Genomic DNA, 102037 nt, shown 5'->3' with positions numbered 1-102037 from the left:
GAATCGCACGTGCAGCACGATCCACGCACTTTTCCAAATTTACCTACTTTCCCTCTTTCTAATAATTTTCCATCCCAAAAAAAATTTTCAAACTCACTCCACAAACCCAAACTTATCCTTTCCATCCTCAGTCCCGCACAAAAAGTCAGCGCATTATTTGCATTGTGGCTGGTAAAATAAGCAAAAACAAAGAAAACCACACAGTTAAACATAGCATCAGCGGCGCCAGCAAGAGGAAGCGAGCAAGCGCGATAATAGCGCGCTGACACATTAACTTTAGCGAAGTCCTCAACCATCTGTGCGATCCTTCTGCCAGTGAAATGTGAAATACAGATGGCGCTCCAAGCAGCAAGAAGGCGTTGTTCCTAAGCACCGACAGGTAGACATTTCCACTAATTACCTACCCTATCAGAAATCAAATAGATTAACGTAACCAAAGCAAGACGAATGTGTTGTCGAGGTCCTCCCGAGAACAGTGAACAAGAAAAAAAAATTGGTTAGTTGGTAACGCATTCTCACACAAAGACTATAGATTACAAGGTTTGACTGTCCGAAGCAAAATCGTGAGCGGAACTTACTTCGGCTGCCACGCCATGAGCAGGTTTTTCAATAACAGGTGTTATTTTGAATAGCCTGCTATTTCGGTAGAAGTCAGTTTTGAAGCTGTCATTTTTTGATTTTGACAAATAGAAACTACGCCATTAATAAAAACTGAACGATGCACGCTTAAACAACGCATTGAAATGATTAAAATTCACTATAAAAATGGTGAAATTTGGCAGAGACGGTTCGTAAAACTCGAACATTTTGGGTCATCGTGAAGCACCTTGTCGGACCGCAATACAGAAATTGGTGAAAAAATGCGAGCTGTTGGGACAAGTTAGTGATGTAAAGAATAAAATGTGTGCACGGCGCTCAAGAACAGCCGAAAATATTGCTGTTGTAGCCGAAAGTGTTGATGAAAACCCAAGTTTGTCCATTCCTCGTCGTTCCTTCGAATTAGGCATTCCACAAACGTCATTACACCGTCCGTATTTTGCATAAAGATTTGGCTCTTAAGGCTTATAAAGTCCAGTTAACATAAGCACTCTAGCCGGTTGATCATCAAGATCGTCGTGTCTTTGCTGATTGGGTCGTTGAAATGCATGAAAATAATACGGAATTCCATCGAAAAATCATGTTGAGTGATGAGGCCCATTTCCGCCTTGGTGGCTTCGTCAACAAGCAAAATTGTCGGATCTGGGCCACAGAAAATCCAAGAGTTATAGCTGAAAAGCCTCTCTATCCTAACGTGTGACTGTTTGGTGTGGTGCGTTTGGTCCAGCAGAGTCATTGGACTTAACTTTTTCGAAAATGAAGCTGTAGCAACAGTTACGGTGAATGGATTGCGCTATTGAGAGATGATCAAAGATTTCGTATGACCGGAATTAGATGGTATTGATCTGGACAATGCTTATTTTCAACAAGACGACGCTACCTGCCACACAAGCAACGAAACCATTGATCATTTACGGGAAAAAACCTCCAATAATACCGCTGTGGAATTTCTTGTAACAAATTATGCACCAAATGAAAGGAAATTTATATTTTCTACTTAATCAACTTAATTTTAAGCGGTGGTAATAACATTTTTTTTAAAGAAAGCGACAAAATCGGAGGTCTCCTAGTAATTAAAGTCATTATATGAATGAGATTTTCTTTTACATTGATAAGATTCATCTAATGTTAGGTTTGGTTAGGTAGTGCTAGCTACTCTGTACAAAGATCTCATTTAGACCTCAAGGGTCCATTGTGTTAGCAGTGCTGTGTATTTGTATCGAATTATTATTTTATGTAATTTTTAATGCACGTCTTCCCCGAATTTTAACAAGCCGTTCAGCCTTTTATCAGCAATTCCCTTCAAGGATGAAAAATATGTTGATCCTAGGCACATTTGTCGAATCCTACAAGCTAAAGTACACCTAGTATTCGCTTCGTTGCATGTGTTACACGCATCGATCTGGACTAATCCCACTTTGAAAAAAGATTCCGTCAGTACTCCAACCAATATTTTGCAGTCTTTTCCAGAGAGTGATAAAATAAAATTTGTAGTTTTCGTATTCTAAGTTCTCAGCATATTTTTGGCAGTTTTGTAAGAGGTTGACTATTCCCATAGTTTCTCATTCAGTTCCGCTTACAGAAAGTAGAGTGATGGGCATATGTTTGAAGATTTATCTAAATTTGAAGGCAAAATAATATTTTACTAAATAAAATAAAATTAAATAAAATTTAATAAAATAAAATGAAATTAAATTTAATTTAATAAAATTAAATTAAATTAAATTAAATTTAATAAAATAAAATAAATTTAAATTAAATTAAATTAAATTTAATAAAATAAAATTAAATTAAATTAAGTTAAATAAAATAAAAATAAAAATAAAAAAAATAAAAAAAATGAAATAAAATAAAATATGATCTCGAAATGGAATGGACAGACGCACAATCATCCAATTTATGGTTTGAAAAGAAGAAAACTATTTTCTGAAACAGAAGGTTTTGCAATCGCTATCCAGGACCGAGTTGTTCCAACAAGAAATTTCCGAAGGTCGATATATGGCGAGGCAATAGAAGATAGATGCCGAAGGTGCGGCATTTACGGCGAAACAACCGACCATATAATTGCTGGATGTAGCGTAATTGCCCCCCGTGAATATGTCGTGAGACATAACAATATAGCAAAGATCCTCCACCAACAACTTGCGATCAAACACGGTCTCTTACAAGCAGAAGTCTTATATTTTAAATATGAAGCAAAGGCAATATTGGAAAATGCAAATTTTAAACTGTACTGGGGCAGATTTATTTCTACAGATCAAACCGCAGCTGCCAACAAACCTGACATCATCTTGTTCGACAAGATAAATAAAACAATCGAAGCAAGACGAATTTATTACAGGTGACAGCAAACACATATAAGTAAAACCCTACATGTATTTGTTGTTGCGTTTGGTGCAAGCATCATGTCAAAATCAGCAAGCAAATGTAAACATACGAATGTAAACATACCAATACATACAAACAAAGCATATCATTTTGACGTAAGCCATACCTACGGCGAAAAATTCAGCTGGGTGAATGCTGTCACCTTATTAAATCCACCTTGAATCGAAGTAATCGATATAACGGTGCCCCTTAATCGCAACATCCAAAGCACATACTCCACCAAAGTATTGAAGTATGCAGCTTTAGCCATAGAACTTAAATGGATGTACAAAGCGAGGGAAGTGAATATAATTCCAATAATTATATCGTCCACTGGATTGGTGCCTAAGCATTTAATAAAAAACTTGAAGAAGCATGACTGCCAACACCTCTTAGAAGACATGCAGAAGTCGACCATACTGGACACATGTACAATAGTTCGTAGATTTTTAAATATTTAAGCAATAGTATTCGCATGGGCGTAGAACTTGGAATACGCTCCACCAGAGCACAATCCCTTGAAAATTTTATCCGGGATGTGTAATCTCCGGCAATAGCCGAGATGGATTAAGCTCAAATAAAATAAAATAAAATAAAATAAAATAAAATAAAATAAAAAAATCAAATAAAATAAAATAAAATAAAATAAAATAAAATAAAATAAAATAAAATAAAATGAAATAAAATCAAATAAAGTAAAAAATTACATACAAAATATTCTGTATCAAACGAAACATAATTTTGAATTTCTATGTTTTTAATTTTTTCCTTCTTCATGTAATTTGTGTGTTTTTATATTATAAGTGGTGCCAATTTCGTTAAAATCCATTTAGTACTTTACAAAATATAGGCATTAAAAGGTTTGAAATTTTCACATCTCCTCTTCCCCTCCGCTAGCACCACCACATTATTCTTTTGCACAAGAAATGTTATATACATATCTTTAATATCAGTTAAGGGGTCTCATACGTCCAGCAGCGCCAAAAATGCGCTAAAACAAAAACTGCTTTTAGAAGGGATAACAATAGAAATAAATATAAAAAAATGTATACATTATTTATTAGTACTTAAACTTTATTAAACAATTTATTTTATTTTTTCTTTACAAAAATTAGTATGTACATAAAAAATCACGTGACCCAAAGTACAATTGAAAAAAAGTTGCTCCACCGTCTGCATCATTTCTCCTTGAAATGTAAAAAGTAAAAAAATTCTTATAAAATAAAGTTGTGGCCGAATTTTAGAATTTCGAAAAATTTTGCAATTTACGGCATTTAAAAAAAATGGTATTCGATTTGCGTCATAAATGTCACACTTTAATTATGTTTATACATTTTTTTAATAAAAATATCAAAAATCCGGATCGACAGACTATAGAGAAAACACTTTCGAATATTCTACAAATAACCGCATCAAAAAATATTAAAAACTGTATGAGTTGTCATGCAGACCGGGCCGGAAAAAGTAGTTTCGAGAAAAACGCGTTTAAACTTTCAAGTGCATTTCGCTTGAGGTCGCACGGATTTAAAGCAAGAACTTAAAATTAATTTGGCCCAAGCAGCTAGTGTGCCCTTTTTTTTTTGTTTTTTTAAGTTAGTGTAATATTTTATATTATTCTAATAAATAATAATAATAATAATAATAATATTTTTTTTAAATTTATTTTGTAAACTTACGTCCATTCCAGCTTCTTATTGTATGCTTTCCTGATGAGTAAGCAATTGTTGTTGTTTATTTTTTTCCACTCGACGAGATATTCTGGCCTCTTTTGTTGCTTTCATAGTTTTGATTCGTGCGTGTTTTAGCCGGTTCGATAATTTTCTCCGAGACAATAGTGGTACCCCTTATATCCAATTGTTATACCAAGTAATTTTTCCATTCTTAATAAACTCTCTGATCCATCATTAAAAGTAGATACAGCAACATTGAAAGCCTCCGAAAGTAACGGCCAGCTGCCTCAAACGAAGGACAGCTTCTTGTGCGCATCAAACTCTCGTCGGGCAGTTACAATTTCTAACACAACTTTGTATCTATGGAGAATTTTCACAATCGCACACACAGAAATACGCCTAAAACTATAAAGTATAATAATCTGTAGAAACAAAAAGCTTTTTTTTATTAAGATTGGTGAACCACGCGCTATTCTGCACTTGAGCACGAATTTTTGCCAAAACATTTAACTGAAGGCACGCACTTCCGTGCATTCGCAATTAGTGCCCAACTAAACTATCCTAAATTCAAAATCTCAACATTCAATTTAGTTGGCAATGCGACGCTCGACAGCTGTCACGCGCTGTTCCCTTTTGCGTCATTCGTTATGTTCGCCGTGAAACGTCGTCGGCGTTCTTCCATTCAGTTTATTTTGAGTCGTCGAAGTAAAATATTTGTTGAAAAGGTGCGGTTTTTGTGCGCTATTAAAATTTTGCTCAACAAAGCAATATTTGTTTGATGTGGTTAAAGTGGGTGGGGGAATTGAAACGCGAAAGTATTTTATCCTGCTTTTTAGTAATAAAGTTTTGCCCTTAGATGGGTGATTTGTGCTTATTGTGAAAGTAAACAAGAGTTCAGGATAATGTAAAGACAATATTCCCCTCTTTTCATATTTAATAAGCAATTGAATCTCGTAAAATAAAAAGACTCATACAATTTGAGTTGCTTCTAGATTTCACGTCTCCCACCCACTCTCGAGCGTGGCAACGCGTTTTTTGTTTTTAAACACCATCTGATTGGGTATTGTGAAAGTAGAAGAAAAATCATGAAGCAAACAATTGTGCACGAGTTTTGAATGAATAAAAATTAATAGAAAAATAAGTTTTATAATATCTACACACCTGTTCTTGTGCGGTGAAGTGGAGTTGAAATGCAAAATTGTAAAAAAATAACCAAAGAAATATGTTAGAAATCACTCAAATGAAGTCATTCATATTAAAAAGAGAAAAAGTGAAAATTTTTTGTAGAAATTTGTCCAAGTAAAATATTGAATATAATCTGTGTGTGTACGCATATCAATTGTGTTCTCGTGGCCGCGTGTTTGCTTTCGCTGTTGACGTCGACGTCGACGTCAGTGTCGACTGCAATTTTGTTTATCGAATGCGAAAAAGGATGTTCAGCTTTCCTAAAATCGGTATTTTTTAAACAAGTTTTTGTATCTCTTTTGTGCAGGTTTATTTTGAATGAAAAGTAAAAGATAAATAAGAAAGTATATAAGAAAAGCAAGCAACGTAGAGCAATTTAACAGCAAAATGCTGGAGTCACCTAAATTCATTCATAATGACAACTATCAAGGCAGCCGCGCCTTTACCTGGCTGGCAGATATGTGCGGATTATCTGTGGATTTGGTAAGTACTGAACTGTAGTAGTGTGTACCGGCAAACACGTTGGCTAGAGGAAATGAGAGGATTCAAAGGCTTCACATATGTTTACATTGACAGAATGTTGAAAAGGATAAATGCGCTTATGTATAAGTGCATACACATGGGGTCATAAAAATAGGTACGCCGCTTTTTCTAACGCTTTCCTTGAAATTGTTGAAATTTCGCACTTTTTACAAATGGCATCACTGCTTCGCTTTGAATTTAAAAGACCCGTTATATTAAGTTGCGTTATTGGTTGCACAGATGCGGTTATTTTCATAAAGTGTAATCTGTGGTGGCCACTAAAATGGGAACTTTGCGCATAACTCTTGCATTTTAACTAATAAAGTGAAAAATATTGAATGTAACCTTAGTAGCGAATTAGAGAATTCCTTTAGTTAATACGAATTTCTTTCGAAGATGAGTCGCGCGCAGCATTGCACAGCTGAGGAGGGGAGGTTTGTTGCCAATCTTCGAAAACAAAAAAAAAATCGTACAAATTTATCGCTGAGTTACTTGAGAGCTCCATCGGGTAACACTTAGGATCAATAGTTCTATGTGATGGCTTTCAGCCAGCCAGGTCAACCTTATCTACTTGGGCGGTCTAAAAATTGCGTTGCAAATGCACTTAAGCTCTATGCACTACAACCTTCTGAGGTTTCTCAATCGCACAGACTGGATATAGTCGTGAAGGAATAAGCGTATAACTTGTTGGTTGCGAGAATGTGGCAACAAAATGGTGCGGTAGCACTAATTGGATCCTCGGTGAATCACCACTTCAACCAACAAATCAACGTAAGACCAAAAAATCCACAGAACGACGTGATGTCAAAAAGAAAACGGCTTGCACTACCGATAATTGAATTGGGACTCCTGCCAAGATGGATCACTTAGAGTCATCAAAGGCTATTGCAGTTGCAATCAGCAACCAGAGCTGTACGGCGTTCATTGTACCACATGAAACCACCAACGGGCAGACTAGCCCGTAAAGTTCCTCTGTTAAAACCAGCAAATTTAAGGAAGTAGGAGTCACGGTGTGTACCAGGTGGTGTTAAAAAATTGTATAAGATGCCTTGGAGCAATGAAATAATTCAAAAATAAATTTGTTTGAAAATGATTCTGGGCTAAATGTTAGACGCCCGGAAGTACAAGACTCGCACCGCGGTAGGAGTTTCGACCTATTTACCTCATAACCAATAAAATGAACAAATTTACGTTCCCACGGTAGTCGGTTCTACGTTTCTGGAACGACTTGGATTTTTATCCGACCAAAGACTGGCATTCCAGCAGCATTCCCCGTACATGCATAAGGAATGTTTAAGCTTCTACAATAACAACAACAAATTTATTTCCAGGTAGATATTTCAATGCCACTTCGCCGACTTTTTATGCAAGATTATGACCCAAAACACTGCTCAATGTTTGTACGTGAATGGTTTGTACAAAATAATGTTAGAGTTATGGATTGGCCAAGCCAGTCAGCCGTCCTAAACCCCTTTGCAAACCTTTGGAGAGATTTAAAGAAACGAATCGGAAAGGAAAATTTCAAAAATTAGAAGGATTTATGGCAAAAAATCAAAAAACTATGGTATTCCACTCCCACAGAAATCTGCCGTGGGAATATTAATTTTATGCTAGGTTAGGTTTTTTTTTATGGGTGAGGTAAGGTTCAAAGTGCCTTCACATTTACAGCGACCGTTGTCAACTGCGTAGTGAGGTGTGGCCACTAAAAAGATCCCTCCTCTCCTTCTGGGGAGAGGTTATACTATCTGGGCGAAGCCAGATCAGAGTCCTTTTTTATATACATAAATATGCATCACTCAAGATGCGCGTACTGTACGCGAATTTTAGGAGTCGCTCAAGCTTCAGTTCAGGGATACATTCTACTTTTTTTCAAAAGTGAGAGCAACCTAAATCGAATACAAAAAGTCATTGATAATCACGGTAAGCGCAGTGGACGTTGATTGATAATTTAAACGGCATTTTTTAAAAAATCATGGTAAAAAGATTTTTAGAGGTGTACTACCTAACAGACCGTTACTCGGCTCTGAGCGAATTTGACAGATATGCCGACGTAATTCGCTTTGTGTTTCACAAAATTTAACTTTAGCTTAGTGATACACAGAATGAATGACGTAGAATCCAAAGTTCCCCTCAAACAATTTTTTTTCACCACTCGTTAGGAGGCAATCCTGGTATCCATCAACCTTGTAAGAAAATCACTAACCACAAAGTGTGTCGTCAGTACAGGAGACAAATTCACTTCTCTCTTCCGCGGCTGTCTTTCGCCCCCGAACAAAATGTTTCCCTTCCAAATGTTTCCCCTATGTAAATGAGCACTAAGTTCATTTGGTATCGTAGATTATTTCTATTTCGTGCCTATTTTGATGACCGCATTAATCTTTCCTTTTTGTGCCTATTCTCACTACTTAAAGTTTTGGAAGATACTTGAATTGTTATTTATCTTTGTTTTATACAATTATTATTATTTATTAACTTCGAAAAGTTGCGATTTTCGTATGAACGTAGGGGTACCTATTTTAATGGCCGTGTGTGTATGTATACAGTGTATAGTATTATATTACGAACAGGAAAGAAAGCAAAAAAAAGAAAATGTGAGTTCTTGATGGACCGCATTCCAGTGCGTTGGCATCCACTTCTCTACAAAAGCCATTACAATGTAATTTTGAGAGCAGTAGTAGTTGGGCTTCCACCACCCAGCTAACCTCATCAACTTGCTACCAGACTTTTCTGTACATTAAACTTCATGGCCGACTGATAAACTGGTTGCAGTTTTCGCCATTCATTTACCCATAAAATAGTAAACGAATATGAAAATAGGGAAACGAAGGAATGAATGAAGAGGCGCATATGATGATTTGAAGAAGAAACTTTCCTTATGTATGGAAAAAATGTACATATGTATGTATGTAAAGTGCAAACGTGGCTGCATTCGCGAGTATTAAGAAAATTATTGGACTCATGATCTAGCAGAGAATGCAATTACTTGCGCAAGGACAGGGATGCCAGCGAAAGCCAGCGAATTGTTGCAGAAATCTCGCATTTGCTTTTGCACAATACGGCCTTTCATGTGCCAGTTGAATAGAGCATAGATTCGATTGTTTGCTACTTGCATTTGCTTTTGTAAAGGGAGAGATGATTATGTTAGAATGTTAAGAAAAATTTAGAATTTTATTTTACTATGAAGTAAAATCAAAATGATTGAAGTTTTAGTATAAATTTAGAATTTTAGTGTGAAGAAAATTCAAAATGATTGAAGTTTTAGTACAAATTTAGAAATTTAGTCTGAAGAAAACTCAAACTGGTTGAAGTTTTCGTTAAAATTTAAAATTTTAATATGCAGAAAATCCAAGATAATTGAAGTTTTAGAAAAAATTTAGAATTTTTGTATGAAAAAATTCAAGATGATTGAAGTTCTAGCTAAAATTTAGAACTTTAATTTGAAGAAAATTCAAGATGATTGAAATTTTAGTTAAAATTTAGAATTTTAGTATAAAAAAATTCAAGATAATTGAAATTTTAGTTCAAATTTAGAATTTTAGTATAAAAAAATTCATGATAATTGAAATTTTAGTTAAAATTTAAAATTTTAATACCAGAAAAATTTTAGTTAATATAAAATTTATAATTTTAATATGAAGAAAATTCAAAATGATTGAAATTTTAGTTCAAATTTAGAATTGTAGTATGAAGAAAATTCAAAATGATTGAAATTTTAGTTAAAGTTTAGAATTTTAGTATAAAAAAATTCATGATAATTGAAATTTTAGTTAAAATTTTAAAATCAGAAAAGTCAAAATGATTGAAGTTTTAGTTAAAATTTAAAATTTTAATATCAGAAAAATTCAAAATGATTGAAATTTTAGTTAAAATTTAGAATTGTAGTATGAAGAAAATTCAAAATGATTGAAATTTTAGTTAAAGTTTAGAATTTTAGTATAAAAAAATTCATGGTAATTGAAATTTTAGTTAAAATTTTAAAATCAGAAAAGTCAAAATGATTGAAGTTTTAGTTAAAATTTAAAATTTTAATATCAGAAAAATTCAAAATGATTGAAATTTTAGTTAAAATTTAGAATTGTAGTATGAAGAAAATTCAAAATGATTGAAATTTTAGTTAAAGTTTAGAATTTTAGTATAAAAAAATTCATGATAATTGAAATTTTAGTTAAAATTTAAAATTTTAAAATCAGAAAAGTCAAAATGATTGAAGTTTTAGTTAAAATTTAAAATTTTAATCAGAAAAATTCAAAATGATTGAAATTTTAGTTAAAATTTAGAATTTTAGTGTGAAGAAAATCCAAAATGATTGAGTTTTTAGTCAAATAAGTCAGCGATCAAATAACCCCCGCGAATAGACAAACATCAATATTGATAAGAATAATTTATATTAATTATAAAACTCCAGTTTTTTTTTTGCCACAAAATCGGCGAATTTCGTACTTTTTCTAAAATAGGCAGTCTTCCACGGCTTATCTATAGTACAATAATACATTTTTTAACACAGCCAGAGGGTAGCGTTGCAGGTCAATATTATCAGCGCTATATTATCATTTCATGTAAGGATGATTTATGCCATCCAAACCTTTTGTTTCAAATTATTGCTCTCATTTGCGTGCTTACTCGCAAGTTGTGCATGTTTCTGTGCTTCTGCATACAAACTTGCGAACATCCGGCGCAGGAAGGCATCACAGCCACCAGCGTGTGCCATCAATATGCCCTGTGTATGTATGTATGTATGAGTACAAACTTACATATACAAATTTGCGTCTCTATGAATTAAAAGTTGATGTGTGAGTCAGCGTTTAGTTTGTTGTTGAATAGAATTAAATATTTTTATTTTCATTGGTTGTAAATGGAATACATACACACACATACATACAAATATATACACCTACTTAACAGAAGACTAATTTTATGTGCAATAATACAAAATTTTTTTATATATTGTAATATTTTTCACACATTGAGAACTTGTTTTTAAATTATTGGGTATGTAGATATATTTTATAAAGCAAGAAAAAACTTGTTTACGTTTAGATTGTCTTGATAGCTGCTCGTTGCATAGATTTGTTGATGAGCAATGCAAGTTTTTTTTGTTTTTTGTTGTTATCAAATCGTGCAAACTCATCAAGAATTCTCGGTAATTGTCAAACCTTTCATCGGGCATTTTTGGAGACTTATTTATCTCTCTCCTTTCCGTCACTGTAGCGATCCAAATGAATGATATTCATATAGCCGTTCATGAATTGTCACTTCAAGAGGATTTTTTAAGAAACAATATACAGAAGAAGACAGATACCTGTAAACGGCCATATTTTCATTAAAATTATTTAAAATGAAGAAGTCAATATATTTTTTTTCAAAATTGGCATACAGTTTATTTATATGTGCATTAAAATAATATACAAATTTTCTTCTTATTTGAATCATTTAAAAGTGCGGATGTACACTCAATTCTTCCAGGCGGGCATTGTAGTATCGGTGTCAGTGGCCTGAATACAAAAAACCCAACATTTTTTTGTTTATTAATGTCATAATTTCTATATGAGTTAACAATAAATGGAAAAAAAATCGCGGAATAAAATGTAAAAAAAAAAAAATGCATTTTGGGGCGAATATTCCTACTATTTTTGCTTCAAAAAAATTATTTTTTTGAAAAATTTTCGAAAACTTGAAGGGAGATCGGTCAATAACTTTTCGAGTTGTCGTGTACGCCAATCCGAAAAATATATTGTAGTTTTCAGAAAATCGCGTCTAAAGTTTGAATACATAACTATACCTCTCCCAGCGATCGAACGCAAAGAATAGAGTCGTCGCGGTTGACGATCTATAATAAAAGAAATACTTAAATTTACGTTGTAAAATTTTTTTGACATATTCTTAAAGGATTATATTAACATTTTATGAAAAAAATATTTTTTTTTGTTTTTGTCGAATTTTTACAGATGTCTGTCCTCTTAATACAGAGTATTTCAGTGGAAAAGCTAATCTAGGCGTCTCCTATTATCCTCCTGTTTCCTGAGACGCTTCCAACCGTGAAGTTGAAGTTACGCCTTGAACAGAATTGCAGGGGACAGCGGGTTCGACGGTGGTAACTGTTTGACTGACGGCGGGTAACGGTTTGACGGGTATCCGCTGCCAAAACTAAAACACATTTACTAGCATGAAATTGCACAGAATTGGGGTGAGGGCGAATTTCTTGGATCGTTTATTTTTACGGCGGCAAAATAATTAAATTAATTTATATTTTCTTCAGGACGAATTGAGTACCTTAGGCGGCGCCTTCGCAAAATAGTTACTTTATTTTTGGCGATTTTGACAAGTCTGACGTCAGTTCCCTTTCCATTACAAAACAAACGAACAAAACAAACAAAAGGAGGAGAAATTACATGTTTGTGAAAATTCAGTGAATGGCCAAGGCAAATTGAGTATTATATCATCTTTGTGTGTTTTTTTTTCGCCGGGTTGAGGACTCAGCTTTGCTTTTCTGATCACTTGATGACTATTTGTTTGTCTACAAGTAACAGCTGGCAAATAACAAACAAATAATATTCGATTTGCACAAGAAACCCCGCAAAATATCAATAATTTAGAAATAAGTTGTTTTTTTTTTGTAACAATGCGTTTCAACGAATTGCTTCACAACTGTAGCAAACGAAAAGATTTCATTACAAAATTAATTGTATTGTAACCACAAAACGTCAATTGAAAACTGTCCCGTCGCTATAGTGTTTTCCGTCCCCGTCGCAATAGTATTTAACAGACCGAATTTTCCGACGGAAGTAGACGAGCTAACGCCACCCGTCAACTCGTTATCCACTGTCTCACTGCAATTCTGTTTCGGGCTTTAAAGGGTGTCATCCACTTCGATAGTCGTAGGGTAGTCAATGTGTCCTGCGTATGTGACTGCTTCACTTGTTTTTTTTTTATGAAAAAGAAAAAGACGTGCAACCAATTTTTGTTTTCGGCCGCATTGTAGTATTTGTATTGTAGTTCAATTTGTGGAACAACATCAAGACGCACACCACAAATAGGAGGAGGAGCTCGGCCAAACACCCAAAAAGGGTGTACGCGCCAATTATATATATATATTGTAGTATTGAATGTGAGCGAACTCTGGTTTCCATAACATAACCGCAAGGATAATAGATTACTAGGTAGCAAACCTTTAGTGATATTGAAAAAGAAAATTGTGAGCGTAACTTTAGCTGACACGTCACTTAGGGATGCGGCAGCCAAATTCTGCACAATCATTTCACATATATTCACACATACATTCAATCACAAAATACTTGAATCAGTTGATATAGGATCCTTCATATGGAGGTGCGCTTACTGCACCAACTAAAACGCGGCCGACTATGGATGTGCAGTCCGATTGCGTTCAACAGAAAAAGCTATAAACTATCGGTAAACTGCTTGGGCCGACAAAGCGCTTGGTCAAGGTGCGCATGCTGCACATTTTTCAATCGACTAACTTGTCGATATTCTAGCGATTTCTATGGATATCCTTAGGGTATTCTAGGGGAAAAAAGAATTATCCGACGATTTAGTCTGCGCTGATGCTCACCTACCAATAACCCGGCACATCTGTTGCCCAAGCCGACCTATTTATTGGGCTACTAAAAAATTTGCAGAGTGCAGTGCCTCTAATGGATTCTTTCTGTGCATAGACAAAGGAACATACAAGTTATAGCCAACGTCTTTGTTGCTCTAGAAACACCCTGGATAAAAAAAAATATTTTTGTAAACGCTCGTCACCTGAAGGGTTAAATATGCCCTCCATATTTTACCACAAATATTTCATGCGCTTCTAATTAATTTTATTAATATAAATTTACCCGCTTTAATCCAGCTACAACTACCTTTACCAAGAATACCGGCAAATGTAATGCAACTGGCAGTTCCTCTTCAAATGTGAATATCTCGACGTACGAAGAAATCCTGTATTATAATATTTTCGCCATCTAAATCAATTGAATTACTCGCTTGCCATATATTGTGCGCCATCATTTCGTGCCTTTCACTCTGCTTATTATGCCCTCATCTTTGCGGTAGCACTAAGTAAATTTCCATTATCATACCCCTCGCGTCACCACCTTCGGTGAGAGAGCGGAATGTGTGAAGTGAAAAAAGAAAACGTGATTTGGGTGGCGGCAAGTGACGATTGGCGCTGACACGTAATGTTCGCTTCAGCTCCATTTCCATCTCCCCTGCGAGCATCACCCAATGACACTCCCAAGTGTGTCACATTGAGGGTCGTTTCACACCCGGTGATCACATACTTGTTCCTCCTCTCAAAGGTACATTCACATGCATTTTCGAGCACGATTGTGTCAGTTAACATGGCTAGGGGCTCGGACACATGTCTGCATATGTATATGTGTATGTATGTATATGCACTCGTATATGTGAGTGGATGCGAAATTATAGTGGGAAGATGGGGATGCATTGCGGTTAGCTAAGCCGTCGCCTCTGCTTATCATGTCCACCGAACGCCACACCAACGGACCGCGCGATGTTGTCACAGTGATGCGCTCGGTGTCGATGATCTAAACTGCACCTTTATTGTGTATTTACATTCTTTGTTTTTGTCTTATTTTCCATGTTGCTATTTTTAAACTCAGTTTGCTATTTAGTTTACTTACATTCACACTCACATCGTCACTCAAGCGCAGATTTCGGATGCTTGCCTGGCAGAGTGAAAGAATGAATGCAATCACATCTGAGAATAAATTTTCATGTACACCTTCGTTCACAATAAAAGCAGCGTCACGTGTTGCAAAATTTTAACTATTTATTTATCTTTTACATAAATTTTATAAATTAAAAATTAAATGAAAATAAAAAAAAATTAAATGAAAATAAACAAAAATGAAATGAAAACAAAATAAAAACAAATAAGTACAAATTTTAAAATTAACTAAAAATACATAAAAATTAAATTAAAAAATTAATATAAATTAAAAATTAAATAAAAATTAAAAATTAAATTAAAAAATTTAAATTAATTGAAAATTAATATAATAATTTAAATATTAAATAAAAACAAGATAAAAACTAAATAAATAAATAAATCCCAATATATAAACAATAAAAATTAAAAAAAATAAATTAAGTAATTAAAAATTTAAAAATTAAATTAAAATAGATAAAAGTTGAATAAATAAAAATATTAGAATTAACTAAAAATAAATAAAAATTAAAAATTAAATTAAAAAATTTTAATTAATTGAAAAATAAATATATTAGATTAATAATTTTATAATAATAAAGGGATTTAAATTGCACTTTATGTAACTTAAATGAATTAGAAGACATCACACATTTTTTAGGAAAATGCCCGATACTTAAAAGAATTCGTCAAAGATTTTTTGGAAAATTTAGTTTAAACCGAGATGAAATCATAGACATTTTAAATGGTGTTGGCCCTTCTGGATATAATAATTTATTTAAGTTCATCACTGGTGCTATAGAATATAGAAAATTAATTTTAAGCGAATTCAATATATAGTACCATAGTAACATATGTAAAATGTAAGATTTTTTTTTTTTTTTTTTTTTTTTTTTTTTTTTTTCTTCCGACAAACGACCTAGTGTCACTGTCGTACGTTCTAATGTTAATGATTAAAAATGAAATGTAAAAGTCGAACAATTAATAATAATAATAAATAATAATAATAGATTAATAATTTAAAAATTAAATAAAAACAAGATAGACACTAAATAAATAAATAAATCCGAATTAAAAAATATATCAAAACAAAATAAAAATTAACAAAATTAAATTAAAATTTAAAAGCAAAATAAGAATTAAATAAATGAAAATTGTAAAATTAAATAAAAATAAATAAAAATTAAAAACTAAGTTACAAAATTTAAACTAAAAATTTGAAAATGAAATAAAAATTACAATAATAATTTAAAGATGAAGTAAAAAATTAAATAATATAATTAATAAATTTAAAATTAAAAAATATAATAAAATTAAATAAATAATTTAATTAAAATTTTAAAAATTCAATACATAAATAAGTTAAAAATTAAGTAAAAAAAGATGAAAGTTACAATAAATAAATAAATTAAAAACTAAATAAATTAATAAGTTTAAAAAAAAATTAAGTAAATAATTAAATAAAAAAGAAAAATTAAATACGTAAATAAGTTCAAAATCAAATAAAAAAGATGAAAATTACAAAAAATAAATTAAAAAAATTTTGGTACGAATTAAATAAATAAATTAAAAATTTAAAAATTATATAAATAAATAAATTAAAAATTAAATAAGTAAGTAACTTAAAAATTTAAATATTAAATAAATGAAATAAAATAAAAATAGATATGCATAAGTTAAATAAATAAATAAATTAGAAATTATATAAACGAATAGACTAAAAATTAAAAACTTAAATATAAAAAATTAAAAGTTTAAAAATTAAAAAAAAAAAATAGATTGAAATAAAATAAATAAAAAATTCCAAAATTAAATAATTAATTAAATTAATTAATTAAAAATTAAATTAATTAAAAATGTAAAAATTGAATAAAAATTAAAATTAAATCAAATAATTAATTAACAATTTAAAATTAAATAAATATTAAACAAATTAAAAATTTTAAAATTAAATCTATATAAATAAAAATTAAATTACTTAAAAATCTAAATATTAAATAAATAAATAAATTAGAAACTCAAAAATTAAACAAATAAATAAATTAAAAATTTAGAAAATAAATAAATGGTCACAACTTTACAATGCATTGCGCTGCTGTTATTGTGGACACAGGTGTATACTATTGCATTGTACTTATGCATATATGCATGTAGGTATACATATGTATGTAGGTTGCCAATGCAGTGCAAATTTTCTTAGCCGCAAATCTGCACTTATCCGCTAATGTGGCTCTTTCCATTTGGTCAGCTGTTGGCTTCCTTATTTGGGCTGATTGTTTCATCACCAACGTTTTCGTGGTTTGTTGACTTTTCTGTATTTATGTATGTCTATGTATTTGTGTCACTGGTTGCGAGCCTTGTTGCCTGCCAATTTGGTATGTCTGTATGTATCTACTGCGAATGCCAACTTTTTCCACTTTCTAATATACCCTCTTATTACTCAAGGTATTTGCATATGATTCACGTGCTTTTCGCTTGTGCTATTGTAGATTTTCGGGCAAACGCCTAGCAATTAAGTATTTGCATACCTATGTTTACAAATAGGGTACTGATACTATTTTTTATGCGTAAATGCTAGTTCTGAGTCGATTCGACTAACATGTCGTTAACACTGATTTTTTCGATTCTTAGGAATCAAATTTCAACAAAAATTGAATATAATTTATTTGTTCTAAGTATAATAAAATAAAAGTTTTGCCCTTGTGTTATTACTTACATTTTATAAATTTATTTGTAAATAATACTTTCCCAAGGAAAAATTTTTGCGATCTGGTGTAAAAGCAAAAAAACAAAAATAAAGGCATAAATCTCGTAATTACAAAATTCAATAAAAACAAAATAAATTAAAAATATGTATATTTACATACATACATATATTTCACCGTGGTTTCTGGGGGAAAAAAATATAGCGCTGAATGCGTGCTATTTGTTTTTCGTCTTAAGAATAATTGTTGCAGACTTCAACTTTGTTTTACAATATTTATTGCACTTCGGCAATGTACACTCATGCGATCATTCCGCGCTTTGTTCGTATACAACCATCTGTTAAGCTTTTTTTTCGAACTCATTTCTCCATCCTGCAATAGCAAAAGCACAAAAAACACAAACACTTCACCTCTAACTTGGGAACAAAATGTTGCTAAAAAGAAGGCTGAAAGTTACGGAAATAATAATTATTGGTTGAATCAACTAACACGCGCTTTATAACTACAAAACAACAACACGTTCTGAAATGTTATTACTCAATGGGAATTGAGTACTCTATCATCCCAAGGCGAAATTTCTCTATCATTCTTGCTATCACCCTTGGTTATTACTGCATACAACAATAAACCATAGGCAGCTGAGATTATACGATATTTGAAGGCGATCGGCAAAGTGAGAAAACACTATTTTACGAACGGTAAACTTTGTTAGTGGAATCGTCTAACATTAGCACTTTAGGACTAAGTAAATTGAAGTTATTTGGTTTTGTTCAGTGTTATAATGCAATAAAAGTTAATGCCGAAATTTCTCGCACAAGGTGGCGCAAAATTAATCATCCAACTTGGTTTCAGAATAACCTTTCTACTAAATAATGAAGTGATGGAAATCTTTATTTTGCCCTTAGGCGGCGTTCCATTGCTTTGTTTTTATAAAACCATCTGTTGAGCTCTTGTGAAGCTAATTTTTCCACCCTGAAATAGCAAAAGCACACAAAACAGCTGTCTTGTTCGCAAGTGTCAAATATGACTTATTTGCAAGAGTTATAAATTTTCTGATAGGGTGATTAATTTTGTGCCACCTTGTATAGGGTGGGTCATGTAAAATTTGCTTTTTGAATCGGCTATAAAAAAAAAAACTAATCAATATTTTTTCAAACTTTTTTTTTATTTTGAAGATTGAACATGTCATTTATGAATGAAAAATAATATCGTTCAAATGACTGCCGCGACTGGCTTTACAGTAGGCCATTCGATCAACCCAATTTTTAAGCACATTTTCGATTGTTTGGGCTCCAATTTATTGAATGGCAACTTCGATTTCGTGTTTTAAAGCATCAATCGTCTCTCGATGGTTCGCATAGCATTTGTCCTTTGCAAATGCTCCCCACAAAAAATAGTCCAACGGGCTTAAATCACAGCTCCGTCGGCCAATTGATATCGGAGTTTTGGCTGATTATTCGATTTTCAAAAACGGTAGCCAAAAGTTCGAGTGCAATTTTGGCAGTGTGACAAGTTGCACCGCCCTGTTGAAACCAAATGTCGTCCATGTCATCCTCTTCAATTTTTAGAAACAAAAACTCGTTGAGCATGTCACGGTAACGCTCGCCATTTACTGTAACCGCGGATCCTCGCTCATTTTCAAAAAAAAAAAATGGCCCGATGATGCCGCCAGACCAAAAACCGCACCAAACAGTGACTCGTGGATGCATTTGCTTCTCTACAGTAACGTGTGGATTTTCTAAGCCCCAAATCCGACAATTTTGCTTATTGACGTATCCACCGATGTGAAAATCAGAAAAGAAAAAGAAGACTCACCACTTTGGAAATAGGTTTTCAATATTCCCCAATTTTGTTCAAGCGTACAGCGTCCCATTTCGTAAATGTCAAACCTTTAAGTAAATTATGAACACATTTGACATGTCATTTGTGTTACCATTCTCAAAAAAATAGGTGGTTCAAAAAGCAAACGCTATATGGCCCACGTGTGTTTTTATTTAAACAAAAACTTTTTTCACTGGTGATATCTGTCAACAAATGCTTTTGAAAGTTTAATGTTCAGTCTACTTGACAAATTGCCATGCATCTGATCCTATCCCATCTTACACATCACGTCAGAAGTCTTTGGAAAGCAGAAAATCGATTTTTGGTCACCACTTTTTTTTTAAGGCGACAGTGATTTTGATTGCCCATTTCTGCTTGAAAGTATTCATTTTCTTACACCTCCCAGAACCCTTCGTAACGCTCTTCTTTTCTATTTAAAAAAGTTCAATACAATTTCTGCTCGTAATGCTCCCATTGAAGGTGCCCTTCGTGATTTTATTGAGATTTCCTTACTTTATAGATTTTTCAGTTTCAAAGCAAGAATTTACTGAATTTTTCTAGTATTGGGCGCTATCTTTTAGTTTAATTAGATGTAAGTTTATATTCTTTAGTTGTAGTGGTCGCTCCTAAAGCCATCAAGCATTCATCGTATTCTACGAAATTCTTGTTTTGCTTTTTCAATTCTAATGAATGAAATGACACGACGCGCATTTATTGCATGGAGGTAAACAAACGTCAAAACACGACCACGAAACTTCGCAATTCAACTCTATGTATATGTATGTTTGTTTGTATGTACAAAAAATATATTTTCATACATACTTATGCCGTTAGCTGTTGCCCGAATTGAGAGAGTGACAGTTTTTGTGAGAACCTATTTTGTTTTTGACCACAAATATGGACTTTGCACCACAACAACGCACAGTGGCATTTTGGTGGCACAAAGTAAATTTTTGGACCATTGAATTGCACAAAGCTATGGATGTAGTTTTAAAGAGAAATATCTGACTAAATAACTTTCACAATTTTTTTCTTCCAAAACTAATTCCTTGTCTTAGAACAACTTTAGTGAAGTCTTGTGAAATTTTGTGCAACGAAAACGATCTTGAATGTAGCGTACTGGTTAATTGGGAAAAAGTGGCTGGGCAGCAGTATTGGAATTTGTAGTGACAGTCAAGCTACACTGAAAGCCCTTGCTAACCCACGTTGCTCTTCGAAGTTAGTCGGTGAATGTAATACAAAATTGAACAGTGTTGCAAAACACAACAAAGTTAGTCTTATTTGGGTGCCTGGATATTGTGGTATTACAGGCAAGAAGTTGGCTGACAAACTGTCTAATGAAGACTCTGTAAGCAAACCACTAGACCCTGAACCCGTTCTAGGTGTATCAATTCTGCATCGATTCAACTATAGATTGGTCTACCCATAGAGGACGTTGGTCTGAGTTGAACTCGTGCAGAGTAGCCAAGTGCTTCGTGAAAGAACCAAACACGAAAATAGCGACATTTCTTCTAAAACTCAGCAGAAAGGACCTAAGAGTACTTATGGGTGAAATCACAGATCACAACGTCTGTGATCAGCATATGGTTGCCATGGGAGTCGTAGACAGCCCGATATGTCTATCCTGTCTTGAGAATGACGACACTGCAGAGCATTTTCTCTGTAGCTGTCCTGCATTTTCCAGAATCAGATATAGGATATTGGCTTGCGATATACTGAGTATGGATAAAGTTCATACTCTTCCTCTTCCGGATCTCTTAAAATTCATCAATGAATATAAGAGATTTGTGGAAGAGTGACCTCAAACTAATTTTTCTGTCTTACCACCCCCTTTTTATCTTTCCTATCTCTATTCTTTCTACTGAAATCTATCCGGGTGTGGTACAATGGTGTCCTGACTGAGTGCTTGGACTTGTTCAACCCCCTACAAATCTAATCTAATCTAACGAAAGCAGTTAAAATTTTTAAATCATTCGAAAGGCGTAAGATTTTTTTTTACTGAAATTTTAATAGTATTTTTATTAAAATATAGCCTCTTCTTAAGCATGTCGATGAAGAATTATTTTCTGTACTCAGCGGTCAGCGTATGACCACCATTGAAATCACTGTGAACCAGATTTGCCTCGTCTTGTTTAGAGGAGACGGATAACACTGAGCATTTTCTCTGTAAGTTCCCTGCCTTTGCTAGAGCAAGCCTACGAATTTTGGGCTGTGACGTCATGAGGATGAGTAAAATTCATTATCTCAAACGAGAGGATAATTTCTGATTTCCCAAAGAATCTGGAAAATTCTCATAGGACTAGCTATCTCTGTCTCTATTCTATCTTATCTTATTTTACTTTCCTCCTTGACTATCTGCCCTTTTACTTTAAAGAGCTTCGAATGCAATGGGATTTTTAGACTGAATGTGTTTTAGAAGTTACCATTCTCACGTTGCTTCTTGGTTTGCCTTTCTCATTTCTCTCGCAATTTCAATATTCCTAGGAATTTTGCTAATTAGTTTCGTTAAGTTCGCTTATTTTTAAATTAAAATTTGTGTTCCGAAATTTTCACTTCAGGTTCAAGTGAAATGAGGATCACTAGTATTAGACCGTATTAGAACCGTACTAGGAATTTTTCTTATCTAGTCAACATTAGGATACATTTCAAAATCCTAGGCACACTTCTTGTAGTTTCTGCCAACAAATGCATGAAGCAGTGCCACTGTGCAACGACGCATCAGCAAAATTAATAGCAGACAATTGACATCGCTGTCGAACAGAGGCGATTTTGGCGCAAATGGCAAAACTTGTTTGTTTTTACAACTATGCAGCGGGCGAATGCTGTGGTGCCTGCTAAAAAAACGTTCTTTGTTTTTTGTTTTTTATTAATACTGGATTGCTTTATTTCATGAAATTTGGGTTAATTTAATAAAATTTATAACAAATCGCAGAAGCATGAAAATACGTATGAATTAAGAAAAAAAAATAATGCAAAAATACTACTTACTACTACTTACTACATACATACACTCATACATACATATGTATATTTGGAATAAACAAATTTTCATTTAATTCAAATTTGAGCTCTAATTTTTAACTTCGCTCTGTTTTTCTATAATTTTGCTGCGCTAAGAAATATTTTTTGAATACTTATTGTAATCTAAACAAATGTGTAAATGCTAAAGAGAATTCATTTTGCCTTTTATTTATATATAATGGCATATTGTAAAATAAAATATCGAAAACCAAAAAATATTCAAAAATATGGTTTTCAAATGGTAAACAAACCATACCCATTTCAATGGGTCTGATGTCATAACGCAATGAAATACCAAATATTCGATAGTAGAGGCGCACATACATACATACACACACATGCGGATATACATATTTACATATATACATACCTATGTAGGCCTGCATGTATGTATGTATGGAATAGTAGGTCTCTACGTTGTTGTTTCAATACGTTTTTAGCACGTAAGCTAATTCCGCAGTGACTCTGCAGAGAAGTTCACTACTATAGAACTGGTGGGCTTCGTGGGAATTATGAGCCATGACTAGTTCACGTACCTCTTACATTCTGGTGAATTTTATACAAAAATGTTGTAGAGAGTGTCATTTATTAAATTCAACTATTCGATTTTTGAACTGATTCGGAACTATTTCTAAATGGGACAGATGATATTTAGAACGCTCTTGCTCGGCATTCATAGCTTTTAAAGGCCTATGGTGTAAGAAGAAAGAGTAGCCGTGAAAGCGTTTTGCTTACGATAAAACTCAGAGAGTCTTTGTGATATAAGAAAAAATCAAACCATCCAATGCTCTTGTTCCCTCGCTGCTGCCTGAACAACGACTGATTCGAACTGTAAGAATATGTATGAAATGTGCGAGCTCAATGGCAGCCGAAGTTCCATTAGAGGGTAGAAGAGAAGAGTTTTAAACAACTCATATACCTTCCTTAGGACAAACAGAGCTGGCGAATTTCGTATAAAGATCTTGACTTAAACCTTTCCAAGATAGAATGACTTCAAAAAGTGAAGGTTAGGTGAGGTTGGCAGCACTACCTGATCTGTAAAAAGATCTCAATTAGACCTCTAGGGTGCATTACGTTACCAGTGCCATGTATTTGGAGTCGAATTATTTTTTATGTAATTCTTAATGCACGTCTTCCCGAGTTTTAACAAGCCGCTCAGTCTTTTGTCTGCCATTCCCTACAAAGATGAAAAATATGTTAATCCTAGTCACATTTGTCGAGTTCTACAAAGAGCAGGACAGTAGAAAAGTAGGTGTTCCAAAGTAGACCTAGTTGTTGGTTCGTTGCAAGTTTTACACGTACAGCTCTGCGTGATGTGGGATGAGACAATGTCCCGTTAGTACTCCAACCAACTAATATTTTGCAGTCTTTTCTAGAATCTTAATTTTGGCAGTTTTGTACGAGGTTGAGTGTTCCCATATCGACTGCGTTCTCAGAGCTAGTTCCTCATTTAGTACCGTTTTTTTGGAAAGGAGAGTGATGGGTATAGTTCCGACCTGCCTTAGCGAGCTCATCGGGTCTCTCATTTCATTCTATTCCTTTGTGTACTGGTATCCAAGAACCCGCAAGGGAGCAGAGGTCGCGGTCGACCAAACAGCACTTGGAGAAGGTCGATGTTGCGCGAACTAGCAGATGCCGACATCTCATGGGACGGTGCAAAAACAACAGCACAGAACCATGTACGATGGAAGAGTCTTGTCGAGGCGCTATGCTCCCGAGAGGGGTGAACAAGAAAAACAAAAACAAATCGAATAAATAGTGACCTCTTAATTTGCGCAGAGTTCATCCATTTTGTGATCGGCATTGTTGCACCCACTCCGAGTTAGTCCAAGAAGCCATAATTGCTTTCATAGCCGCTTGGCTATCAATAGAAATGTTTGTCCGATTCAGCTGCTTTTGTGAAATGTGAAACCTGTTGCTTGTTTTAAGTGTCGAGACTTCTACAGTCTAACTGTTATGCCCTTATAGAAAACTCCTCTATTTAATTAGAAGCTCAATCCATTGCAGGGCACCACAGTGGTAATGTGCGAGCAGTGCGACTATTCGCTTTTGCTGTGGTGCCCTGTATCTTTCAGAACAGAGCCTCTGAATTCGTTATACTTACCAGCTAAAGGTTTCTAACCGGTTTTTGGCCAATAATCACCGTTTAATTAGATTTCCCTTATAAAGGAAGTTGATGTTTTTGAAGAATATAAAACATAAAGAATAACAAAACAAAAGTAAACATAAACTGTAAGCTACGCTGAAACTTCGGTAAACAAACAAAATACTAAGTCATAACAGCGATTAGTTTGGTAGCTGGTAAATGCGGCTCTAGTGGGTACACACGCATCAGTGTATGTATGTATATAGGAGTTATATGTAGTCAGGCATACGAAGTTTTTGGATATACATTCCTCCACACAGTGGCGCACATTTAAATCTAGTTAGTTGCTCTATACTTTTTGCACACGCATGTTTACAAAAAATATTATATTAGATAGGCATTAATGGTTGTGAAAATAAAAAGTTTGTGCCTTGCAAGCCGCAGAAATGTTAATTTTCGTACTTAACACTTAACGCATAAAACTATTTTCTTTTTTATTATATTAGCTCAGAAATCTATACAGGCGCTACTTTGTAATAAAAAGCCTGCTTGGCCTCCGGTGAAGATTTTCGTCAAATCCGATTGACATTTGATGTGTTAATGCAATTAAAAAAATTATGAAAAATTTGTTGTTTAGGAGATAAGAATTGTGAAATATATTTGACAAAGCAGCTCAAATTTTATAAATATATTTAAAATTGCCCTAAGAAAAAGGGAAAGGAATGTATAGATTCAATCTGCAGAACAGCGAGCAAAGTGCGAGCCAGGCGATATTTCTAATATTCGATACATGCGATGGTGAGAGGCAAATATACAGTCCGGTTCACTTGATTAGTTAAATGGTTATTAAAGCAACCGTATTTGGTCTGGTAACACAAGCGTTTCTGATAATTCAAGTGAAGCCTGCACATTGCTCGAAAATAAATATACATCAAAAATTATTCCATCTAAGGGTATTTGCAGCAGTAAAATTTCAGCAGGTGTATTGCTGTGTTTGATTTATTGGTTCACTTGAATAGGGGCACTCAGTTTGCCTACATTAAATAGTCGCGCATTCAAGCTGCGAAAAGGGATTGCCGGTGGTCTAAAGCTCGAAAATTTACGATATTTTCAGGAATTTTTTTTGCACTAAAAAAATGGAAACGATATTTAAATTTTTTAAGCCTTTTATTTAACTTCTTTTACATAGCAATATAAAAAAAATTTAAAAAACACACTTTAATTTTTCAAATTCAAAAAAAAAAAAAATTTAATATTTAAATTAGATTATTAAAGTTAAAAAAAATTGTAAAATTTAAAATTAAAAAAAAAAATTAATTTTTAAATTTTTTTCTTTTAAATACTTTTTAAATTTTACAATTTTTTTTTATTTAAAATACTAAACTTTTTTTTTTAATTTAAAAAATTAACTTTTTTTTTAATTTAAAAAATTTTATTTTTTTTTTCATTTTGGTATGTAAAAGAAACAAAATTTAAATTAAAAAAATTTAAAATTAAAAAAAAAAAATTTAAAATCTATAATCTAAATTTTTTTTCTTAATTTAAAATTTTTTAAATTAATTTTTTTTTTTTAATTTAATAATCTTAAAAATGACGCTAAAGTCGACCCTCCCAAAAAATTGGACTTGGACGGTGTTGCCCATTTCGGCTCTTCTATTTATCTGAAACACAAAAACCAAAAACCACCATTAATCAGTGTAACGAATAAAAAACAAAAAAAAAAAAAAAAATTGACAAAATTTCGCGGTTTTGAATTTGACACTCTAAAAATCGGCTTTTTTCAGTTTTTTAATAAAAAAAATACTAAATAATTGAAATTACTATATGATTCTAGTACGGACGATAGCCCTTGATGTTTGTAAATTCTAGACCACCTGGACCCCTTAAGCATTCATTGTGTTTGGTCGAAAACGTCTTAATTCTTATAAAATGGGAAAGCAGAAAGGAGTCACAGATCTCCAAAAATCGATATCTTGACCTCATAGGGACTATTGAATCGGCAAATGGCCAAAAAGATTAGTCGAAGTCCAAATGGTGTTGATCGTTACTTGAAACAAGGTGTATCCTATGGTAAGAACAACAGAGGCAGACCTGCATTGGCTTTGAGACCGAAGGAAATCCGCAAAATCCTTAGAATTGCATCAAATTCCGAAGCATAAAAAATTACAAAGAAAAGTCAGCTTTGAATAAATTTCGCAAAGACCGCCGGCTGGATTTTGCAAGGGCCTGGAGCAATGGAAATTCAAATACCTGTTATTGAGATTTGAGCAATAATGTGGAACCGAAGTGTTCTCGACATGGTCTCTCTTCTCTTTAGCTAATTCGAAAATAAAATCCTGTCTTCAAATCTTTATTTGGGTGGTCTCTTTATATAGAATCCAAGCATTGATTGCTGCAAAATCTAGGATGTCATAGAGGACATGTAGAGGCTTTCTGCGAGAGCTTGCTTTAATCCTATATTTGCTGGCCATCTGGTAAATATTTAACAATCAATTTGAAAGCACTACCTACCGAACCAAGCATAATATGCCTTTTAGCATAGACAGTTGGACGCGAGACCTCTTTGAATGCGGTATAACCTGGTAATCTACAGGCATCTCTACCTCATTTAAATGTTTTCCATAAAATGTCACATCAGAAGCTTTTTCGGTGAAAATCTCTTCATTGGAAGATGCACCAATAGCATCTAATTAATTAGATGGGTTTCCGAAACAGAAATAATCCTCGCTCATGTTTTTCTTAGAGCCACATATAAATTACAATATAAAATATTTATTTCTTAACAAAAGAATTTACAATAATCTTGTAAGCTTAGCAAAGCTAGCAATCATAGTCATCTCCAAGCTGGTCCATTTGAAAAGAACTCACATTAACCAATTTTAATCGAATGGAGGTGAACTTCACACTTAATTGCTCTTTACTGTTAACTGCTCTGTTCGCTCTCCCAGCAGTCGACTCCCACTTGCATTGTAACTACATACATGGGATGCTTTAGAGTCGTATGTGTATGATGTTCGCTAGTTCGTTTACGTAGGTGACCGGCAGTTATTTCTGCTTAACTTATGTATAAAATGACGATCCTCTCTCTTCTTCACAACACGAAACAGCAGCTCTATTCACTTTCTCCTCTATTTCACTTGCGTTCCATACCAGTTGCATCCGATTCATTAACTGATTGGTCTTCCCCATATTTTTTATTGGTTTTTAGCAAAATACAATTTTTTTTTTCCCCCATGATAGCCACCCTACGTACATACAAGGACGTAAAATGCATATCAATTTAAAAAGCTTCTCCAAATAAATATTGAAATTGCCTTGGTGAACCAAATCTTTGTTGCAAAAAATTGAATTTTTTTTTATTAATTTTTTTTGATTATATATTTGATTTTTTTCTTTTATTTATTTGTTTTTTTATATATATTTTTTATATATTTATTTTTTTTTTAATCTTTTTTTTTGGATTTATTTTTTATTTTATTTTTTTTGTTCTTTTTTTATTTCACCAAAATAGTTCAGTTCACACGATATATAAAACGAAATGATGAAAGATTTTGACACCGGCTAAATAAAAAATGCATAAGATTGATCATGAATGTTCAAGCGTAAGCTTTCTTTAAAATTCTGATAAGAACTTCCTTTATGGAAATCTTCACTTTCATTTGTTCAAGCAATTAACTGTTAAATCATTGCTCATAGCCGTAAAAATAGGCACATTCGAATATTTACCAATATTTCAATACGCAATCAAAACTCAGCAAATGCATTTAAAAAGTAGTATTTCTATATACTTGCATTTATTGTAATAGAATTTTTAATGAGTCAAATCGGATCAGTCCGTAAATGTAATGTTAAATATCTACCTTAAATACCCTCAAAGCTTACCTCTTTTTGAGTTTAGCATTTAGTAGCTTGAAATTCTTCATCAACCCAATACAACATTTTCATATATACATACAAACAAGTGCATATGTATGCATGTGTGTTTTGTAAGTTTGGCGTGTGCATGAAATTACCCATACCTTTTATCCGCCGTTCGTAACCAGCTTCAAATTGGTTTATTCGCCGCATTGCGATCATCGGCGGAACCAAATTATTGCTCAATTGTTTTGGTAAATAATTACTAACTTATTTCTTTCTTGACGTAGCATACACATACGTACATACACACTTGTTTGCACACACACACACACTGTATCGTACATGCAATTGGGGAGTAGATCAACAGTTGAAAAGGCATTGAAAGCAGAAATTGAAATGTCGTTACGTCATACGAGCACGAGTATGGGCTTGTATGTATGTGCTTATATATATTTATGTATGTCTGTATGTGGTCACTTAGTTTTGTTAGATTTTGTCTAAGGAAATAGAGCGTAAATTTGCTTATTACCAGTACATAAATTTATTAATTTTTTTTTCGTCTTTACTATCAAATTTCTGCTCTGGTAGCATAAGTCGAATTGTAAACTCGCTTTTTAGTAGTCTGACTTTCGATTAGTTGTAGTAGTTTTTTATGTGTGGTATCTTAGCGCATTGTTGCAGTAGTGGTGTTGCGCATTGCCCAGCAGTGATTCGTTTACCTAAATACCTGCCTGCAGAGACAAGTAAACATACAAACATAAGCGTTTAGGCATTTTAATATATTAATCTTTTTGTTTTTCTATTTACGCGTACAAAATTTATTAATAGAACTGGATATTGACCTTGTCTTTTGTCTTGCCGCACAACTACATAATTTTCACATCGATAGTATAAAATACTTGTCGAAATCTTTCCAGCCCAACGAAAAACAGTGTGACAATTTATATAATATTGCCCTTTTTCATTCATTTCATACACTAAATAGTTGCAGTGCCAACAAACATTGTTATGTATTTTATATTTTATATATTGGGTATGGGAATAAGTTTCCGTCCTTTCTTCGCCATAGTTACGAGTTATTTAAACAATTAAATTAATGTGAAATATATGCCATAGGAAGCTACAACTTTACCCCATCTTTCAGCCAGCATGCGGATTCTTCTGACGAAACATTCGAGTTCTTTTGACTTGATCCATTTATTGAGCCAGCTTGCGATGCTCTCGTAAAAAGTGAACCGCTCTCCAATAAGGGCTGACTGCATTGATAGGAACAGATTGTAATCCGAAGTTGCAATGTCTGGGGAATACGGCGGATAGGCCAAGATTTCCCAATTCAGCCCCTCTAAATATTTCTGGACCGATTTAGCAATTGTCGCGTTGTCATGCAGCAAAATCAGTTTGTCATGTCTACCGTCCCATTCCGGCCGCTTTTCTTTGAGAGCTCGATTCAAATGCATTAGCTACAGTCGGTAACGATCGCCAGTGATGGTTTAAGATGGTTTGAAGAGTTCATAATAGATGACATCCTTCTGATCCCACCAGATGAACAACATAACCTTTGAACCATGAATATTTTTTTCGCTGTCGATGGACCTGGTTCACCTGGCAGGCTTTGACAGTTAGGGTTATCATAATAGATCCATTTTTCATCGCTAGTGCCGATGCGATGCAGAAAACCTTTTCTTTTCTGCCGTTCAAGACGCATCTCACACGTCACCAAATGTCTCTCGATATTCCCCTCGCACTCAATTCATGTGGAACCCAGTTACCTGCTTTCTAAACCATTCCCATCGCGTGCAAACGTTTACCGACAGTTGATCTGTCAACATCCAACGCTTTAGACATATCATCAAGGGTTCGGCATACGTCTTCATCCAATAATTGTTGTAGTTGAGTATCTTTGAGTTTTTTTTGGAGCCCCTTCGCGATCTTTATCGCTCACGTCGAAATTGCCACTTTGGAAGCGTCGAAACCAGAAACCACTCTTTACAAGTTGTGTTTGATGGAGCGTGAATACCGTAAATATTGGTCAATATACGACACGTTTCAGCTGCACTTTTCTTTAAAAGGTAATAATGCAGTCTGACTTCCCGCATATGCTGTTTTTCCGGGACATTTTTGACATAAGATAAAAAAGGATCTTTACGCTTCAAACAAATGTCAACTACTGCGATCGAGACCTCCCTCACATATACACCTTCAAATCACCAGTACTAGAGCGATCGCAAAAATAGTATCAACAGTGGAAATTTATTCCCATACCCAATACAATCTGTCAAAAAAGTACCGGGAATCGTTCAATAATCATCAAAACTTATTTTTTCGCCTACAAAATAGGCTCCATTCGAAGCAATGCACAGATGTCAACGGTTAGTCCAGTCATCAAAGCACCTTTTAAACGCGTTTGAAGAGATTTTATTATTGAAAAATGAAAATCGCCGTATAGTAAATATGACTCGATGCAATATATACAATAGATCGTGAGAAATGGCTCACTAAAGGTATCTGGGGGAAAATGTTCAGAACTTTTTACTTCACTTAATACAAACAACAAGCGGTTATCTTCGCAACTTGAAATCTCCAACGCAAGGGAGACCTTCTCGTTTCTGCGCTTGTGCGTGCAAATCTATTCCAGCGGTGCTGCGGGATTTTAATTCCCATAACCAGCCCAAAGTCTTTGTGAGACTCATAGGTAATTTTTTCGTCGTCAGCGATTATCGCAAACAAAAGGCTCGAAAATCCTTCGCAAAGTTGGTTTCTTGAACACCCCACGTTTCACACCTATCGACGTTCGAGCCTCTGAGGCAGACAACAGAAACTTGACTGCAATAAACCAGAACCATTGTCTGCCGAGGGCGACCGCTATTAGAAAAAACTTTTTCTTAATTTCAGCGAGATTCGAACCTGCGTTTTCTCTGAATTCCGAAGGGTAGTCACGCACCAACCCATTCGGCTACGGCGTCCGCCGAACTCGATATTGATTTGGTTTCACGTTTTTCGATCTTCAGATGCAATCTAAAAGATCTTCTTCATGGACTGTACGAAACCGCTGAGTTTTTACCGTAGAGGTTGAACCTTCAGGCTGTAAGACATAAACTTTCTTCCTTGTCCATCCAGGTGTTGAAATATCGAAATACGATTCGAGTATCGTGACTGAGGTAGTGTTTCATAATTGCGCTACAACCACTGCTAGATTGAATTCATTCCTGGTTGTGTCGTCCTACTCTCCCGTTGCGACGTAAATGAGCGAGATTTTAAAGAATATTAGCCCTTCCGATGAAAAATCTGGAACTGACTTCCCGCTTCGTTTTGTAGCGGATGTAAAGGAAGACGTTTTTTTTTTTACTTTACTCTGTTGTGCGCCCCTCCTAGGCAATAGTCATCACGTCTTCCTACAAACTCCCAACGGGAAGTTAGCACCGCCCATTTAGACTCTTCCATTGACTATTTTGTATTCAGCACAATTTTTTTGTGTTGGCCGTGCAGCGTTGCTAATTGACAGCTGTCATGTGTGCGCATTGACGTTTGGTCATGGAACATTACATGGCCGCTTAATGTAAAATAAGAAAATGTAGTCAATTCGCCTGTATTGGCACATTGACCATTAAATTTGTTGAACTTTTTTTTTTTTTTTTGGATGGAAAATTGTATTGAAATAAGTCAAGAAGAATTCCAGAACTAAACGGAAAATAAGGGAATTCAATGCGTTTTTCATAAAATAGAGCCGGCACTATGCCAAAATTCAAACTTTTCATTCAAAAGACCATTACGACACCTTGCCAACGTGTTATCGATAACGAGCCATGAAAATATCAAAACTTTCCATATGAACATTGCGTTCTTTTCTTGTTTTTGTAATTCAAAAATACTGAGTACTAGCTTAACCCGCGGCCCCGCTCGCGTAGGAGTAGTTTTGAGGGATTTAGGATATGTAATATATATAATTTCATAGAAAATATTTTTTTATTAATAACCATATTATTACAATACCCGGCATCCGTTGCTATGCCTCGTTGAATAAAATCAAAACAACCAATCAGAAAAATATCAAGCAAAATTATTTTTATTAATTTTCTATCTCAAACCGTTTTTGAACTTTGCATTTGGGTCATAGTTGAACGGTTTATGCGGATTGTAAAGTCTAGAGTGTGCTATTAATAGTGGGAAATAGGAAAAACTAAGATTTTTTAGATTAAATTTAAGCAAATATTCGATTATTAGTGACAAATGAGAGTGGTGGTGCGCCCTGGGGGCTGTGGGAAGAGAGTTCCATCATAAAAACATGCCTATAACCTTCATTGGGTGAAAATATGAATGTATAAAAATTTTTACGTCATTTGGTGTTGTCGTTTCGTAGTGATGCGCGGACAACGTACAGATATTCACCTTTATAGTATAGAAGAAGATTGAAAAGTACTCCGTACTAGTCATTAAATTGAAAATTGTGCCCAGTTCATTGCACTCAGAGTCAAGTCCCGAATAGGTATTGCATTTGTGCTCAGTGCAGACTTACTGTTCTAAAGAGGCGTCAGCACTACATGAATATTAGCACGGTGAAAAGATTTAAAAGTGAGCTTTTTAACAAATCGTTTTTTGGCTCTGAGCGAATTTGACAGAGTCAGCTGATGGGCTGATGTCACTTGGAGTGCGTTATCAAAAAAACTGGGATTGTGTTGGTGATATACGAAGAAAATCAACCAATGACACTTCGTTTATATCTCAACAACGCCTTATTGGATGAGTGTGAGAATACATGTAAAATGATCGTGCAGATTTCGGCTGCCGAAACCCCAAGTGACGTAGCAGCCAAAGTTCCTCTTACAATTTTCTTTTTCCCCACAGTTAAAGAGCAAATCTTGAAATCTTCCATTATTGGAGGAGCTTGGCGGAACGCCAAGTAAAGGCGGTTTTCTTAAGCCAAAAGCTTTGGAGTCTGGGTAGGCTGAAAATAAAGTACACAATACTTTAAAATAACCGATTCTATTCCGAAAAGTTTCCGATTGTCAAAAGTACTCGATAGTTCCTATCATCAGTTATAAGGGATTGTTATTACATGGTCCGGCACTTGAAGTGTAACCATTTCAGACCGCTCGCGCAGCTGATACACGGACATCAACTGTCTGTTAGTGGGCTAAATGACCGTTCAGAGTATTGTTTACAAGCGCGTGGAAGCATTTTACCGAAAGTAAACGCGAAAAAAGAAAATCAGTAATGGATTTCAAAAGGAATAGTGTGATTGCATTATATTTGGCTGGAAAATCACAACCTGCGATTGTTCGTGAGCTCGAGCACCTTAAAGTAAGTTTTTATTTATCGCACCATTTCCTGTTACAATGATACTGGCAGCATCGCGAAACGTTATGGAGGTGGTCATCAAAAGACTGCAACGTCACGTGAAATGATTCAAAAAGTGAAGAAGCGACTTGAGCGAAATTCCCTGAAATCCCCGACGAAGTACCAATAAAATGGCAAAAGAACTGAAAATATCTGACCATAGCATCCTCCAAGGCACATTCGGGCAGCTTGCGATTTGTTTCTGGACCATTTCAAGGCCATAATCAGAGCAAAAGCTGCCAGAAACTTGTTGCAGATCTCTTAATTAGGCTACTTCGCACTGTGACCAAGGGAGATCTATTGTGCAAAGCCTACTCTATATTTTAAGGCTTTTTAAAAATTTTAGCACTTTCTGGGGTTTATCGTTCCATTATTTATATGGAGGTACGGCAATACCACCAAGGCATTTATAAAGAATGTGTTCTGAATTCTCAGTGTCCATTTCATAGAATCGGCAGGTGTCTCAGAGACACCAATCACGATATCTCAGGCTACAGTGGCTTGTAAAGTAACCAGTTAAAAGTCCTAAGTCTACTCTGCTGAGTGAAAGTAGCTTATCAGAAGTTCCTCTGTCCGGCGTTAGGAGTTGTTTCGCTTGTCGCTGATCGATAGGGTTTCACGAGTGTTCAACGAAGCTCTTCTCATCACTGAGAAGTTCGTTAATGTGGTCCTTTGTAAGTCCACAGAAAGGCTCAGTATCAATTAGAGGCATGTTTGTCCCTTTTTATTATATCATATTTAGCTAGCCGGTCCACTATTTTATTTCCCTCAGGTCGCTCGCGTCCAGAAACCCATCCTAATAATTCTGTGTTAATGGTAATGGAAATGGTTGTACGGGTTAGACTAAGGCCTTTATGCACTGCGACCTGATTGATCTATTGGGCGCCCCAATTACTTAATTTTATTTATTTAGTATACCGAGGAATCGAACCGGCTCCTTAGGAGGGAGCAATTGTAGGTCTTCCTTCTCTAGTAGGTACGAGCCCAGGATTTTGTGTCCCCTGTGGCTTAATGCCTCACAGTTGGTGATTAAGTCTATGGAACTCCTTTTCATCACAGCAGAACCTGCATAATCCTGTACTAGATAACCCTATTGTGTTAAAGTGTTTATTACAGGCAAAGTGACCTGTAAGTGCTCCACAGAGTAAGCTGAGGCCATTTTTATCTAGGGGTAGAGAAGATTCTGCTCTGTTGGCATTGAAGTTCAAAAACTTTTTGGATTAAGGCCGCTTGTGCCGTTCCAGTACTCCCTGATTTTAGTTTGGATCCATTTTTTGGTTTCTTGTTTTATATTATTTTTATTAAAGCCGAAAAATGGGGTTGGCGCAATAAATAGCCCTTCCTCCCCCTTTTTGGCATAAAAGTCTGCCTTCCCGTTCCCTTCGTGTCCCTCATGTCCTGGTACCCAAATCAGTGAAACCTGTTTGCGTGAGTAGCCAGTTTGTTGAGGGCATTGTTACACTTTATTAGGACTTTTGACTTGAATGTGAAGCTATTCAAGGCTTTGAGAACTGATTGGCTGTCTGAAAGTAGTTGAATTTTTTCTTTCTCGAACCCTCTTTTGGATATAATTTCCACTGTTTCCATTATGGCGAAGAGTCCGCATGGAAAGTTTTGGTATTTGTACTTAGTGTTAGGGATTTGTGTGCTCTAGGCTCCACGACTCCTGCTCCTACTCCTTCGAGCGTTTTGGAACCATAATGCTGTGTTAAAGTTCTCTCAGATGTTGAGAAGGTTCAGGCAGTCATATACCATTTTTAAGGTGATTATAGTTGATAGAAGGACTTTTGAAGACGTCTCACTATCTGAAAGTATGTAAATGTGGGTTCCCCTCATTTTTCTATAGAGACATTCCCTCACGCATATCTCAATGGCATATATTTCTGCCTGCAAGATTGTTGGGTAAAAACCCATTGCAATCGATTTTTTCAATTTATGCCAATTGATTCGCGCCCCTGTTCTACCAACATCTAAAACCCATCAATGTACTCGTACTATATCTGGGATCCAGGTTTGAAGGTGATAGAATTATTTTTTCCAGGTCGTACGTTATAAGAACTTGAAAGTTCCTGAAGAGAATGGGTTTGGAAGATAGTGTATAGACCCTATAAAGAGCGAAAGTATGTCGAAAGCTTTCTAAGATCTTTAAATGTCCTTTCATATCTCCACTTTTTGGATCGGAGATGCCTTTAACCTTAAAGGGCTCAAACAAGTTTCTTTCTCATTTAAAATGGGAAGCCGGTGGTAAGCTTAAATTTACTAGTTTCTATCATCTGAGGACTCGATTTTCAGAGGTATTTGCAACAAAGCCCAACACACGAACAACCCTGAATTAAAGCCAACACATTTCGGTAGAGGTTAGGAAATAAACCACCTACTTATTATCTTATTTCTAATTTTTTAAAAATTAGAAAGAAAAACCACATTTTAACAACATCTCTTCACAGCTTTTCATGCGTAACTATTAAATTGACTTTTATTGCCAAGCATTCTAATGTTTACAGCTGCAGTTTAATGCACTTTCCATGCACTTATGCATTTATTTCCCAACTTACGACACGTGAAAGTGCACTTCTGTCACTCAATCCACATGCACAACTACACTCATAACCACATACAGATGACCCAAATGATATCTGCATGTCTGCTTTCCGGTTTGTCGCTTGATTTTCTGCTGTTTTGTGTAGCGCCAACGTTGCACTTTCAAGACGTTGATGTTGCAATTCAAATCATAAGTACCCACATCACACACTTAGTATACAAAAACGTACTTACACACGTGTGTGTGTGTGTGTATGAGTGCATGCATATATTGATTGATTTGAAATCCTTGCTTTTGTGTGGTGTTATCTTCAGTTGCGCACTACTAAGGAAAGGCGAGAGGCTTAAGTGCCGAGGGAAGCGCTGATTTTGTTGTTGGTTGTGAATTTGTTACGATTAATGTATGAATTTATACTTTGTTTTTTATAGAAACTATAAACGTATATTTTACATTCATTAAATTGAATATTTACGACCTCGAGCACTCCTTCTTCTCCTTATACATGCAAGCAGCAAGCAATGAAACTTTCGCAACTTTAACCACCTTGAAACGTACACCGAGAATATCACCCACGTTGTGTCCTTTACGACCGAAACCAACAACCAAGACTTCATCGTTTTCTTCTATGTAGTTCAAGAAGCTACCGTTACGTGGGACAAATGCGGTAATTTCCTTGCCATTTTTGATGAGCTGCACCCCTACACACTTGAAATTGACAAGACACAAGAGATTTGGTGGCTTCTAAAACACTCGAGCTAAACAAGCCCATTGTATTTAGAGCTCTGAAAAGAGGGTAGATAGTCAAGGAGAAAAAAAGAAAAGTTGTAGAGAAAGCAATAGAAAAGAATAGAGACAGAGACGAAGGTAGTTAGTCCTGTGAGAATTTTTCTGATTATTTGGCAAATCTGTAGATATCCTCCCGGTTTAGAAAACGAATATTACCCTTTCTCACGGCATCGCAACCCAAAACTCATAGCCTTGCTCTAGCAAAGGCAGGACCCTCACAGAGAAAGTGCTCAGTGCTATCCGCCTCCTCCAAGAAAGACAGGCACATCGGCTCCTCAATGATTCCGATGGTGGGCATATGCTGACCCCATGGGTTGTACCCTATAATAATACCAACCATCAACGTCTTTGCTACCAAGTTTTAGTAGAAAGTTCGACAGTTTTCTGTTCGCGCTTGTCACAAAACATTTTGCAGCTTTCCAACGTTCTAGACTGGAACATCCTTCTTTAGGTAAATATCATACGTAATCGCTAATCCAATTCATGATTCGTGTAGAACTGATCCCGATTAGAGGATCCTGTGGGAGAACCGCTGATCCACGGTTGGCCAATTCATCGGCAATCTTGTTTCCTTGAACACCGGAGTGTCCTGGAACCCATATAAGTACAAGCTTATTTTGTCTTGCGACAGAATTAAGCTTCTTCTTACATTCTGTAACAATCTTTGAGTTTTGTTTCGCGTTCTCCAGGAACTTTAGTGCAGCCTGACTGTCATTGAGAACTTCAATCAGTTTCTCGCTCCATCTCCTCTCGATTATCCATTTGGCTACTTTCAGGATGGCAACAATTTCCGTTTGGAAAACAGTTTCCATTTCCCCCATAGCATAGTGATACTTATTACTATCGTTTAAGTATCATCCGGCCTCAGACCCTATTTCATTCTTGGATCCATCGGTAAATAAAATATCCGTCAAACCACCCTGAATGCAATCGGGATTGCACCATTGCTCTCGCAAATCTGACATCAAATTCCTTCCAAATGAAACTGTGGGTATCAAGTCGTCTTTAGGTGCCATAAACAGTGGATACGGCTCAGATAGCAACTTAAAGATTTCTTTGTGCATTTCTTACGGATAGCAGAATTAGGCTGCTGACCCTCAATGCTAACTTTTTCAAGTGCAATGCGCTTAGCATGAGACGCGCCTCCAAACGAATTAGCTTTCCAGTTGGTTCTTAAGTGGACTTTTTAGTAGTCTTTGTCACCTCAATGCTCATCACGACGATGGTTCACATGCTTTCTGGCTGTCCGAAGGCCTCTTGGCTTGCCCAAAGATTTATAATTGTTGCAGAAAGTTATTCAAAACAAAATTGGTTACTTAATTTTCCGCCACCTTGTACAATTTCTACTATAAAACTATAAAATTCTACTAGATAGTTTATTCTGACGAGTTGCCAAATCTTTTTCGAATATGTCTTTCCAATGCAGCGCAGGTCATTATTTAGCTCAACTTTCGGTTCTGTAGCCGTTTGTATCGATTCATACTAAGTCATATTATTGCAAAGTTTATATGTACAGCTTATCATTACTTCGTATGCGATCATCGTAGTGTCCAAAGCGCAGAGCTTCATAAATCTTCTGCAGAATATTTATCTGGAACACGCGAAAGGTCGCCTATGGCGATATTGTTATCGTCCATCATCTGCAACTTGCAATAGGACGGGCATGATAAGAGACTTATCAGGTGTGAATTTTGCACGTCGATTGAGGACTTTGCTGTCTCTTCTCAATTGCCTATTTGGTCCAAAGAAGTTTTATAGTAACATTTTTATCAGCGTTAACGCTGACTCACAAGTAGACGAAGTTTTCTGCTACTTCAAAGCGGTTTTAAGTGCTATTAATTTTGTTACTGTTGTTTTCCTTGTTTACTCCGGTAGGGATCAAAGGGCCGCGACAAGACGGCATTAGGTTGTTCCATTTGTTGTCCCATTTGATGTCGCCATCTGCTAATTCGCGCATCATCGACCTTCTCCAAATATTCTTTCACCGACCGCGTCCTCTGCTCCCTTGCGGGTTCCAGTCCAGTGCAACTCTCGTGATGCTATCTGGTAGTTTTCTTAACTTGTGACCTATTTATCGCTACTTTCTTCGTTTGATTTACCATAGGCTGGGCTCCTCATTCGTTTATCTTCGTGTTTGGCCAGAATATTCCAAGATGATCCGAGGCATTTGTTGACGAAAGATTGTACCCTCTGTGTGATGGCGTTAGAGACCAGCCATGTTTCACTTCTATACAACAATACTGACTTCATTAGCTGAATATTTTCACTCCTCCTCCGTTCTGTATGTATTCGTCCGAACGCCGTTCTTGATTTGTTTAGCTTGCAGTTGACATCTTCATCTGCTCCGCTGTCTGTCGTGATGGTGCAGCCGAGATAGCAGAAGCTTTCGACAAATTCCTCCGTGCACTCGTCAACCACTATGTATCTTGCTTTGTTGTGGTCGACTCTCACAGCCTTCGTCTTGGCTATGATGAGCTCCAGTTCGACAGTGCGTGCCAGCCTTCGCTTGCATGCCAGTGAGTTTGTGAGAGAGGAGGCAGATGCCATCGACGAAGTCCAGGTCCTGAAGATCTCGGATGAAACCATCAGTGGTATATCACGTTATTTTGTGCTTGTTCGCCTCCAAACCTATTCACTTCTCTTTAGTTTATCTATAATAGTTTTATAGTAGGCATAGCTAAAGACGCGGTGTTGAGGGCGATGATCAATAGCTAGAAACTTTACCCCATTGTTCGTGCGGGTCGTTTTATTTTTGAGCGAGAGTTGAGCGGCGAATTTCTTAGTTGTGGAGTGAAAGTCTTCGGTCGGATATAAATCCGGGTCATTGGGGTAACGTCGAGCCGACTGTCGGCGTCGCGATTTCCGTATGCTAGACACATTTTTTTTGTTTTGAGTTTTTGCGTCCAGAAGCAGCGGTTGCGGATTGAGAGCAGATGGCGATCCAAATAAATGTGATATCTTAAACACTAGAATCGTATCATTCGTGTATAGCAATATGAACGATTTGTTTGCGAGTTCTTCGATCAGTAGACAGCCTGATAGGTATTTTTGTGCTGGATCCTAATCTAGAGGCTACCATGTTTCGGATCCTGGTGAAGTCTATCAGCTTCGAGACCTTGTGGAAAGTTCCACGTGGAAAGCCTTCAAAAAGTCTCATCTACTTGAATGAATGGGAGTATTTACTGCGTGCCAAGATCTCTCCCCCATCACAAATTTCATATCGGACGTCTAATTTTCAGAAAGAAAAACATTGAATTCTCAAGGGAAATACCGCTCTAGCAGTCGAAAATAAGATCTTACCTTAGCGATTTATTTTAGGAATATGGAAAAATGCTACTATTTCTTTTCAAAGGATTTATTCAAAACATTCAAGTTTGGCAAACTCATTTTGTTGTCATTGTAATGCAAAATGGCTGTGAATCAATCTTTGAAGAGCCAGAGCCAGTATTGAAGTATATAGGGGAGTTGTTTGAATAATTTTTTTCACCAATGGGACCATTTTTCGCCAGAAAAGTGAGAAAAAAGAGAGAGTTGTTTTTTTCACACTTCCACAAGAGGTTAGCATCCGCTAATTAATTAACACTTTTAATCAGCGGAGGCTATAAAAATGTCTCTCCGGGGCGAGCGCACAAAAAATGCTAAACCAAGTTATGAAAATAGTAATCTGGGCACACTGATCGCCAACTAAACTAGGGTGACGTCACGAAAATCAGCTGATATTTTCAAATTCGCTTAGAGCAAAGTATCGGTACCACGATAGGCGCCACCTCATTATTCTCCTTCGTGTTAGATAATTTTGTTTGTTCCAAAAAGTGTAATACGAATTAGAGCGTCATTAAATTTGGAAATATTTTTTTCTCGCATTTCTGTAAGGAACTTTTTTTCCACGTAAGTGTAATAGCAGTGGTGCAGAATTGACGCTACTTAGCAAACTTCAACTGAATGAATAGGTAATTCTTCTCTTCATCTTTAAGCCCTTTTCACACACTTGTACTTATACATTCAAATATTGTTCTGCTTTCAACTCGTCCTCAAAATGCGAAATCGGCATAAGTGCCTTCAACTTGAAACTCTTCTTGCATTGCATTCCGCATTGTTCGGTGTAATTGTTGTGGCTGCACGATAATGGCGCGGAAATGATGTGGGTTTCCTTGTTCTTTTATGCTGTTTGCGATGCAAAAAGGGCTAAATTATGTAATTTCACTTGACATACATGAATCGAATCATTTACTTGGGTGCAATTAGCAACGCAGACAATGCAAATGAGCAGCAAACAATATTCGCATTTTTAATCTCACTGCTGTTGTAACTTTTCATTTTCTTTTTCGGCTTCGTTTCTGATTCATGTTTGCCATAAGGAAAATTGTGGTGTCAGTAGGCTGGTACTTGTCATTTCAATGCTTGGGCGTATTAGAAGAAATATTCAAAAAATATTCTGAATCATCAACCAACTGATTGGACCTTAACTGTTTGGTTTTAGAACTGGAAAATTTACAATCGACCAAATATTCACAATACGCCAAGTCTTGCAAATGACACATAAAAGGAGAATCGACACACACTACCTTTTTGTCGAGTTCAAAGCTGTATTCGACAGCACGAAGAGGAGTTGCCTATAAGCTGCGATGTCTGTGTATTTGGTATCCCCGTGCCGTTTGACACGAATCCGTTGGATCTTTATTCGCTGCGCTAAGTCTTTCGTTATCGTTTCTTCCTCGTGCTAACCGGCGTTAGTTGGATACACCAAGTGAAGTCCTTCTCCACCTGATCTTTCTAACACAGAGGAGGTCTTCCTCCACCTCTGCTTCCACCAGCTGGTACTTTCAGAGCCGGAGCTATTGTATCCATTCGGACGACATGAGCTAGCCAACGAAGCCGCTGGATCTTTATTCGTTGCGCTATGTTTATGTCGTCGTAAAGCTCATACAGCTCATTGTTGTATCGCCAACGATACCCGCCGTCGCCAAAGTGCAAAGGTCCAAACGTCTTCCGCAGATTCTTTCTCTCAAACCCTCGAAGGGACGCCTCATCGGATGTTGTCATCGTCCAAGCTTCTGCGCCACAAGTTAGGACGGCCAATAATTAGAGCTGTATAGCCTACTTAGTCCTTAAGGTTACCCGTAGTGGAAATGTTCTTGAGAACCTAGAAGTAAGCAGGTATTTTACCGCGATGTCTGTCTATATTCCGGTCTGCGATCAGTGCAACAGTGCACTTTTGAGTGGCTAACTTTGCGAGCTAAGTCTTTAAGATCAAAGGCCTCAGCAATAACGAATCTGTTAGTGCGTGACTACCATTTGGAGGTGTACAAGTTCGAAACTCCGTCCAATTTATAGGAAAAGTTGTTCTTATAGCGGTCACCCCTTGGCAGACAATGGCAAACCTCCGAGTGTATTTCTGATATGAAAAAGCTTTTAATAAAGAACCATCTGTCATTTGGTTGCGGCTCAAAACTGTAGGTCCCTCCATTTGTTGAGCAACATAAAGAAGCACACCATAAATATGTCGGAAGCTTCGAGTGGTTTCCATTGTTGGGTAAGATCAAAGTTGTCCAGTATGACTCTCATGCTCGCTAGAGACTAAATCATGAAATGAAAGCTTGCTGGTAAATCTACTGACGATTTCACAGTCGCTGGGCACTTCTCGAAATATCTTTTATATTTTTCACGCTTCCCCCTCTCTCTTGTAATACAATTTTATTTATTTTCATGGCGTGGAAAATGTTCAACAGTGTTTCCTAATCAAGTTGCCGTCAAAACAACTCACATCTATTTTTAGGGCAGCATTTCCACCACCATTTCTTACTCAACTTTTCTTGACACGATTTTTTTACCCATCCTTTAGGTATGTAGAAGTAAAAGTGTAAACAATTGCTCATGGCTAAACTTGGTAAATTATCTCTTCATTGTTTTTGCTTACTTGTTTTACTTCCACTAATGGAGTTATTCGGTTCATTCTTAATTACACGTTCAGACGTTAATTAACATATGAAGGAAGTTTTTGTTTCATTAATCAAGTGATGTAATAATCATAATAATAAGAAGCTGGTGCCTTGACGGGTTTGGGCCAAGTTTCGCTACTCTCGTTAAATTAAACTAATTAAACCAAATGTCAATTCCGTAAACTTGGTTATGTAAAAAGTACAATTCTATATTTTATTATACCAATAGAAATAAATAAGAGGACGGCTGAGCATAATATTTAGAGAGGCTTAAGATAGTGGCGTTAGCGTCCGAAACTACCGATTAAAGGGCATGTTTTTAATATTTTGTTGCCTAATTGACAGTCGAGTGCGATGGGAAGTGGTAGTGCAATGACGCGTCGAGAGCTGGTTACTCATCGCCAGATTTGCGGCCACCTTCAAGCGCGGACTGCAATCCCCTTGATTATTATTAGCGTAAAACTGTATTAAAACAAGAACGCAACGAAGACTTGCACCAGGCAAGTAAATAAGCTAAAAAGAGTTGACTCCTCCATAGGCACTTCGGACTCCGGCTGGCGCAGGTTACTGCAACTGACAAAGCTTCTTCCTCTTAATTGGTGCGATAACCGCTTACGTGATTTTGGCCGAGTTTAACAAAGCGCGCCAGTCATTTTTTTCACCAGCTTGTACCGCACCGAATACTTTCAGAGCCATTTGGTCGACATGACGCAGCCAAAAGCCGCTGGATCTTTATTCGTTGCATTATGTGTATGTCATCATAAAGCTCATACAGCTCATTGTTCCATCGAAACTCGCCGTCGCTAACGTGCGAAGGTTCCAAAACTCTTCCGCAGAATCTTTCTCTCAAACACTTCATGGAACGCCTCAGCGGATGTTGTCATCGTACAAGCTTCTGTGCCATATGTTAGGACGGACATGATGAGAGCCTTATAAAGTGTTAGTTTTGTTCGTCGAGAGAGGACTTTACTACTTGATTGCCTAAATAGTTGCAAGGTATCAATGTCATCGGCATACGCAGTTATCTCACAGGGGCTGTAATAGCAGGGGCGTTTACGAATCTTACCATAGTGTACGTCCGCTGGAGGTGTGGGCAGGTAGGTGAAATGTTTGAAGTGCCCGTCTGGATCTCCTCAAGTAGCATTGAAGCGCCGTTTTGATACCATTATGAAACCTCTACAGCCAGCCAGAGCTGTTGATATAATAGAGAAGATTTATGGGATTTAGATTGGCGCACTGCCCCAGGCTGTCGAAGAAAGGAGTACCCAGTGTCCTTAATTGTCTAGCTACCAAACCCAGATATTTACAGAGAAACTGCTCAACAGTCTCCTTCTCTGACAGGTCCCCACAGGTAAACCTAGCTTTTCCGCGTGTGTGCCGATCGTCCAGTGACCGGTAAACACAGCTATGTGTTTGGAAATTCAATGGCGAGGACTTCAAAAGACTTTCTGAGTCCTCCCTATATTATACTGGGGCAAAAGGGTTTTCGAAATAGCACATGAAGAAATGGAGCTCCGTCTTTTCTGCGCTTTCCTGGGAAATAATTTGTGCAGTTCCACTTTAACAACTGTCAGGGTGATGCTGATGATCGGGTAGGAGGTTTCTGAGGCTAATTCAGTTCCTGGCAAGTTCATCAGCAATTTCATTGCCCTCTATGTTCCTATGTCCTGGAACCCAGATCAGATAATTTTTACCTACACACCCAAGAGATTTGATCTCCTCACAAGAGTTTACTAGTTTCGTTCTGCACCATGGCCTCATCAGAGCCTTGATCGCGACTTGACTATGGGAGAAACTGCTAATATCTCCCTGACTCCCGTGTTTCCTAAGCATTTTGCATGCCTACAGGATCGCAAAGACGCCTGCTTGAAAAACACCAGCAGTATTCGGCAGTTTAAAGAAAATACATAAATTGCCTGGTTTAGAGTAAACCCCTGCACCGACTCCCGATTCCATCTTGGAACCGTCAGTGAAGACAGAGGCGCTGGAGGTGTGTTTCAGTTCAATTTTTTAAGCTGCTTTGCAGCTTTCAGATGTATGTATGTATGCAAGTACTTATTTTGCGGCCACTCATCCAGCTTCTTCTCTCATTTGCGTTGTGCGTATTGCTAAATATTTACATAGTTTTATGCCACTTCCGAGAGGCTCATAATATTCGAACAAAAACTGTTTTGCTGCAGTTACTGTTACGTAAATCGACCCTAGGACCCGTTGGTAAGTTACGCTCAAGCACCTTCGACGCCTGCAAGACGCATATTTTATTCCGCCCTACCTTTCACCTCAATCACATATCGCACGACGTGACATGTACTTTTACTTATATTTACCATAAGTGGGAGAACACACCCAAAGTTGCGTGCGCGACGCGTCAACTTTTAATTAGGACACTTGCCACAAAGAAAAGCACGTAACGTGCAACTGAACGACTAACCCATTTACTCACTCTGCACCTACTTGGAGGTCTCCCTCCCCCTACCAAAGTGGCGCGCCGCCGATTGTACATTTCGTTTATTAATGAGTGACCACAATTTCCAAATTCGCTAGCCGCAATCAGCCGGGTGGCGTGGTGAGTTGAGTTGGCAAGTGATTGCGTGGCAACAGCAATGAGCTGGTTGAGCGCGGCGTAAACTCTGTGGAAGTGGTTTTGTGGCACTGCTGGTAAAACGGCGTACAATTTCATTGCGAGAATGAGTGCTTGTGGCTGCTTGCGCTGGCTAAAAGCTAGTTGCATTTATTTCCCCTTTCTACGGTTGCTAAAATGTGTATGCAGCTTATTGTCTGCCTCTACGGACTTATCATGGTGCTGCTGTCTCAAAGTCATCACAGTATCCCTGACACTACTCTTTAACCAGTCCCATGTATATTAAGTTGGCGCTGTTGTCGCAACACTGTCAGCAAATGTAAAAGTGACAAACCGTGGCCCGACAACCAATCAACTCGCCCGTTGATGCCGGCTGCCAGTTCCATGTTGTGATCGCATTGCTTTTGTATTTATTTTGTATGCTGCCCACTCGTGTGTACTCGTAGGTGGGCACATACAGTGAAGTACTTAAGTTTACGTGCAAGGGAACTTTTTCCGTTTTGGAGAGCTAAACATTTAACGGTTGCAACGTTAAAGTTTTGCTTTAGTTTTACTCTGCAGTAGCATATTAAAAAAACTTGCCATACAAATTAACAGTTGCAGCAAAAAGTCGCCTGGTTTGGTATCTGGTGTTTGTCTGGTCTGGTGTCAAAGAAGTTGTTAAGTCTGTTTTTAGGAACCGCTTTGTTATCTAAAGTAACGCCCTTTATATGGCTTGACAGCGGAGCGCATAAGATGGTAATCGGTCGATGCAAGGTCCGGAGAATACGGCAGATTCTGTAGGACATCCCATTCGAGCTCTTAGAGTGCGGCTATGACGACTTGTGCGATATTGGGCGTTGTCGTGAAGGAGTGTGGTTTGACCATGTCGATCAGATCTTTTCAGTCGAATAGCCTCATTCACGCGGTGTAGCTGGGTAATATAGAGCTCCTTGTTGACCGTGGCAATCTTTTCAAGCATTCCCAGTGCAACATGCCCTCTTAGTCCCACAAAAACATATAATATATTGATTTTCTTTTGATGAAGATCCGGCTTGACTCGGCTTTGGCTTATCTTTTGGAACCACACAGTCCTTTCTTTGATTCATATTGATGAATACGCACCATTTCTCATCTCCCGTGACGATTCGGTACAAAAAGCATTGTTTGTGACCGCGTTTTGCTCGATGGCGGGCGAGTTGCTGAGAAACAATTTGAAGGCGACTTTTTTTGTTTTTTTCATTGAGCTCGTGAGGCTCCCGGCTCCTAATTTATCGGTAAATCCCATTGAATGAAGGTGATTGAGAATCGAAGGTATTCCACTGTTATTATTATTTTACAAACCATTTCCGTGCTGTAGGTGCCTATGACACCTGACAGCTTTTTGGCCTCGATGAAAAGTAAAGAAGAGCAGGCGTCGAAAATGTTGATTTTTGCCTATTGGGTATGCCATTTCTAATAATACATTAATACATCATGCTTCGACTTGACTTTAGCAAAATTAAAAAAAAAACCATTAATAATTGTAAAAGTTATCGCTGTTTGTGTGGATCTCGTTTCTCCAGAAGTCCGTTGCGGTGATCATCACAACTCCTTAGAGATTCATCTAAAATCAATCGGACAAGAGAAATTAGTTTTATTAATAGATACTCTTGTACCTCATTGAAGCTTTTTTTTAAATTAACAATATGGCGACCTAAGGAAACATTTTTCAGATTTCAGAAAAAAAACGACAATTAATTGCTTAAAAAAAATTTTTGAAAAAAAAAATCGTTCGATCAGGCACGAGTTTTTTATGTTTTTCAAAAACGGTATTCATTTTATTGAAACCTGCCAACCGGTTTTTAGGTTGATCGCTGTAAGCAGTTCAAAAAACATAGTTTTGAGAAAAACGCCTTCAAAGTTTTGCTATCGATTCCGGAGCGCCCGAGCGCCCTTTGTTAATTGTTGAATAACTCGAAAAATATTTGTCGAATTCACCTCAAATTTTCACACAATATTTTTAAGATACTTTAACACGTTGGCTGCCAAGAATTTTGATCGTTCAGTAGCAGTGTCATTTAACAATTTTGGTCACCTGAGGCCAACAACTTATTTATGTTCTTTTTTGTTTCTTAGTGCCTAAAAATAAGTTTTGACTACTCGCGACGTTATTTTGGTCGCTAATTTTGCAGTTATAATGGTTTTTTTGTGTCGCACATTTTCGTGCGACATGGGCTGGGAGATCATAAAACATGTCGTGGGGCCACGTCGCACGAAAATGTGCGACAGTAATTTTTTGTAGTTTTTGAGTTGTATTTGATATTTTTGGTTTATTTTACTTAGTTTTCCACCAGGAAGCGAAGGCAACGAGCTTTTGAAAAACCTCTTGCTGTTATTGATTACCACAAAGCCAAATTAGGTGTTGATATATCCGATCAAATGACCGCCTACGCCACCGCTCTCAGAAGAGGTGTTAAGTGGTACCGCAAAGTGCCTTTTGAACTGTTACTAGGAATGTCTGTCGTAAATGCCTTTATAATATATAAAAAGGCTACAAACAAACAATAAACCGCAACTATGTGTAGAATGTTTTCCTAAATATTCCCACCAGAAAAATTAATTTTTGCACTGATCTCCATTAAAAAATTGAATTTTTAATTTTAAGTTTATTGTTTTTCTACTGATTTCCATTTGAATTTACATATGTACATATATATTTTTATATTTGTTTTGTTCATGAATGAATTAATTTTTAAAAGAATTAATAAAAAGACAAATTTTAATTTACAACTTTTTTATTATCCAAAAAAATAACATTAAAAATACACAACGGCCATGGGAAATACACCAAAATGTTCACCACAGGCCAGAGAATCCAAATTCTATGTAAAATTCTATATTAAAATGTACAAAAATGTGCGACGTGGCCTCAGGGTAACATTTAGGTGTCGCATGAAAACGTGCGACGTGGCAGCCAACGTGTTAAGAAAATGCAAAAAAAATCAATTTTTTTTTCGAAAATTCTGACTACCCATAACACCTTAAAAAATAAAAACTATAAAATGTACCGAATTTTCTCTTTGTTGACTTCCTTTGTTAACACCCTGTAACGTACAACTGAATGAAACAAACAAAAAATAACAAAATAATTTTTTTTAATGCGAAATTTCACTTTGACAACGAGCATAAACTCCAAATTCTTCGATTGATACTTTGCGAGATATCGATCACTACAGCCATCTACCGAGAAAATAATGAATCTCTTTCCCCCTTGTTTAGAAATAGCTGGCTATGTAGACTTTGGTGATGTACAATAAATAGTTTATATTTATAATAGTGTGTGACTATTTTGTATGTATATTAGCTTTTAAAATATTTTTTGTTTTTTTAATAAATAATAATAAATTGTTTTTTATTTTATGCATTTATTAATTTAATTAAATTTACTGCGTCACAATTTCTTATATGTGCCCTAAAAATATACGAAACCTTATAATTTAATATTATATGCATGTTGACTTTTTTCCTCCACTGTAGTTCATTATTGACGAAAAACATTTGATGGTAATCTCTTTTGTGTGCGCTCAAATGTAAGTCTTTTCGTTGATATTTCTATAGAACATACACACACACGTACGAACGTTTAATATTCATGATTAATAGACATATACACGAATGCATTCGTATATTTGTTTATTTTTGGTTTTCTTTTTCTCTTACACTTATTTACCGCATACTTTAGATTGTTTTTTTTTTTTTGTAATTGCATTTTCCATGCTCGAGTTTGACATTGTGTAATAGCACACAGTAAGTCATATCTCTCGGCTGCTCGTACGTGGTCAGCTGTTCATTGCCAGTATCCGTCCGGCTGGCATAACAACATACAAATATGCATACATACATACATCCCTCCATACTCGTACATGTTTTACGAAAGTCAATGCTTTCGCTTTCTTTTGCCGCGCAACTTGAGTATAAATGTGTTTATTTACTCTTTGCTCATTTAATTCAGACTCTATGATTTTATTTTTGTTTTTATTTTTAGCTTTTGTTTTTTTTTATGTAGGCCACTCCAATTATTTACTTTTGCTTGCCCATATTGGTTTGCTGTCGCGCCCGTTTGTTCAGTCCAATGTCGCATAAAAATTTTTTGACTAGTAATACCACTACACCTGCGGGCTTGGCGATTTACATATCAAAATGTATAAAAATAGGAAAATAATGAATTCAGTTATTAATTTTGACTTGGCGACAGCTGTCTCGCTTTCCGTTTTTCTTTTTTTTTTCTAGTCAAGGTAAAATTTTTCTAATCAGTGGCCGCCCTTCAAGTGTGGTATTAAGAACCTTATCGATGAATGATTTATACCTTCTTGGCAGTAAAAATCTCTGCTTTCCTCTGCCCCCCAATAACTATTACTGCTTCAAGTGCCTTTAAGATAATGCTCGGCGCGCAGGGAGAGCCCTAAGCATTAGATCCTTAGATTTACTGAAGTATAGTTGTTGTAATGATTATGCAGCTCGTGGGCAATAGCCACTGCCGCACATATAGCGTTCTATACACTTTCAAAAGAACACTCCCTAGGCCGGCTAATCTAACCCCGGGCCGGCTAATCTAACGGGTACCCGTACACATTTACAGCCACTAGAAGTGTAACCAATTAAAAAGTCCATAAATTTAGTTTTACAATTCAAAGTAAAAAATGTGTGAAAATAATACAAAATTAAGAATCCATGTGGTTTTGCTCGATATGACTACCTTTTGCCTTGACTATGGCCTTGAGACGGTCCCGAAACGAATCGCAAATATTTGGCACACTCGTGGACAATGGCTTTTTTCAGCGCCTCGAGACTGGTGAATCTTTTAGTTCGGTCTTTCCTCTCCAAAATAACCCAAAGAGAATAATCCATCAGATTCGCGTATGGTGAATTTGAGAGCCATGTGTGGACGTAATGAATTTCGGAACGATGTTTTTAGCCACTCTTGGTTCACTTGAGCCTTGTGAGGCGGTGCCGAGACCTGTTGAAACGTCCATGGTCTGCCACCAAAATGTTTGTCTGCCTACGGCTTCAAAGCAACCTCCAGAATACTATTTCGCATTTAACTTGACGCCTTCGTGGTGGATTTCGCTCAAGTCGCTTCTTCACTTTTTGAACCATTTCACGTAACGTTGCAGTCTTTTGGTGACCACCTCCATGACGTTTCGCGATGATATCAGTATCATTGTAACGGGGACATGGTGCGACAAATAAAAGCTTTGAAAAATCACAGTGGTGCTCCGCCTTAATATTTTAGTGAGAAATTATTATTATTTTTTTTTTTTTGTAACAATGAGCTTCAACGAGTTGCTTCACAAGTAAAGGAAAGGCAAAGATTTCACTACAAAACTAATTTTATTGTGAACAAAAAATGTCAGCTGAAAACCGGCACGTCGCACTTGAGTTTAACCGACCAAATTTGCCGACGGAAGTGAATCAGCTTAGCACCATCCGTCAACCCGCTCTTCGGCTGCAATTCTGTTCCAGGTCCAATGTTCCCGTCGTCCAAGGACTTAACGAGTCACGTATAAATACAAAATAAATATCTTTTCTCATTTTTCTGCTTTAATTACATCTGTGGTTATTACTAGCCATAACTTTCAAATTTCGGTCAAATGTTTGCACGCCCATCTATAGCCACCACTTTTCGCCATATGTAAATATGAACATATATCTGGTGGCACATAGATTTGGCGCCTGGAAAACGCATCGTCTTTTGTAGTGTGGACATAATGACAAGCATAATTTGTTTTTAGATCTAATTGAATTTTCTTTTCTTATTTCTTACAAAAACATTCCGTTCAAGTAATTTCATTCTTCGTTGCATTTGAAAGCGCTGCGTTGTTTGTCTTGCTAATTTGTTTTTGCATTACCATTTCATGCATATTCTGCATAATTTCTATATTTACATAATTTACATTCGCAGCGAAAGTCCATTAATCATAGTCATGAATAGCCTCGTTTTTGTAAAATTGCATTCTATAATGCGAAGTGACGTGGTCGCCGAATATTTGCACTCGTAATTAAGGCATTTGCTGATTCATGCATCCATACATACATACATACATACATACATACATGCATCTGTATGTTACGAACAGGTGTAAAACGCAATGAATGAATGAACAAACGACACTGACGCCGCTTTTTGAAACATAAGCAATAATTGAGCTTTCTGGTGAAAATATTCAACTATGCTGCGGTATTTTCCTCCAGACTTTGGCATATGTACATACACTACCGGTCAAAAGTTTGGGTTCACTTGAAATATTGTAAAAAATGTTCAAATAATCATGATTTTCTTCGTCAAATATTTTTTAATATTGTTATTTTACAGAAAGTAATTGTGTTTAATACAAAATATGTTAACTTTTAAAGAAACCCGCAAGTATTTGTTCATATTTTCGATTCCTCGAAATATCCGCCTTTTGCTCGTATTACAGCATCGCATATTCTGCGCATCCTATCAATTAATTTACGCAAAGATTCTGCTATTATTTGATTCCAGCAATTTTGAAGAAATGTCCAAAGTTGTTTTGTATTAGTAGGTTGCAATTTTCTTACTTCTCTGTCCCACAGCAACTCGATCGGGTTACAATCCGGCGACTGAGGAGACCATTCCATATATTTGAGTTGTTTTTGATTTTCTTTGGCTGCAATATAATCCTGGCAAAATTTTGAAGTGTGCTTAGGATCGTTATCCTGCTGGAAAACGAATGCGCTGCCCACAAGTCTTTTCCCACACGGAAAAGCGTGCCGTTGAAGTATGTTGTGGTAGACTTTTTTGTCCATGATACCCTCAATTTGCACAATGTCTCCAACTTTGTCTCCAGCAAAACATCCCCAGACTAACACTAACCCTCCACCATGCTTAACTGTGGGAGCAACACATTGGTTCATCATGCGTTCACCGACAAAACGACGAACACATTGGCGGCGTCGTTTGTTGAAAATTTCAAATTAGGACTCGTCCGTGAACAAGACTTTAGACTATTGTTCAGTTGTCCACTCTTCATGTTTTTAGCCCAATTAAGTCTCTTTACTTTATTTTGCTTTCGAAGTAAAGGTTTTTTGGCGGCGACGCACCCTTTTAGGCCGTAGTTTCTTAGTCGTCGATGTACCGCCGAAACAGATACTGGAGCCTCGCGCGAGGAATTGAGTTGTTCGCGAATTTCAGGGGCTGTTAGAAAACGATTTGTTTTTTGCTTACAACACATACGAACTTATCCTCTCCTTTTGACGTATTTTTAAGCCCCCCAGAGCGATGACGACTCTGATTGCACCCAGTATCGCCCTTTCTTTATAACGTTCTTCTGACAGCATTTTGAGAGACATAACATTTCGAAGCAAATTTTCGCGTTGAATAGCCTTTTCCATGTAGTGCTACAATGACTTCTCGTGTTTCGACTTGAATGTAGGTTTTTGTAAAACAGTTATTTTTTGGAATACAAAAAATTGTTTTACTTACCTTTTTGATAACAAAGATGACACCAACAATTAGAAATATAACTCTTGAAGCGAGTTTTGCAGCAGTAAGATGTTACGCGTAATAGGCACTAGACGCATTGACAGATTGCAGCAAGTCATAACACGTTCATGCTTGATCTACGCGTCTCCCACAGTCACTTTGTAAACAATAACAATCTCCCAAACTCAAACTAGTAGCAGAACGCACGTTTAAAAAAAAAAAAACACTAATAAGCCGACTGGATTGTGTAAAATTCCAAAATAATGTAAGTGAACCCAAACTTTTGACCGGTAGTGTATGTATGTATGTATATGCACGCACTCATATTTACTGAGTCACCTTTTGTTTATGATTTAAGTGAATTTCGTAAACTGAACAAAAAGAAACGAAAAACTAATAAAATAACAAAGTCTTCTTTTCTGTGTGATAAATTCTCATAAATGATTAAAGTAAGTGAGATTTATCGGCACGCATTTATTGCTTATCGTTACTTTGTTGTTAAAATTATTGTCGCTTCAAGGTAAAATTTTCCTTAATGCGCGCATTAGATTCATCTATTTGAGAACGTTTATCAGTTGCTGGTTGAGTCAGATGACAAATCGTCTGCTTCACCTTGACTTGACGTCAAGCCGCCTGCAGAACCACTTTCAAGGCAAATGAAACTGCAACTCTTCAAGTTGTGTATTTTTGCTTGAGCCGTTGGCTGTTGCTAGGAGTCGGTTCGATGTGCGTAGACACAGTAAGGATAGATATCAAAAAGCTTCTACAATGAAGAAGGTATGCATAAAATATTGTGAGGAGGAATCACCTTGCCGATTCGCTTGATGGTTTCTGAGAAACGAGGATCAATTTTAACTTGGCGTTGCGAGGTACCCTTTTATGTGTCCTACGCGTACGCCTTTGAATTTTATCATTTCTAGCCACAGCAATTACGAAAGGCTGCATTCAATTTGAGAAACAATAAAAGTTTCAGCGTGCTGTCTTCTAGAAAACAACACCAAATTGAAAGCAAAATTGAAATTCACTTGAAAGAAACAATTCAAAGCCAGTTGCCTAATCAAGTAGTAAAATAAGAGTGTGTTAGTGCAAAAGTGTGCGTGTATTGAAATTGTAAAGGAAAAATCAAGGCGAATTGAGTACTGAAGGTGACGCCATTAAAAACAGTTACTTTACGCTGACGTCAGATCGCTTCGCAATACAAAACAAACCAACAAAAGAAATAAAATAAATATTAAAAATAGCATTGTGAAAATTCAGTGAATGGTTTGGTAATATTGCGATTTGGTAGATTTAAACTAAACAAACTAATGCAAACGAAGTTAAGAGGGAACACCACTGTGATTTTTCAAAAAAAAACGTTTTTTTTTCATTATCTTAAAGTAGATAATATATTCAAAAATATGTAAAAAATGTTAACTTAAAATCTTGAAAATTGACAAAGTTATACCCAATACAATAAGTGCAGGTAGTGAGTTACAACGGCCAATGAAAATTTTTAACGCGTTTTTCTCAAAACGACTTTTCTGAACACGGTGGCCTCGACTTCTCGAAGACTTATGAACCGATTTAAATTTTTTTTTTGTAATTTTTGTACATGTATTGGCTACAGTCGTACATAGCCCTTTTTAAAAAATTCCAAAAATTAATATTTTTTCAAGCCTTTCGAAAACAAAAAAAAGGGTAAAAACACAAACTCATGTTTCAAACGTGCACCATTTTCTCAAAAATCAAAATAAAAAAAAAAACCGCCACGTACCTCGATATCCATTGATGTATAGATTAAGAATTTTTGGGGTTTTTGCTTTGAGATGATTTTTTACGCTGTATCGTGACCACTAGGGTGCATGAGTTTTTTATGACGTCATTGCATTAATATTAATAACAAATGTAATTTATAATATTTTTTTAATAAAACGTGCACCATTTTCTCAAAAATCAAAATAAAAAAAACCGCCACGTACCTCGATAGCCATTGATGTATAGATTAAGAATTTTTTGGGTTTTTTGCTTTCAGATGATTTTTCACCGCTGTATCGTGGCCACCAGGGTGCATCAGTTTTTATGACGTCATTGCATTAATATTAATAGCAATTGTAATTTTTAATATTTTTTAAGAAAAATTTGTGTCAGTATAGTTGAATATATGTTAAATAAATTATAATTTGTCCGATCCTCAAATAATCCTCCCTACTTATAAAAAAAAATTCATGAAAATCACTCAATTTTCACGCGTTCACAGTGGTGTCGTCAAAACAAAAATTAATATAAAGCCTCCAAATCCAGTTTCTTGCTTTTTTATGCGGAAGACGCAATGGCAACCGTGTGCTTGGTTGTTTCCATTGCTTTCGCCTACCATTCGTCTTCACAAAGAAGTAATTCTCCTTCCTTCCTTTTGTTTGTTTATTGAGGGACTCTTACGACACGGCGAATTCGGAAGGCGCAATCTCTTTCTCTATCATTCCTGATGAAAAATCAAGGCACTAGACCAAAAACAACATTTTATATTGTATATTTATTCAATTAATAGTCTAAAAAATACAGTATTTCCTACAGACTATGAAAACAGATTAATGCTAAATAAATTAATCAAAGTAAAATTAAACTTATAATTAACTAGTTTCAGTTGTAATGAGTGAAAGAAAAAGATAACATTTCTTATAATTTACAGAGTAGGATTATTAGTTAGTACTAAGAATTTAGTTCAACAATTCATTTAGTACCAATTTGTGGAAGAAAAATCCAGGCCAGCATGATTTGAAAGCGAATTAAAATCTCCCAGAGTTCTAGAAATCGGAGCATTGGAAGCATAATTAGTTCTTACCATCCCTAACCAGAAAAAACATGATTCCGTAAACTTTGCTGAGGAATATTGAAATTGACTTTCTCGAGTAGCAATGGGGAGTCAACAACCCCATTTATTAAATCGAAAAGGAAAGTAATGGGGAGAATAGTCCTTTTAATATCTAGTGATTCTAGATTTATGAGCAAGCACCGACTTTTATAGGATGGAATTGGATCAGTGAAGCATAACGCACAAAAGCTTTCTGGACACGTTCGAGCCTATTAATCAAACAAGCATAATATAATTTTGTAAGTTTGTTTGTCATGGAGAAGTACAAAACAAAGTATGAATTCACCTTGTTTCATTCTGTGCTGACAGCCACATGGATATGGCGAAAGAAAAAAGAAACAAAAAAACAAATCAGTTGATTTACCGATACCACCTTTGACAGATTCGCCTTTTTTTTTTAGTCAGCAGGTGTAAATCAAAATGTCAGAAGCATCATCAAAGGTGCCGCCGTCACACCAATGGTATGTGGGACATGCGCCCACTAACATTATAACATTCCTCCTCCTCGTCTGATTTCCACCCTGGCTTCGCGTTAACATATCTTCAAGGTGGAGCCGCGTTTATGCCAATAAACACAACAGGTTCCTGCGTCCTAGTTCCGCTGCTGTGGGCGTATGGAGACTTCACGTCATCGATAGTATTCACTCCTCCCACTGCCATTTCAGGCCACTGTGGAGGAAGTGAAACATCGGAGAATGTGCCATAGTCCGATACCCACAAACTATTGTCTTGTCTTCAGTTTGGTACTGTTGTGAGTGTTTGACTCAAGCGTCTGTACCTGTCACCGGTTTGTCTAAAACAGTTGATCTCCACTGTCCACCTGCTAGCAAAGGTACAAAAAATTTGCTGATAAACGAATAGACTACATTACAAAAACTATATTACTTATAAGGTTTTTTTCTTCCTTTTTCCTCAAAACTGCCGAATTATGACTTAGCTGGATTAAGTACATTCCTTAAGAAATAATCTGGCTGGCCTTGCTACCAAATTAATTAAATATTTTTATAGTATTGAATACTTAATCTATCTTTCTCCTGCTACTGCTGCTGTCGCTGTTGTTGCTGCAGTTGCAACTGCTGCTGTCGTTTCTGGGCTTCCCTCTCCCAGTCGATGCGGTTAAGCCTCGTCACAACTGTAGCCGCAACGTTTTTGCGGCGTCCTATTTAGTGATGGTCGAGCGCATATCCCGGACAAATCTTTTGTGGGATGGCGGGTGTTCAAATGCCTTCGCCAGCATTGTCGTTCTTCACTGAAACGTTTGCAGTGAAAGGCCACATGTTCTGCGCTCTCGACTGTATTCGAGCAACGCGGGCAAACAGGCCTGTCGGCCAGCTGGAAACGGTGTAGATATTCAAGGAAGCAGCCGCGTCCGGTGAGTGAGGGATAGATTCGTCTTGGGGAACATTTATTGTACGAAAGTTCCCTTCTATATTTTGTGCCCAATAATGAAAACTACTTTATTACGAGAAAAACCTTGGCAAGTGTCACATTTAGCAATGAGTTGATGCAAAAATTGGGTTAATACTCGTAGTTGTAAGGGTTAAGAGAAGCGATGAAAGTAAAGCGACATCAGCAGCTTGTCAAGAAAATACTCGAAATATCCACCAGTTTCGATGGCGTCAACTAGGGGCAGTTTCCGACACTTAATAGTTATTGAACAAGTGAAAACAATTACGAAACGTGTGCGTTTTTTGTATTAAAAACCACCAATAATTTATTTATTTTTATCTGTATAATTATAGCTTTTAATTAATTTCACAATTTCATTGTCAATTGGCGATCAGGCCATAAGTGTAGGTATTTGAAAGGTTTGTGTAAATTGCAATTGAGCGAAAAAGTGCCATAAATAAATTCATTTGCAAAAACCACATCGGAACATGTGATCTGTCGGTAGATTTTCTTGTGAACTTTGTCATTGAATTTGTTTGCAATGGCTTTGCTTTAGTGCTGAATATTTTATTTTTATGTATGTAATTTTTTAAGTGCTGCACTACAGCACTGCGAATATTATTATATAGATTACATTTAATAATCATTCCAAGCCGTGTGGAGGGGGATTCAGTTAAATGCATTCAAATTTATGCTCAATTCATCTACAATTCAAATAGTAAGCAAATTATACATATATATATTAATATTAATTTTTTCATGGCTGCTATTTCGACGCCTTCCAATAGATTTTTTTGCTTATGCCATTTAAGAAAAAAATATATTCAATTAGGCTCTTCAATTATTTGCTTCTAGCCGTAAACGTGCCAATCTTAAAAATTAGGGGTGTCCTCATTAAATTTCAAATTTAAAATCGTTTAACGATGAGTGACCAAAGGGGTGTGAAATTATATGGTACATTAGTTCGGCGAAAGAGAAATACATAATTTTCTCGGTGATCGATATCTCGCAAAGTACCAATCAAACAATTTAAGGTTTATGCTCATTGTCAGGGTGACATTTAATACTAAAAAATCGTTTGCGGGCGGTTTTTTGTTTGTTCCATTCAGTAGTGAGTTACAGGGTGTAAACAACGGAAGTCAACAAAGAGAAAATTCTGATTTTTCTTTGATAAAGATGATAATTCGGGGGGGTTTGTATGATACAGACAAAAACGCAAGCCAGCCCAGGCCGCTGAAATTGTGAATGGCGCCGATACTGTAACAGCTAATTGCGTGCAATTTTGGTTTGATTGATTCCTTTCAATTATTGTCGAAAATGTCGACAAAATTACAGAAATAATCGAAGTTGACTGGCATTTTAGTAGTCATAGCATCGCCCAGGAGCTATAGATGGAAAGGCGCTGTGCATCAGTGATAAAGCAAAACGGATTCTCAACAAAATATTAATGCATACTTTTCCCTTTCGCCTGCATTTTTTATGATTTCACTATTATTTTGCTTCTTGCTCAAGTATTTCTCTCATTTTTTCGCGTTGTATTAACAATTTTTTTTATATAAAGTGAAAAAATTTATGTTTTTCTTAGACAAAAAGGCTTATACTGATTGAAAATATATATAATAAAAAAACATTTTCATAGTCCTAACTCGAACAAAAAAAAAAAAGATAAATAAAAATAAATATAATTATAAATAAAAAATAAATAAATAACATTTCAAAAAACGAAAAACATTTTCATAGTCGAATTTGTCAACTATAAAAAAATTCAAAAAAAAAATTTAATAAAAAATAAGAAGTAAAAATAAATAAATAAAGGTAAAAAAAAAATAAAAAATAGTGAATAAAAAAAAAACAATAAAAGTGGAAAGAAATAATACAAAATGATAAATAAAAAATAAAAGTAAAAAATAATTGAAAATTAAAAATAAATAAATAAGCATAAGAAAAAATAATAATAACAAATAAATAAAAATACAAAAATGATAAATAAAAAAAAAAATTCAATAATGAATAAAAAATAAATGAACAAGAATAAAAAATAATAAATAAAGATAAATAATCTTGTCATATAGTCCGAAACTTTATACAGTAAACGTTTTTCTTGTTTGTAAAATTGTTAACTATTTTATATAATTTTATAGACATTAATTTAATTGTAATCTTTGTACCTGTTATATATTTTTGGCTTGCAGCAAAGCTGTCGCCAATTAATGTAAATCACTCCTTTCTTGGGATGCAATAACAAAAAAAAAAAAAAAAATAAATAAATAAAAGTAAAAAAAAAAATTTATAAAAAATAATAAGTAAAAATAAATAAATAAAGGTAAAAAAATAAAACATAATGAATAAAAAAAGTAAAAAAAATAAAAACAAATAAATAAAAGTAGAAAAAAATAATACAAAATGATAAATAAAAAATAATTACAAAAATTAAAAAAATAAATAAATAAAAATAAAAATATATAAATAAAAGTAAAAAATGATACATAAAAAAATAAGCAAATAAGGATAAAAAATAATAAATAAAAATAAATAAATAAAAATGAAAAAAATTAAGTAAAAAATAATAAGCAAAAATAAAAAATAAATAAAGGTAAAACAAAAAAAAAAAATTAATAAAAAAAGTAAAAAATAAAAACAAATAAATAAAAGTAGAAAAAATAATACAAAATGATAAATAAAAAATAATTAAAAAAATTGAAAAATAATTGAAAATACAAAATAATTAAAAAAAAAATAAGTAAAAGTAAAAAATGATAAATAAAAATAAACAAATAAGGATAAAAATAATAAATAAAAATAAATTAATAAAAGTAAAAAAAAATTAATAAAAAATGATAAGTAAAAATAAATAAATAAAGGTAGAAAAACACAATGAATAAAAATAAATAAATAAAGGTAAGCAAATAAAAGTAAGAAAAGTAAAAGTAAAAGCAAAAAACAACATACAAGTAAAAAATAATTATAAATAAATATATTAAGAATAAAGAGTAATGAGTAAAAATAAATAAATAAAAGAAAACAAAATAAAAAATAATCAATTAAAATAAATAAATTAAAGTTAAAAAAAAAATAATAGATAAAGTAATTAAGCAAAGTACATTATTCGGGACACCCCTAACAATAAATGTATGAATACTTTGTTTTCACTTAACTACTTTTCCCCCGGCATTTGGCAGTCCGTGTGATTGTCATTTAACAGTTCCACAAATGTTTTTGACACTTGCGCCTTACAATGGTTCAGTCGTCACAGCTGTTCTCTATTTCTCTCTCTCTCTCTGTGCCGCAGACGTCTCGAACACATGCAGCCTTGGTAACACTGCAATGCCTCTTACATGTGCACACACATACAAATGCATACGAATATAAATATTTATTTAAAGTTGCATGCTTCGCCAGCGCGCTATGCACGAGCTGGTTGCATGCTAAATTGGCAGCAATATTTATTTAATATAAAATAGTTAGTTATTTTTTTTTTTTTCAATTAATTTTTTTTGCTTTCATTGATTTTGTGCCAAAAATTTCATTGAACATTTCGATGCTGCACTTTATTGTATTTCTAAAAGTCCTTTCACTGGCACATTCTTTGAGAGTTTCATTTTCTAAAACAAAAAAAAAGAACAATTAAAGCTTCTTAAACGGTTAATAGGGAAGTGATCAGAGGTCTAACAGACTTGCCTCATAATTGATTTTATTTTTTTTATTAAAATTGAATAAATAGAAAACTGCTTGGCGTGTTTGCTAATAATTCATTATATTTCTGATCTTCTTCTATAAGAAGCCTCTACTGGTACTAAGGACCAATAGGTCTATGTGATGGCTTTCAGGCAGCCAGGTCAACCTATCTTAAAATGTTTTTCTTCTTCTTCTTAGCATCACAGCCCTTGGTGAAGCATTGCTTCATTCACAAACTTGCACCATCTGTCCCTATTTAAGGTTACCTCCCTCCACCGCCGCACGTTTAGCTTTTCAAGCTCAACTTTCACATCTTCTAGCCACTTCTTTCTGGGGCGTCCAACTTCGGCCTCCAACATGGCGTAATACAACTGCCTTTCGAGGTGTTATCTCCTTGAGCATTCTAAACACGTGCCTGAGCCATCTTATCCTATGAGATTTTATAAATTTTATTTTTTTAATTATAGTTTATCTATTTCGATATGTACCGTCTTGCAGTCTTACAGCAACTAAGTAATTGCGGATTTCACTCATAGATGGCTTCAATTGAATTTTTAGCTTGTAGACGTAGTACAAATGAAAAACACATTTTGTTATTTGATATCAGCTGTCAATCAGTGAAAAAAGTTTTTTGATCGGTTGCGTAGTTTTCGTTTGGCGTTCGTTGAAAAAGGGAAAATCAAAAGGAACATTTTCGTCATATTTTGCTTTTTTATTTCCGCAAAAGGGAAAACCGCATCACAAGCTCATAAAAAGTTATGCGCTGTTTATGGAGACGAAGCCTTAAAAGAACGACAGTGTTAAAATTGGTTTGCCAAATCTCGTTCTGGTGATTTTTCACTCAACGATGAAAAACGCTCTGGTCGTCCAGTTGAAGTTGATGACGCCCTAATCAAAGCCATAATCGGTCCGGATATTCATGTATCCCATACACGCATTAAAAATCACTTAAAACAGCTTGGCTATGCCTAAAAACTCGATGCATGGGTTCCTCACAAACTGAAAGAAACGCATTTATCGCAACGCATTTACAGCTGCGATTTGCTAAAGAAACCTAATGAAAATGATCCATTTTAAAAACGACTGATAACTAGCGATAAAAAAATGGGCTGTTTACAACAATATCAAGCGGAAAAGATCTTGGGGCAGGCCAGGTGAACCAACTCAAACCATATCAAAAGAAGGTTTCGTTATCAGTTTGGTGGGATTACAAAGGAATTGTCTAATTTGAACACTTACCACCCCACCGAACGATCAATTCTGATGTCTACATTGAACAACTAACGAAATTAGCAATGCAGTTGAAGAAAAGCGGCCCGACTTGACAAATCGAAAAAGTATTGTATTCCATCATGACAATGCAAGGCCACTTCATCACACATCTTTGGTCACTCGGCAAAAATTATTGGAGCTTGGTTGGGATGTTTTGCTACATCCACCATATAATCCTGACCTTGCACCATCTGATTACTTTTTGTTTCAATCTTTACAAAACTCCTTGAATGGTAATAATTTCAATAGTGATGATGATGTCAAATCGTACCTGATTCAGTTGTTTACTAATAAAAACCAGAAGTTTTATGAACGTGGGATTATGATGCTGCCTGAAAGATGGCAAACGGTCATTGATCAAAATGGACAATACATTACAGAATAAAGTTTTTTAGTTCCATAAAAAATTGTCTTTGATTTTCTAAAAAAAATCCGCAATTATTTAGTTGTCAACCCAATATTTTTCGCAACATTTTTCTTTCAATTACCATTAGCTGATTAATATCAGGAGTTTTTAGCGTCCATAGGTAAGCACGGGCTGATCTTTTTTGTATATCCTTAACTTTTGGTCGCGAGATAATTATTTAGACTTAAGTAGTTTCAATTAGAAAAGTGAGACTTATAAAACTCTATCATTTATTGTCAATGATGTATCCTTTTTGGCTGATATTTTGATACCCAGATAGGTAAATTCTTGTACGCTCTCGAATGCGTAGTATCCGATCAGCGGGTTGTCATGCTTTAAACCGGAGCTGGATCGGACCATAAACTTCGTTTTCTCTGTGTTAAATCTTAGCCCAGTATTTCGTATTGTTTTTTCTACATAGTTTTATAAACGCACTCTTTAATTCAAAATTTCAATTAAATGTGATGCTGAATGTTATGTATGACCGATTGTATTTAATGGAGTTAAAAAAAAAACAAAAACGAAAAATATTCAAAACTGCTCGAAATGTCACGGTTGTATGAGTAAATTGGAAGAAATTGATAGTTTTAAGCCAATTCGCAGCGTACTTTAAAAATATATGAGGAACCCGGCAAAGTCCACGTCACTAATTAAGATTTCATTTTGAAATTAAGGCCTTTCATCGTTTTTAATTCAAGGCATTTTCAGAGGTAAATAATTTCATAGAGCTTTAAGTTATTCCACGTTCTTTAGCTTTCGCTTTTTCCGAGTGCTACTGTGCGTACATACATACACATGTACATAGTATATGTGGGTTAGCGTGCATCACTCTCCATAAAAAAAAAAATAAAAAAAATTGTGCCATTTATTATATCTTAAGATTTGAGCCTAAATATTTCGGGAAAATATTTGGACTTTGATGTATGAGTAAAAACTGCTTGCATATTTTTTTAATTAAACCATTTTATTAGTATTTAATATGCGCTTTACATCTATTTCGTAAGATAAAATACATTTTTTTTTATTTTAATTAATATTTTTTATTTAATAATTTTTGTATGTGTATGCGAGAATACGCCACAGAAAGGATTTTTTGAAAATCGCATTTTTTCACATTTTTCTGGGCACCGAAGTGTACCCTCCTCCGTGTACGATTTTTGAAATTTTTTTTCATTCCATTTTTATAACCTTTTAAAGTTCAAAAAATGAGCAAAAAAAAATTTTTTTTGCAAATTGTTGCATAACTTTTGAAAAAAATTTAAAAAAAAAAATCTGTCACGGGAAAACTTAACCAGGGCAACTCTGAAGACAACGCATATCTAATTTTTGCTTTCTGATTACCCAGGTGGAAAAACCGTGACCAAAATGGAGACCTGTTTCGTTTGGAGGTGGACGTCTTCAGCGCCATTTCAAGGTCGCCGGTGTTAATTTTTTTCAAAGTCAAAACCATTTTTTAAAAGCCAAGACATGTACCTTTAAAATAAAAAAAAAAATTTTTAAAATATTCACAGGATTTGTCACAATCAATCCCCAAAAAAACCCTTCATTTCAGGGCCTCGAGACCAGAAGACCCCCTTAAAAGGCTTACATGGTAATAAATTAGTAGGCAAACTGAAGCTGGTGCAGCGCTAGCAGCAGCGGCCTTCGACTATAAACTAAAATAAACCATGCAAAGCAGTGCATTAGAAAGTGATTAAAGCCTTATGATATTTAAAACAAAAAAAAACTGAAAAAGCAAAATTCATCATACGCCCCCGCCCCCTCGTCGCTCTACATGGGATGCCCCATCTGCCCTTTAACTATTTTATTATTCCGAATTTCCATTGAATTTTCTTATGCGATGCTCTAAAGTTTTCCCTCTGCCATTGAGCAATGAATTTTTATTATTAATTAATTCAATCTGCATATGCACCTTCGTACAAACATACATATATACATACATACATACATGGATATATACATGCACACTGCTGAAGCGTTCATAAAATTTTCAATTTACGCCATAAATTGGGTCTTCAACTATTGTTGTTCCATTTGGTTTTATTGAAAGTCACGTTGCGTTTGGACAGGTTGTGTAGGTGTTAGATTCCATACAGGGTGATTAGTGAATTTGACCCCAGACAGAAGCGTTAATAGATCTTAAAATAATTTTATTTTTGAAAGTTGGAAACTGTGAATAATAACAACAAAAAAGTGAAGTTGTATAAAATTTGTCCGCAACAATTAAAAAATAATGAAATAAATTAAATGGCGCATTTGTTAGGTGTTTGGCCCAGCTCCTCCTCCTAATTGTGGTGTGGGTCTTGATGTTGTTCCAAAAATGGAGGGATCTACAGTTTCAAGCCGATCCCGAACGACAGATTGCTTTTCATGAGCAGCTTTTTCATGGCAGAATTACACTCGGATTATTGCCATTGCCTGTCGAGGGGCGACCGCTATTAGAAAAAACTTTTATACAATGTCATTTTGCGCGACAACTACCGGCAGAATTTTTGGGATTTAGTCAATTTTGAGAGTTTTTATAGAGTTTTTTAAGGTGAAATAACTTCGATTCTTTTTATAATTTCTATAAATATTGTTTTTGTTTTTTAATTTTAAGATAATATACATATGTACATATGTTTGAAAAAAAAAATAAAAAAAGCTATATACATAATATTTATAGAAAATGCTTTTTTTGTAATTTTACAAAGTACCAACCATAGCACGTATTATAATTTTTTTATAACTTTTGCTTCGTTTTTGAAAAAAATTATATCTACATAAAAAAACATTTTTTTAACAAAATTTTTTAAATGTTGTAAACATTTTTGAAAAAAATTATATATATAATGTTTCTTTTTGTTGAAGAAAAGTTGCGTTTTTTTTTGGAATTTCAAAAAGTGCCCACCCTAGCACGTGTTAAATTTTTTTTTTATTGTTTTATGATTTTTTGTTTTGTTTTTTTGGAAAAAATTATATCTACATAAAAAAAATATTTTTTTAACAAAACTAATTAAATATTGTAAATACTTGTGAAAAGATATGTTGAAGATATTTATAGAAGTTGCGTTTTTTTTTGAAATTTTAAAAAGTGCTCACCCTAACACGTATTATAATTTTTTTTAATTTTTATTAATTTTTTTTTGTTTTGAAAAAAAAAAATGTATCTATCTACTTAAAAAAATGTCTTTTTAACAAAATTTATTAAATGTTGTGAACATTTTTGAAAAAAAAATATATTTATAATTTTAAAAAGTGTCCACCCTAGCACGTATTAAAATTTTTTTTTTTTTTTTTTAAATTTGTTTTTTTTATTTTTTTATAATTTAAAAAAAAAATTTTTTTTTTTTATTTTTTTATAATTTTTTTTTTTTTTGTTTTTGGGAAAAATTATATCTACATAAAAAAAATATTTTTTTTACAAAACTAATTAAATATCGTAAATATTTCGGAAAAAAATTGTGTATATAATTTTTTTTTTTGTTGAAGATATTTATAGAAGTTCCGGTTTTGTTTTGGAATTTTAAAAAGTGCCCACCATAGCACGAATTATAGTTTTTTTTTTTAATTTTTTTATAATTATTTATCTTTTTTGTTTTTGAAATAAATTATATCTACTTTTTTTTAATTTAAAATCTTATTACTAAAAAAAAAATATATCCACTTTGGCTTTAATTTATAATTTTATTGTTTCCAATAAATTATTGATTTTTGTTAAAGATATTAGGGAAATGTTTTTTTTTTTTTTGTAATTTTAAAAAGGTGCCCACCCTCCCACGCTTCCGCAGTATTTGCCACTGATTCGCTGTACGTATTTGAATATAACTCGAAAAGTAATGGAGCTTCCATTATCAAACTTTCGAGGATTTCTGAGAAAAAAAATAGGCAGAAAGGCAGATAAGAAAAACCAAAAAATTTAGGTAGCCATTTATTTCCCAAGCCACTATCAAGATCCACTTTTTAAAATCTTTATTGTAGACCAGTAGCTTAATGCGACCTCTAAACTGGATTGAACCTGAGACTAACTTTTAACTCGAATTTATTTCACTTTTACTTTAATAATCCCTTGATTTTCCTAAACCTCTTCAAACCTCAATGAAACCTCTGTCCGAGTTCCTTCGCCTATTTGTGGGGTGCGTCTTGATTTTGTTCCACAAATGGAGTGAAACACAGTTTTAAGTCGACTCCGAACGGCAGATATTTTTATGAGGAGCTTTTTCATGGCAGAAACACACTCGGAGGTTTACCATTGCCAGCCGTGAGGCAGCCACCATTAGAAAAAACTTTTTCTTCATTTTGATGTTTCACCGAAATTCGAACCTACGTTCTCTTTTAATTCCGAATGGCAGTCTCACACCAACCCGTTCGACCATGATGGCCGCCTTAATTTGATAAACCAACGCAAAAATTAGCAGCGATTAAGCTTATCCAACTGAATCGCAATGCAAAACCAGGCTGACTGTATCTTCGAAACCCAAATATTTATTATCAAAGTGATATTGTACCCCTTTTTTGAAAATTGTAATATCAAGTTTTAGCAGACACCAACGAAAGTTCCTCTCTATAACAGGGCACACAATGGCGTTCACTGTTTGCGCAATATTCATTCTCGTATAACTCTTCGCAAGTAATGCATCGCATACACCCTGTACTTACATCCATATAGGTATATGAAACACGTACACATACAATAGAAAAAATTAATCAAAAGCAAACAAGACAAATTCCAAATTTGCTTAGCAGATAATTCGCAGCGATCGGTGTCCTCAATTATTTTGTTAGAAATATTATGAATTGCGCGTGAATAATTACGTACGATTTACGCTTAATTTTTGTTTTGTTATATACATACATACATATGTAAGTATGTGTGTTTTGCTTTTTGCGTGATAGATAATACATATAACCTGCCGTTAAGCTCCCTACGGGAAATGCACTACTTCAAAGTTAATGAATCAAGTAATAATCTGCGGATGATTACTGCTTTCACCTTCGATTGATTTGTAATTATAGGTGTGCACTTTGTTCACATAACGGCTATCTGTAGCAGCACTACATATTCTAAGATACATACAAATGTACTTATATAGAAACACACGTATGTACATCAGAATGATTAGAGAAATCGCTGTAGTGATTACCGTCCATCCAGCCACTCGATACCACGTCATTAGAGGCTATCGAAACTTTATTTATGGAAAATGGCGTGATAACTTTGTCCACCTTCTGTGGGTCCCATAACTATAGCATGGGTACAATTTTTTTTAATTTTTTTATCTTAGTTTTAAAAATACCTAAAATTAAGGCATCTATACCAGAATACTTCCTTAACCGCAAAATAAATTTGTCCTTTACAAAATGCATTCAAACAGTTTGAGATGATTGATAGTTGGGCAATCGGCCTATAATTACGAACATCATTTTTTCTTCCACTTTCAAAGTGTAAGGTGTAATGATTGTAAATTTCCAATCATTTAAGAAAGTGCCCGTAGATAAAGATTTATTAAAAATAATCTCTAGAGGAATTGCTAACGCTGGACAATTCTTAAGCAAAATGGCTGAAAGACCATCAGCATCTGTTTGGTTTGAGAGAAAGCATCCGCTTGTAAATATCATGAGATGTGCAGATTGTCAAAATTTAGAGATGAGGATATCTCGAATGAAAAGTCAGGGCATACCTCAGCAACTGAAACATACTTAGACATATAAAAGTCTGCAAATAAGCTAGCTACTTCAGCAGGTGTACTTGCTAATTTATTATATTATCCAACATTATCGAAGCTGGTATACTCGAACTCGACTTTTTAAATTTTATAAAATTCCAAAATGACTACGGATTAGCTTTGATGCTCCGGTCAGTATTAAGTACAGATCATCTAAGGACTTAAATTTCATTTGAAAATGCTTGTACCTATTTTGCAAAAAAAAAAAAACTGATTACTTGTTGCTTTAAATTTCTTAAGGAATTTATTTTTAAGATTTCGCTGAGGTAATGTATTAACATATATCCATATTTATTAAATTATTCAAATGGAAAGCCTTAAATATCTCCATATAAAATAAAAACACACCTACACCACTTTTAAAGAAAACGGCTCATATTGTGTGCATGCGCCATTTTATCACTAAGGAATATCGCCTCTGGGTAGAAAGCGATTAGTTTCTGAATTACTTGAGACCATCTATATACAAGTATTTGTATAGTTAGTGCCAACTTTTTGGAAAAGAAAAACTAATGAAATAGGAAGCCTGGTCTTGCTGAACGTGCGGGGGTTGTTTGCAGTTGGTATTATCATCTGTGATTTTTTCGCATTTGTAGCTTTTTCACACAACCATCAAATTTTATCAGCATGTGCTTGTGCGTATGTAAAAGTAAATATTATAATCGTATACTTGAATGTATTTGTAATTAAGGAAGATTGGCAATTAAATATTTATTATGACTACTACGCAAATGTTCATACCTACATACATACGTACATTATGAATAAAAGTATACTTATACGGGGTCCCGAATCTCGGTACCATAGCTCGAGGATCCAAAGGTGAACCCAGAGAAAACTATACTAACAAATGCCACTGGAGTGTCATATACAGTTACTTTCTCTCTTAAGCGGACACCTAAAGAACTGAAAAATGTGTCCGCTTATGAGAAAAGTGTAAAAATTGTTTATGTTCTGGGAGGGTTGTCTGCTCAAGATAAAAAAAATTTTAAAACTTCTTAAGGGTTTGTGATTTGTACTGAAAAAAGTGTCCGTTTGTGGGAGGTGTCCGTTAGAAGAGAATACACTGTACATATAATATGAAATGTACAAGTTGTAAGCGTTTGAGTGATGAGTTAACATCAACTAAAAACAAGCTTTTTTTTTAAGTTTGCATGGGTATTTTATGTTATAATAATCAAAAGTCTAAAATGACTTACATCCACTGCACATTTTATGCTAGAAGATTTTCAATTTCGCGGTACTAAAAGGGAAAAAGTTAATATAAAACTCACTTTATAATTAGCATCTACCAGGCAGAAGTCTTAGCCATAAAGGAGGTTGGGTAAGAAAGTGTTAGGTTAGAAGTTTTAGGTTAGAAAAAGTTTTTCGAGACCAGTAGACTCCGGAAAGTTTTATCAACGAGCCCCAACAACCTTAGCTACCTTATTAAAGAGAATGGCAATTGGACAACTAGCAGTGAAGAAACAATAGAATTACTAATACAGACACACTTTCCTGGTTGTCTCTGCAACGAAAAAAGCAGAACTCAACCTATAGTTCAAACCGGGAATCACCCAACAGATTTCACAACGGAGGATAACATAAAATTTGCTATTGGTAGCTTCAAACCTTACAAATCGCCGAGGCCAGATGGAATCATCCCCGCTGATCCCCAACACACAAGAGATAGGATCGCACCTATACCCGCCTTAATTTTCTAGGCGGCGATACGACTTAATTATCCCAAAAAAATGGGCAGAAGTAAAAGTGGTATTCATTCCCAAAAGGTGTAAAACCACACACATGAAACCGAAGGACTTCAGGCCGATTAGCTTATCATTGTTTCTGTTAAAAGTCTTAGAACGGCTGCTAGATATGCATATCAAAGGAAAAATTAGCAACAAGCTATCACCGTCCCAAGATGCATACAGGAAAGGCAAATCAATAGAAACAGTGTTCCACGCGCTAGTTGACACGGTTGACAAATCACTTCACTGTCTTTCTAGACATCTAGGGTGCCTTCAAAAATATATATCCGGAAGCAATTACAACTTCGCTAACTGAAATGGCAGTAAAAAGTGCGCTAGTCTCGTTTATAGAACGAATGGGCGAACTGGACGAACGACAAGCGCAAATTTGGGTGACACATCCACTAAGAAATTTCCGATCAAGGGTACACCCCAAGGTGGGGTAATTTCTCCACTTCTGCGGAAATTAACTGTCAATAATCTTCTTCAAAAACTTGAAAAAAAATGGGAGGGAAAATAATCTTATATGCCGATGATATTGTAATAGCACTCTCGGGGAAACACCTTCCAACATTATGTGATCTTCAACAAAGGTCTCTCAACAGGCGAAATATCTATGAATTGTACTGGATAGGAAGCTAAATTGGGGACTCACAGCCGCAGATAGGGGCTTGGAATCCAGAATGATATTCTGGCTGTACACAGCGCGCGATGTCAAAAGCATTATATGCAACATTAAACTTCCTGCCGGTAGATCTGCAGGCAAAATATATCGCGCGTAGTGCGGCAATAAGGCTAAAAGAAAGTGGTCAAATACGAAATACGGTCACGGTAAAATCATCCTGGCTGGCACTTTGGAGCTTCCCGGATTAGAGGACTATGCACTCCTGCCTACACTTGCATTCACAATCCTCCTACCCTCAAGGGAAGTGTGGGAACAGGACGATAGACAGGGCGAGTCTATCCATGTATACACAGATGGATAGAAAGCTCGAGGGCAGGGTGGGCGGAGATGTATACCCCGAACATCATGGGGTTTCCTTCAGTTTTCGTCTCCCCGACTACTGTAGTGTCTTTCAGGCTGAACTGATGGCAATAATGAAAGCCGCAACACTGCTAAAATGTGATGCGATATCTGGAAATGACATCTAAATTTTCACTAAGAGCCAGGCGGCGATAAAATCCCTCACAAAACAGACGACAACCTCCAAGGTAGCCATGAAATACAACCAGACTAATATTGGCCGCAAATAGATCAGAAAAAAGTCAGGAGAATTGCTCAACCTCTCAAGAGAAAACATCTCGAAGGGGGTGGCTTGTGTCAGCCGTAATTGGCTGTTGGTAGGTAATTTTCTAGGTTAGGAATAAATACTGCAGAAGTTGTAGAGACGAGAAAGAGGAAGAAACAACGGAACACTTCCTCTGTAATTGTCCAGCCTTAGCTAGGAGTAGAGCAAATTTGTTAGGAAAATACTCTTTTGACTCTCTTACGGAACTATGCGGGGTTGGGATAAAACCTGTCCTATGCTTCATAGGGGCGTCTAAATGATTCCAATGATGAATAAACACTGATGTTCCCGTGTTACACAGTGATACCTCAACGTATCTACATGGTCTAAGTGAGTTCGCGAATCTAAACCGACTGCCACAAGAACCTAACCTAACCTAACCTAATAATGTGACTCGTAATTTCAGGAAACCGAAATTATCATACCAAATTCAAAGTGAAAATAAAAAAGTGTAATAGTAAAAGTGAATTTTTGTATACAAAGTAATAATGTGTCTCGCAATTTCGGGATCCCGAAATTATTATATCGAATTGCAAGTGAAAATAAAAAAGTTTAATAGTAAAAGTAAATTTTTTCATACACAATAAAAATGTGCCTCGGAATTTCGGAATCCCGGAATTACCACATCAAATTCCAAGTGATACGGGATCAATTGCTTTAACTTCTACATACGTACTCGTGCATAGTCATAGTGGATATTTTTATGCTCTGTTGTCGTTTCTCGCTGATAGCAAAGTGATTGAACGAAAGTGTTTTGCTTTGTTTTGGTGACCGCCTTTGCTTTGCCCTATACATATGTATGTGTAAATGTTGGTGTTTAGGGTGGCGTGATCGGCCACCACCAGCCGCCACATATTGAACAACACAAATTAAACAATTAAATTCAGCAAAAAATTTGTGTGTGTGATTTTATTCCTAAAATGAAAAGTATACATACATTATGAAACCTGGTTCTTCGTTTTCTCCCATTTACGGTATTATTCGTTTTTTTTTTGTTTGTATTGTATATTTTGATATATTTTGATGCAGCGAAAAATTGCGTCATTAGAATGGAATTTGTTTATTGTTAAATAAAAATAATTTTATAAGGGGCAGCAAACCCAGCAGGTGGAGGCTTTCATAATTTTAGAATTATTGTCCTCTTAGTCCGAGTGACAACATTTTTTATGGGTTTATTTCTAAAGATTTCTAAAGCGGCTCAAACTGTAGAGAAGGCTAAATTATTTTTATGAGACGCTTTTTGATGATAGAACTGCATTTGAAAGTTTGCTATTGCCTCCAGTGGAGAGCGGCCGCTATTAGAATTAAACTTTTTCTATCATTTGGTCGTTTATATCTCTGTTTATTTACCGGGTCTCTAAAGTACGCAGATAAAATATATCCTCGATTGGTTGCAGAGAATTAAACTTTCTATTAGTGAACGAGTTTTCACTTAGTAAATATAATTGCCGCTTGTATCCTTTGCTTGAGCATTTGGCGGAGCTCCTCCTCCGGTTTGCGGTGTGCGTCTTGATGTTTTTCTATTTTACAGTTTTATGCCGCCTCCAAACGGCAGATGGTTTTTTTTTATGAGGAGATTTTTCATGACAGAAATACACTCGGAGGTTTGCCATTGACTGCCGACAGGTGGCCGCTATTAGAAAAACTTTTTCTATTATTTGTTGTTCACGCACGGACATTCGAACCTATGGACTTCCGACTGGTAGTCACGCACCAACCCATTCGGCTTCTGTGTTTATTACATATGCATCGACATATATTTTTTATCATATTTTTATTTGGTGTTAAAATTAGAACTCAAAAGAAAAAAATAATCAAAATTTGTCAACCCAAAGGTCTAAAAGAGCTTTCACAACGACGTTTACGCCTTCGTGAGTTAAATTAATCACATCAGGGTTTCACAGGGCTCTTTTTGCTACTTCTTGAAGTATCTTGCGCAACTTGGGCACAAAGTTTTAGTCCTTTTCTTTGATATTATCCTCGCCTCCAAAATGCACTTTAAAGTATACCTACCAGTTTGATTCAATGATGGAAGACGGGATCGTCTTCTGGATATTGCAGATCATTGGTGTTTGAATAGTGAATCAAACCTGTTTGTTCCTTCGTAAATTTTTTTTTTTTGTTCACTCTTCTCGGGAGCATAGGGCCCCGACAATACATTTGTCTTGCGTTGGTTTCGTTAATCTGTTTTTGATTTCTGACAGGGTAGGTGATTAGCCTGCCGCTACCAGTCCTAAGTAGTGGGAATGCCCAGCTGTCGTTACTTAGGAACAACGCCTTCTTCTTGCTTGGAGCGCCACCTGTGTTTCAGATTTTTATGCCAAAAGGATCGCACTAATGGTTGAGGACTTCGCTAAAGTGGATGTATCTACGCTATTATCGCGGTTGCCCGCTTCCTCTGGCTGGCGCCACTGAGCAATGTGTAACTGTGACTTGTTCTTTGTTTTTTTTTTTTGCTTGTTTTAGTAGCCTCAATGCAAATAATGCGCTGACTGTTGTGCAGGGGCGAGGATAAAAAGGATAACTTTGGGTTTCAGGAATGAAATTTTTTTTTGTTTTTAGAAACAGGAAAAATAGGTACATTAGGAAAACTGCAAGGACCGTGCTTTACGTGGGATTCAAACCCACAACCTCTGGTATGGCAAGCTAGTGCACTTACGCTAGACTACTAAACTCCTTAGTTCCACACAAGTATCCCCTCTAGAACTAGTATTTCTGAAATAATTTCTTTAATCTCGATTCTCTGCTTTACATGCACACCTGTCTTCTCAGAACCTCTGAAGGAATATCCGATTAAAAAATAACAAGCTTACTATTGTCCGCATTTTTATGTCTGCCACTGTGCTTATATGTATGAGTACTTAAGTACTATGTTGTTCGTACTCTACCCATATCGTAGTGCCTACAAAGTAAGCAATGTGGTAATAAACTTTCGCGTCTTATCTCACGAAATTTGTTGATTATGCACTAAAACTATTGTTTTTTTGTAACTTCGAGATCACAAATATTCTTACAAACGTCACACACAATAAAAAAAATCTGTATTGTAAACAATGAAGTGGGCCTGAGTTAAAAATTATAGAGTATTTACTGACGTCTCTGAAACCGGCTGAGTCAGAATGTGGATGTTAATGTCGTAGGTAATAGTGATAAACTTCTTATCTTTCTTTCGTCTTCGAACTTCCAGACAACAGTTTACGTAATTCTTGAAAACAAAGGTAGAGAAGTAGGAGTTCCCTTTCCTGCAAAGGTATTAATAAAACTTATTCGCACATTTCTTTGGAAAACTGCCTACGGTTCTTGACGATAAAGTTGGCTTTGGTGTCTACTCTAAAAAGCCAAAAGTAAGCATTTTGGCGCGTCTTCCTAATCGTTGTAGCGTATTTGAGGCTGAAATTCCAGCCATTGATAAAGTAGCTTTCTTAGTTAGGCAAAAATGTGACTACTTTTAGAGAAGTCTACATTCGGTCCTATACCCAAGCGATGATTGAATCCCTTCATGGGGTTGTCACTAATTCCATCATTGCTCGCAAATGCCGGGCGTCTCTTAACGAGATGGCGGAGTATTGCCGAATTCATTCAATGTGGAAGCCAGGGCATAGCGACATACCAGGGAATTGTAAGGTAGACAAATTACCGAGAGAGGGCACTACCCCTCGCCTCCCTCCTGATATGCTCTCAACCTACAAACTGCATAGTGCAAGTAGCTTTGTAACTTCAGCCAACACGAGATGGGTTGATAGTCTGACATGTACTGCTACAAAAAGTATTGGCCTTAATGGGGCGTCAAGTGCTACTTAATCGGTCAAGGAAAAACGTCTTTATGTCAGTTGCTTCGATCACAGGAGACAGTGCTCCCAGGTCGAAGATTGAGCGTACCTCATTTCGACTATTGCAGAAGATCCAAGAATGAGAAGGAGGAAGAGTCTGTCAGCTTCTTTGTTACTGTCCCGCGTGGCATGCCACCAGGTTTAGATGCTTTGGCTCATCGTTCTTAAAAGCTGCTAATGACCTCAGGGATAAACGAGGGCGGCTCAATAAGCACCCGTGTTTGATGGCAGAGAGCGTTCCTGAGGCATCGTGTACTGCCATTTATCAAACGATGGCAAGACAAATTTCAGACTGATTGATTGAGGTTAGTTTGGATTTGGCAGCTATTCGTGTAAAACGTGTTTCGTGATTTTCGCTAAGATGGAAAAAGAGCAGCATCGTTCGGTAATTTGCTTGTTGTTTTTGTTGGGAAAAATGCGAGGAGATAAAAGCAAAGTTGGATGCTGTCTATGGGGACGCCTCGCCATCTATGACCATAGTTAGATATTGGTTCAACGAATTTAAACGTGGGCGAACATGCGTTTTTGATGAGGAGCGGCCAGGACGCCCGGTAGACGTGGTTACCGAGGAAATCATTCAAAAAGTCCATGACATGATAGACGAATGAAAGTACGCGAAGTAACACAAGCCATAGATGTATCGACCGGAGTAGCAATTAATATTCTACATGACAAGTTGGCGTTGAACAATTGGCGGCTCGCTGACTGCCGCGAGTGCTCACGATGGACAACAAACGGATGCACCTGTTAACTTCGAGGCCGTGTTCGAAGCAATTCAAGCGAGATCCGAAGGAATTTTTGCGTTGACTTGTTACCGTTGATGGGACCTGGATTCATCATTACACACCAGAAACTAAGCAACAATGGATTTCTCCCGGTGAGTCTACTCTAAAGTAGGCGAAGACATTCCCATCGGCCGGAAGGGTCATGGCGTCGATTTTTTGGGGTGCAAACGACGTCATCTCCATGCATTTTTTTTTAAGAAGAACGCTCACTGGACTATACTATAGTGAGTTATTGGACCGCTTTCACAAAAAATTGAAGACACGAGAGCACTTGGCGAAAAAGAAAGTGCTGTTTCACCACGATAACGCACCAGCATATTCACCCGGAGTTATCGCCGCCAAACAGCTTGAATTGCGTTATGAATTACTGCCGCACCCACCGAATTCACCCGATCTGGCTTCCTGCTACTTTTTCTTGTTCCATAACATGAAGAAATGGCTCGCGGGAAAAAAATTTAGTTCAAACGAGGAAGTCATCGCCGAGACAGAGGCGTATTTTGGAGGGAGCGGCAAATCCTATTTTTTGGGGGGTTATCTTTCGGCCGCTGTAGCCGAATGTTGATGTGTGGCTACCATTCGAAATTCACAGAGAGAACGTAGGTTCGAGTCTCGGTGAAACACCAAAATGAAGAAAACGTTTTTTCTAATAGCGGTCGCCGCTCGGCAGGCAATGGCAAACCTCCGAGTGTATTTCTGCCATGGAAAAGCTCCTCATAAAAACCATTTGTCGTTCGGAGTCGGTTTGAAAGTGTAAGCCCCTCCATTTATGGAACAACATCAAGACGCACACCTCAAATAGGAGGAGGAGCTCGGCCAAACAACCAAAAAGGGTGTACGCGCCAATTATATATATATATCTTTCTAAAAGGGGACTGACTATGTTGAAAAAAAAAAATTTTTGAAAAATGGTATTTTCATTTCTAACACGGGTACTTATTGAACGCCCCTCGTGTGTGTCAGCCAGGTCAATGGGTTTGCATTTAAAACAAAATGCTTTAACGAGGAGTATCAGATAAACTGCTACTCTGGTATTACAATGGCTCCACAACGGTCTAAGTGAGTTGGTTTAAAGACCGACTGCGATTTCTACCCGCCTACCTTGAAATCAGCAACGACTTGTATTGTAATTACACCAGCATTCAGTCTCTCTATAAACTCACCCCTACGAAATCGGGCTACATTTTATGCCACTTTAGACTTACTTCGCACCCGTGTTAATTGGTGCGATGACAGTGTGCTAAGTGAGTAGTGAAATGAGCAGTGAAATGAGAGGTGAATGTGTCATTAATCACTACGTAGAATTAAGCTAGATTTTGGTCGTCGTCGTACAGTGCATGTTTTTGTTATTGTTAAGTAAATTGCATGTACTCGTTAAACTATTATTCATTAATCTGCATTTAATTACCGCAATTAGCCACTGTTTTGATGTAATAGAGTAGTCATATTTACATACTATACATACACGTATTTATAGGAGCAGTTTAGACTTTTTTTCAACAACTTTTGAACCCTCAAGGCCAATATTTAGAACTGCATTTTTGCCCCCTTTTTTCTTTGTTTTTGATTCAAAAGCATTTAATTGATATGAAATTTCTCTTCTTTTTTGCAGATTAACTTTTTAATATGTCAAATTGGCGCACTCTTCCTAGCCTCATTGTTCCGCTCCATCCTGCATCCTTCCAGGGTATCTGCCCATGTGCGCCACATATTCGCACTGACGGTTGGCTTGGCATTTGGCTATTTCTGCTTTGGCCCTCAAGCCGTACATATTGCCGGACTTCCAGCCGTTTGTTATATTGTCATACGTACGCAGAGCCCGCGGGTGGTACAACGGTACGTACATTAAGCTTATGCTTGAGTGTTTATTTTAGTAGAAGTGCACAAATATTAACAAACAGTAAAGGGTGGCACATAAAAGGTGGCACAGAAATAAGAATAGTTTTGAATAAAAAGATTTGTAAACTAATTCAACAAAAATCATCATCTTTTTGCAGTATCTACATATAGTTGTGTTCAAAATAATAGGAGAGACCTCAACATAGAACAAAAATTTATATTTATTGAAAAACTAATTAAATTTTATTCAGTATTTGTTTTACCACAATTTGTTCATTTCATTCAGTCTCGTCATGCATTTGAACTTTATTATTAATATTAAGAAAAAAAAAAAAAAATACAGAAGCTTCATATTTCACTAAGCAACACAACACAAGACTCAATAAATCAAATAATAAACAACATTTAACTAATTATTATTAGTTATTTGCGTTAGTTTTCTTAGTAAAGGGTGATGAATTTAGTAGTGTCGGATTTTAAATTGAAATAAAACAACAAAAATTCAAATTGATTGGGCAATCTTTATTATTTTTGTGTAGAACCATTCACGACATTTATTTTTTAAAGATAATCCCTTTCAAATGTTATCCTCAATTGCGCCGTAATTCGGCCATCCATAAACACCAATTTTGAATGACTCGCTGCCGGACTTCGGTCTGTATCTCGTAAGTAACTTTAGTAATGTTAGCTTCCAATTCCTCAATCGAAGCTGATTTATCCACAAAACATTTAGACTTTACATAGCCCCACAAATAAAAAACCAACGGCGGGATATCACACTTTCTTGGTGGCCAATCCGAGACGAGAGACTCGCGCTAAATCCATTGTTTCACAGGCTGTATGAAAAGTAGCACCGTCTCGTTGGAATCAAATGTTGTGAAGATCGCGTACTTCAATTTCCGGCACCAAAAAGTCGTTTATCTTGGCGCGATGGCGTTCGATATTCACTATTGGATTGGCGCCAGCTTCGACTTTTAAGAAATATGAGCCGATGATTCCAGCAGCCCGTAGGCAGCACCAAACGGTTGTCACCCTGTCAATTTACCGGTCACCGTTCACTGAAATGGAATTGGAATGGAAAATCTTGGGACTGTAGCCCAAACATCCTGAGATGGATGTACGTCATGATAATAAGACCAATGGTAACATATGGAACTGTTGCTTGGGCATCGAGAGTCAGTACGGGCAGCGCTAACTCATCTTCAGCGCTTTGCATGCGTGTGCATCATAGCGGGCGATGTGGACCTGCGATGCAAATGATGCTTGAGCTGACACTACTTCAAATAGTTATTCAGCAATCCGCCAATCATACCCTATTGAATATAACCAGGAAAAGCTTCGAGAGAGGAAAAGTGATGTCATCTAAAAACATGGAATTTGCAGAGACTGCAGCTCCCACTTACTCAGCTACCCAGAAATGATATCACTAAAGTTATTAAATTCGAAAAGACGTTCAGTATAGAACTGGACGATAAGTCAAACTGGAGTAGACCTGAATTTGAAAAGAAACTCCAGGAGTGTACCCTGCACTGGTGCACAGATGGCTCGAAGACCCCAGAAGGCATAAGCGCTATAATATATGGCTCCCGAACCAAGCGTTCTGTGCCAATGAGTAGCTTTCCAAGCAGAGATATATACCATCTGTCATGTGCAGATGTGCAGATGGAGATAAACCTAGACTGTAATTTTCGAAATGAGCGAATTGCGATTCTGAACGGCAGTTAGGCGGCACTCGAGGCTCGTATCATCCTGTGAGATTAAGTCCTCACTGGTCCTTGAGCGTATCGCGGAACTGAATCTACTAGGAACGCACAATCGCATCCGGTTAATATGGGTTCCAGGCCATAGGGGAACGAAATAGCGGACGCATTGGCAAGATAGGCTGCGGCCTCGCCATTATTAGCAGCCGATCTCTTCCTTGCAATGGGACAACACACCATCAAGGAGAAGCTTTTGGAGAGAAGAGCTAAGAGTATGGAAGGTTAGCTGGCACCAAATGCTCACAGGCAGATTAAGTCCTAACTGGTACTTGAGTGTATCAAGAAACTGAATCTGTTAGGAACGCACAATGGCATCCGGCTGATTTGGCTCCCGACACACTGGGGTATAACTGGTAAAGAAGTAGCAGACGCATTGGTAAGAGAGACTGAGGCCTCGTTATTAATACAAACCGAGCACTTCCTTGCAATGGGACAACACACCACCAAGGAGTAGCTTAGGAGCGAAAGCTAAGAGAGGTTTGCTGGCTCTAAACTATGGGGCTACACCAGCCGAAATTCTTACTGGAGAGGGTACAACCAAAAGATGTTTAAAATATCCATAAACCTACCAAAGGATAAACTGAGAATGCTCACGGGAATTCTCACAGGTCATTGCATCTGCACAAGCAACGAAACTATTAATCTTTTACGGGAAAAATTTCCGGACCGTGTTATCTCTCGAAGAGGTTGAGGTGATCACAATTGGCCATCGAGATCTTGTGATTTAACACCTTGTGACTTTTTTCTTTGGGGCCACGTGAAAGAGAAGGTCTACGCCAACAGCCCAGGGTCGATTCAATACATCAAAGATGGAATTCGTGAGGCTATCGAGGACATAGGGCAGCCACTTTGCAATTCGGTTATGGAAAATTTCATGAAAAGGATATTGTCATGTATGCGTGGTCGTGGTGGTAATTTGCCTGATGTTATTTTCCACTATTAACGGCGTACCTTCTTCTTTATAATGAAATAAACATCCGATCATTTATATTAAAAATTATCTTTTTTTTTTCATATCAAAATAACACCTCTAATGGGAAACCCCTTTAGTCGTTTTCTGAAAACTGAAAAGTTCAAAATTTTACTGTATTCCTTTAAGTTAGAATTTTTGGTCATAGCGCAACGGACAAGTTTTCACGCGTGCATGAAAGTGCATATATACGTTTAAGAGTTAAACTTATGTCTAGATCACCCTGTATATGTTTTCCATTACATGCATGCATTTTTAATTACATATTATTGTAGTTTTTGTGCGCTGCATTTTATATATTTTTAAACAATGCATTATATTTATTTAATTTTTTTCTCGTAGAAATGTTATGCTTGTCGCCATGACTTACCTACTGTGCATCCACCTGATTAGGCAAATCTACGACTATGGCTCCTACTCGCTGGACATCACCGGCCCACTAATGATAATCACACAAAAAGTAACAAGTTTAGCATTTAGCATACACGATGGCTTTGTGCGCCAGCATAAGGTGAGTGCCCCAACTACACACTAATGGCAGGATGTGAGGAAACACGTATAGAAATAGTGAGTGAGTTTTGTTCTAAGTAGGTGTGCATAGGTGTGAAGCGTATGCGAAGGTTAGCATGAGAATTCGCATTCTCATTTCTCATAAATAATTATTTTTTATTTACAATAGTTTGCTTCATTTTTTGTTTTATACTTTATCTTATTTCTTGCTTACTTTTTAATCCTCTTCACTTTTCTATTTGTCATTGTAGGACCTTACAAAAGCACAACAATACCATGCCATTTATAAGCTTCCATCGGCGCTCGAGTATTTCTCGTACGTTTTGAACTTCCAAGGCCTATTGGCCGGCCCAATGGTATTCTACAAAGACTACATTGACTTTGTCGAAGGCTATAATCTACTCAAGCGACCATCGACCAATGTAAGTAGCACTCGCGTACACGCATTTTCTGTTTACTTGTTGTTTTAATGTGCGAATATGAAAAAAAGAAACATATGTACATGTACAGTGGCGGTCAGAATAATAGCAGCGCGATGTACGGCAAAGTTTTGAGTGATTGTTTATTTTAATTTTGTTTTTTTATAAAAAAAATAATTATTACCATAAAAAAATATTGAGCAATCGTTATTTACATACACTTATGGCCAAAATAATAGAATCACCATATTTTGACCAGTTTTCACTACTTTTCACTTATTTTTCTAATTTTAATTTTAAAATTTTTTTTTTTTTCAATTTTTAAAAGTATATGCAGCTCAGTCACAACAATTATCATATAAAACAATGTACTAAATTTGTGTACAAGAGTTACAAAATTTCTCATATTTTCACCAAAATTTCAAACTTTTTAATCAGGATTTTTGCTACACAAGTTTATAGGCCATTAGATTTTAGTATGAAAAATCTAAGTTTGAAATGGCTAAAAATTCTCGTTGATTTAAGAATGTTTTCCCCTGTCGGTGTTGCGCATTTTGTCCACATAAAAATATAAATTTAGTGCATTCGTGGTAAAAATGGGCAACATCGCCAGAAAATAAAGTTATCAAAAATCAACAAAAATTTGTATACTAAAACTTAATGGACTATATTTTTTACCCAATTTTTTTTTTTTTTTTTTTTTAATCTTAAAAAAATTTTTTAATATTTTGTTTTTTAAAGCTTATTAAAAAGTTTCAAGTTTTATAAATCTTGAAACTAATTTTTATATAAAAATGTTTTACCTAACTTTTTTTTATAAAATTTTGTTTTATAAAAAATTTTGTTTTGCTTAATTTCTTTTTTATACAAAATTTTGTTTTAACCAATTTTTGTTTAATTTTTAACAAATTTTATTAACTTTTTTTTTAAATCTTATTAAAAAGTTTAAAGTTTTATACATCCTGCACTAAATTTTTATACAAAAATTTTTTTTATCTAATTATTTTTAATAAAAAAAAATTTTTATCTCATTTTATTTTATAACAAATTAAGTTTTACCTAATTTTTTTCTTAACTTTTATTAAAAAGTTTAAAGTTTCATAAATCTTGTACAAAGTACATCGCACGAAAATTTAAATTTTTTTAATTGCACTGAATTTTATAAACAAAATGCTTTACCTAATTTTTTTTTAATTCTTGTTAAAATGTTTAAAGTCTCATAAATCTTGCAATAAAGTAAGAAAAATAAAATTTGTTTACCAAATTTTTTTTATAAAAATTCTTTTTATCTATTTTTTTTTACAAAAGTTTGTTTTACCTAATTTCTTTTAAAAAGAAAGTTTAAAGTTTTATAAATCTTGTGCAAAGTACATTGCACTAAATTTTTAGAAAATTTGTTATCTAATTTTTTAATTGCACTGAATTTTAGAACAAAAAGTTTTACCTATTTTTTTTTTTAATTCTTATTAAAATGTTTAAAGTCTTATAAATCTTGCAATAAATTAAAAAAAAGAGATTTTTGTTTACCTAACTTTTTTATAAAAATTTTTTTTATCTATTTTTTTATAAAAAGAAAAGAAAAGATTTTATAAAAGAAAATTTGTTGCCTAATATTTTTAATTGCACTGAATTTTATAAAAAAATTGTTTACCTAATTTTTGTTTTTAATTCTTATTAAAATGTTTGAAGTCTTATAAATCTTGCACTAAATTTTTATAAAAGAATTTTGTTTACCTAATTTCTTTTATAAACATTTGTTTATCTATTTTTTTTTTTATAAAAATTTTAGTTTTACCTAATTTCTTTTAATATAAAAAAAGTTTAAAGTTTTATAAATCTTGTACAAATTACAATGCATCAAAATATTATAAAAAACATACCTAACTTTTTTTTTATAAAACTTTAATTTTGTACCTAATTTTTGTTTTTAATTCTTATGAAAATGTTTAAAGTCTTATAAATTTTGCACTAAAGTTTTATAAAAAAAAATTTTTGTTACCTACTTTTTATAAAAAAAAAAATGTTACCAAATTTTTTAATTCTTATGAAAAAGTTTGAAGTTTTATAAATCCTTATAAAGTACAATTCACAAAAAAATTTTATCTGATTTTTCACCTTATTTTTTTAATAAAAAAAAATTTTTTTTTCAAACTGTTTTTTTTAAAAAAAAATAAAAATAAAAATTTTTTTTGTGAATTGTACTTTATAAGGATTTATAAAACTTTTTAATAAGAATTAAAAAAATTGGTAACATTTTTTTTATAAAAAGTAGGTAACAAAAATTTTTTTTTATAAAACTTTAGTGCAAGATTTATAAGACTTGAAACATTTTCATAAGAATTAAAAACAAAAATTAGGTACAAAATAAAAGTTTTATAAAAAAAAGTTAGGTATGTTTTTTATAATTTTTTTTTTAATAATTTTTTTAATAAAATAAATGTTACCTAATTTTTTTAAATTTTTATTAAAGAGTTTAAAGTTTTATAAATCTTTTGCAAAGCGAAAAGTAGTCAAAACTGCTCAAAATATCGCGTTTCTATTATTTTGGCCATAAGTGTAAGTGTGCACGTTTTTTTAAATTATTTTCTGAATTTGTTGTACTTTGAACTACATCTTTATACAAAAAAATTAAACAAAAAATAGATAAAAAGCCAAAACTTTACAGTATGTTGCGCTGCTATTATTTTGATCGCCACTCTATGTAAATATTATATCTCTGTACCAATACATGTGCGGGTACGCTTGGCGAATATGATAATAATAAAGTTATTGTCTCCGCCTTACGATTCACAGTTCGGTGCGGGAAGTCATGGTGATGATTGAACGAAACAAAATATTGATAGACTATAATTAGAATGTCTCAAATCCAGTGTGATACGACTCATACGTAAATAATGGCTTTAATTTTTAGTGTATTTTTTAATGTAAGTCTATGTGGAGTGTCTAATAATAGCCTATTTTCACCGAACTTCTAAATATAGTAAAGAACTCTGTTATGTTTGAGAAATGTTTAAACATTTTCGCCGGATTGGAGTTAACTCCATCAGCTGATTTTTGTTTACATTTTATATTTACTGATAAGAATTGGCTACCAGAGTCGCCTATAGTTTTATAGATTCTTTCTTGTACAAATCGAGTTAGAAGAGGTAAAAAGAGGGTAAGCGAAACATTTTTTGTCGGCATGAAAATTAGATGGTTACAAATAATTTTTTTAACGATCAAGCACAGCCAATATTACTTGAAACGTGGTAAAAATATCGATAAATTAGTAAAAACGATAATTAATTTTGTTGTTTTATTGTTAAACCGGCCTTGAGCGATGGTATATAAAAGACAATGTCATGAAATATTACATATTTATATGGTTAGGTTGGTTAGGCTGAAGCGGTCCATTGTGATGCAGCATGGGGAACTTGCCTTACCTCTACTAAAACCCAGTGTGTTGGTTGATTGGTTGGCTGAGGTGCTGTCTGGGTGACACGTCCCAGCCTTAATTATCACAAAAGGTGCACTACTAGTAGAGCCAATGCCGTTTTTTAGTTAAACCATCGTGATTTGACTATAAATCTGCCTATGTCATTTAGTTTCTTTTCTACAATTTCTACCAAGTGGTTCGTTGAGAATTTCCCCAGGATTCTATATCGTAGAACACCCAGACTTGGTCGCACACACAGATAGTGAAAAACTGGTTCCTGAGATGTTTCTGGAATTGCAGCTTCTACATCTATCGTTGTGTGGCCACCCCATCTACTTGACATGGTCTCCTAAAAGCCAGTGGCCGGTTATTGTTGACGTAATTTTAAAGACGTCTGTTCTTGACTTTCGTAACAGCCCATCAGTTCTCAACTTGTTCTAAACTGGCCACGTTTCCTTCGCTATTTTACAGGTATCGGTGTGGGTCCAGCTGTCGACAGCCTGATTCTGGAATTGCAAAAAGTAGACGCTTCCAGGGCAGCCCACTGCTACCACTTCGGATACTCTGGAGGAAGCCCCCTGCTATGCCCCCCTACTATGGCCACGTACCAAGATATGAGTGTTGTCTGTCATGCGTGCTAAGGCATTTAGCAGTGTGTACTTTTCAGACATCCCTGATTTCCACAGTACTGAAATCTTCCATTTCAGTAAATAAATATCTATCTAAAATGATAAGGTTCTATGCGTTTAGCATTGAGAGTCGGCCACAATTGTCGGCCGATTCTGCAGATGGTTTCATTACGTCATCTTTCGTTCGCTGCTCTTACAATTTCCTCAAAGATAAGTAGCTTACATCTCTATGAGGGTATGCCTATGTGTACTCAGCCAACTTGCTGCCCAGTTTCGCTAGTTCATTGGCGCTACAGTTACCCCCTATGTCACAATAGGCTTTATAGGAAATCACTCAGCCAACTCGTTAAGAGATGTTCAGCATTTCATGGCTACTTTGGAGGTTGTCGACTGTTTTGCTAGGGACTTTATTACTGCCTGGCGATCAGTGTAAATGTAGATAACATGTTTACATATTTCGCACTGGGTTTTGAGACTGGGATGTCTTTCTTCAATAGGTTTTCAGCCCTTTTAGATAGAAGAAAAAATTGACAACCTTTTTGACCAAATTCGCACAATGAAGGTAGAGGGGCCCTTCAAAGTTGTTTTTTTTTAACCAAAAAAGACGCACCACATTTACCCTTGATTGGATAGATTACAACCGTCATTACTCCAGAATCAATCCAACCCGGACCAAAGCTTACTATCCTTCATCCATACCAGCAAACGTGCTCACGCCTTTCATGCGGCTCCGAATTGCACACACGATACGCACATATGCTCATCTTCTAGAAAGGGCCTGGAGCAACCTATGTCCCTTCTGTAACACTTCAACGACCGTTCTTCATCTAATTGCTTTCTGATCGATGCCAAAAGGCAACAGAATTTCGTTGGAACTGACCGCACCTCACTTCTTATGAACCCATCTGAAGAAAAACATCAGAACAATGTATAGATTCTTAAAAGACGCCGACCTACTCAGAAGGATTTAAAACCGTTGATACTTGCCGGACAGCTTATAGCCTTTGATGCTAGTGCTGCATGACAACTCCACTTTATACTGCGTGCAAAAAGTAAGGTCAAATTGCGCGGGATTAAAATTTCACTCTAGCTATTTTTTTCATGAGTTGGCAGCACTGTTAATAACATCTGGGCCAACTTTCATGTGAATGTAATATATTTACGCTTGTGTTTACCAAACGACCAAGAGTGCATTTTTCGATTTTTACAATGTCTGATTTGATTGAGCAGAGAAGTGCCATCAAATTTTGTTTGCGGAATGAAATTTCGGCTGCGGAAACGTTTAGCATGTTGCAGAAGGCATTTGGTGATTCGACCATGTCGCAGAAAAATGTTTATAAGTGGTACAAAGACTTCAAAGAGGGTCGAGAACGTGTTGATGACTTCGAGCGCTCCGGACGACCATCGACGTCAACAGATGACCAACACGTGTATAAGGTGAAGGAGTTAGTGCTCAAAAATCGTCGGTTGACTGTTAAAGACCTTACTGATATGAATATCAGAAGGATCTGTGAAAACCATTTTGAAAGACCATTTGGGCCTACGAAAAGTCAAATCTCGTTTGGTACTGAAAACTCTCAATTTCTTGGAAAAAAGTTGTCGCGTTGATGTGTGTGAAACAATGCTTTCAGACTATCAGGACAAGCTCAAATACATCATTACGGGAGATGAGACTTGGATTTATGCTTACGAGGCCAGACCGAAAAGAGCACGTCAAAGTCGTTCAAAAATAAAGGCCATGATGACAGTTTTTTTCGATTTTCGTGGTGTGGTGCATTATGAATTCCTTCCACCTGGCCAAACTGTTAATAAGGAATATTATTTGAGCGTTATGCGTCGTTTACGTGAAGCAATTCGTCTAAAAAGACCAGAATTATGGGCCAACAACTCTTCGTTTTTGCATCACGATAATGCACTGTCTCACACTGCACTCGTTCTTCGTGACCATTTCACCAAAAATTCCACGCATATCGTTCCGTAACCACCGTATTCGTCTGATTTGGCTCCGTGTGACTTCTGGCTATTCCCAAAACCCAAGAGACCACTCCGGGGAACGCGTTTCGAGTCGATTGAGGAGATAAAAGCTGAATCGAAGAAGGTGCTGATGGCTATACCGGAAATGGAGTATTTGGCATGTTTCGGGGATTGGAAAAATCGTTGGCATAAGTGTATTTCATCGAGAGGGGATTATTTTGAAGGGGATGGCATTGATTTACAAGAATAAATAAAGATTTTTAATTTTACAACCAAATTCACCTTACTTTTTGCCCACAGTATATATAATAGTTATTAAAATTGTATAGGCTTAATTAAAATAAAAAAATATATATTTATATATTTCAAGTTTTATATTCCTTTTGTTCGCAAAAAACTGAAGAATAGCTGCACCACTTCCATTTTTACTTATTAGAAGCAGAGCAAACTGGAAATGCAAAAAGCAATTTCGTGCAGGGTGGCTAGTTAATAATAAATATATAACACAATTTTGTGGCCCATCGCGGGCACTTACACCTAACAAACCACATTCTACATAATCTATACACTTTCCTGCCGCATTGGCTAGCCACAAACAAAGTCCCTGCAGGCATACAAATCTGACTACCATCTAAGCGCATAGCCTGGCTTACCTTAACCCTGAGACAAAATTCCCATAGCAGCGCCAATTGAATTGCTGCCACACGTATCACTGCATATGTGAACACACACACTTGCATATGTATATATCTGAAAAACAAACAAAAAAATAATAATAATAATCCAGCAGTCGCATAAACTACGAGTACACAGCTTCTGCATCCATAATTACATTAGATTGCATTATTATTTTCTTTTCTCTTGTTGTTGTTGTTGTTGCACAGGGCAATTTAGATAATGGCAAATCAGAGCTGGTGCTGGAACCGTCGCCCACCAAGGCGGTCATCAAGAAAGTCATCGGCAGCATGGTGTGTGCTTTCATATTTATGAAATTCGTCAAAATGTATCCCATTAAGAATATGAAAGAGGACGGCTTTGTGGAGAGCACCTCGATGGCGTATAAGTTTTGGTATGCCATGATGGCGACATCGTGCATACGCTTCAAGTATTACCACGCGTGGCTGCTGGCCGATGCCATATGCAACAATTCGGGTCTGGGTTTCACCGGCTACGACAAGGATGGCAACTCGAAATGGGATTTAATATCAAACATTAGCGTGCTTGGCTTTGAGGTAAGTGCGATTTTATGAACATTTTTTATATTTTTTACTTCTTCTTTTATGTGTATAACTTTATTTGCTACTTACTCCCTTACTCACACGCTCTTTCCGCTTACAGTTTTCCGCAAATATGCGCGATGCGATAAATAATTGGAATTGCGGTACGAATCGCTGGTTGCGCACCATCGTCTATGAGCGTGTGCCGAAAAAGTATGGCACGGCATTGACGTTCGCACTGAGCGCCGTCTGGCACGGTTTCTATCCCGGTTACTATGTGACATTTGCCACCGGTGCGATGATGGTCACCGCCGCGCGCCTGGTAAGCACCCATTTCTCAGTTCTTCCCTGTTGTTTTTCCTTATAAAATTACAACAAAAAATTTACATCTGTCTTTTAATTTTGTAGGCTCGTCGCATGTTCCGCCATCGCTTCCAGCGCACCCAGTTCACGCGTATGTTCTATGATATACTGACATGTCTGACGACACGCCTAGTGATGTGTTATACAACATTCCCATTTGTTCTGCTTGAATTCATGGTAAGTTTCGGGGAGTTGCAACTAATAAGGCGTGTTTATGTGGCTTACCTTTGCTGGAGTTCATTTCGAGTTGATGGAGGAAACAAATTTTCGAATGTATGAATTTATGATTGGAATTTAGTTATTGACTGCCCGTTTTGTATCTATTAGGTTGGCGAATAAGTTCGTAGCGTTCTTGCCGAAGATTTTTATTAAAACAAAAGAGAATAATTACTTCAATAAGTAAATCAATTATAAAGGGTTTTCCAATAATATATTTTTTTATTTTTCTATTTTTTAATATAAATGATCGGATGTTTATTTCATTATAAAGAGGAAGGTATGCCGTTAGTAGTGGAAAATAACATCAGGCAAATAAGCACCACGACCACGCTTACAGGACAATATCCTTTTCATGAAATTTTGCATAACCGAATTGCAAAGTGGCTGCTCTATGTCCTCGATAGCCTCACGAGTTCCGTCTTTGAGGTCTTGAATCGACCCTGGGCTGTTCGCGTAAACCTTCTCCTTCACGTGGCCCCAAAGACAAAAGTCACAAGGTGTGAAATCGCAAGATCTCTGTGGCCAATTGTGATCACCTATCCCTCTTCGAGAGATAACACGGTCCGGAAACTTTTCCCGTAAATATCAATGGTTTCATTGCTTGTGTAGCACGTAGCGCCGTCTTGTTGAAAATAAACGTTGTCCAGATCAATAGCATCCATTTCCGGCCATAAAAAATCTTTAATCATCTCTCGATAGCGCAATCCATTCCAAAATAACACCTGTTATTGGAAAACCCTTTACTGCCGCGGTTGCTGTTTACAACCTCTTTCCACCTCTCGACAATTTTTTGATGCCGTTCCGCCCAAAATCGCCTGGTCTGGTGTCAAAGAAGTTGTTGAGCCAGTTTTTAAGGACCTTCATATGATTTGACAGGGAAGGAAAAGATGGTAATCGGTCGATGTGAAGTCTGGAGAATACGGCGGATCCTGTAGGACCTCCCATTCGAGCTCTTGGAGTGCAACTTCGACGACTTGTGCAACATGGGACCCGGCGTTGTTGTAAAGGTCGTTGTTGATCATGTCGATCAAGTCTTTTCCGTCGATTAGCCTCATTCACGCGGTGTAGCTGGGCAATGTGGAGCTCCTTGTTGACCGTGGCAATCTTTTCAAGCATTTCCTAGTGCACCATGCCCTCCGAGCCCCACCAAACACATATCATGATCTTCTTTGAATGAAGATTCGGCTTGACTCTCGATTTTGGCGGCATATCTGCTGGAGCCACCCAATCCTTTCTTTGCTTCATATTGATGAATACGCATCATTTCTCATCTCCCGTGACGATTCGGTACAAAAAGCGCTGTTTATGACCGCGTGTCGCTCGATGGCGGGCGAGATGCTGAGAAAATATTTCAAAACGACTTTCTTCGTTTCCTTCGTTGAGCTCGTGAGGCACCCAAGCTCAAAATTTTTCGGTAAATTCCATTAGATGAAGGTGATTGAGAATCGTCTTATGATCGCAGTTCATTTTTACCGCCAATTCGCGACTGGTCGCCATTCTTCAAAAGTCACTTGAGAGGTTGTTCATCGAATTCAGAAGGGCAAAGGAATACTTACCCTTTGCCAAACAGCAAACAAATCGTTTTAAAACAAAAGAAAACTTAAAAACGCTATGAACTTATTCCTCAACTCAATATCAGCTTGCTTTCTGTTGCGGAGAATGGCTGGGGTGACATGATGCGCAGGATAAATTGGGAGCCATGTCGTGCTTGCATTGAGGAATATACCACCCTGATCAAACGGTTCCCAGAATATATTCAGAAAATTCAAAATACAAGTTTATGGCATTCTTAAAAAGTTAAATGATCGCCTTCAAAGTACTCCCGATCAACTGCAACGCGATTATGCCAGCGTTTGATCCCTCACTCGAAACATTTCTGGAACTGTATTTTCGGTATAGCCATCAGAGCCGTCTTCAATTTTTCCATTACTTCCTTTCGGCAGTTAAAATGCCTTCCATGTTGTGGTTTTTTGACTCGATAAAGTAGAAAAAAAAATGCAGTGAGCCCAGCGATGGCTGTTGGATTGAATAGGTCGAGCCAAGGAGCACCCAGAGATTTAAGCTGTTGGATGGTATTCGTTTCGTTCTTAGTAAAAAATTCACAGATAATGATGGCGTCGTGTGACGGTGCGTTATCGTAGTGCAAAATTCCGTCCTACAAATCCTTTCTCTTTTTTGGCGAATTGATTTACGTAAACGTGACATAACATCTAAATAATAGTTTTTATTAACTGTTTGCCCTTCAGGCAAAAATTCGTAGTGTACAATACCGTTGTGGTCCATAAACACTTTGAGCATTTCTTCATTTTTTTTTTTTTTTTGACTGGCAATGACGTGTTTTTTTTTGGTTTTGTCTCATTCAGAGCTCTCCACTCAATCGCCTGTTGTGTCGTCCTCATAAACCCTCGTCTCGTCTCCAGTAATGATGCGTTTCATGAATGTTAAGTCCGACTCAGCCATCATATCGGTGGCGATCTATTCGTTCATGCGAAGTCAAAAATTTCAAATTTTGAAAAATGGCTCGGACTATCAAGGCCACACCTACTTCATACTTACAGTACCGTGCAATAGTGAGCACATGTTGGGCGATTTAACTTTAAAGTCTCTGAAAAAATCTAAATGCACAACTTAATGAAACAAAACTTTCAGCATTAATTCGTTGCTTAATTCTGAAAATAACGGTTTAAAACAAAACAAAAAATACAAATGTAGGAATAAGAAGGAGGCAATAATATAAAAAAGTACGTATTTACTCAGTTTTGCACGTTTTGTTTATGTAAACCGAAAGGAGCTGTAACATTTAGTACAGTTGTAATTATATACCGTTATAGTTTTTGTTTCATGTTACTGTGTTTTTACTTTTGTTATTAGTAGTAGAAAGGTGTTCGAAGTTAGACAATCGCTTTTTGATTAATATTAATATCAATTATGATGAAAATAAGTGTGGAGCTCGAAAACAGCGTCGTGGTTTTGACTAATAGTGGAAATTCCTCCAGAAAAATTGCTGAAACATTAAATATTAGCCAACGCACAGTTATTAATGTACAGAAGCGAAGAAATGTAGCGCATGCACCGAATGTTGGAGGTCGACCACAACTTCTTTCTGACTCAGACGCACGCCTTATGGTACAAGAAGTACGTAAAAACAGTTTTGTGACACCAAAGAAGGCTGCAGCAATGTTAAAAAAGAAAGTCAACGAGTGGACCGCGCGTAGAGCATTCCATAGAATCGGGTATAAATCAATTGTTATCGCTCAAACATATTAAGGCCCATCGAGCATTTGCTCGAAAATACAGAAATTGGAATGTTTGGCGATCCCAAACATACCGCCAAAATTGTTAAAGAATGGCTGTCGTAACAAAATTTTCAGGTAATAGATTGGCCTGCACAAAGCCCGGATCTAAATCCAATTGAAAATTTGTGGGCAATAACCAAACAGCGGCTGGAAAAATATCGCAGGGCTCCTGAGAACATAACAGAGCTATGGGACCGGGTACAGCAGGAGTGGAACCAAATTCCGCGCACATTTATCGAGAATCTTGTCGAAAGTATGCCCAAACGCATTAAAAGTCTAAGAAAAAATAAAGGCCTATGGATTAACTATTAAAATTTATTAGTTTTTAGCCATGAGTGCCAGACGTGCAAAACTGAGTAAATACGTACTTTTTTATATTATTGCCTCCTTCCCATTCCTACATTTTTATTTGATGTTTTTATTTAAGCCGTTATTTTAAGAATTAAGCAACGGATAAATGCTGAAAGTTTTGTTTCATTAAGTTGTGGATTTGGATTTTTTCAGAGACTTTAAAGTTAAATCGCCCAACATGTGCTCACTATTGCACGCTACTGTATATATTCATCTCGTTTCCGTTAGGCTAGTACAAACCACCGTTATGTGATTAATGTCTTTAATGTTTTTCTTGAATGTACAACCATCTATTGACTTCGACAAGCTAGTATTGTCCACTGAAGATGTCTTTAGAGGCATTACTCGACTCAAATCTTCTTCAAACACTGATGTTGATGGTTTGTCTGCGGTGTTATTCAAGCAGTGTGATTATTTACTATCCTCTCTGTTGTTAATCTTTAACAAATCACTAACATCGGGTACTTTTATTGATGCCTGGAAATTGACTTTCATTTCACCCATTTTCAAGAGTGGTAATAAAAACGTTATTAGTAACTACAGGCCTATTTCAAAGCTTTCCGCCACTGCAAAGCTTTTTGAATGCATCATCCAGGTCAAATTGCTTTTAGCTGTCAAGAACATGGTGCGTCCGAACCAGCATGCCTTCTTTCCGGGCCGCTCAACAGTCTCTAATTTAGCTGTATTTTCGGATGATTGTATCGCTGTCTTCCAATCAGGACACCAGGTTGACACCGTTTATACTGACTTCTCTAAGGCCTTTGATCGGGTTTCCCATATCATACTAATAAAAAAATTATCTTCCATTGGCGGCTTCCGCTCAGCCTTCTTAAGTTGGATCTCATCTTACTTGCAGAATCGCCATTGTTTGGTCGTCGTTGTCGACAACGTTAGGTCTCTTCCTTTCGTTGCTTACTCTGGGGTTCCGTAAGGTAGCATTCTGGGCGCGCTTTCTTTTATTCTGTTTATCAACGATATTTACTCCTGCTTTTCGTCAGCAAGATTCCTGCTTTGTGCAGACGACGTTAAGATTTATGCGACGATTACTAACTTCCTCGACTCTGAATTGATGCAAATTGATTTAGACAATTTCAGCAACTGGTGTATCAATAAATAAGTGCTTCCAAATTATCTTTTCCATTTGTGGCACTGTTATTGACTCCTCTTATCACATTTCGAGAACCCCCCTGTCATGTGTAAGTAAATTTAAAGTCTTGGATGTAATATTTGATTCGAAGCTTACTTTTACTTCGTCTTCTTCTTCTTAATTGGCGCGATAACCGCATACGTGATTTTAGAGTTTAACAAAGCGCGCCAGTCGTTTCTTTCTCGTGCTAACCGGGGCCAGTTGGACACACCAAATGAAGCCAAGTCCTGATCTTTCCAACGCAAAGGAGGTCCTCCTCTTCCTCTTCCAATATAATCATATTTATAATCTGTATTTGTAATATATTTATAATAACTTTTAATTTAGCTGGGAAACTACAGAACATACAAATTACATTAATATTCCTCCCTTCTTTTCATTATAGGGCAGCATTAGATTGTACCTGAAACTTTATTTGTGCCTTCATATAGCCGCACTTATTACCATTTTTATTTTACCGAAATTCATACGCGGAGAACAACGCGCATCCCACCCACAAAAACAGCAACAACCAAGTGATGAAAAACTCAAGTCCAACAATTCCAGCACCGCCTCATTGCCGGCGTGCGACGAAGCTGTACAGGGCGTTATTAGCGATATCACAGCAAAAATACCTCAAGGCAATAGAAATGATCTCAGCGAAGACGATGACGACGACGACGATGGGGACCTCAACAACGCGCCAGCGAGCAAAACAAACAAAAACTTACCACAGCCACCGTCGCTGTTGCCGACCGTAGCGTGCGCACGCGAAGCTGTGAGTGTGAAGCACGAAGAGTGCGAAATGGATCAGTTGGGCAATAAAATTAAGGAGAAAATCGGCACAGAGACGAAGAATATTGAAGAATTCATTGATAAGACTGTAGCAGAGACGGTGAGTGGCATCGTTGAATTTAAAAAGGATTTGATGCGCAATCGTGACTTCCCCACACTACCGCACATAGCACAAGATGGCCTACGCAAGCGTGCTGCCGCTGGTGCCGCCAGTGCAGCAGCGCCGAGTGGCGGTAGTGGCAACGAAACTATTGACAAACTAGTGAATGGCGTCGAAGAGAGTGGCGCGTTTCTGAAAAAAGAAATCGAAGTGATTAACGCTGTGGTGCAGCAGGCGAACGTCTTGCCGGCGGTGCTGAGCAATGGACATGCAAAATAGTAATAAATGCCACAAGCATTTAAAGGCATGCCGAACTGGGTTGGGTTGTGGTGGCGTCGACTGGGATGAGTGAGTAGGATGAGAAGAAGGATGAAAATTTTACAAAAAAATAAAAACAAAAGGGGGGGGACTACAACGCAAGTCCATGAAAGTAATGGATGGAGCTCAGATTTGAAGCTTAGCTTATTTGGAAAGCAGAAGGGGAGAAGACACAAAGAAATAGAAAAAAAAATAAACTAAAAAAATTTACGTGAAAAACATCAAAAGCAGCAGAGGAAATAAACAGCCACACAAAAGCACGAACACACGAAGACGCACCTTCCCACGCGCACACACACACGCACATACGCATATTGACACACAGAACAAATGTACATATTTATACAAGGCAGAGAGACAACAACAACAACACATACATACATATATGTGCATATTGTATATTTGTATGTAAAGAACAACTGATAGCGAAAATTATTAAAATATTTACTGGTTTACAAAAAATTTCACTGGCTTAAATGCGATTTTTTGCTCTTACTCAACAACAACATTTGAAAATTGAAAATTGCCATTACATTTGCTTGTATGTAAATCTGTTATGTTTTGCCTGAATAGGCAGGTACAACCATGTTTTCTGTGCTTTGAGCAAAGCCTGTCGTTAAAATACATTTTTATATATTACAAAAAACTTTTTTACTTATTTGTTTCTTTCTGTCGCTTGAGTTCCTACACAAATTCTTGTAAAAATCTACATGTAAACGCTAACTTTCACAAAACAAAAAAAAAATTGTTTCAAATAAAACTAAAGACAACAAAACATAGCTCGAACTCATATCTCGTATTGAATTGGAAATTTTTAGCTATCACTCAGTAAAAACAACATTTTTACATTTAATATTCATCAAAAAAAAAAAAAAAACAAAAACAGAACCAAAAAAAAAACAAGAGTGGTATAGCTTTTTACCTATAGCTATCTATGTATAATATCATTATTTTTGGGCTTTTGTCGGGATAATTAAATTTGTATGTGTGTTTTTTTTTTAATTGTTTGTTATGTATGAAAGAGATTTAAAGGCCTTGAGCCTAATGACTGGACGTTCTGCACGTTTTTTGTTCCTAAAAATATAAAACTTTTAAAATGACTAAAAATATGGAATTTGTAATTAATTTGAAATTAATTTCTATAATAAGTAGGGGTCACACACAGAAGCAATTGACATCAGGCGAAAGTTGCGTGGATTACAATCGAATTGTGCGCTCATCGTCAATTGTTCGGATACCAATTTAAACCTTCGTTGGGCAAACGGGTCTGGGTTTTTCGACTTTGGATGTGAGCTTAACATATTTATATTATAGCTAACGACTTGAGCTTCTACAGCCATGAACAGATAAATAGCACAAATGCTAACCTTATATGTTAAGTTAAGTTTTTAGTTCGAACTCTGCTTTGATCAAATAAATTTGTTTGCTTGCATTTATTCGAGGAATTTACTGTTTTTTTTTCGAAGAAATTTTTTGCATTCTATTTTATTTATGCTTATTGCTGTTTGGAAGTGGACAAAAAAATAGCACATTGTAACTTGTGCAGCGGAGAGTAAAACTTTAATATTGTTTCAGCGATTTTTAGTATAATTTTTTGTTTCTTAAATAAAATTTTAAAGTATTTACTAAAAATGGGACGTGGAAAACATTGCAACCGTATGAATCAAAACGGAAAAAGCTATGCAGAAATAGCTGAAATGATGACGTGCTCTCGGAAAATGGTTTACATATATCTAAGCGAAAAAAACGGAAAGAAAACCAAAGCCGCGCAAAACTGATGTTAATGTGGATGGAGCTGTAATACGCAAGAGCAAAGCAGATCCTTTTAAGTCGGCACGGCAAATAATGCTTGAAATAAACCAAGAATCTGGTATACAGGTGTCCAGAAAGTTTGTAGGAAGGTGACTTAACGAGCCCAGCTGTTTGGCTGCATAAACAAAAAAAAAAAAAAAATCATTCCTCAAAAAGACATATCAAACACCGACTTGCCTTTGCAACAGCCTGCAAAGACAAATCCATTTAGTTTTGGAAAAACGTACTTTGGACCGACGAAACCAAAATAAATAGGATGGGACCAGATGGGAGAACTATTGTACGTCGTCAAAAAAATCAAGCGCTAAATCCTAGGTTCCCAAAAAAGACGATTAAACACGGCGGCGGCGGCGGAAGCATCATGGTTTGGGGAGCTTTTTCCTGGCATGGGGTTGGGCCGATCGTTCGCGTAGTTGGCAAAATGGATAGATTTCAGAATATGAATATACTCCAGAATAAAATGGAGCCATTTGTGTTTGAGTTTATGCCATTAAATTGGACATTTATGCAGGACAATAATCCAAAGCATACTGCAAAGACAGTGAACTAATGGCTCAGAAGAGAAAACATTAATGTACTGGATTGGGCGACGCAGAGCCCTGATCTCAATCCAATAGAAAATTTGTGGAATGGCGTTAAGGTCAAAATCGCTAACAAAAATTTAAAAAATTTCCAAGATTTGTGGGCCGCAGTTGAGGAAGCTTGATACTCGATTCCAAAGGAAAGATGCCACACGCTTGTAGAAAGCATGGAGCGACGGCTTGAAGAAGTAATCAAAAACGGTCGATATAGTAGTACAAAATACTTGTCTGGTAAAACAACATTATTACTTAACTATCTGATTTGTTTACAATTTTTGCTCTTATTTGGAATTTTATTTATATGTCCAGGAGGTTTCGTGAGTTATCAACATTCTCGTAAATTAAATCAGAACTGAAATTCTTGTTGACCATTTTTTTGTTTTAAAGTGGAAGTAAATAAGTTTTTTTATTTTTTATGTTGCTTTTTCCTCCAATAAAAAATAATTATTTAAAAACATATTCAACTCTTTGGTTTCAAAGTCTAAATGTGCTATTTATATGACCATGGCTGTAGGTAGTTTTCTAAAATTTAATTTTCTATCGATTTATGGATATAACCTTTTAAAAAGGATCCTCGAACAGGACGGAAGAAGCCCTAACCCGCAGGTTTCAAAAAAGGTGTCCAGCGGAGGTTTAAATAGAATGTTGATAAATAATTCGCTTACATACAAATTAAATTGCGAGCTGTAATAAGAAAGAAAAAGGGTTATAGCATGAGAAGAAATAACGCTCCATTTGTAGTTTTCCAAAGGATTGATTAGAATAACGTACGAGGGCGGGTCAATAAGTCCGTGACTTTTTGTATTTCTGACCCCTTACTGAAAAAGAAATACTGCTCCTGTCAAATACAGGCATCTGTCAGTTGACTCCTGTCAAAATTTGAACGTGCTGCGTCAGTTAGTTTGTGTTTTACAGCTACCTTTATCAGACTACCACAAATTTCTTAGCATTACAAATCATTTTGTTTGAGCAGCCCTTCAACCGTATTATTTCGGAGAAGATTTTGCCCTATTCAAGCATTTTTTTATAATTGTCCTTTTTTCTTCACTGCAGTGCTTTCCGCGGCTCATAATTGAAAAATAGATATTAATTAGATGTTTTGTCTTTTAACTAATCACCTTTTCTAACAAAAACGTGTGTTTGCCAATGCTAATTTTCGCGCAAATGCTTTTTCCGACAAAAACATGTGCCTGGTGCTATTATTTTTACCGCCATATTTTGCATTCCCCTTTCAATTTTGCTTCTTTTGGGAAGAACCGTTATCATTTTAGTTCTGTTTTTTGCTCTCGCCTATCAGAGAAACTGTCAGTAAGACAAGAAAAAAGCATCTGCAAACCAAGTTTTCTTTTAGTCAAGTTTTGCCATGAAATAAAGTGAGCTGCTTGTTTTGGTGCTATTATTTTTACCGGCACTGTATATGAGGAATGCTTATGATACCAAGACAAAAATAATAACCCCATAAATGTTTGAAAATACAGCTTAAGTGTCAATCCTTGAACGGATATAAAAACGGAGCGGTCTGGTCATGTAGAACAGACTGCTGTGGGAACGAAAGAAATGTAGATAAAAAAAATAATGCTTAAAATAAAAGAGCAATGGTTCAACCAAGATTAGGAGTTTCTTTACTACAGTGGACAGGCAAACCGAAAACAAAAGTATGATAGATATATGAGTATGCATCTGACTGTGCATATTGACGATCAGCTATTTTCTTTCGTCCAACTTTGTATCAGCATCCGAATGAAAATTATTTTACACGAAACAAATGTTCTTTTCGCTATACGGAATAAGCTCCATCTGGTATCGCTATGGTTGGCTTATTGCCAACCAGGCTAACCTAACCTAACCTATACGGAATAGGGCAACATCCCGCAAGGTTAACTCAAGATTTTAATTGCTTAGTGTGACCATTAACTTACATATATAGACATACGTTTGCATGGATAAAGGTGAAGGATATTGTAATAAATAATCGCTCGCATAAAGTCCAAGTTTGGTCTTAGCTAAACTCATGTTTCACACATTTATTTGATATACATCTGCAAAAAGTTGACAAATTTATACGGAATGCGCCTAAAAGATGCAATGTAATATCGAAATAGCAATCAGAGCTGCTAAGACATTCATAAATTTATTGGCTACTTCTGCAGATAAAGCGCTTATTCACAACCGGTGTGTTGCACAATTTTTCAAAGTATCACATTCGATGTAAAATTCTGGCAATTTTAGCAAAAGTATAACGGTTTAACTGGCAAACATTTGGTCGAGGTTACGCGCAAAATCTTTTAAATCGGCATCATAAAAATGTGGCTTGCACGATTACTTTATTCTTTTCATTTTACTGTCGGAGTATCGAAATTAGCACGGGAAATATTTATAGAAAACTCCGTTATAAGTGCTGCAATGCTTTCGTTGTCGGAATTATGAAATTCGCTCCGATAAATATCACCATATCATAAAATATCAATATAAACCAAGAATGATAGATACCAGGTTTGCTCGTTAGGTATGGTCAAAAAAAAAAATGTTTGAGGGGAACATTGGATTCTACGTCATTCGTTTTGTGTTTCAATAAGCTAAAGCGAAACTAAACGACTAAACGCATCAAGAAGACTCCTAAAAGACGCTGACTAAATAGAAAGCAACCTGTTTGAGAAAACATAAAAAACAATTTCGCACGTGACTGAGCTGGAATCCGTGCAAACTGAGAGCATAAATCATTCACTATACAGAGCCTGCATCGACTCTTCTACAGAGTACACTAAACTTTTCTTTCTTAATCGATAAATACCGGCAGCGCGGTCTCTGTTATTATTATTATTATTAGAAGGCCATTACGCACTGCGACCAGAGCTGATCTATTGTGAAAGGCCTATTTTTGTAACCCTAGAGTTTTAGGCTTTTTAAAAATTTTAGCACAATTTTGGGTTTGTTGTTCCAAAGATTGCGTGGAGATACTACGATACCACCAAGGTGATGAAGTCTCTGTCTACCCAACGCAGGACATTCACAAAGCACATGTTCTGAGCTTTCTATGTCCATTTCGCAAAAGCGGCAGACATTGGTCTCAGATAGACCAATATTATTTAGATGATACCTCAGGCTGCAGTGATCAGTATCTGATCCTGTTAAAAGACGCAGATCTACTCTGCTTAGTGAGAGAAGTTTGTCAGATATTCCTTTTTTGGGACTTAGGAATAGTTTGGCTTGACGCTGACCGGCACAGTTTAGCCAGTGTGCAGCAAATTTTCTTTCTTCCCATTTCCTAAGGAATTCATTAAAGTGGCTTTTTCAGAGTCCACAGAAAGGCTCAGGAGCAGAAAGTTGCATATTTGCTCCTTGTTTTGCAAGGTCATCAGCCTTTTCATTTCCCTCATGTCCTTCATGTCCCGGAATCCAGCCTAGTGTTACTATGTTGAGGTTTCCTAACGTGTTGGGAAGGCTTAGGTAATCATTTACCAATTTAGAGGTGATAGTTGTTGATAGAAGGGCTTTTAGAGCCGCTTGGCTATCTGAAAGTATGTAGATGTGAGTACCTCTCATTTTCCTGCTAAGGCATTCTCTCACACATATTTCAATGGCATGTACTTCTGCCTGGAATATTGTTGAGTAGAGTCCCATCGGAATCGATTTTTTGAGTTTAGGCCCATTGATTCCTGCCCCTGTTCTACCATTTTCCAATTTGGACCCATCAGTAAACCATAGCGGTCTCTAATTAACACCTCTGTTGTTTACCTCTGCTCTAATCCAATATATTAACGAAATCAATTGCGCGAACGACGATTTAACAGTTCTCTGCAGTAACTGGCTTAGTTTTCTACAGCAAGGACAACCATAACATTTTAGCTGCTGCTAATGGCACATAAATCAGAGAATGTTAATGAATTCGTTCTCTGTATAAATGTTGACAACATAAAATTTTCCAGTTCTTCTCTGTTAAATCACTGTTGAATTGTTAACTAACGGATTTGCGCTCTTCGTTTCACAATTTTGCTACTTCGCAACTTTTTTATGCGCTCGGCTCGTATATCCTTATCAACCAATCAACAAATCAACCAATTGCGCGTTTTTTTAGACGCGTCGCTCTACTTATTTCACGTTTCCTTTTTATCCCCTCAATGCTAAAAAAAAATGTTAAAGTAATCTTCCACTTTCGATCCACCTAGTTTTGTATGAATGCTGCGAGAATGTACAGACACAAAATTTACGATTCTAACTATGACTAAGTTTATAGAAAAAAGCGAAAAAGTAAAAATTTATA

General features: G+C 35.9%; 2 protein-coding genes across 2 annotated transcripts; one reads left to right on the top strand and one right to left on the bottom strand.

Annotated features, from left to right (window-relative positions):
* Positions 1-5270: 5270 nt before the first annotated feature.
* Positions 5271-97755, top strand: LOC128868404 (lysophospholipid acyltransferase 6). The gene is made up of 9 exons (XM_054110458.1): positions 5271-5359; positions 6127-6302; positions 77695-77918; positions 80994-81162; positions 81413-81583; positions 88483-88830; positions 88937-89137; positions 89224-89355; positions 94577-97755. Exons 2-9 carry the CDS (start codon positions 6207-6209, stop codon positions 95342-95344), a joined length of 2109 nt encoding a protein of 702 aa, XP_053966433.1. The 5' UTR covers positions 5271-5359; positions 6127-6206; the 3' UTR covers positions 95345-97755.
* LOC128867926 (40S ribosomal protein S23-like) lies at positions 36851-38438 on the bottom strand (the record flags this gene model as incomplete). The annotated part of the gene is given in 2 exon segments (XM_054109552.1): positions 36851-37091; positions 38239-38438. Coding segments are annotated over 2 exon segments (441 nt in total), but the record flags the coding sequence as incomplete, so codon positions are not given.
* Positions 97756-102037: the final 4282 nt, after the last annotated feature.

The sequence above is a fragment of the Anastrepha ludens genome, chromosome 6, assembly GCF_028408465.1.
Source record: "Anastrepha ludens isolate Willacy chromosome 6, idAnaLude1.1, whole genome shotgun sequence".
NCBI lineage: Eukaryota > Metazoa > Arthropoda > Insecta > Diptera > Tephritidae > Anastrepha > Anastrepha ludens.
This window is presented reverse-complemented; position numbering and strand designations above follow the sequence as displayed.

What these genes read in the sequence shown, in the direction of transcription:
- LOC128868404 (XM_054110458.1), top strand. Translation starts at nt 6,207, where the DNA reads ATGCTGGAGTCACCTAAATTCATTCATAATGACAACTATCAAGGCAGC. An exon ending in AGCCCGCGGGTGGTACAACG is followed by an intron (nt 77,919 to 80,993) that starts GTACGTACATTA and finishes TTTTTCTCGTAG; the next exon opens with AAATGTTATGCTTGTCGCCA. An exon ending in TCAAGCGACCATCGACCAAT is followed by an intron (nt 81,584 to 88,482) that starts GTAAGTAGCACT and finishes GTTGTTGCACAG; the next exon opens with GGCAATTTAGATAATGGCAA.